The sequence below is a fragment of the Aythya fuligula genome, chromosome 33, assembly GCF_009819795.1.
Source record: "Aythya fuligula isolate bAytFul2 chromosome 33, bAytFul2.pri, whole genome shotgun sequence".
Lineage (NCBI taxonomy): Eukaryota > Metazoa > Chordata > Aves > Anseriformes > Anatidae > Aythya > Aythya fuligula.
The window spans coordinates 65,676-198,175 of record NC_045591.1 but is presented as its reverse complement, the minus strand read 5'-3'; the positions used below and the strand labels follow the sequence as shown (position 1 = coordinate 198,175).

Here is a 132,500-nt window from a genome sequence, read left to right as displayed (position 1 = left end):
GGCTGGGGTAGTAGATGAACCTGGAAGGGCGGTCGGTGATGGAGTGCCCTCCTCGAATGCCGTCCTTCTCCCAGAACTTCTCGGTGCAAGCCAACGCTATTTTGGAGGCACTTGCATAGTGGATGGAGCGGAGGGCATGGGTTTTGGGAGAAGAGAGTGGTGGGAGGAATTTGATGTGCCTGGTGGCTTTGGCGGACGAAGTGACGAGGACGTAATCTGCGGTTGCTTTACTCGAGACCAAGGTGTCTGGAGCACGGTAAAACACCCGAACTTTGCCTCCCTTCGTTATGATTTTCTCCACCGTGCAGTTGAATTTGATGACATCCGGCAGAGCTTTGTGGAAGGCTTTGGGCAGTTGGTCAAAACCCCCCGTGATTTCATCAAAGCTGAAAGGAAGAAGAGGTAGGTGAGGAAAAGAGGTTGAGTTTCAGTAAATGTAAAACCTGACTTCTTCTAGAAGTAATAACAAAGCTTGGAGTTAGGATTCCCCATCACATGTCTTAAAGTCACTGAAGTTTCCTCTTCCAGTGGCTTTCTGTGGACAAGCACAAAATAGTGTTTCCTATAAGAGATATCTTACCTTTCCTCATCAGAGAAGATATCAAAATCCCACAGCGAGGCAAGGAAAGACAGATAAAATCCAGAGTCCTCATTCAACAGGTCACCGATCATCTGAACAGCTCCTCGGCTCAGTTTTCCTACTTTGATCAAATATTCCTAAAAAGGCCAGAAAGAAAAGAGGGCCTGATGTTATTATCTCAGGCAGTGCGTGTATCCCCTATAAACCCCAAGGCAAAATTCATGCCCTGCTGCTTGATGCTCCATCTGATTACAAAACACATGATGGAGGAACATGAGGAGAGAGGAGCTTCTCTCTTTGAAAATAAGAGAGCTCTAACTACTCCTTCCAAGTAATGATTGCTTTTTCTTTCTATTTTTTTTTTTATTATTATTTTTTTTTTTTTAAGCAGAAGGCAGAATTGGTTAGGAAAAAAACACTTAGAAGTGTTGACAGAGAAAGGGACTAGAGCACTTCAGACTTCTTCAAGAAGTTTTATCACCAGCAGGGAAATTAAATTTATTCTCAAGCCACTGACCTTGGTGGAGAAGGAGTCATATTTTTTCAGATATTCCTTGCAGTCCATAGTCTGGAACTCTCTGAAAGCCTGAAGAGGAAATATCGATATACTTGTGAGAGAAAGCACATTTCCCAAAGTGTTGCCCCCTGCTCTGTTCTGGTAGGATTCATCCGGGACATTCAGCCCTAGGGATTTGGGAACCCTGGGGCTGAGCTAGAGCTAGCAGATCCTGCCTCACCTTTTAGGAATTTATCCCTTGGTGTGGCATTTTCTATTTCCTCCAACTCCTGGTGAATTCATCCCAGAGAAATGAAGGCGTATGAAAAGACTGCATTCAGCTAGCCTCGATTCTTTCTGCTTTTCATTCCAAAAAGACCCTAATCTTCCCCAAATATGATGGCAGGTGAGGGTACACTGTAACCCAGAGGGATGGGTGCTGGTGCAATCCCTTCCACGGGGCCACGTACCTTATGTAGTGCCTCCCTATAAAGCTGGCTGGCACTTTTGCCCCTCTCTGAGGGATGCAGCGTGTAGTTTAGGATGTCAGGGTTTCTATCCACTTCCCCAGTTCTCGCCCGAATGCCGTTCACAAAGTACCAGGTGTTGTCGTCTGTCTGGATGAATGGGTTTAGCTCCAGGTCGAACTGCCTAATAAATTCACGGACCAGCCTAGGAAAGAGCAGAGGAATAGGGAGATGCTTGCAAACACCCAAACCCTGCCACTGAAGCATTAAAAACCTAGAAAGGAAACTTTCTCATCGACTATGGGGAAGCCCATGTGTTCGTTTGTAATTGCAGATAGGCATTATCAGCTCTGATAATTGTCAAAATTACCAAACACAGGTAGCCACATGGGTTTTTTTGGCCATTTTTATGCAGCTGCTAAGCTCTAGGGGAGAGATGGGGGAAATAACTTTTTCCTCCTGCTCTTCTCCATCCATTTCCAAGCACAAATCCTCAGCCTCATCCTCATCCCCATCCCCAGCCTCAGTTCTCCTCTTTTTGGGGCAGAGAAGGAGGACACCACCTTACCTGTGCTTGCCTGGCAGGCGCATGGCTCCCAGCTCCACGTACCAGTCCTGTCCCTCCTCTCGGTAGGTCCTGATCCTCCCCCCAACCCGACTGCTGGTTTCCAAAATGGTGACCTGAAAAGCAATTTGGGGTGGAGGGTGCAGGTTTTCAGCTTTCAGGGATTTTATGCAAACAAAGCAAGCTCACGGGCATCGTTGTAAGCAGCCTGTGTGCCCCATGGAGCAGGATAGGTCCCCTCCAAATGACAAAAGAGCTCTCTGTAGATCCAAAATGCTTTGTGTTGGCCAAGATCCCCTCTGCCTACAGCACAGTCCCTAACTTCTGCATCCCATTTGTGCACCCACTCTCTGCTGAAAGAGTCCTAGCGTTGGTTCAGCTGCTCCATGTGCTGGAAGGGTTTGGAAAACAGCCAGGGAAAGGCAGCTTCGTGTCTTTCCCACCTCCAAAACCCTCAGAAACAGAGAAAAAGCACCCAACAGGCACAATCTCTTTACTTTTTGCTGCTTCCATTCATTTGGGGGAACATCTAAATGAGCTGCTTTGCATATACTTTCCCTTTCCCCCCACATTGCCTCTTGTCCTTGCTTGTAGTTTTGAAAATCACTCCTGAATCAAGCGAAATTCCTGGAGCCTGCTCATTTTTCCTTCCTTCCCCCACCACCTCATCCATTCCTGCATTTATTCCCCCTGAAAATAAATTTATTTCATTCTCCAGGCTGGGAATTCCTTACGGTAGGAAAACAAAATGTGCAACCGCTCACCTTGTGGCCAGCATCTCGGAGCAGCTTCGCTGCCGTGAGCCCGCTTATTCCTGCACCGACGATGACCACGTTTGCTGGTTTAGTTGCAGGTCCCAGCCCATGCCTGACTATATCCAGTAGCTCCTCGTAGTCTCCATCATTAAGGCAATACTCAGGGAAACACGAAAACCTCTTGGCGCTCACGAGCCCCACGAGCAGGAGGATTTGGAAGAGAACTAGGGAAGGAAGAAAAGAAGAGAGGAAAATAATGCAGCGAAAACGCTCGGCAATCAGCATGCAAGTTCATTCCTGAGAGCCAGGGAGGGAGGCGGCAGCACAAACCGGTGCCCAAACCCCAAAGAAGAATGAGCAGCAAATCATTTTTCAAATCCGCTTGCACGATTGTGAAATCCACTGGCATCAGCAAGGCTCTCACGACCACAGCCAGATGTCTAGCAGGGCCAGTGAATGCAAATTTTGTTTCAAGGAAAAAAAGCAAGCCCAGAGAGATTTTATTTCATATGTTCTGCTTGTGTAACTGTTGTAGCGAGTTTCCAAAATGAGTTTGACTTTTTTTTTCAATAAGCTCGAAAGGCTCCGTAATGAGGAATGGTAATTTAATGTCGCATGTGTGCAAGGAATTTAATGAAGTTTTTAAAAAATATATTGTTGTGCCGACTGCACTGTCCCTTGTCTCCATGACATCACAATTTTAATATTGTCTTCTCCCTCCACCACACTATTACATTAGATATAGGAAGAGATTATCTATATTAAATAGATGATGACAGGTGATGGGAAAGGAAGCTTGGTGACCAGAAACCGCGCTGATTCTTTCTAATTTTTGTTGTTTCTAGTCTCAAAAATAACTACAGGAGAACTTTCATTTTCTTTTTCCTTCCCCCAGCTCTTGCTAGTTTCCTTCCAGGGAAAAAAGAGGAAGGGAGGGAGACAAAAAAAAAAAAAAAAAAAAAAAAAAAAAAAAAAAGCTTTTGAAACCACACCTTGAGTAATTCTTATTCACAGGGAAAATCCCTGTTGGAATCGCTGCTTTTGTTGGATCAGCCCCAGCTCTGCCGACAATCTGGGTCAAAATGTAGCTGCTGCAAGTGAACCTCAGAGCTGTTGGAAGTAGGACTTTCTACAGCCCATAGCGCCGATCCACCTCCCTGAAGATGCTGATTGTGGCCGTAAAATAAAGAAATAAAAAGCTCCCGCTGTGTTTAGGCCGTTTATCAACAGGTCTGCTGTCCTAAAGCATGGCTGGAAGAGGTATCGTGCTAAGAAAATTGCGTTAACCTTCTTGATCCAACACTGCCCCTGCCCTGAGCAGCCTTGAGGACCAGGGATGTTGCTTTGAGTTGTGGTTTTGGTGGGCTGTGTAGCAGCAAACAGCAAGTAATTGGTTTTATTGCCTCCATCCCACCCAACAAGACCACCCCAACCAGCCCTGGCCGATGCAGAAGGCAAAGGAGATCCTCTGGACGGAGATTGGGGTCCCCGTGGGAGGATGGCAAGCGTGTTGGGGCGAGCTCTTGGAACCATCTGCTGGATTTTCACCTTCCACCAGCCCTTACGGTGGGGCTGGAGCTGGAGAAACTGCAAATGTGATGCAAGGAGGTGTCCTCCAAGAAGGTCCCTAGGGGAAGCTGAGCTTGCGGATGGGTTTCCATTGTTCCCTACGCACCTGGGCACATCCCAGTCCCATTTGCGAGGGAGATCTCTCTCTGCCAGAGCAAGTTGCACAGGATCGTGAAATACTTTTGCTGGAGAAATGGAGATTTGAGGCTGGTGCCCTCAGGATGTGACACAAAAGGCACCCAGGAGATGTAGGCAAACCCAGCCACCGAAGACAAAAGGCAAGCAGGAGAAAGCAGCACGACACCCCCAAAGTCCAGAGGAGAATCACTCACCCGTCCCAGCCATGGTTCCTGGAGGAAGGCAAGCCTTCCGCTGAGATTATTTTCATTTTATACCCCAGCTTAAAAAAAAAAAAAAAAAAAAAAAAAAAAAAAAAAAAAGAGGTAACACGGCGGTGGTGGCTCAAAAAAAAAAAAAAAAAATCAACTCTGCCAATCAGTTCACCCCGGAAGAGAGCAAAGTGTGGTATGTCATAAGAAGGGGAAGAAGCAATTGCATGTACACTCAGTTCCCCTGTATGTATTTTTTTTTTTATTTTTTTTTTTTACTCCCTGCTGTTGCCACCTCTTTGGTCATGAGCCATCAATTTACGGGACATTATGGGAAGCGTTGTGCTCGTTGTGATCGTCAGAACAGACAAAGGGTGACCGCACCCTTCTCTGTGATGAACAGAGAGCTTCCTACTGGGAAAACATCTGGCTTGGGTTTTCTTCCCCTACACCGCAGCCCCCTTAAAATATACGTCGATATTATCAATTCATCTCTCGCCGCATGGAGACCCGCAAGGTAGCATCCAAAATATCCTTTCTGGTGGCATTTCCAGGTGGCGGTTCAACAATTCACTCTTAATTATTGCATAATTTTAGTTGTGTTGATCCTGGCCATAGAGGGAACCAAGAGATGCCTGAAATGGTAAAAACACCGAGTTGTAATGGTATTATTTTTTTCCATAATTGAGAACTTTGTGTAGCTAAGAGACCATAACCCCATAAACCAGCCTGAAGAAAGGTCCCTTGGCTGGTTCATCACACCCTGGTATGGATGGACTCCAATCTTGGCACCTTGACTGGAAATCTTAAAAATAACGATAATAAACCCACAGCAGACTACTTTTGCCCTACAAACTTGGTCTTTTCCTTCGTCTTATGCTTAACGTCTGCCTTTTCCAGTCAGTGGGGCCATTTGCTGATTCAGTTCCAGAAACAAAACCCAGAACTGGTACTTCCCAGTCTTGTGGCCCTTGGGGTGAGCTCAGCACTGGGCAGAAGCAATCGCCTTTGCTGGGACTTCCTTGGAAAAGGGCTTTGCTGGAAGAGCCCTGCAATCCTTGATAGCGATTGAGTCATCTTAGTGTTTTTTTTTCATGTTAAAAACCTCCCATTTGTCTTCTGAAGTGCTTTCGGTTCTCCTCGTGCTGGAGCAACCCCATGCAACCAAGCAGAAGTGACAGTAGTGACAGTAAATCATTCCCTCCTGCCATTAAAAGTCTGGGTTTCAGATTTTCGACTGTATTTCCCTGGCCATTGAGGCAGGGAGGCTGAGAGCTAGGTGTGGCTTTGTCTGGTCCTCTTTCTGGCTTCTTTCAGTACTGCTTTTTTTTTTTTTTTTTTTTTTTTCTTCCTTGATTGCAACAGTTGGAGTCTCTTGCACTGAGCTGACCTCATCACCACGCATTTTCCCACCCAAAGCTCAGCAATATTGCAGGTTTTTCTGAGGTTTAAGTGGAATTTTGAAGAATTGTGGTAAGGGGGTTGGGGCTCTGGTGCTGGTGCTCACTTGTGCTGTTACATTGGTCATTACTCCAGCTCTAAATACAGCCTCAGAAGAGTAAATTGTGGATCCGTGGGGTAAAACATGGATCAGGGGTGGGTGTTGAGTGGGTTTTCCATATGTTACCCCATCCATGAAGTCAAATTTGGGGGAAGTATTAAATTATGATCCCACTGGATGAGCTTGCAGGCTTTCTGGGACCAGTACTTATAGAATTCCTTAAACATAGAGCAGAGAAATGGGGAATGATTTGGGTTCAAAGGGAACTTAAAGCTATGGCCAAGGACACCTTCTACTGGACCAGGTTGCTCCAAGCCCCATCCAACCTGGCCTTGAACTCTTCCAATGACGGGACATCCAACAGCTTTTCTGGACAAGCTGTTCCAGTGCCTCATCACCCTCTGAGTAAGGAATTTCTTCCTCATATCTTAGCTAAATCCACCCTTTTTTTGTTTAAAGCCATTAATCCTTGTCATCACGCTTCCTGAAGACTCCCTCCTGTTGCTCCCCTTTAGCTATAGGAAGGCTGCTCTCTTCTCAGGGATAAATAACCCCAAATTTCTCAGCTTTTCTTCAAAAGAGAAGTGCTCCAGCCCTCTGATCATCCCCACAACCTCTTCTGGACCCACTCTAACAGGTCCATGTCCTTCTTGTGTTGAGGTCTTCATGAGTTGATGCCCAGGGTGCGATCTTTGTCATGCAGCAGGAATTAGAGAAGAGATTTGTATCTATGAGTTCTCTCGCTTCATACGAGCTTGTCACGTAGCTACAAGAGTTTTGCAACGCTGTGCTCAAAGGGTCTTCCTGGAAGAAGTCAGGGTGTGGGCTTTTCCCGGCAAAAGTCATTGTTGTGACAAGCTGGATATCTCCTGGTGCTCTTTCTTCTTCCTGTCCCATCATGGAGATTTAATCTTCCCCAACACCATACCCTCAGTGTCACTTCTGGGATTGCCAATGAAGTCCATGGTGCTTTTAATACAGCCTCAGACCTTGGCTATGCCCCCAAAATGGTGTTTTTTAACAAAATTCCGACACACAGCTCTGCCTGCTGGCACAGCAAGGCAAGACTCCAAATTAATTCTTCGCATCCAGCTTTACGTCCACGAGTTCCCTTTTTTTCCCATTAAAACTGGATGAGGAATGTCCACGGCTAATTCCCTTCTAAGAAAAATGAAAGAATTTCATGCTTTTCTATTCCATTTCTTGCTTCTTTGGGCTTTTTGGCCCAGAGCACATCCCCATTTAAGAAAATCCACCCGCTTTCCTCTTCCAAATGTTAAACCCAAATCAAAGGCATTATTTATTATTATTATCATTATTGATTATTATTATTGATTATTATTATTGATGCCATTATTATTGTTGTTGTTGTTGTTATTGTTATTATTATCATTACTACTAATTATTACAAACCACAGCTTATTTTGTCCTTTTTTTTTGTTTTTCCTGCTTGCAATCCACGGGCTGTTTTCTTGACACCTGCTGGCACCTATGATGGCAGCCCACAACACGAGGCGTCTGCTAAATGAAGCAACCGCTTCTTGAGTGATCTGAGAACAACGTGACGAAACCAGCACTTCCCCGTGTTCCCAGGACTGACAGATTTTCGAGGGTGGTTTGTTTTGATAAGGCAGAGCTTAGCGCATGTCCTAGCAAGTCACTTTATGATGGGCCTCAAATAACAGGTTTGATTGTCTGGGGATAAGCAGCTCGCTATTAATTGCACAAGGAGTTCCTCCCATGTTCCTGCTTCCCTGAGGATTACTGGAAATCCAGCTTCCACCTGAAACTTGAGGATTGGGGAGGGACAGACAGAAGAAAGACAACCCAGGATAGGATGGGGATAAAAAGTGTCCATTACTTGGGCCCGGGTGTCAGTGGGTTTCTTCCTTATTACAGCAACTTCTTTGTCGTGAGACATTGAGTAAGAATTCAGGGGAATGGTGCAAAGAGGAGAACTTTGCTTAAAAAAAAATGAAATTTCAAATTGCTTCATTCTTTCATGCAACTGCTTGCCTTGGCTTTGCTCCCTCCCCCCCCATTGCAGCTCTGGGTATGTAGTCCATAGGAAGGAAATAAAGGATCGCAAGGAAAATTTGGATAAATTAGAAGGGAGAAGAATTGTTTTAACCAGCCAGGCTGCAGGAGGGGATGAGCAGAGACCCTAAGGGCTGTGATGCTGGAGCTGCTCGTGCTTTGGGTTCATGGGACATATGGGAAAAGCACATTATTTTGTGCCCAGGGAGCATATTCTACATTTACGACCCCCAAAAGATTGATTAAGCTTGGGGGGGGATTTCCTGCAAACACCAGCTCCCTGCTTTATGATGGGGATTTCCCATCCATGGCCAAAGGTGAGAAAAGGTGCATGAGAAGTAGGATTGGCATCCGTGAATCCATTCCCAGAGCAGAAATCCCCAGGGAAGGCCAGTCAGAGCCTCGAGTCTGGATCTTCGGACCGTGTATCCATCCTGGCACTGCCCATTTATGTTTTATACCCATTTATTTTCCCCTCCAGCTCTTTGCTGGCATCTGTCTCATGATAATTTCTCCCTTTTGTGAGCAAGAATTTATACTGAGTTATTGCTCCGGGTCAGCAAACAGGACTGGGACGAGCGGATATATTTTAAGGACTTTTTTTTCAGGGTTGAAATGCAATTTGTAGGTGCTGGAGGAGCACCAAATACTCAGAGCATTGAGTAGGGTGAAGAAATAATTAAATTATTCCAAATAATTGCCTTATGGTTTTAACAGTGTTGGTTTTTAGGGGGAGAAAATCAGGGTTTGGAGGGTTTGGAGCTGGTACAGGACATAGCACGCAGGGGGATTTGAGCATTTGAGAAAATGGAGGTGATGAGCGTGTGCATTTCCACGTGGGTATGAAAAAAAAAGAGCTGTGCTGGAGAGGAAAAACCTGGGGACTTTATTGGGTTTAGGTGGCAAGGTTTTGGGAGCAGGCAGAAGAGGGCGGATGGGGCAGAAGTTGGTTTTGGTGTGCTTTGAGTTCCCACTGCTGCAGCCTGTTATTAGCGGGCAATAAATTCCATTCATCAGCCTTCTGCTGAGTCTGTTTTGCTCGTGACAGCAATCGCTCGAGCGATCTCCCTGATTTAATAAGGCTCGGCTAGCCCCGGAGCTTAGCTGGCCATTGCTGTGAAACCACCAAAGGTGGATCTGGGTGGACTCATTAAGTAATTAGTCATCATCTCTCAGCTGGCAGGCAGATTTGCTGGCGGTTTGAGCCAAGGAGAGATGTTCTTCCAAAGGATTTTATTTTCCTTTGTTTCCTGCTCAGCCAGAAACCTCCCCTGGCGTGGATGGAGCAAGCTTTTGGGGATGGGGTTGATCTTCCTGCCCCCGCCCCGAAAAGAAATGCTCATTTTTTGGGAAGTGGAAGATTTACGCCGCGATTTGTGCCGTTATTGGGGTTTGACATCACGGTGGGGTCAAAGGGGTGGGGGACACAGGGGGGCTTTTGGGGTCCCAGTATACCTGGGGGGCCGGGGGGGCGCAGTGACCTGCATCATTCCATTGTGAAGCGTTGGGGGCATTGTTCTCTGGGCCAATGGGGGGGCTCAGTCCTGTCCCTAATTTGCTTAAAAGCGGGTGGGCTGAGGCAGTTGCAGGTTCGAGGGGTCCAGGCAGGGCAGGGTTGAGCCATGGTGTCCGCCAGGGGAAGAAAGCAATCCCAAAGGAGGAGGCAACCCCAGCAAAGGAGGAGGCCGAAGGGTCACGCCAGGAGACCTCCATCCAAGCCCAGGAAGGCCCGCGGGAAGGCGAAGCGAAAACCCACGGAGCCGCAGAAGAAAGCGGCCACCAAAGGCCCCTTCAACCCCCTCGGCGCCAAGGCGCTCGGCCAGATAAAGCGAGACAGCAAGCTCCTGTCCCGAGAGGCCAAGGGGCTGATGGTGAGCTTCCTGCACGACGTCTACCAGCAGGTTTCGAAGGAGGCCGACCGGCTGAGGAGGGAGAGCCGCCATCCCGTCGCCGGCCCCTCGCACGTCCAAGCCGCCCTCCGCCGCGTGATGCCGAAGAGGTTCAGGCAGCCGAGCAGCGTGGCCGCGCGAAGCGGGCACTAAAAGCGAGGCCCTCCCTCCTCGAACCCCTCCTCGAACCCCTCGGGAGCAAGATCCAAAGGCCCAAGGAGAGGGAGCGAAAACCTGAAAAGCTGCTGGCAAGATCTGTGCGACCACCAGCGTATGGTGGAAGGACTGCAAAGAAGGAAATATTAAAACCAGCATTGCAATAAAGCACAATCTTGGCAGCATTTGGTGGTGTCTGAGTGGTTTTTTATTTGTTTTTTATCATGAGGTTCATAATTTCATTAGTGAGTAGCTGACTATTAGTGAGTAGTTGACTCATTACTTGAGTCTGTAGGTGTTATATGAGAAAAATAAATGTTTCACACAATCAGAGAATTTCTAGGTTGGAAGAGACCTCAAGATCATCGAGTCCAACCTCTGACCTAACACTAACAAGTCCTCCACTAAACCATATCACTAAACTCTACATCTAAACATCTTTTAAAGACCTCCAGGGATGGTGACTCCACCACTGAGGATGGAGTTTCCATCCTCATTACTGCAAGGTGATGCTTACATACACCTGACTCTATATAAATTGCGATGATTTGAATCCCTGAATGTGCAGGGAAAATGTCACAACACCCTAAACTGCCCCAGGATAGCGGTGGTGACAGCCTGGCCCTGCCCTCGTCGGGATATTAGACATGGCAATTAAAGCAGTGATTCTTAGAAAGAAAAATCAGCGGGGTCATGATGCTTTTAGATGGTGAATGTGAGAGCGTGAGTGCGTGCTTCTAGGGTTGAATTTGAGGAAAAAATGAAATGAAATGAAATGAAATGAAGTAAAATTAAGTAAAATAAAATGAAGTAAAATTAAGTAAAATAAAATGAAGTAAAATGAAGTAAAATAAAATAAAATAAAATAAAATAAAATAAAATAAAATAAAATAAAATAAAATAAAATAAAATAAAATAAAATAAAATAAAATAAAATAAATAAAATAAAATAAAATAAAATAATAAAATAAAAAGATTGTGGTTGTTAGCAGGAGAAAAAAAAAAAAAAGTAATTTTGGGTGGGGGGAAAAGGAGTTTCCCTGACCGGGAATCGAACCCGGGCCGCGGCGGTGAGAGCGCCGAATCCTAACCACTAGACCACCAGGGAAGCGCTGATATCGGCGCTCCGGCGCGGCCCCACGTGTGACCCCATCACGAGGGGACCCCAGCCCACGGCTGGGGGGGTCGCGTTTGTCCCCCCCGGCAGCCAGGACCCCCCCAAAAACAGCGTTTCCCTCCCTATTTCCTCGCCGTGACCCACTCGTGGCTTCCACCCACGCGTGGGTGCAAACGGCTGGGCACAGGAATGGGAGCAAGAGCGAGTTTTAGCGCCGAAAAAATGGGGGAAAATCAGCGTTTTCCCCGAATCCGCGTGCGGGAGGGGTGGAAAAGGGTTGAGATGGCAAAGGAAAAGGTGTGTCAGAAGTGGGATTTGAACCCACGCCTCCATTCGGAGACCAGAAAACCCCAGGGAGGGAAAGCAGAGCCTTGAGTCTGGCGCCTTAGACCACTCGGCCATCCTGACACCGCTGGGAGCCTTCCTCCCCCTCCTCATCCTCGAGAATTAACCTTCAAATAAAGCTAGTGGGTCCGGAGGGGAAGTATTTGGGGCTTTTCTTGGGATTAAGCCATTTAAATGCATATATACTATATGTATTTTACATATATCTGTGTGTTTTTATGTATTTCTGTATTTTCTTTGCCCTAATTGTGGGTTTTTCTGGCTCAGATCTTTATGCAAATTATGCATAATGTCACAGAAGCCCTGTCTCGCCCATCCAACCCCGGGCTGTGGTGTCGAGTCCTCATTTGCCTGTACCCACCCCTAAAAAAGCTCCGGGACCCCCCCGGAACCACGACCACCGAGGCCGAAGGACACCCCATGGCCGCAGCCACCAAGCAACGAGGGCAGCCCCCAAGAAAGAGGAGGAGGAGGAGGAGGAAGCAGAAAGCCCAGCAGACGAAGCCTCTCGTTAAGCAGAGAAGTTCGGGGAGCTGGAAACCAGTCCCAAAGGGACTCAATTCCCAGTTGAAGAAGAAATCCAACTGGAGGTGCCTCCCCGGGCCTGCCGGCCTCGTGCCACCGGTAGCCGGGCGCATGTCGGTCAGGGCGAAGAGGTTGATGAAATCCTTCATGGACAACGTCAGCAAGGGGCTGGTGAGCGAGGCAGATCGTTGGAGGAAGCAGCGCCGCGGGTCCTTCATCGGCACCACGGAGCTGAGGGCCGCCGCCGAGAAGGTCATGAGGCGAAGAGGGGGGAGGTTTCCCTCCCTCGTGCCCCGCGGCGCGCAGTGAGGGACGCCTCTCGCCACCACGTTTTGCCTCTTCTCCCTCGTTTTAAGCCCCAGGGAAAAGAAGAAGAAGGAAAAAAAGTGAAGGAGAAAGAAAAATAATAATAAAAAAATAAACTCGGAGCCTTTCTCGCCTTCTTGGTTCCTGTAGGGATGGCCACCGGGCCTAGCGCCCCGTGATGCCAACATGGGGTGTTTGGGGTTGGTTCCCAGATGGGAGCATCTCCAGCATCCTGGAAATGTAGGATGATGTGTAGCTGCCCACCGTGATGCTGGTGGGAAGCCACAAAATGCCCCAAAAAGGCTCTGGTGGGAGCTGAGACCACACCAAATGTCTGGTCAGGGGCTGGAAGCCCCACTGGGGACATCTGGAAGCAGGGTGATTGCTCCTGGACATCCTGAAATTACATTTATTTAGTGTTTTGGGGAGAGAAATGATGTTTTCTGCCCCCAATTCTCTTTATTTAGGGCTGGGCTTCTGGGTTTGGTGTGATTTTGCAGAGATTTTAGGAGCTGGGACAGGGGTAGAGCCAAAGCCAGTGCCTGGAGCCCCATAAACACGTTCCCCAGACAAATCCCAAGGAACGTAGAGCCTAAATGTGAAACTCCCCAAAACCAGGGCTTGGACCCCTTGGGATCATCCATCCCCTGCTGAGGAGGGGGAAGAGGAGGGAGGTTGCAGCAACCGGCCCCGGGGAGGAAGGGGTTAAATGCCTGTGCGTTGGGGGGGGCAGGATTTAGGATAATCCCCCAGCCCCAAGCCCTGGGTGAAGGAAATTAAAAGGAAAATCACTGCTTTCCCACCCAGGGAGGGGTTAAATCGCCAACAAATAAGAATAATTAAAAAATTATAATTTAAATATTTTTTTTGGGGGGGGAAACAAGTTGTTTTTGCCTACCAGCTGATGAAAATAGGGGGTCTGGTGTCCCCCACCGAGCCCCAATCTCCTTGGGATGACGATGGGATCGGTGTCCCCATAATCCCTGGGATGCCACCTGGCTCCGTATCTCACCCCCTTTCCCCCCCATAAGCCATTTTTTGGGGGTGCTTCCCCCTTTTTTGGGGGCTTCTGGGCCATATGGCACACAATGGGACCTGTGGTGCCCCCCCCCCAATACATGGGATGTGTCCCATATGCTGGGACCCCATAGCTAAACTGTACCCCCCCATCCCCTTTAAAATCCCAGTTGCCCCCCAGTCCACCCCAGTTCACCCTGAGCCCCTTCCCCGTTTTATCCTTCCTCTTTCAGACCCCAAAAGATGATGGGAGGGGGGGGAAAGCATCTTTTCCTTTCCTAAATCCCATAATTTAACAATTTTATCACCCCCCCCCCCCCAATTTGGGTCCCCATTTCCAGGCGAAAACCCCAATTTCTTGCCCCCAGCAACACCAGCAGAGCAACCGCCCCCCCCGTGTACCTCCTGTCCCATCTCACCCCATTCCCCCCCCGCACCCCAAACTTGCAAAACCCTAAAAAAAAAAAACCTCTCAAGGACCCAGGAACTGGGATTTTGGCTGGGCTGAGGAGCCGGGGGTCCCCCAAAAAACGCATCGGAGATGTTTGGGGAAAGGAGGTGACGGAGCAGGCCCCGTGTGTGACCCCCCCCGGGTATTTAGGGACAGCGGGATGTGTATAGGGGGGGGGGAGGAGGGTTTGGGTTACCTCTAGAGGGCTCTGGGTAAGATCTGAGCTTTTTCTTGGCGTCTCCTTTCTGCCGGATACCGGCTTGGGCTTCCGGAGCAAAGCCATGGCCGGCATCGCCTCCATTGTGCCCCGCTGTCGGGGGGGTCCGCGCACCCCAAAAACACCCTAAAAAAGCACTGGGGTGGCTGTTTGGGGGGGGGAAGTTTCCCCCCCCCCGGTGAAGGGCAGAGCTCGCAGGTAATGGGGTGGAAAGGGGTCGGAGGTTGCAGGACGTGGCCCTTGGGGGTGTTCGCTGGGGGGAGCGGATTATTTTGGGGGAGAATATGGGGGGGGGCGGTTAATGGGATCTGCACACCCCCCCCCCCCTCTAGGGTGCTGTCAGTCCAGGAGGGCCGATTCCCAGTGGGTTGGGGACTGGGGGAACTGGGACGGTGGGGGGAGGAAGGCAGAGGGTGTGGGATGTGGTTTGGTGGAAAAATGAGGGGGGGGGGGGGGGAATATTTTTAGGGGGGAAGATTTCGAGGGCGAAGTTTTATTATGGGGAGGGACACGGGATTATTACGGGGAGAACTCTGCCTCCCAAACCTCCTTTGCCGTCTGCAGAAGCTCCAATTTCATCATTTCTTCCCCCAAATCCCTTTTGAGGCAGTGGGGGCCCTCCTGCTCCCCTGGGGGGGGGTTAATCTTTTGGGGGGGGGGGACACCCTGCATGCGCTGCGAGAGGGAGACAGAAAACCCCAAATTCAGCCCAGGAAAAGCATCAGAACCCCAAATGAGAAGCGTTTCTGGGAGGATTTCCCCCGTTTTAGGGATTTCTCTTCCCCACAGGGGGTTTTGAGGAGCCGTGAGCGAGGAGGGGAGGCACAAACCTTTGTTCCCGTGTCCCCCCCCCCGTGCCATGGAGCCCTGGGTGATGCTGGACCCACGGCAGAAGGCGCTGTACCGGGACGTGATGCAGGAGAGCTACGAAACGCTGATGTCCCTTGGTAAAAAACCCCCCACCCCCGTCCCAATCCCCTCTTTTTCTCCTCGAGCACCCCAATCCCTTTTCACCCCGCCCTATTTTTATTTCCCCCTTCCCCAAAAGGCAAGGAAGCGGGACGGGAACGGGGAGGGAGGAATCCAGGCAGGTTTCCGGGGGGGGGTTCCCCAAAAACCCCAGTGTTTTCCTTAATATTTTCCTCTTTTAAAATAAAAAATTACGGGTTTCTGCATGTTAATTAATTGGAAAAGAGCTCGTGGGGTACTCATGCGTGTCCCTGTCCCCAATTCCTTCCTCCTCTCTTCCTCCCCTTCGGGACACCGGATTTATAGGGGAAACCTGCTCCATTTATTTAAATACCCGTCCCCCAATTTTTTTTTTTTTTTTTTTTTTTTCCTTTTTTTCTCCCCAATCTCCTCAGCAGCTCAGGGGCTGGTGAGCGAAAAAGCCGCGGAGGAAGGCGCCGCCCAGCAGATCCCCGAGGAGCTCGAAGCGCGCCCGTCCCGCAGCCCGGAGAGGGCCAAAACTTTGGGCTCCAACCGGAGGAAAACCAAACGGCCCGACAAAGCCGTGCCCCACGGCCTCGCCAAACTCCCCAAAACCACCCCGGCCCCCAAATTAGACTGCGCCAAACCCCTCCGGGGGGGCGCGGGCGCCAAGGGCTCGGCGCGGGAGCGACCCTATGGCTGCGCCGACTGCGGGAAAAGCTTCCCGTGGGCTTCGCATTTGGAGAGGCACCGGCGGGTCCACACGGGCGAGCGGCCTTTCGGCTGCCCCGAGTGCGGCGAGACCTACAGCCAAAGCTCCCACCTCCTCCAGCACCGCCGCACCCACGCCAGCGACCGGCCCCACAAATGCGGCGAGTGCGGCAAGCGTTTCGCCGGGGCGGCCGAGCTGGCGGCTCACGGCCGGGGCCACGCGGCCGAAAAACCCCACAAATGCGGCGACTGCGGCAAAGGTTTCGTCTGGGCTTCCCACCTGGCCCGCCACCGCCGCGTCCACACCGGGGAGAAACCTTTCGGGTGCCCCGAGTGCGGCGAAGCTTTCACCCAAGGCTCCCACTTGGCCAAGCATCGCCGCAGCCACACGGGCGAGCGGCCCCACCGGTGCCCGGCTTGCGGCAAGACTTTTGGCCAGAGCTCCGACCTGGCCCGCCACCGCCGCACCCATTTGGGGAAAAAAGCTTTGCGCTGCGGGGATTGCGGCAAGCTTTTCCGCGCGGGGCCGGCCCTGGCCCGCCACCAACAGGGTCACCGGCGAGAGCGCGCCCACCGCTGCGGCGACTGCGGGAAGGGCTTCGTTTGGGCATCCCACCTGGAGAGGCACCGGCGGGTGCACACGGGCGAGCGCCCCTTCCCCTGCGGCAGCTGCGGCGAGCGCTTCGCCCAAAAAGCCCACCTCCTCCAGCACCGCAAAACCCACTCCCCCGAGCGGCCCTATAAGTGCGGCGAGTGCGGGAAGCGTTTCGGGGAGGCCCCCCCTTTCCTGGCCCACCAGCGGGGCCACGCGGCCCAGAAGAGCTACACGTGCGGGGAGTGCGGCAAGGGTTTCGCCTGGGCGTCCCACCTGGAGCGCCACCGCCGCGTCCACACCGGGGAAAAACCCTACGAGTGCCCCGAGTGCGGCGAAGCCTTCAGCCAGAGCTCCCACCTCACCAAGCACCGCCGCAGCCACCTCCCCAAAGTGGATTTCTCCCCCTCCTCCAGGACCCGGCCGGCGGGGGGAAAGCCCCCCGCTGCGCCCCGCTTGGCGAATCCACCCAGGGAATGCAGCGGAGAGGAGCAATGAAAGACCCCAAAAGAAAACTTTGGGATGGGGACGAGGCCAAGGACAGCAAGGGACACTTCGGAGCAGCCCTGCCGCCCTCTTCCATCGGGGTTTCTCCTTCCTGATGTCTCCTAGAAGCGATGGGGGAACGCTGCGTGCACCCTTGGTGCTGGGGACTCCAAAAAGGGACGTTTTTGGGGACACGAAGCCCCTTCCCGGGGGACACACGGTGCCCTTTTGCATTGGGAAGGGTCAACATGGGTTGCTGGGGCTGTCCTTGTGCCAAAATACGTGGTTATTTGTGCCTGCTCCATCTCGGGTCTGCTTTTTGGGGCTGGAGACGGGGACCCCGTGGGGATAAACCGGCCCCTGAGGGCGCGGCAAGCGGGGAGGGAGATTTTTTTGGGGGGGAAAGAGGGGAAAAAATGTAAACCCCATGCCCTACAGCCAGCTGTGCCTGGCTCTCCTCGCACCACAACCCCAAATCCCATCGCTGCCCCCAGTGGGAGATGTGTGGAGGGGTTTTAAAGCACGTGGACCCCGCGGGATGTGTTTGGGGTTGGATCCTACGGGGAAAAATCCCCCGGGTAGGAGCTGGGCTTGCTGGGGAAATCGTGCTCCGGGGACAAAAGACACCGAGACACACGGAGAGGGGTTTTTGGTGAACTATCCTCTATTTTATTACCTGCTAAGCCAGCCTCTCCATCCCTGCCCGAGCCCCCCGGCGCATCCCAAACCAGCTCCGGTGTGACCCAAGCACATTTGGGGCAGTTGGGGCCGGTCCCTTTTTCTCTTTCCCGAGCCGTTTCTCCCCAAAATCCCCCCTGGCAGGGGGTCCCCGCAGTGAACCCTCTGTTTTCTTTGCTGCTGATCCCCTCCCGTGCACCCAAACCCCCCCAAAACAGAGGATGGAGAGGGCTATAGGGCGATCAGCCAGCCCTCCCCAAATCCACCCCTCACCCCATTCTCCCTCCGTGTGCCCCCTCTCCCCACTTCACCCCCCTCAGTTCCATCCTAACCCCCCCCAAACACACCCCAGGGTGTCCTGGACCCCCTCCCCAGCTCCCAAACAGCCCCTTTGCACCCCCTGCCAGGGGCTGGGGGACCCCACCCCAGCTCTGGATCATCCCAAAAAGCAGGGGGTGGCTCTGCCCCCCCCCCCCAACCCCAAATTCTGCCCCCATCTCAGGAGCTGGGGGGCGGCAGGGACGCCCAAGGCTCTTGGGGGGCCGCGGCACCGCTTCGCAGGGCGTCCCCCTCCCCGGGTCTCCACGCCACGCCGGGGGGCACGAGAGCTTTGGCAGCCCAGCCTTTAGGGGCCGCGGAGGAGGAAGAGGAGGGCGAGGAGGGCGAGGAGGGCGAGGAGGAGGAAGGCACTGGGTGCTGCTGGAAAACGGAGCCGGTCTCCTCCGCCCAGAGCTCGGGGGGTGTCGCCGTGCCCCCCCCCGGCTTCTCTCCTTCCCACCAGGAGGGAGGCAGCAAGGAGAGCCCGCTGCTGCCGGCGGTGGCGGCGGCGGCGTGCAGTCGCTGGTGAGCCGCCAGGGCGGCGGCGAGGCCGAAGGCTTTGCCGCACTGGGGGCAGCCGTGGCGCTTTTCGGCCCCCCCCGCGCCGTGAGCCCGCTGGTGCCGGTTGCGGTGGGAGCTGCGGCCGAAGCGTTTGCCGCAGTGGGCGCAGGAAAAAGGCTTCTCGCCGGTGTGGGTGAGCCGGTGGCGGTCGTAGTGGGAGCTCCAGGCGAAACCCTTGCCGCAGACGCCGCACTGGTAGGGTTTTTCTCCGCGGTGGAGCCGCCGGTGCCTCTCCAAGCTCAGCGGGGTGCCGAACCCTTTGCCGCACTCGGGACAAGCGTGGGGCCGGCCCGCTTGGGCGACGTGGGTGCGGCGGTGGGCCAGCAAAGTGGAGCTGACGGCGAAGCTCTTGCCGCAGTCGCCGCAGCGGTAGGGCCGCTCGCCCGTGTGCACCCGCCGGTGCCGCTCCAGGTGGGAGCTGACGGCGAAAGCTCGCCCGCACTCCCCGCAGCGGAAGGGTTTCTCCCCCGTGTGGACGCGCCGGTGGCGCTCCAGGTGCGAGACCCAGCCGAAACTCTTCCCGCAGGCCCCGCACGGGTAGGGTTTTCCTCCAGCACCGCTTTCCTCAGCGCAGCTTTTGGCAAGCGGCTGCTGCCGGGCGTGGGTGCGCCGGTGTTTGGCCAGAGCCGAGCCCCAACGGAAGCAGCGTTGGCAATCCGGGCAGGGGTAGGGCCGCTCGCCGGTGTGGACGCGCTGGTGTTTGAGGAGGTCGGAGCCGTGGGCGAAGCTTTTGCCGCACTGCTCGCAGCGGTAGGGCCGCGGGGGGCTGCTGAGGGGGTCGTCCCCAAGCGGCGGCGTCTGGGTGCCCTTGTGCTTGAAGCGCCGCGGGTCCGTCTGGTGGTTGAGGCGCTTGCCGCAGTCGGCGCATTTCTGGGGGGGCGGCGGCGGGGGTTCTTCCTCCTCCTCCTCATCCTCTTCCTCCTCTTCCTCCTCCTCCTCGGAGGCGGCGGCGGCGGCGTGGGTGCGCATGTGGCGGTCGAGGTGGGAGCTCCAAGCGAAGGCTCGCCCGCACTGGGCGCACTGGAAGGGTTTCTCCCCCGTGTGGATGCGCCGGTGGCGCTCGAGGTGGGAGCTCCAGGCGAAGGCTTTGCCGCACACCCCGCACTCGTAGGGTTTCCCCCCCAAGTGGCTCTTCTGGTGCCGGTCGAGAGCCCCCGGGTCGGCGAAGCTGCGGCCGCACTGGGGGCAGCGGTTGGGTTTTTGGCCGCCGGGAGCGTGGGTGCGCTGGTGGGTGAGGAGCGAGGAGCTGACGCTGAAGCGGCGGCCGCAGTCGGGGCAGGCGTAGGGCCGCTCGCCCGTGTGGACCCGCTGGTGGATGGTGAGGTCGGAGCGTTGGATGAAGCCCTTGCCGCAGTCGGGGCACTCGTGGGGCCGGTCGCCGCTGTGGATTTTTTGGTGTTTCACCAGGGCCGACTTGTGGCTGAAGCTCTTGCCGCACTCGCCGCACGTGGTGCCGGGCTGGGGGGCTCGCTGCGGCGGGGCTTCCCCGCTCCCGCCCGCCTTCACCTCGGCGGGGCTCGAGGGATGCTCCTCAGCCGTGGGTTTTGAGGTTTCGGGCTCTTTCTCAACAGTTTCTTCTCCGGGGGGTTCCTGCTCCGCTCGTGCTCCGTCCTCTGTGGGGCACAGGGAAAGAGAGACGCGACCCAGGCAGATTTTGTCTCTGCCGGGGCTGGGGAGATGAAACGGAGGGCAAGGGGGGGGATTCCTCCTCGTTTTATTTCACGTTTTCCTCCAGGGAAGCACCTCCAGGGGAGCCGATCCCCATCCCACCCCCCCGCCACCAGCACGAACGCAGTAATTAAATCACCGTCGCCTCCACCACATCCCCATTTCTCTCTGGACCACCCCAAAAATCCTCTCGGCTGACTGCAGAGTGGCTTTGGCATTTCCATTTCGGCCAGGACATCCCCCTGGCATTGCGTTCTGGCCATTCCAGCATCTTTTTCAATTTTTGGGAGATGTCCAAAGGTGGGGGAAAGCCACCAGCAGGAGCCAACCCCAGTTTTTTTTGTGCCACGACCACGGCGCAATGCGGGGGCTCACCTCCAGACGGGGCGTCCTTGGGGACTTGGAGATCCAGGGCTGTTGGTTCACCCTCGTGGGCCAGGCGGGACAGCAGGTCGGGCTTGGAAACGGGGAATTCTGGAAAAAAAAGGAGGGGGGAGAAACACGGATCAGCAGGGCTTGCCCTCCTCAGGAGCCCCCGAGCCCTTTGCACGAAGATGAGAGGATCGAGTGACCCAAATCCTGTCCCCATATTCGGATATTTGGCCCATCCCCGAATTTTCTCCATTATTTTGGGGTCTCCTCACCCAGCGCCATCAGCGTCTCGTAGCTCTCCTGCATCACGTCGCGATACAGCGCTCGCTGTCGCGGGTCCAGCAGCACGTAGGGCTCCATGGCCGGCCTCGCGAGCCCCCCCCTACAATAAGGACGTGACACCCCCATCAGCAACAACCCAACCCCACGGATTTGCATGCAAAACCCCCCGTTTTATTAACCTGTGGATTCTCTGCCGGCTGATAGAAAGGCTGAGCCCCCACTGCATCACAAAACTGGGGGCTGATAAGCCTCTATCCCTTAATCCACCGCTTATTTTCCCAAATCTTCCAGCATAATTCTTAAAAAAGAAAGAATAAACCCCATATTTCATTAATATTCCATATTTCGGTAACCTGCAGACAACATCCTCACCCTAAAACAAACCGATATATCACTGATAGCATCACTTATCACCAGAGATTCATTTTTTTTTACTGCACGAGCAGGCTCTATGCTCAATAACTCAGCCAAATCCTTTTTTTATTTTTTTTTATTTTTAATATAGATGCAGGTATTTTTCTGAGGGTTGCAGGCAATTAGGTCAGAAGCACTTAAATCTGAGCGGCTGAATTACTGGATGCAAGTTTGCTTTCTAGTAGGTGGAACAGGTCCAAGACATGCTCCGTGCACACTTTCCAGTGCACACAGCAGCTTTTGGGTGATTTTTCACTCCAATCATATCAAAGCTAATTCCTACTGTACCAAATCCTGAAATCCTGAGTGCTCCTCCACGGGTTCCTTCACCTTCATCAAGAATCCTGCCCCAAACTTTTCATTTTTGCCCCCCCAAAACACACAGCAATTGCTCCCCACCCCTGCAAAAAGGATGAATTACAGATATTTCTCTACCATGCCCGGAGGAGCCACAGATTTCGGGTACTCAGCACCGTCTCTAACAATTCTGGGGGGAAAATGTGACTTTTCCCAAGTAGAGGAACCAGGTTTGGCGCTCTCTGCTGCAAAATCATTAAAAAAAAACAAATTGCTCCCACTCCTCCCTCCTTTCGCTCATCCTCCTCTGCGAGCAGCATTTAGGATCCCGCTTTATTTCTATTTTCCAGCAGAGGATGGAGAAGGGAGGACTGACGGGGGGACAGAAAGAAAGGTTTGGGGCAGGCTGTACCCGACTTACTGATGTCAGGAATAAAAGGGCGATTTCAGGCGCACACCGCGGATCCCTCCTACATTTTTTTTTTCCCTGGCAGCTCATCCTGCTTCATTTTATTTTCCCGGGTGGTTTTTCCATCCTGCTAAAAAAAAATAAAACAAAAGGGGAGGGGGGAATCAGCACTTTCAGCACTCAAAGGCACCCGAACGAGACACGAAATGAATCCCACCCCGTGCTAACAAAACAAGGGGGAAGGACGGAGGGACGCCAGCACCTCCAGAAAGACAATGGGAAGAGCTTTTTTTTTTCTTTTTTTCTTTTTGTTTTTTTTAACAAGGATGGAGAGCATCTGGCGGGCTGAGCTGAGTGTGCGGGTGGCGAGGTGGATGGGCTGGGAGGGGAGAAGAAAGGAAGGACGGAGGGGAGAAGGAAAGGGGGATGGAAAAGGAGCCATTTTACACTCCCTATCCGCATCCAAAGACCAAGCCTCCCCGTTACCTGTGGTCTCCGGCTCGGGAGGTGCTGGCGACAAAACCTGGAGGTGCCCCACTCTCTGCCCCCCACCCTGCCTTGAAAAAAAATCCCTCTTCTCCCCCCAAAACACAGCACAGAGGGGCAGGGGGCTGGGTGTCCCTCCCTGGGGTGCAAGGGCCACAGGGAGCGGTGGCCGCAAGCCCAGCCCCTCTGATATCCTGGGCAATAAGAGAGTTAAAAAAAAAAGGGGGAAGGAAGGAAGGAATTAAAAAAAAAAAAAAAAAAAAAAGAGAGAGAGAGAGTGAAGGGTAAAGAGCTCTGCACAATTGCCAGGGCCCTCTGGCGGCAATATCTACGGCACAGGCGGAAATAGAAATTTTAAAATATCCTTTGGGAGAAAATTAAAAAAAAAAAAAAGAGCAAAATAAATAATAATAAAAAAAAAAAATCGCATGGATACACGGTTTCCCTTGCAAAACCTCCCCAAAATAACAACACATCTGGATGCACAATGTCACCAGCAAAATCAGAGCAGTTCTTTGGCTGGCAGCCACTTTCACCCCCATGATGTGGCCAGCATGGTTTGAGGAGAAACAGTGAGGCGTTCTTCCCAAAATTATAGAAAATATGACAATTTTGGGGTCCCACAGTGACATTTCCTCGTGGATGGCTGTGGTTCACAGTGGAGCTCCCCACTGCAGGCCTCTGCCAGCTCAAAGCAGGACCCCCTGAATTTATGGATGATAAATCTGTTAGGGACCACTTTGAGGGCAAATATCCTAAATTTGGAAATGGGGGGAGGTATCGTGGGACATTTGAGCAAGTCTGGACTGAGGGAACGGGGCAGCAGCTGTCCCAATTCTTTCCAAGGGCTGTTTCTGCAGAGAAAGGGGGGGGATCTGTCAATGGGGACAGCTGCATGCATGTCCTGCTGGCAAGGAGCACAGTTCTGATGTGTTTAAGAGACATATGAGGATTTAGGGGCTCACAGAAGCTGCAAAATGGCCCCATACGTGTGGTTTTGTTTGTTTGTTTTTTGTTTGTTTGTTTTGGGGGGTGCATCCTCAAAGGACCCATCACCGTGGCAATGGGTGCCCTCACTCAAGATGAACACCAAGGTCTCATTCCCCCGCCCCAGGGGGCCATCTTGAGCAAGGCTTTCCTCAAGCAAAAAGGGAGGAAGCAGCCATCTCGCCCTACTCGCCCCGACGGCCCTTTAGGGAGGGGGAGGCCGCAGCCATCTTCTCCTCTTGCCCTGCCTGAGGGCGAGGCGGCCATTTTGAAGGAGGGCACGCGGCCGCCATTTTGGAAGCGGGCACGGCGCCGCCATTTTGGAAGCGGGCACCTCCTCCCTGAGGAGATCCCAGCACGCAGGCCCCAAATTTGGAGTTTTTCACCCCAAATTCTAGCCCACCCCATCCAAACCTCCGCCAGAAAGTAGCATTTCCCACACCTACTTCCTCATCAGAGCAAATTTCACCAGGGACAGTGAGGAAAATGTAAAGAAAGGCAGGGAAATCCTGGTATTAAATCCTCCATCTCTCTCATGCTTCTCCAACTTCTACTTCGCAATTTTTAATCATTTGCACAGGAAACCTGGCTGCTGGGTGACAGGAGTGCAAACCCAGTGCCAAATTTCCCCCAAAGACTTAATTTTGAGGTGAAACAGGACACCTGTGACCCAGTGTGGCTCCAAACGCTCCTCGCTGGACATGGTGTCTCCTCTTGTTAGAAATAAAAGCTGGTTTAAAAACGACAAAAAGCCAAGGCAGGACATGCAAATGGCTTATGGTATTAAGGCTTAATTACATCTGAGAAGATGCGTTTGAAATTAAATGTCACCGGGGTGGTTGGGGCAGGTTTCAAGCACCCACCTCAATACCCTGGGATGCTTCTCTGTGCCATAGGCACCCCAAAACCGGGACCTTGCTGGCGTCAGAGCCAATTAACCTCCTTTAATTTTCCATCCCCAAAAACGTGCTTTCCCTCCAGCATTTCCTGTGGTACCAGCTGAGGGGAAAAATCAAGAAAAATGGAAGAACGTGACGGCAGAAGAGGGGGACAGCTCCGGCCTCACGTGCCCTGTGGTGACACTGTCGGCAAAGAACCCCGAACATTAAGAATAATTTAAAAATAGCACATTGCCAGCGTCCAGCCCAACAAAGTCACTTTGTAGTTGGAAGTTGAGACAGGGAGACGATGATTGTGATTATTAATGCGTGACTTAATGGCAGCTGTTTCGCAGGGACGGGTGAAGATGCGGATAAACGTGCATTTGAGGCGTGTTTTCAGGGAGTGAACGGAGCATTTTGGGATCGTGGAGCTGGATGCAGCATTATGCAACACTATAGACACCAAGATGTGTGTGTGTGTGCACGTCTTCTATAGACCCTATAGATGCTAAGGCACACCCCCTCAGCACCCTACAGGGGCAGAGACATTCCCCTTCCCCCATACCATATAGGATCCCCCCAGCACCTGATAAGAAGCCATGCACACCCACCCCCCAGCATCTTAGTGTCTGTAGGGTGCTCTGCGTTTGTGTGCAGGGCTTCTATAGACCCTATAGACATTAAGGTGCTGTGTGTGTGCATGGATTCTATAGACCCTATAGACACTAAGGTGCTGGGCAGGGGGATGTGCAGGGTTTTTATAGACCCTATAGACACTAAGGTGCTTGGGGGGGATGTGCAGGGCTCCTATAGCCCCTATAGACACTAAGGTGCTGTGTGTGTGCATGGATTCTATAGACCCTATGGTGCTTGGGGGGGATATGCATGGATTCTATAGACCCTATAGACATTAAGGTGCTTGGGGGGGATGTGCATGGCTCCTATAGCCCCTATAGGCATTAAGGCACCCCCCCCCCCAGCACCCTATAGGGTCAGAGGCGTGCTCCCCCCTCCCACCACCCTACAAAGCTCCAAAACCCTATAAACAACCCCAAATCTTTCCCAAATTCCCTTCCATAGGGGGTCCTTGGTGTCCTCCCCCCCCCCCCCGACCCTATAGGAACCAAACCCCGCCCCCCTCACGGCCCCGCCCCCCTCAACCCCCCGCTAAGCCCCGCCCCCTTTCCCCTCTCCGCGCAGGCGCACTCCCCCTCCCGCCGGCTCCCCCCGCCCAGCGCGCATGCGCGGCCCCGCCCCCTCGCCGCACGCATGCGCGGCCCCGCCCCCAGCGGCCGCCAGTCGGGGCGGCGGCGCGGAGGGGAGCGGAGCTCGGAGCGCAGCGCTGCTCGTGGCGGTGGTTGAAGGAGGAGGGGGGGGAAAGGGGGAAGGTTCCGACATGGAGGCGCCGCCCGCTCCCCCCGCCGTGCCGCCGGCTCCCTGCAGCGCCGCCCGCAGCCTGCAGGACGAGCTGACGTGCCCGGTGTGCCTGGAGTACTTCACCGACCCGGTGCTGGTGGCCGAGTGCGGCCACAACTTCTGCCGGGCCTGCGTCACCCAGTGCTGGGAGGACTCGGCGCGGCGCCTCTGCTGCCCGCAGTGCCGGGAACCGGTGCCGCAGCGCCTCTTCCGCCCCAACCGCTCCCTCGGCAACATCGTCCACATCGTCCGCCAGCTGGGGCTGCCCCCCGGCCCCGCCGAGCCACCTCCGGGGCCTCCAGCCCCATCTCCGCCTCTGCCCGCCGCCGCTCCGCCGGGTCCCCCAGGGCCTCCGCGGTGTCCCCGGCACGGTGAACCCTTGCGGCTCTTCTGCGTGCAGGACCGCCGGGCCGTCTGCGTGGTTTGCCACCTCTCCCGGGAGCACCGCACCCACACCGTGCTGCCCGCCGAGGAGGCGGCCCACGCCGCCGAGGTGAGCCGGGGAGCAGCCAGGGGGCACCCCCCAAATGGGTTATAGGGTGGGGGGTGCAGCGGGGAGCAGGCCCCGGGGGGTGATTGGGGTCTCCTGGGGGTGAGGGTGCGGTGGGGGGCTCGGTAGAGGAGCCCCCCCCTACCCTAATAAAAAGGGGGTGCGGTGAGGATCCCATTTTTGGTGAATTTGGGTTTGTTGAGGGTTGGGGATACAATAAGGGTCATTGTTCTGTGAAAGGGAAGCAGCCCTGTTAAATGTGAGGGTGTAATATGGGCACCCCACGTGGAGCAGTGCACCCTAAATCCCACGGGACCCCCTCTACACACACAGCAGGGTGTAAAAGTGACCCCCCTCTAGGTTTTAAACACATTAGGAAGCTTTTATCGGGGATATGGAACCCCTAACTCGCATCTATATGGGGTGCAGTGCTCTGGGGCTGCCCCCCATGCTTAATGGGGTCCCCTACAGGGCTGTGGGGGCTTATATAGGGACCCCTTTCCGAGGTAGGTGCTGCCCTATGTGGGGGGGCAGGATATGGGGAGCAGTAGGGTCCCAAACACCCCCCAGGATGGGGGGAAATCTTGGGGTGAGGGCTGACCTCGTGCAGTAGGATCGGGTCAGGGGGAACGTCCCCCATTCAAAATGGCGCTGGGGTTAACTGGGAGGATACTGGGAGGGACTGAGCTGGCCTGGGGCCGGCTGGTTTTGTCTCCCGTGCTGAATAACACGGAGATCAAGTGGCACGGGGTCGCCTTTGTGAGGGTGTGAGTGTGCAAAACAACACCAGGCGACCCCAAATCCTCACCTGCCACGTCCCCGAGCAGAAATCCCCCTGGAGTAAGCATTAAGCATGCAGCTGGCCTCTTTGGGATGGGGATAGGGATTTTTTTCAGTATTGAGCGTGATTTGGGGCAAAAAAATGCAGCAGGAATCCCGTAGGAGAAGCTTTTTTCCCCTGCAAATAAAAAAAAAAAAAACAGCCCAGGGCGGTTGGGGAACGTGACGCAGGAGCCGGATCTCTGCTGTGGAGAAAGGGACGCCCTCCTCCTTGCCCTGAGGGGGCTTTTTGGGGAGAATAACGAGGGATTTGGGGGCGGGCGAGCCCAATCTGAGCAGCCAGGCCTCAGTTTCTTGGTCGGGGAGGAGAAAAGCAAGATGCCGGCCGGGCAGCGGGCGCTTACTGCGCAGCAGCAGCTGGAGGAGGAGGAAGGGAGGGTGGCACCGGGGAGATCTTGCACCACCGAGCATTAAAACCACCCGTTAATTCTTCAATTCCCATTTTTACACTGTTTTTTTCAGGCCAGATTGAGTGCAGGGGCTTTTTAATTTTCACCCCGGGGATGAAAATGACTTTTTAGTGGGGAGCTGGAGCTTGAGCCGCCGTCGCTCACCCCAAATTTGGGATCTTGTCCTTTTTTAGCACGGCGACATCTCCAGGCAGCTCCGCCGTCGAGCGCTGCCCTGTTTTTTTGCCTCGTTAATCTGCCTTTGTGTTTTTTTTTTTTTAAAAAATGGTTTCCCATCAGGCGCAGCTTGCAGCCTGCGCCCTGTTTTTCTGCCCTTTGCTTTAATCTCACACCTCGATCGTGACTTTCCACGCGGTGCCAGGCAGCGAGCCCGCGTTCGTGCCCTCCCTCACCTCCCAGCTCGTAGCAAAACCCCTTTTTTAGGGTTTTCTTTCCCCAAAAAGCCCCGCCGGGGCGTCCTCCCTGCTGCTTTTTATTCGGCGTTGCTAGGAGCTGCTTCGTCGGGGGGGTCAAGTGACTTCAACAAGGCCGGGCACTGCGGTTTGCTTTGCAGTTAACGAACTTAGTTAACGAACTAAGCCGTTAACGAACTTAATGTGGTGGCCAGAACCGCCCCCCCGAGACCCCGACGGGGCCGGGAGGTGAAAGCTGATCCCTGCAGAAGGGTTTTTTCGTGGGTTAGTGGTTTGCCTTTTCAGGGAGCTAAAAGCTGGGTTGTTTTCCCCCACCCCGTGCTCGTTTCTCTTTCTTTTTCCTGCTTTACCTGGCTCTGAGCTGCTCAGGCTGCTTTTTAGTTTTGTTTTTTTTTTGGTATGCCCAAAACAAAAGGATGAGGATAAGGTGAGAGAGGGAGGACGTGGTGCAGAGCTGATTTCACCCCAATTTTGGTTAACGCTGCCTTTAGCTGCAAAAAAAGTCATCTTTGATGAAATTTAGCCCCTTGTGGCAGCGGGACTGGAGGGAATTCCTTCCTATCTTTTTCCTCCGTGTTCCTAATCCCCCCTAAATTCTCCTCAGATCTCTTCCTCCTTCCAGGAGGTGCCGCAGGAACATCTGAGCTCCCTGCGGAAAGGACGCGAAGAAGCCAAGGCCGAGAGGGAGAAGCAGAGCGAAGACTTGCTGGTGAGCACCCGGGGGGGGGCGAGGGACTTCCCCAAACCTTCCCCATTCCCTCCGGGGCTGCTTTTCTCACAAAATTTTCCCCCTCCTGGGGTTTTTAGAAGCAGACGGAAGTGGAGAGGCAGAAGATCGTGGCCGAGTGCAAGGAGCTGCGAGGTTTCCTGGAGGAGAAGGAGCAGCTCCTGCTGTCCCGCCTGGAGGAATTAGACAGAGACATCGTGAAGAGGAGAGATGAGAGCGTCTCCAGGCTTTCCGAGGAGATCGCCCAGCTCGATAAGCTGCTGGGGGAGCAGGGAGGAGAAAACGGCCCCGGGAACCAGTCCGGGCAGGTGAGAAACTTGGGATGCATCCTCCCAACCCGTAGATTATGGTGTAGCAGGGTGTAAAACCCCAAAAAGCTCTGCTCTGGCACTCTTGGGGTAAAAAACCCCATAACAGAGACCGTGGGGTGCCGCCGTGCTCTGTTGGGGAGCAATTTGGGGTTGGGACCCTTAATTAACTCTGATTAATGCAGGATTTTCTTGGCTTCCTGCAGAGCTGCTCTTCTTCTGCCTCCCTCCCAAAACTCCCCACAGCTGTGGGGATAAATTGACCCTCAAAAATCTTTTTTGGCCCCTTTTGGTGCCAAGGACTTAAAAAATATCAGAATGAATCTCCCAGATATCCGTTTCTCTCTTAATTCATCATCAATTCATCCTGAATCTTAATCTTGGCAGCTTGATGGCAATCGTGATTTTTTTCTTAATTTTTAAGATTTGTGGATTTGTTTTTTTCCCCCCCCCTCACCCTAAAAAGGAAAAGGGGGGTGAAAACCACAAATTTTGCCGTTCTTGCGAGTCCCTCTGCTCCCTGCCCTTGAAACACCAACGGGGAGCTGACCCCTGAGGGGAAGGGGCTGGTTTTGGGGTGGATTTTGGAGCTTGTGGGACTGACTGAGGCTTTTTTTTTCCTCTCCCCAGGTTGTCACCACGGCTGGAAGCAGGTGAGCGAACTGGGCCCTTGCTGGTTTAACTGGGAGGAGCCCTCTTTTTTCCAGAGGGCTCCTAATTCTGCTTTTTTCTCCCCAGCTTTGAGAGCTGGATGTTTTGCAAGCCGGAGGCCGGCTTTGCCGAGCTGGAGAAGAAACTGAAGAGCTTCTCCCAGAAGAGCGCGGTGCTGAAAGAGGTCCTGCTGGAGTTCAAGGGTGAGCACTGAGGAAAAAAAAACCTTTAAAAGCGTTTCCCTTGTGCTTAATTTCTCTTAAAAGAGAACGAGGGCTTCGCTCTTATTTGTTTCGCCCTTTGGGGGAGAGTTCTTATTGTTTGAGGAGCTTTTCCTTGAAAAATCGAAGCTCTTTTTGCTTAAAAATCACGTTTCCTTTGGGTTTCTGCTTGGAAAAGCTCATTATGGGTTCACACAATCGTGTTTGGTGGCTTGCCACAAGGCAGGGAGCAAGGACACGTGCTTGTAGGTAATCCCTGGGGATTCCCCACGCGTAAATGAACCTAAATTTCTTTCTTTTCCTGCAGAAAACCTTCGGTTTGAGTTGGAGAACGATACAGGTGAGCAGTTTGGCTTCTTTACGGGGCAGTCTGACCTTTATTTTTGCAGCTCTGAACTCATTTTCAGCTTTTCAGGGGGGAAAAATCTTTGAGGTAAGGCCTTTGAGAGGTCAGGAGAAGCAAAAACTCGCTGGTGCCGCCAAAAAAAGAGGCAAAGAAATGATCCAGCTGCTGGAAGAGCCCAGAAAAGGCCCAAATTTCAAAAATTTATTAGGAAACTGCAGGGTTAAGAGGAATATTGAGCTGCTCTGCTCTACCCCGAGCACGGAGACCTTTGGCACGGCTCGTGGGGGGTTGATTTTGCTCCGAGGTGGACTTTGAATCCTCGGTGTTTGGTTCGGGGCTGAAGCTGCAGTTTCCCTGCCTGGCTTTGTGGTGGCAGGGGAAGGAAAGACCCAAATTGAGCAGCCTCTGCTCCTCCCGGGCCTCTGGAGGGCAAGAGCAGCCCTTAAACCCGAGGATCTTTATTCTCCTTCCTCTCTGGCACGTGGCACCGACTAAAAACACCGTTTTTGCCCCCAAATTTCTATTCTGGGGACAGCAAGCCTGCAGGCTTGCAGGATGACACACCCAAATTTCTGTTTTAATTACCGAAGGGTCCTGAGTTTTGCTCCCACGCGGCTTTTTGGGCCTAAAACTCCTTGCTGGTGACATCCCTGCTGCTGGCCTCGTCTGGTTGGGGCCAGAAATCCAAATTTAGGGTGGAAAAGGTTTTTTTTGTTGCTGATTCTCACGTTCTCCTCTCCTTCCAGGCGATCTCTCTCTGGATCCGGACACGGCCAACCCCTACCTGGTGCTGTCGGAGGACAAGAGGAGCGTGAGGCTGCGGAGCGCCCCCCAGGAGCTGCCTGCCAACCCCAAAAGATTCGATTATTCCTTCTGCGTGCTGGCGGCCGAGGGTTTCGTGGCTGGGAGGCATTACTGGGAGGTGGAGGTGGGCGACGGGGAGAGCTGGGTGCTGGGGGCGGCCCGCGAGTCGGTGCGGAGGAAGGAGAAAATCGACTTCGCACCCGAGGAAGGGATCTGGGCGGTGGGGTTGAACTGGAAGGGGAAGAATTGGGATCAGTACCAGGCTTTCACCTCCCCGGAGACGCCCTTGTCCCTTTGCGAGAGGCCCAGGAAGATCGGGGTGTACCTGGACTACGAGGGCGGCTGGGTGGCGTTTTACAACGCCGATAACATGGCTCCCATCTTCACCTTCACCGCCGTTTTCACCGAAAAGATCTTCCCTTTCTTCTGGCTCTTTTATGTGGGCTCCTCGCTCTCCCTTTGCAATTGACCCCTCTCGTTTCTTTTTTCCTTCCCTCCCTCCTCGAGGTGACCTGCAAGTAGTGCCCCGATCCCCTTCCCCTTTTTTCCCCCCTTGCTTTCAGACAAAAAGCCCCCAAAACTCGTCCGTGTTCTCCTAGTTCAGCTTTAGGGGGGGAGTTTCATCTTTTTGTTCTCTCGTTTTTAAAAAAAAAAAACAAAACCGTTTGGGTCGCTTTTACCCCGAAAAAGGTTTTCTGGGGGCACCAACCGTTGAGGGTGGACAAACCCGGCTGCTTACGTAGCCCCCCTCTCTGAGGTTCTTTTCTCCTCTTTCCTCACGCTCCGGCCTGCCCTATAAGCAACCCTTTTCCCTTCTCGTTCTTTTAAGCTGGCTGCCCCCCCCGTGGCAAACCAGGGAGAAGAGCCCCGTTTTGGGGGGGTTTTCCTCGCTTCCTGCCTTCACCCCGTAGCAAAGCCGCCTGCTTCGTGCACCCCGGAAAGCTCTCGAGGGCTAGAAAACCTGTGTGAGGAGGAAAGGTACCGTACCCAAGCCCCCATTTCTGACACCGTTGCTCTGCAGGTCACCTTTTTAGCAGTTTTTTCCCCCTGTCCTCGCTTTTCCCTTCCTCGGGAAGGGGCCCAGCCTGTCTTTTGCTGCCACTAGAGAGCAAAAACCCCGCGATCTTCTCCCCCTTTCCCGTTGCTGAAGGTTTGTAGGGGCGAGGCAGGGCGAGCTCGGGGTGCTGGGTGCCACCCCAAAAGCTTGCTGACCAGGAGTCTCGATGCAGCCAGCTTTTGGGCTCAGTTTGGGGGATTTTGGCTGCGTGGTTGGGGAAGGCTCGTTTTTAGGTGTGACCTCGCGCGTGCTTACACCCTCGTGTGCCCCCCCCCCCCCCCCTCGCGATGCTGTTACGTCTCTTTGCCCTGTTTACTCTGTTTAGTGGGGAAATAAAAGTTGCTGTGCAAAATTAAAAAAAAAAAAAAACACAAAAAAAAAAACCAACCCAGCGCCTCCTCCTGTGGTTTTTGGGCCCAAAACGTGGGACAGGAGGAAAAATCGCTCCCCGTGGCCACGCTGCTGCTGTCTCCTCCCTCCCACTGTGGGCTGGGGCCTCGTTTCCTCCACGGAGGGGGTTTTTTGGAGCCCCCCCATCTCGTGTTTGCCCTTAAAAACCTCAAAAAGCTCAGCTCCTGCGAGCACAGGGGGATTTTTAATGGGATTTGTGCAGCTCCTGGTGCTCAGAGGCTTCAACGCTGCACAGGGGCTGAGTTAAATATTCAACATTATTGCCCAAAGGGGTAAATTTTAAAGGGGAGGGCTTTTTTTTGGGGACTCGAGCTGGGTTTTTGCTGCTTTGGGACTGGAAGAACCCCTGCCACGGGGCTGCGTGGGGCTCAGCATCCCCCCAGTGGGAGAAGAGAGGCCAAAGTGAGCCCTAATTGTGACAGATTTGGGTCTGGCTGCTTCAAATATTTCACCGAGCCCCCGGGGAGCGTCTCACCGCTGTAGGATGGATCCTGAAACCCCAAAAAAAGGAAGTTCCTGGAAGATTTACGTTGCTTTTTTGGGGTCCAAGGCTGAATTTCTACAACCAGCCCCATTTTAAGCACCACGGATGCTCCAGCAGCCCCTTTCCACATCAAAAATAGATAAATCTGTGCCAAAAAAAACCCTTAAATCCTTAAATACATCTTTTTTCCCCCAATTTTCTTGGGCTGAGGGTCTTCTAGGATACATAAATACTGCAAATACTTCGGGGCTGGGGGGAAAAAGAGGGAAAAAAGTACAGAAAAGGTACAGAGATGCCAAAACCCATCCAGTTTGGATCCCCTCCGGCGACCTTCGGCTTCCCAGCCCAACTCGCCCCCTTTTATTGCCCTAAATCGTGACGATCTTGGGTCTGGGAATAAAAACCCTGTCTGGTTTTTCGTGCCAAATCAGTAATTTTCTACAAAACGACTCTTTTATTGAGGATCCTGCCGCAAAATATAGGAAGAACGAGAGAACAAGCCCCCATCTCGTGCAAGGAGGTGAGGAGGGGGAATTTTTGCTTCCCTGGAGGAGCAGGGAAGCCCCTCTGCCCCCCCGTCCTCGTTTGGCCCCTTGTTTTTTCTTGTTTTTTCTTGTTTTTTCCTTGTTTTTTGGCACTGGGACGCGAGGTCGGTGCCTCCTGGAGGATCCAGCATCATTTTTACCTCCTGCCCTCCTCCGAGGAGGGTTTTGGTCCCCGCTGGATGAGTCCTGAGAGGAATTTTGCTACCGACCTCACCACCATCCAGCATTTTTCCCAGATTCTGCCCCAAAACCGCCCTTATTCAGCCGAGGCACCGCTTTTCTCCGCTTCTCCCTCATCCTCCCTGCTTGGGGGCTCCTCCTGCTCTGCCCCGAAGACCCCGAGCGCCTCCGTTTGCCCCATCCCAGCCCCCAGGAGGCTTGGAGGTGAGGCTGGCACGGCTTGGGGGGGTCCTCCGGGGGTTTCGGGGTGGCTTTTGCTCTTGTGGGCCGTGACGTTGTCCCTCTTCTCGAACTTCTTGCCGCAGATGTCGCAGGAGAACTGGTAGAAGGAGTCGGCGTCGTGCTTCTTCATGTGCCAGTTGAGGGAGGCTTTCTGGCGGCAGGTGAAGCCGCAGATCTCGCACCTAGGAGGAAACGGGACGGGGTGTAAGAGGGGAAAAAACCTACAGGGGAATAAAGCAGGGAAGCAGAAAGGGGAAGCACTTAAATCTGTGCTCTGTCACATCTCGATCTGCAATTTTTTTATCAGCTGAGCAACCTCAGGGCTGTGCTGGCCGGCTCTGCGTGGCTTCAGCACACCCTAGAGGGAAGGAAACGCATTGCTCTCCCCCAAAACCCTCCAGAAAATGGCTTAATTTAAGCTTCCTCCAATCAACCCCGTGCCTGCGCCCCGAATTTTGCATCCAGGTGCCGTTGGCTGGAGCAGGAAAACTGATGTGGAGCAGGAAAACTGATGTGGAGCAGGAAAACTGATGTGGAGCAGGAAACCTGATGTGGAGCAGCGCTGACGCCAGCGAGGTGACCCCAAATCGTTAGGGGATGGGATTTGGAACTCACTGCAGGGGTTTCTCCCCCGTGTGGATGCGCCGGTGGATGATCAGGTTGCTGCTGGTGCGGAAGGAGCGGGCGCAGAACTCGCAGATGTAGTCCCGCTTGTCTGCAAGGCAGGAGGAAAACAACAAAAAAAAAATGGTTTAGGGGCTGCTGCAGCCTCGAAAAGGAACCCGGATGATGATTTTGGGGTGTGTTTTAGGAGCCAGGATGCTTTGCCAGCACAGAAATGGAGAGAAATGAGAGATGGACAGACCTCCGGGGTGGAAAACAAGCTGATGTGGTAGTCTAGAAGGTAAACGGGTCAAAAAAGGGAGCAAACAGGAGGTATTGGTATGGAAATAGGGTCAAGGAGGTGGGAGCAGCCCGGGAAAGGCGTCTAAGAAGGGATGGAGGCAGCTGGCTCACCGCTGTGCAGCTTCTCGTGCTCCTTGAGGTGCTTCTTGAAGTTGAAGGATTTGCCGCAGCTGGGCTCCGAGCAGGTGAAGGTCTTTTGGTGAACGTGCTGGTACTTCTTGTGGTGCTGCAATGTGGGGAAAAAAAGGATAGGAGTGAAGATCGCCACCCCAAAAATCCCTCACCAAGAACCTGTGCTTGGAGCAAGCCCTGGGGCATCTTCCAGTTACAACATTCATCTTTTTGATCCAAAACAGAAGTTAGGACTGGGAGCAGTCCCCTGGGCTGAGCAGGCAGCGAGCTGCTGGTTAATAAAGCCGAGAATTAAAAAGTTGGGATCTCCAAATCCATCTCAGAAGAGCAGAGACGTCAAAAACGGAGCTCAGGAGACAAAATCTGGCTCAAAAGCGGCCGCAGCAGAGGCTCAAAGCAAGGAGCAGGAGGGATGAAGGCGCTCGGCTGAACCTCCCCGTGCACGGAAAAGGGATTTGGGGCCCTCCCTCCCCACCACCACCGGCCTCACGTTCAGGTACTGGCGGTTGGAGAAGATCTTGCCGCAGCCTTCGAAGTCGCACAGGAGGATCTCACGTTTCGCTGCCTTCCTGGAAGAGGGAGGAATTACCAGGGTGAGCACGGAGAGCTGAGAAAGCAGCCGATCTCTCTCCTTCCCCCATCATTTTTATCCCTCAGAAGCTTAATTTTAGCCAAATACGAGGCTCCCATCGCAGCAGGAGCTGCTGCAGGGACAAGAAAAATGTCCCAGCACGTGGTTTATGCCCCAAAAGGGCTGATTTGCACCTTTTCATCCTCCCCTTCCCGGACCCCTCGCTACCTGATCCTCTTGGGGCCGATCTGGGCCACGTCCTCATCGCACGACCGCGTTCGCCGCTTGCAGCTGGAAGAGGAAAAAAAGGTCTTGAGCGAGGCTCCTGTCCCCAAAATCCCCTCTCCTCGCCTCAATTTAGAGCTGAGGAGCTGGAAAGCAGCCACAGTTGATGGTTTCTAAAAAAACCACGGCGTTCAAACCATCCTTTGGACGACCAAACCATCCTTTGGCCAACTCTTCCCCTTTTAACATCAGAAAGTCTTAAAAACTTCAGAAAACCCCTGAAATATTTCTCCCCCCCGGCCTCGCAGCAGGCAACGAGGTTAACAAACGCACCTTTCAGACACTGTAAAGAGAAATAAAATCTTTTATTATTCAGTACAAAGCCTTTAACAGGGTTTTTGGAAGTGTCCTAGTGCATCTCTGATTGTCGTCATCCTCGTGTCCACCTCGCTGAGTGCTCGTCCCCATCAAAACAGGTTTCATCTCTGTTTTTTTTTCAGCTTTATCCATGACTTTATGGAAAGAGCAGCTATTCCTGGCTGATACCCTGCAATCAGAGAGAGATTTTTTTAAAAATTTGATGTTTTTATGGGGCAAGACAGAGAGATTGTTCATAGATGGCCACGCCAGGCTGCATCTGAATAAAAGCACGGGCTGGGCATCTTTGTCTACAATCTCCTCAAAGTGTTTTTTATCAGCTCAGGGTGGCATTACCGTAGGGCAGCGAGAAGAGGATGAGCCATATTTTCTTCTTAGAACAGTCTTTTATCTCCATTCTTCCAGTTGCTGCTCCAAAACTGGGGGAAAAAAAGTAAATTTTCTAAGTCCGAGTACGACAACTGTAATGAAACTCATCAAAAGTTCACCACTGACCTCAAGTTTAATTCAGAGGGGTGTTAAAAGCTTCCCTCCCACCCTGCTTTTTGCACAAGCAAGTCAATAGCCGCTTTTATCAGCCACATCTGAAAATCCCAAGAGGTTTTTGGGTCCATCTTGAGGTTTTTGGGGGTTTGAATGTGAGGGTGACAAGTGGGAAGCGTGCAGAACCCCCAAATACCACAGAGGTGTGAAAAAATCCCTCTCTTACTTAATTTTTGGTATCAACAGGGACCAGCGAAACCAAACCTTTCCTGTCAAACTGAATTTGAGTGCCTGGCATCCCTTGGTGTAACCCAAAAAGGAGAGAAGAAAGGCAAATGCCAGATTTACCATTCCATTTATCTTTCTGGAACAACTTTTTGGGAACACGTCCTCTCTTCCAGCAAGCTCCTAGGTGGCTCCTGAGCTCCTGCAAGAGACAGGGAGGGCGTTGAGAAGCGAAACGAAGTGGTAAAAGCATGCCAAAGCGAAAAAATAAATACAAAAACCTTCGTGGAAGCGTGCAATACTTACCTGCTAAGGTTTGGGGGGGTGCGTTTTGGTGTCTTCGCTCAAGGGCACACAAAGGTAAGAGCAGATAAGTGGTCGCTCCAGCTAACTCCAAGTAAAAAGTTGTGTTTTTTACATTTTTTTTTAAATGCCCTTGTATTGGAAGAAAATCCAGGAAGGTGATGATGACTCCTTGTGTGTCAGACCCGAGAGGCAAAGGATGGGACCAGCATCAAGACCAACCCTCACGGGGGCAGACAGGATTTACTCTTCCTGCTTAAAAGACGCCTGGAACTGAGCAACTACTCCACCCTCCTGTCTCATTTTGAGTGAAAAAGGGAATTTTTGAGCCCACGTGGCTGGGCAGGAGTGGCTAAACCATAACTCAGCCTCAAAGTGCTCGCAAATTCAACAATTCTGGTCCTGAGTAGGACGTCCTTCGACCAAGGCTTGAGGTTGGATGAGCGCTGCCATCGCCACGGGCTCCGTTTCGTTTGGGGTGACAACCCAGTGACATTGCTGCCAGCCAAGAAGCACGGCCACGCGCGTGGAGGACAAAAACCAAGTGACATAGCCCTGTGCGTGGGGATGAAACGTGGGATTTTGGGCCGTGTGGAACCATACGGACGGTCCCCGCACCTATGCGAGGAGAGGAGGGATTGCAAATGTGGATTGCAAACTTCCAGCAAGGCCAGGCTGCTGTGAGGAGGCTGGAAGAAGGTTTTCACCATCCACCAGAGCAACCAAACCACCTCCGGTGGTTCTGGAGGTGGTTTCACCCTTCTGGAGGCCACCAAATCTCTTCTCCGTGGCCACCCGTGCTTGGGACCAGCTCCAGGCTGGGTGCTGAAGCACCCAAAGCAGCAGGCACGTGCGTGGCCGCAGAGGAGACACCGTGAATGACTCCCCCATCAAGACCAGCAGCCAAATCCCTCCTCTCAAGCTCCAGCACAAGATGGGGCCAGGTGCCAGCAGCTCTGCCCCAACGAGGACTAAAACCTGATTCCAGGTGACTTTGTCACCTCCCTTTGCAAACACGCAGCCCTCTCCCTTGAACTTCACGCATTTTTACAACGTTTGGGTAGTTTTCCGTGTGGTTTCTCAGCCCAGAAAGCAGCAGCGTGTCCAAAGGTGCCCCCAAATGCTCATTCAGTAGCCACCGCCGTGGTCTTCCCCGCTCACCTGACTCGCCCACCCCTCTCTTCTGCTGGGCTGGAGTCGATCGGGCTCGGCTCGCTCGGGCTCTGCTCCTCTTTCACGGGTTTCTTGCGGGATTTTGGCTGGCTTTGGCGTCTCTGCAGCTCCGAGTCGCTGGGGGAGAAGAGAGACACGGGATGGGCAGGATGGTTTAGGTGGTTGGCCACCGTTGAGTGTGGTTGGGCCTCATTGGGCACGGTTGGCCACTCTTGGCCACCATTGGGCCTTGTTGGCCACTGTTGGGGCACGGTTGGGCCCCGTTGACCACATTTGGAGCATGGTTGGCTGCTCTTGGCCACCATTGGGCCCTGTTGACTATGGTTGGGGCATGGTTGGGCCCCGTTGACCACAATTGGGGCACGGTTGGCCACTCTTGACCACCACTGGGCCCTGTTGGCCACCGTTGGGGCACAGTTGGGTCCTGTTGGCCACCGTTGGGGCACAGTTGACTGCTCTTGGCCACCCTTGGGCCTTGTTGGCCACTGTTGGGGCACGGTTGGGCCCTGTTGGCCACCATTGGGGCACAGTTGACTGCTCTTGGCCACCCTTGGGCCTTGTTGGCCACCGTTGGGGCATGGTTGGGCCCCGTTGACCACCGTTGGGGCACGGTTGGCCGCTCTTGGCCACCACTGGGCTCTGTTGGCCACCGTTGGGGCACGGTTGGGCCCCGTTGACTACTGTTGGGGCACGGTTGGCCGCTCTTGGCCACCACTGGGCCCTGTTGGCCACCGCTGGGGCACGGTTGGGCCCCGTTGACCACATTTGGGGCACGGTTGGCCACTCTTGACCACCATTGGGCCCTGTTGGCCACCGTTGGGGCACAGTTGACTGCTCTTGGCCACCCTTGGGCCTTGTTGACCACATTTGGGGCACGGTTGGCCGCTCTTGGCCACCATTGGGCCCTGTTGACCATGGTTGGGCCCCGTTGGCCACCGTTGGCTGCCATTGGGCCCCGTTGACCACGGCTGGGGCACAGTTGGGCCCCGTTGGCCACCGTTGAGCCACGGTTGGCCACCAGCCTCTAAGCACTCTTCACCTGTCCAGAGATGGGTGGTAGTTCTCATCACGCAGGTCATCGGTGTAGGCAAGGTCATCGTCCTCGGCGAAGTCCTCGTCCTCCTCTTCCTCCTCTTCCTCCTGAGACGCGCTGCCCTGCTCCGGTTTCTCCTCCAACGCGGGTGTGCTGCCAAAACGCAACGGCCAAAATCAGCTCTGCTATGTCCCAGCAGTAATTTTTTTATAGAAACTTCATTAAATGGTGGCGTTGCCGTCAGAAGATGCCACGGGTGCAAAGAGCTCGAGGATGACCCCGTTCAGGCGCAACCTTCAGCTCAGGAAACGCCAATTTTTGGTGTTTTGTGCCGGGGGAAAGCCCCACAGGGCCGCCACTCACCTCTCATGGTCCAGTCCTGTGGTTGCCACCTCCATCTGCCCTTGGGGAGCTGTGAGGAAACGAAAGGAGTGGTGGTGAGGTAAGGCAGGGCTCTTTCACCCAAAGTCTTGGAGATGCAGAAGAAGGAAGAGTGGATTTGGCAGCAGGACCGGGGAGCCTGCAGGTGTTGGGAGAGCAGATTGCGCCCTTCTGCTGGCCAAGTCACTCCAAAATCCTCTCCTGGAAAGTTCAACCTCTTCTGAAGTAGCTAAGACAGGAAAGAAGAAGGTTTTCTCCTTGATCTTGGCTAAATGGAGGAACTTCTGAGAGCTCTACCTACGTGGGGTCAGCAAGATCTTCTACTTTTGGACTACCAGAGACTTGGGACCACCCAAAGATCTAATTTTAGACTACAAGAGACTTGGGACCACCCAAAAATCTTCTAATTTGGACTACAAGAGGCCAACAGTGAAATGAGAGCAGAGCACGGGAGCCCACCTTCCTCCCAGCTGAAGACGAGGAGGACCACCACCCAACCTCACCTCCATCACTGCTTTCACCCGCCTCCTCCCTCTGGTTTCCGTCACCAGCGGGTGACCAAGCTGCCACCTCTGCTTCGGCACCATCCTTTTTGGGGCTGGATCCGTCCACTTTGGGCTCGGCAACGAGCCCTGCCCGCCGCAACGACTGCCGGCGCCTGGGGACCGGTGGGGAATTGGACCCCAAATCTTCCTCGGTGACTCCCCACGGCTGCTGGCCATCGGCCACGGTGGGGACGCCCCAGGAGAAGCTGTGACCGGCCACGCACTCCCACACCAGCTGGGCTGGGCTGCCCGAGGCTGGGGGTTTCACGTCGGGGACGAAGCCGCACTCTTGGCCATGGCCATGGGAGAGGGCGACCAGGCGCTGCAAGGCATCGGCGTGGAGAAGGCTGGGTTCTGGGGTGCTTGGTCCTGGGTTAGGGCATGAAAAATAAAGGGATTCGGTGATGAACAGGTCCAAAAATTCGACTTTTGGGTTGATTTTTGGTTCTCCGAACCCAATTAAAGATTTTTTGGTGTTGGGATAACGTCAAAGGGCTCCCTCTGCCACCTCCCCACCTCCAACCTCCTGGTGTCCCCACCCCATGAAGCACCCTCACAGCTGCTTCTTCCCTTCTTTCACAACCCCAAAACCTCACAAAGACCCCAAAAAGCAGCTGGGGGAGGGGCCCAACATCCCCAATAAACCCATGGGGCCAGAGCCACCTCCGCGGCGACCCCAACCCCACACCGCCGCAAGCATCTCCTCCCAGGAAAGGGTGTTGTGCAATGCGAATTTTCACAATAAATGCATTTTGGGTGAAAAAATATAAAAGAAAATGTAGATGGGGAGTAGCCATGGGGGAAAAAGGCACCTACCTGGGCTCAAAACACAACCCTGGGAGCTGTACCTGCGGAAGGAGGAGGCAGCGTGACCGACCTGAAGGTCGCCCGACCCCACGGGGGTTTTTTTGGGGTATTTTGGGGGGTTTTCTGGTCTACGGACCTGTCGAGGAGGAATTTGGCCAGCTGGGAGTGCAGGGCGAAGCCCAGCTGCTCCTTGAGGCGACACCACTGCTCCAGGTGGCCCCCCAGGCGGATTCGGCACTTGCTGCGGCGGGCGTCCAGCTCCCGGCGTTTCTGGCGGCGGACGCAATCGGGGGCCCGCTGGCGGCCCGGGCGGCCGGGATCCATGAGGGGGGGGGTCCTGGGGGGGTGATAAGGGGGTGATAAGGGGGTGAGAGGGGGGTGAGGAGGGGGCTGGGGGGGTGATAAGGGGGTGAAGGGGGGTCTGGGGGGGTGATAAGGGGGTGATGGGGGGGATGGGGGGGTGATGAGGGGGTGGGGGGAGTCTGGGGGGGTGATAAGGGGGTGAGGGGGGGTGATGAGGGCGTGAGGGGGGGTCTGGGGGGGTGATAAGGGGGTGAGGAGGGGTCTGGGGGATGAGGAGGGGGTGATAAGGGGGTGAGGGGGGGTCTGGGGGAGTGATTAGGGGGTGAGGAGGGGTCTGGGGGGGTGATGAGGGGGTAAAGGGGGGGTCTGAGGGGGTGAGGGGGGGCCTGGGGGGGTGATGAGGGGGTGTGGAGGGGTCTGGGGGGGGTGATGAGGGGGTAAAGGGGGGGCCTGAGGGGGTGAGGGAGGGTCTGGGGGGGTGATGAGGGGGGGTCTGGGGGGGTGATAAGGGGGTGAGGGGGGGGCTGGGGCCAGGTCTATGGGGCCAGGGGCTCAGGGGGAGACCCCAAAGGCCAGGAGCCCCGCCCCCAGCTGCTTAAACCCCGCCCCCTCCTAGCCACACCCCTATAAGCCCCGCCCTCATCTATCATGGCCACGCCCCCACCGCAGCCCTGACCCTGCGTGGTCACGCCCACCCCGTAGCCCCGCCCATCGCTCCGTTTGACCACGCCCCTTCATCTACGAAGCCCCGCCCCGCCACCTAACCCCTCCTCCCCTTCCCACAAGCCACGCCCCCTTCCCACAAGCCCCTCCCCCTCATCAATTAGCCCCGCCCCCCTCCCTCACGACGACGCCCCCCCCCCCCCCCGCCCGACCCTGTTCCCGCCGCCGCCGCTCCTTAAAGCGGGCCCCGCAGCGGGGAAGGCGGGGCCATGATGGAGAAGGGGCCAAGCTCCGCTCCGCCGCCCCGACCCGCACCGGAGCCTCCTCGCCCGCCGCTCAGCCCGCTCCGCCGGGCCCTTCTCCACCGTAACCCGAGGGGGCCCCACCCTGAGGCCGTGACCCCTTTAAGAGCCGAGAGCCAACCCCCCCCCTCCCCCCCCCCATCGCTCACACTGCTCAGGAAGCGGCACAAAATGGCGGACGGCCCGCCCCCGCCACTGCGCATGCGCCTTGCGCCTTGCGCCGGCCCGGCCTGGAGCCGAGACCCGCGCGCGGGGGTTGACGGGAGTTGTAGTCCTCGGCCCTGTAATGGCGGAGGCTTCTCCAAGGGGGCTGAAATAAGGGGAAATATTCCCAATTTCGGACATTTGGTTGTGAAATATTCCACATTACGTGCAACTTAGGCTTCACCACAGCCAGTTGTGTGTGGGATCCTCTTCACGAGCAGTCATGAGGCAGCGTCTGCCTCCCTCCCCAGCAGCCTGCCCCACACCACCCCTTTTTTGACCAAATTGCTCCTTTCTCACTTTTTTTCTAACCTAAACTTATTCTGCACACAGCCCAGGTCCCCAGTACAACTCTTGGCATCATTACAAAAGTGAAAGCAACAAATATCTTCAAATATGGCTTTTTTTGCCCCACCATTTTCCGTCTCCTTCCCCTCTCCCATTTCTCCCCGGGGCATTTCTTTGCTTTTATGACGTCCTCTTCCCCCCCCCCACCAAGAGGCCTCTTGAAATTGTCAGAGTCTATTCTTTCTGTTTTATATACATTAAAACATACATGCAAATAAGTTGCCACCTCAGAGCAGAGAAAATGAATCCTAGTGCTTCAGCGCCACAGAATCACTCATTGTGGTTTATACACCTGGGGCTATTTTTTTTTTTTTATTTTTTTTTGCCAGAAACCATATGAAAATGTCGGCCTGTGCAACCCCGATCTTGTAGACCACCAGCCACAACGAGAAGAAGGTGGCCAAGGGCTACAGAGAGAAAAAAGGCCTTTTTTTTTTTTTTTTCCAGGAATCATATGAAAACGTCAGCTTGTGCAACCCTGATTCTGTCAGGGCTCATCCCACCTGCAGAATAAATAAAGAAAAAAGAAAAAAGCTGCCTTTTCACCTGCCTCCCCCAAAATCCCAGAACCTCATTTCCCCCTCTTCACACCAGCCACCCCTTTCCAAAATGCCCCCTGCGTGCTGAAAATACAGCAGCCCTAGCAGACAACACAAAGCCCACAGGGGTGAGAAGGGACTTTATTTTGAAAGCAACGTGTTTTTTTTATTGTTTTTTTTTTTTTGTTCTTTTTTTAATATTTTTTTCCCAAGTCGCTCAGAGCAGGACAGCCTCTTTCTGGCAGATCCACGCCAAGGCAGAGCCGCAGGTTTCCGAGATGATCCTGTCCTCCCTCAGCGCCCCGCAGGCTCCGCTGGCGTTTGGGGTGCTCAGGTTGAACCTGAGGGTGCAAGAGAGATCCCGTGGCACCTCACGGGGGTCCCTGAGGGGATGGTGGAGGTGTCCACCCCCCCATCCATCCCCTCCAGGCTTCTCCCAGGTTCTCACCGGCTCTGATCCAGGTGGGAGCCATCCAGCCAGGTCCAACCCATCGCCACAGAGGGCTGGGAGAGGCCGATCCAGAAGTAGCGTGTGGGTTTCTGTATGACTCGATTTAGGAAGTCCTATGATGGGAAACGGGGCTGGTGACTATGGTGGTTTTTGCTGTCCCCACAACTGGCTCCCCCACCCAGCCAGGAGCCCCGCTGGTGTCCCTAATGCTACCCCAGAGCTTTGGGCACCCATCCCTGCACCCTATGGGTGCGGACCCCAAATTTCTGGACCCCACAGCCCCTCGGGTGCAACCCTGAGCCCCGTCCCACATCCTAGCCAGTATCAGCCCCGTTACCAGCTCGCCCTGGTCCTCTGGCACAAGCAGCTGGGCTCTCTGATGGCTGCAGTTCTCCCGGCTCTCCCTCCAGGAGCTGCTCTTGCTGGTGACCCAAAAACACTTCCTCCTGTGCAGCGTCCACCCCACAGGACACAGCTTGCAGCCCCCACCGTCTGCAGACAGACAGACGGACAGACAGCCACGCGAAAAACCCCATCACAGCGCCACGGGGTGGGCGATAGCAGGGTTCAGACAGGGGGGATGCAATATTTTAAGGGGGTTACCTCCAGGGGGGCACAGGCTCGTCCTCAGCCCCAGGTGGGTGCAGCCCAGGGTGGCAAAACTTTGTCCCTGCGACGCGTTCCCACACCCCACAGCCCCCTGGTGCCTCTCCACCAGCAGCCAAGACACTGGGGGAGAGGGACCCTGAGCCCAAACGGGGGTGTCCCCAGTCCCCAGCACCCCCGAAAAAGGACGCCCAGGGGTGTCAACTCACAGCATATCACAAAGGACAGCAGCAGAATGGCCACCAGGGCCCCAAAGAGGCAGCGGGGGGATCGCATGGGGGTGCGAATCCACCGTGGGGCGAAGCCTGGCTCGGGGTCCCTCGTGGCAGGGCCTGCAGCCAGGGGAAGGGACACAAAAGGAGAAGTGGTGGGGCCGAGAGCATCCGTCAGCCCTTTTCTCTGTCCCAGGGGGTGCCCCAATTCTTCAGAGCAAAAGGGTTTTGGGGGATGCAGCCGAGCCCGACGGTGACAAGATGGGAGCGAAACTGGGGCGCCAGCAGCCAGTGTCTGGGTGCCGTGGGGTGTCCAAAAAACACAGGCAAGCGTCCCCCCAAAGCATCTTCTCAGTTTCCCCAGCTTGAGGGACTCTCTGGGACCCCAAGAGCTGCTTCTTGCACCCCGCTTCTTCCCCCCGCCAAGCAGTCGCCACCCGGGGTATCCTCTCGCCACCACAAACCCGTGGTGGGGACGGAGGATCGGACCCCGCTACCTGCATCCCGGAGGGGTCCCGGCCTCTCCGCAGCACCCCGCTTGCATCGCCTGTCCAAGGCCATGTAGCCATCCTCATCCTCCATGGCAGGAGGACACACGGCGGGTGGAGGGGACACGATGGAGTCCAGAGGACAGGAAACCAAAATGCTCAGAGCTGCACCGGTGAAGTGTGAACCAGCGGCGGGGCCGGAGCTTCCTGCCACAGCTCACGGCCGTGCAATGCCCCTGAAAGTTTTTGGGGTCACCAACACCCTCGCCTGGTGCCCGGGTGAGAGGCACAAGATCCTCCTGCCTCCCCCAGGCTCACAGTCTGCCCTATAAATTACATCCCTAATGAGAAGATAGGGGCAGACTTGGGTCTTAATGCTGTCTCATGGCCAAAAAAAGGTGCTTTTGTGTCTTTTAGTGTTTTTCCCCATCCTGGTGCATGCCCAGACAAATCCCTTTGATGGATACAAGGCACTGCTTCGTTGGGATTCCAGTAAAAAAGGCACACGTGCTTGAAAGCAGCTAAGAAAGTGTTTAATTGATTAATTAATTTAGCTATTTCTATTTTTTTTTATTAACACCAGCATTTAATCCTGTCTTCCCTGCTCTGCCAGGTGCCTTTGCTCAGCCCCTGCCTATGCACAGCTTTCCGGCTGTGTTCTTCCAGGATTTTCTTGCAAAAAAAGAAACACAAAACCAAACCAAACTGAAAAATAAAATAAAATAAAATAAAATAAAATTAAAATAAAATAAAATAAAATAAAATAAAACAAAATAAAACAAAATAAAATAAATAAAATAAAATGAAATAAAATAAAATAAAATAAAATAAAATAAAATAAAATAAAATAAAATAAAATAAAATAAAATAAAATAAAATAAAATAAAATAAAAATGAAGCACTGTTCTTTGTTTTTTTCCTGTCCTCCTGTTGCTGTAGCAAGTCACAGCTACAGATTGGTTTTTCACGCCGCGAAAAACCATCGTGATCATCTAGGAGTTGTCGTCGCTCTGTCTCCCCCCTTGCCCTCTCCACCCTCAAGGAAAAAAATAAAAAAATAAAAAAATAAATAAATGATAATTCTGTTCTGAGGGGAAAAAAGGCTATTTGGATACGCACCCTAAAGGATATGCACCCCGAAGGATACGTACCCGAAGGGATATGCGCCCTATTTTAAATATGTGGTCGGGCTAACCAGACCTCAAAAAGCCTCGAAATCACTGTTTTGCCCTCAGAAGAGGGAAGTTGAAGCAACATTCACCCACCCCTTTGCAGGGACATTTTGTCAGAGCAGTAAAAAAAAAAAAAAAAAAAAAAAAAAAAAAAAGGAAACATCTGGAAGTTTTTGCCATTATTTCTCCCCCTCTCTGCTTCTGCACCGGGGACAGGACGTTTCAAATCATCCTGTGAACGGGGTTTCTTCATCACAAGCATCAGAGATTTGCTCCCCTTCCTCTTTTGGCAGCCAGGGTAACATGGTGAGGGCAACTCCAAGCACGAGCAGTGAGCTTTTGAGTCATTTGAGTTGCTTTTATTTATTTAATTATTTACATTCCATATATGTGAAGGCGTAGCCGTGGCCAGGCAATGGGCAAAAGCAACGGCTTACGTAACGGGGGGCTGTCCTTCGTGATTCATTTAATCTCCGCACATTTATTGCAACAAATCACAACGGAGAAGACGCTCAGAAGGTAAGTTTGCCTCCGAGCAGCGAAATTCGGGGCCAGCTGAGCGAGCACCGCTCGGTCTCAGGGCTGAAACGGGAAGGAAACGAGCAGCCAGCCGGGGCGGGCTTCCCAACTTTTTTTTTCTTTCATTGCTTTAAAGTTCATTTATTTACTTCGTTATTTGCTCCTTTGCCCGCCCTCTTCGTCACTCTCTCAACCTTTCTTTTTTTGCATTTCTGCTGTGTTTTATTTATTTATTTTATTTTTTTTCTCGTCCTCCTCTCGCTCGCTCCCTTCTTTCAATGAACTCGGCACCCAATGGGCGCACGCAGCGCCGTGGCTCGGCGAGGAGCGCCTCGAAAACCTCACGTTTCCCAAAACGCTTCTTTTTCAGCTGGCTTTATGAAAGTTGCTGCTGCCGCGGTGCTGGCTGAATTTTCTTGCAGCTCCTTAGCCTGCCCCTGCTCCTTTCTCCCTCACTCCACTGCCTCCGCCCCGTGCATCTTCCTGTCCCCTTTTCCTTCACTCACCCTCCTGCAATCTGCAAACCCTTTTCCCACCCACTTTTTCCCTACGTTTCCCCCCAGATCTCCAAAAATCCTCACACCCAGGGGGCTTTGGTGGCCCCCCAGCTCTCAACCATCTCCTCGCTATCGCAGGGTGCTCCGGCAGTCGCAGCATCGGGACGGGACAGTTACACGTGATCGGCGGGACCTGACATTTCCTTGCCAGCCATGGGGAAAGGAGACTGTGAAAACACTCACCCTGAGGAAGAAGAAGAGCTGAACCCTCCCAGAGATGAGGAAAACCTACATAAATATGGTAATGCTGGGGGAAAGTGAGATCTTGCTCGGGGGATGGGCACCAGCCAGGGTTTTTGGGGGGGGGTGAGGACAGGCTCTGAATTTTTCCATGCAGCCACCTCTAAATCCATCTGGAGGTCCCCAAACAAATGCTTTTAGAGGACACACATCAGCCCTGCATGCTCTCCCCATCCTCCTGTTCCCCCGGAGCTACGGGGAACCGTACAGCAGAGGTCCCCAAAATGCTTCTTTTCTCTTTTTCTTCATCCATTCCCAGCCCTCACGGATCTGTGAAGCCGCCCACCTCCCTGGCATTTCCTCTGCTTCCCATCTTCCCAATTCTGGTGCAAAAAAAAACCATTTTTGTTCTCATGGTACTGAGCTTAGCCCGAGGGAATATGCACTGCATGAGTTCATCGCCTGCCCTGCTCAGACCCTGAACGCTGCGAGGATCGCTTGTTTTGTACACATTAGTAGTAGTAGCGCTATTCCCATTATTATTTCCCATTATTATTTTTATTTTCCTTTCTTTGCTGCCTTAATAAACTGTCTCTATCTCAACCCACAGGCTTTTTTTTTTTTTTTTTTTTTTTTTTTTTTCTCTGATTCTCTCCCACGTCCCAGAGACAGGGGGAGGGTAGGGCAGGAAGGTGGTGCAATAGCTGGTGTCGAGCTGCTGTGACATGAGGTCATAGCGCAGCACGGCTGCCGCTCCCTGTCAGATTCATAAAAGCTGGTGAAGCAGCAGAATTCACTTACTTGATGCACCGCTGGGGAAGTCCACATCTGAGCAGCAAAACGTGGGGCCAGCTGAGCAAGCAATGCTTGCAAGCAATGCAATGCTCAGAGCAAGCAATGCTCAGCTCGGGGCTGAGATGGGGAGGGAAGGAGCAGCCAGCCAGGGTGGGTTTCCCAACTTTTTTCTTTCATTTTAAAGATTTTTTTTTTTGCTGTTGTTCCTTTGCCCTCTCCCATTTTTCCACTCTCAATTCTTTGTCTCTTTCCCGCCTTTCTTTGTGTGTTTTCAATTTTTTTTTTTTCTTACCCTCTTCTTCTCTGCCTTCGCTTTCAATGCCAAAACTGCATCGGGTGAGCTCACATGTTGCAGTGTGTGCTTGAAGAGAGCCATAAAACCCTCATGTTGCCCAAATTGCTCCCTTTCAGTTCCCTTTCAGAAACTAACCCACAATGGAAGAGCTGTGTGAATCTGCTTGCAGACGTTGCGAGCTCCTTCCACCTCTTCCTTTCCTGAAGATGCTCAACACGCCCTGGGTGGGATCCTGCACGATATGCTTGGTGTTTCTCAACAGCTGGGTGCACGCTGGTGGAGCTACGGGGCCGAGCCTCGTGGTGCTGCTGTCTGCAGCCACCCAGGGATCTCTCCTTCAGCCTCGTTTTTCCACCTCATCACTCCGCTTGCTGGGCTTGCAGGGGAGGGGAACCGCATCCGAGCCTTGCCTTCTATGTTTTTTTTTTTTTTTTTTTTAGCAGCACCAATGCCTTCTGACGTGCTAAGCACTCCTGGAGCAGTGAACACTATGGTGCAAGACGAGCAGAGTGGCCTCACCTCCCAATATGAGGACCCCGACCAGCCCCAGGACCCCCAGGACACGGCGGCGACCTCTTCTGTTGCGAAGTCCACAGATGCTGCACCCACAGACAGAAACAGGACCCAAAGATGCCTGGGTGAGTGCAGGGCCAGTGCCCAGCTGGGTTTTGAGCTGTCCTCCTGCTGCTGCAGCACTTGTGGGGGTGAACCCCGTGCCAAGGAGGAGGGAGACGGGGTCGAGGGGTGTCCGTGATCCCCCTGGCATCGCCTTCTGGTCGTGCTGGCGACGTGAGGGCAGTGCTGCTTGTGGGACAGCCCCGTCCTCACCACAAATCTCTTTTCCTTCTGCTGCAGGCAGGGTTTGCACAACCCAGCGACAGCGTGATGTGCTGCTAATCCTGACCTTGATGCTGATTCTTAGCATGGTTGTGCTGATAGGTAAGGGCAGAGTGGCCACCACCATCCCACCCCTCTACACAGAGCTGCCCGTGCCCCCCTGCAGCCGGGTTATAGAACTAGCCGGGGTTGCAACTGGGTGATCTGTAAGGTCCCTTCCAACCCGAGTCATGCCCTCTGAGATCCTCCAGCCCAAACTTTAAGGAGTCCACCACTAAACCATGCTCCTGAGTTCTACACCTACCCGTGTCTTGAAGACCTCCAGGGATGGTGACTCAACCACTTCCCTGGGCAGCCCATTCCAATGCCTCACAACCCCTTTGGTAACGAAATTCCTCCTAATATACAACCTCAACCTCCCCTGGTGTAGCTTGGGAGACTCTCCCCTTGTCTTACCACTTGGGAGGGAGAAGAGCCTGATCCCCCTCTTGCTATAACCTCATTTAATGTCCTCTTTGCTCTGCAGCAACCAGAAAACAGCAGGAGACAGCCCCGGTGCTGGCGTGCCCTTACAAATGGGTTGGGTACCGCAACGTCTGCTACTACCTGTCGGGGCAGCAGGAGCAAGGCAACTGGAGCTGGAGCCAGGAGCAGTGTTCGAGACACGGGGCCTCGCTGGTCGTGGTGAAAAAGGACTGGGAATTGGTGAGTGCGGGGTGCCGGGTGGCTGTGGGGCTGGGACAGCCGGGCGGGATGTCCCACAGCGGGGCAGCGAGTCCCGTGGGGCTGACGGAGCGCGGTGCTCCAGCAGCTTCTGACTGTCTGCCTCTCTCCTTGCCACCCAGAAATTTCTGAGACAGTTCAAAGACAGCGGGGATTCCTGGCTTGGGCTGCGGAGACGGGGTGAACAACTGCGGTGGGTGGATGGCAGCAGCTTCAATTTGACGTGAGTCCTGCGAGCGGGCAGAGCCTGATGGCCCCGGTGTGCCGTGGCCGTGCACTGCTGCCAAAGGGCACGGGGAAGTGCAGAAGGCTGCAGTGGCATTCCTTGTCGTTGCAGGTTCCCAGTGCAGGGCGTCGCAGAGTGCGTCTACTTGAATGGCGAGGACGTGGCGACCTCAAGCTGTTGGCAGAGCCGGCCTTATATCTGCAGCAAGCCCCAGGCTGTGGGGGCAGCTCCTGAGAAAGATGGTGGAGAAAGGACTTTTTCCATGCTGGACACTGGCAGCTCCTCTCATTGATGAAGGATGATGCTCTTCAGAAATCCTTTCAAGTGTTTGCGTCTGTGGTTTTGAGGTCAAAACTGAAGCCTGATGACTAAGGATGGAACCTGAGGTGGAAGAGGTGCTGACTAACATCAGAGCTGAACAAGACTCAAACCTTACGGACCAGACCTGGGGGTGATGTTCTCGACATCATCTGAAGAGCATCGACCACATTGCACTTTGTTGTGCTCTATGTTATTATTATTGTTATTGTTATTATTTATATATGGACAAAATGATTTTTCCAGGTCCCTTTCAATTACTAACTTTCTGTTATTCTGTGAAATATATTTTTATCCATGTATATACGTGCATGTGTTCCATTCCTATGGCCTTAGGGACAGTTTCATGGGGGATTCCAGCCAGTAATTCCTTGAGCAGACAGAATTTTGTTCTCCTGAAGTTCAGGGTCCTCTTTTTGGAAGTTCAGGGTCCTGACTCTGCTTTTTGCCAGACCCGTATTCCTCAGGGTCACCAACTCCACCAGGTAGTGGTCGTCACCAGGCAATCGTAACCTCTGTAAAGCTCTCTTCCACACTGGTGAGCACCAAGTCTAGTAAGGTTACACCTCGTGTCGGTCCGTCTATATTACCTGGACCAGGACGTTATCCTCAACAGACTCCAGGAATCTCCTGGATTGTCTGGATCTCACCATGCTGCTATCCCAGCAGATGTCTGGGTGGTTGAAATCCTCCTCAGGGCAAGAGCTTGTGAGCACAACAGTCAGGTGGGCTGTAGCAGACCCCAACCACCGGTCCTTTACCGGACCGATCCTTGATTTTCACCCACGAGCTCTCCGCCTGGTCGTGGCTGTTTCTCAGGCAGAGCTCTTCACAATCTATCCAACTCCTAATACAGGAATTATTTCCTCCCTTCTGAACAGTTTGTAGCCATCAACAGCCACGCTCCAGTCCTGGGAATCATCCCACCAGCTTTCCATGATCTACATCCATGGTTCCCTACACGGTCTTCCTCCCAAAGACCACTGCCCACGTCCTGAAGACCCCTGCCCACAATTCTTGGGAGAAGTCAGGTTAAAAAGTTCAGTCTGGTTAAAAAGGTGAATAGAAAAAGCTTTTGGGGTGGCTTGTCAGTAAAGGATGTCTTGTAAGCAAATGGTGCTGCCTGGTGGAAACAGCAGATGGCAACATCCCCACGAGAACCCTACAGCCCGCTTAGCAGAGCCCCAAGCTCACTCGCTCAGTCCAAACACGCTCGCCCGGTGCTCATTTTGTAGCTGGTATGGTGCTGTGTTTGGGATTTAGGATGGGAAGAATGTTGATATCACGCTGATGTCTTAATTGTCACAGAGCTTACACCAAGCCAAGGACTTCTCAGCTTCTTGCTCTGTCCTGCAACCGGGCAAGCTGGGGGTGCAGCAGGAGCTGGGAGGGGACAGACCCAGGACAACTGCCCCAAACTGTCCAAAAGGGTATTCCACACCATTTATTATTAAAAAATTCATTTATTTTTTGTCTTAAGAAACGGTCTCTATCTCAGTCCAAAAGCTTTCGTTTTTTTTTTTTTTTTTTTTTTTTTTTTCTTTTTGATTCTCTCCGCAGTGTCACGGGGTGGGAAGGGGAGGTGCGGGAAGAAGTGGCTGAGTGGTGCTTATCTGTCAGTCGGGTTAAGCCATTACACCACCGCGTCCAAAAGAGGAGCACAGCTAAGAAATTCGACCGAAACCACCAGAAACCACCCTCCTCATCCTTTCAAGTTCAGTAACAGAAGCTCAAGTTCAGTAACGAAAGCTCAGGGGAAATGCGAGAAAGTGGCTGCTTTGTCTTCTTGCAAAACCATGACTCATGCTGGAACCCGGCTTCCCGGGCAAGGGCCGAGCATCCGATGTGCGTTAATGAAACTTCTCTTCGTTGTCTTCAATAATACATGCTGTATGAGCCATGTATGGAAATGGGGGATATGGCCCTGAAGGAAGGAATAGATGCTAAAGGGCTAACTGTAGAACTATAGCAGGTCTAGAGAAGTCACCCCATGGTGATTTTGCAAGTTTTAGCTAACATAGATGTACATCAGAAACTAACCACAAGGAAAGGACTGAGATGGAATAATCCTGGAAGACAAGGGATATCTATAACAATTGTAAACACTGGCTAGCAAGACATGAAAAGCAATAAAATGGGAAGATAGCTCATCCTCTGTTGAGTAAGAACTGGTTTAGATGAGTTTTGTGGCTGAGGTGGAAAGTCCATAAAGAGGAAGACGTACGGCCTTCGCCCTGAGGACCCGGCCCACGACCACGAGGAAGCACCGTGCGTGCACAGCCAGGAGGAAGTGGAGGCAGAGACCGTGGCAATTTCTCAGATCTCATTGCAACAAATACTGTCCATGTGGAGAGGTTCAGAGAATCACAGAATCACAGAGTTGTCTAGGTTGGAAGAGACCTCAAGATCATCGAGTCTAACCTCTAACCTAACACCGAGAAGTGCTCCACTAAACCACATCACTAAGTTCAACACCTACACGTCTTTTAAAGACCTCCAGGGATGGTGACTCCACCACTTCGTGTAGTCCCGTGTGTCAGCTGCTGCTTTTAAACAATCCCTGCCACGACTGCAGAGATAAAAACCCCCACGACATGTATGCAAATAAATAAATAAAATAAATAACTCATAAGCTCATTGCTCGCTGCTTGTTCTCTTAATGATGTTATCCCGGTGTCAAAAGAGGAAGAGGAGCAAATCCGTGATACTTTTGTTGAAGAAACCCGGTTCATGGGAAGATTTTTTAACACACACACACACCCTCCCCGGCGCAGGGGCAGAGGAGAGGAGGAATAATGGCAAAAGCTCCGGATGCAGCATTTTTTTCTCAGCTGGACTGATGAAATGATGCAAAGGGGAGGGGATGCAGAAATGCAGCTACAACTCCCCTCTTCTTGAGGCAAAACTGGTGTTTTTGAGGCGCTTTGAGGTCTGGTTGGCTGTAGGACGCATATCCTTTAGGGTGCATATCCAAATACCTTTTTTTCCCCTCAAAACAGGATTATCATTTTTTATTTTTGCATCCTTGGGGGTGCAGAGGGAAAGGGGGAGACAGGGTGACAACAACTCCTAGTTGATCAAGATGTTTTTTCATGGTGTGAAAAGTCAATCTGTAGCTGTGGTTTGCTATAACAGGAAAAAGAAACAATATTTTTGCTTTTGTTGTTGTTTTTTTTTTTTGTTTTGTTTTGTTTTGTTTTTTGTTTGGTTTGTGTGTGCTTTTTTTTTTTTTTTTTTCCCAATAAAATCCTGGAAGAACACATTTATTAACTGCTTTCAACCACGTGTACCTTTTTTACTGGAATCACGATGACGCAGTGCCTTGTGCACATCAAGGGGATATGTCTGGGCCCACACAAAATTGAGGTAAAACAATAAAAGATACAAAAGGGTGGGAGGATCTTGTGCCCCTCACCTGAGCACCAGGTGTGTGCGGGTCCACTTCTCTCAGCTTGAGCTTCTCTCCAGCTCCGGTGTGCCCATTTCCAGTGACTTTCTGTACGAGCTTCTCTGAGCAGTTTGCTGAGTTTGTCTGAACCCATCTTCATGAGGCGATCAAAGAGCCTGTTCCCGTCCTGGTCTCCATGCTGCCAGCCTGCTCCTTTTCACTCCTTTTTCCTGCTTCTTTATTGATGACATAACTTCATCAGTGTTGCCTTTTTTATCTTGAGGGCAGGCTCCCCTCTTATACCCTCCTCTCCACAGCAGTTCTTTTCAAAACAACTTTTCATTGGTCAAACAACTTTGCATATAACAGCAAACACCCAGAAACATCCCTGCCTTAATGGTTGGAGAACAAGAAACCAGCTGGAGAACAAGAAACCAGAGACTGCATGGAGTCTCCTGAATCACCCTTCTTTGTTCCCTCTAAACTCTTTTATATTCCTGATGGCCTCATCCTTAAGAGTCTAATGTTATCTCAACCACGGGGCTTTCCAACCCCCATGGCCACACTCCCAAGTCTCCCCCTTCTTTATTAATATCAACCATTGTCTCAACACGAATTACCACTCCATATATAACAGGGGCATTGCACGGCCGTGAGCTGTGGCAGGAAGCTCCGGCCCCGCCGCTGGTTTGCACTTCAGCGTTGCAGCTCTGAGCATTTTGGTTTCCTGTCCTCCAGACTCCATCGTGTCCCCTCCACCTGCCGCGTGTCCTCCTGCCATGGAGGATGAGGATGGCTACATGGCCTTGGACAGGCGGGGTGCTAAGAAGAGGCCGGGACCCCCCCGGGACGCAGGTAGCGGGATCCGGTCCTCCGTCCCCACCACGGGTTTGTGGTGGCGAGAGGATACCCCGGGTGGCGATTGCTTGGCGGGGGGAAGAAGTGGGGTGCGAGAAGCAGCTCTTGGGGTCCCAGAGAGTCGCTCAAGCTGGGGAAACTGAGAGGGGGCTTACAGGGGATGCTTGCCTTTGATAAGCTCGGTATTGTGGAACAAAAATGATTTTGCACCAGAACTGGGAACATGGGCAAGGACAGGAAATGCCAGAGAGGTGGTTCCATTCCTCCGTGAGGGCTGGAGATGGATGAAGTGTGAGAAAAGAGAGAGAAAGGAAGCATTTTTGGGACCTCTGCTCTACGGTACCCCCTTGCATGGCAAAGTACTCGGCAGTACACCCCCATTTTCTAGAATCATAACGTTGGTGTGTACTACCCCATAGGAGGTCAATTTCTGTACCAGCACACTTAAGGGGAATAGGAGAAATGGGACATAAGGTTCCCAGGGGACAGGGGGATGTCCCTGGGACAATGCCTACTGAGAGTCCTTTAGGAAGAATGCTAAGAAATCAGTTGCAGCAAGGTTTGTAGCTCTGGGGGAGCATGGAAGGATGGGGAGAGCATGCAGGGCTGATGCATGTCTTTTGAAGGCACCTGCACTTGTTTGAGGACCTCCAGATGGATTTTGAGGTGGCTGCAGAGTCTGTCCTCACCCACCCAAAAAACCTGGCAACTGCCCATCCCACCAATGCCCCACCAGAGCCAGATCTTGCTTTCCCCCAGCATTACCCCCTTTATATTTTTTTTCTTCATCGCTGGGAGGAACTTCTTCAAACAGGAAGTTTTTGTAACCAGGCTATCCAAAATAATTATCTTGCAATTAAGTTATCTGGATGCAGATTTTTACATAAATATATATATATATATATATATATATATATATATATATATATATATTAAGTTTTGCAAGCTATGGTCAGGATGGAGGCAGAGTCTTTGTGCAGCCTTTTTTTAATTAGTGGTGGTGGTGTGTTTTTTTTGACACATTTTTTGGCACCGCGAAGGAAGTGAAATATAAAAGGGGGCCTCCCTCTGCTCACCACAGAAAACTGAGTACAAAACTTTCCATGTCAATGAGAGCTGAAGGCAGAGTAACAACAAACAGCAGAATGGACTGGTGGTGCTTTTTCCCCAGTCCTAGGAACTGCCAGCTTCTCCATGCAGCAGAGGTTAGGTCACGCTGGCATGAGAAAATGAAATTAAACATCAAGATAGTGCATATGTAAATTTGCTGCAGAAAATAAGCAAGGAAAAAAACCCTCTTTGCCTCTTCTGGTGCAAAAGTTACAGGATAAATGACTTGGCATGGAAGAAAAAGCAACAAATTGCAATCAAAACCATCCCTTTCCAGCTTTTGGGTTACACGCAACTGATGCCCAAGCGTATTCCAGGGAAGACCTACCAAATATCACCTTTCTCGTCCTTCCCTGACTATCTGCTGGTACGTGTTGGTCTGCCCCCATTAAAAATATATATATATATATTATTTAATGGCTTTTATTTTGTCTTTTGTCACCTCTCTGCTCTCCTGACAGCTCAGCACCACAATGCTTACTGCACTCACTAAAGCCAAAAGGTGTTTCTGCACCTCCAGAGGTGCGACCTCCTCCTGCCTTGAGGATGTCTGCCTACCTGCCATCCTTCGACTGAAAGGGACCACCATCCCTGGAGGTCTTTAAAAAACATTTAGGTGTTGAGCTTAGGGATATGGTTTAGTGAAGGACTTGTTAGTTTTAGGTCAGAGGTTGGACTAGGTGATCTGGAAGGTCTCTTCCAACCTAGATGATTCTGTGAAAGGAAAGTCCGTAAAAACAAAACAAAACAAAACAAAACAAAACAAAAACAAAAAACCAAAGACTACAAAAAGCCACTTCCTGGTGGTTCTAGACGCAGGCGCAAGAACGTTAGTCATAACGCAAAGGTTCCCCGGGGATGTTGTCACTCCTGGGACGCTTCTGCAGGCGGGCAAACTGACCACGGCTGGGGAAATTATTTACGCCGATTTAAGGCAGACCAGAGGTGGCTCTTCAGCTGTTGAGAGGCATCACAGTAAGTGCAATTTCGGGTGGTGGGCACTCATAGCGAGCTTCGTTTCCTCCAGGAAGAGCTGGCGTTTGGGTCTGCTTGCGTCTTGGCCAAGAAACACGGCCAAGCGCCAGTTGGGTTGCGGGGTTGATCCCGGTTTGTGCAGGCAAAGAAAGGAAGGAAGGAAAGAAGGAAGGACGGGGGAGAAGGAAGCTTGCAAACGGCCAGAGCTTCAACGATTTCACTGCTGGGGCTGCTCTCCCCGCAGCAAAAATCAGCCCCAACGCAAGCCGTTGGAAGTCAAAGCTTGGCAAAACATGCCCAGGACCCTGGTGGAGAGGAGCTGTGGAGGGACCCGGGTCCCACCGGCCACCATCTGCTCTAAATGAGGCCAATTTTCCAAGAGTTTGGGTCTGTCCCCGCATCCCCTCCAAGCTCCTGGAGGCTTTGCTCCAGCCAAAGCTGCACAATGGCGAGCAGCGGGACCCACGCAAGGAGGGTCCTGGGGTGGGAGATGCAAAGAGAAGGTTGTGATCGTTGGGTTTTCACTTTTTTTTGTGTGTGTGTGGAGGTAGCAAAACATCTGTCAACTTCTGCTCAAACAGAGGGGCTTTATTTTATTTTGTTTTGTTTTGTTTTGTTTTGTTTTATTTTATTTTATTTTATTTTATTTTATTTTATTTTATTTTATTTTATTTTATTTTATTTTATTTTATTTTATTTTATTTTATTTTGTTTTGTTTCATTTCATTTCATTGTATTTTCATTTTATTTTACAAGAAAGCACTTTCTGAACAAAACCACGGACTCTTTCAGCTCCCGCCGTGTGCCCACGGTGGCACGGAGTCCTTCTGAAGCTGAGCGGGCTGGGCTACCTGGTGCTGCTGGTGCTGGTGGCGGTGCTCAGTGTGCAGGGTAAGTAAAACCCGCGTGAAAACACATCTAAAACCCAAGCGATCACAAGGGAAAGTGTACTTTGTTTGTTGTTTTTTTTTTTTTTTCTTCGCCAAGGGGAGGACAGGGTTTTATCCCAGGAACCATGTAGATGCCACGGGACGCATCCAACAAGAGTAAATCCCCTCTCAAAACAAACAAACAAACAAACAAAACAACAACAAAAACACAGAAAAACATACCAAAAAAAAAAAAAAAAAAAAGGCTTTTAAAGCAAGTGTGGTGGACACAAGCAACATTTTTATGCTATTCCAAAAGTTGGGTGCAATCATGACCAGAAAAAGAGTTTGCACAATAGATCTGGAAACCCAACTCAGCCCTGCAAGGTTTTCATGGTGTTGTGCCCAAACAGCCTCAATCTCACTACAAAATTTTACCTCCAAGTTTTTCAGAAGATGCCGACACCTCCCAACGCTCTGCAGAACAAGAGTGAAGCCAGGGGAAGGAGCAGGATGGAGGAGTGCGTGATTCCCTCCCTGCTGCGCTACATCTGCTGCTGGAACGGCTCCGCAGGTAACCCCTTCCCCGGGAGGGTCCCTGGGGTGCAGTGGGTGTCCCCAGGGGGCTGCAAGCCCGGCTCGGTGTCAATGAGCATGGTGAGGAAGAGCTCGTTTTGCTGATCATCTCCATCCTCTGTGGGCCTCTGGGAGGAGGAGGCACCTCTCCACCTTCCCCGTGCTTACCCCACTGTTTCCTCCTTGTGGTGGATAGGTGGGAAAAGCGGGCAGGAAAAATCTGGGAGGGGAGAGAGCTCCCTCCCCAGTGTCACTTGCCTGGTTTGAGCGAGACCTCGAGCACTTTTTGGGGTGTCTCACGGCTCCGTCTCCTCTCCAGGCTACGGGGGCTGCAAGCTGTGCCCCCCGTATTGGCAGCTTTTTGGGGACCAGTGCTACCAGGTTTCCAAATCAATTGGGACTTGGAAGAAAGGCAAAGCAGACTGCGAAAGTCAGGGGTCCCATCTGGCCGTGCTCCGAAACACCACCGATATGGTAAGTGCAGAGTGGAGAAGGCTTGAAAACGACCCAAAAGTCCTGGGTTTTGGTGGGTAGAGGGGCAAAAACTGCCCCGGAGCTGCTGGTTGGTGGCAGGAGGCTTGGTAGCTCCAAGCCACTTCGTACTAAGGAGGTAACAGGGCTGAATCACCACCAAAAGGGCTTTGGAGGCCTCTTCCCATCTTTGGCATGGGAAGAAGGAGGGACACAGAGCTCAGGGGGAGCCTCCGGTGTCTTGGGCTCTGAATTTAAGCAATTTCCACCCACTGAGTGAGGCAGCACCCAAGGCACGGGTGGTGTTTAGGGCCCATCTCTTTGAGGATGAACCAAATGGGTTCAAAAAGCCAGCTTTGCATCCCAACGAGCCTCTTGCTGAAGGCCTTCAGAAGCCACCACTCCTCTCCCATTCACCAGGAGCACTTAAATGAAGGGATCCAGCAGGACAGCAAGGACAAGCGACCGGTGTGGATTGGATTAAAGGCATCCAACTACGTATGGAAATGGGTGGACAACTCCTCCTTCGATGTCACCACGTGAGTACAGCTGCAACCCTCGTTGTGCGGAGCAGCTTTGCTCCACTTCTGCCCCAAGATCTCCAATATTTGGTATCTGTGACAGCTTTTTAAACCCCCCGAATGGCTTTATAGCCCAATAGTTGGCTGTACGAAGCACTATAACCCAACATCTAATCACCCCTACGCAGCCAACGTGTTTTTAATGCCCTGGGCATGCTCCAGTGGAGGAAGGAGCCAGATGGTAGTGCAAGCACAGCAATCTGCACGCGCATCTGGGCAAGCCCGCAGCAGGAACCCGTCTGGAGCCCAGTGAGACAGGCTGGGGGAGAAGCTCCCATTGCCCCCTCTCCCAAGAGCAAAAGGAGCTGCCTTTGAGTGCTGACGATTTTGGTTTGCAGGTTCGGTTCCCTTGGGAGTGTGGAGAACGGCTGCATGACCTTCAGAGACAAGAAGCTGGATGTTGATGGCTGTGGGAGCGAACACAAGTGGGTTTGCCAGACAGAACCCTTCCATCTCCTTTCAAAGACTGCAGGAGACAGAGACCTGTGTGGTGCCCACCCCGAAAAGACCAGCCTGCAGGATGCTTGCTGCTAATATTTGGGGTGAAGCCAACCCTCCTTGTTACAGCTCTGCGAGTAATTTCGGGGTATGAACCCAACCAATCACAGCTGAGACTATCAGTGTATGGACTGGTGAAATTAGCATGTGGTTTATTTTTTTTTTTATTAAAAAAAGCATACCTATATGTACACACAGACTGTATTTGTTGCATTCTTGCTTTGTCCTCCTTCCAACAGGAAACGTATAGTAAAAAAATAGCATAACTCCATAGCAAATCAGATTTGCAGGTTTCAGATTTATTATTACAAACATGCCATTTTCATCTGTAGAAATATATAAACCAATTTTCTGCTGTACAATGAGAGAGAGAAGCACGACCGTTACTGACTTGAGTAGGATCATAGAACAGAATCATAACATAGAAGCATCGAGTTTCGCTTACTCTGTAGGCCTCACACAGGCTTACCCAAAAATTCATGACATGTGACTAAGAGCACAGATAAAATGCTTCTTAAACCCAAATAGGCTTGCTGCAGTGACTGCTTCCCTGGGGAGCCTGTTCCAGTGTGCAACCACCCTCTCGGTGAAGAACCTCTTCCTGATGTAGAGCCTGAACTTCCCCTGCCTCAGCTTGACACCATTCCGTGGGTCCTATCCCTGGTCACTACAGAGAAGAGATCGGCGCCTGTCCCTCCACTCCACCTCAGGAGGAAGCTGTAGGCCATGATGAGGTCTGCCATCAGCCTCCTCTTTTTGAGGCTGAACAAGTCAAGCCCCCTTAGCAGCCCCTCATACGTCTTCCCCTCTGGGCCCTTCACCATCTCTCTGGCTCTTCTCTGGACACTCTCCAACACTTTAATGTCCTTCTTGTGCTGTGGTGCCCAAAACTGCACACAGTACTTGAGGTGAGGCCGGCCCAGCGCAGAGCAGAGCGGGACAATCAACTGCCTTGACTGATTAGTGATATAGTGCTTGATGCACCCCAGGGTATGGTTGGCCCTCCTGGCTGCCAGGGCAGACTGCTGGCTCATATTCATTCACCTTGCTATCAGCTAAAACTCCCACATCCCTCTTGTTGCTGGACAGCACAGAAGATTGACTGAGCCTGCAAGAATCTGAGCAGAAAATAAATTCTAATAATGTTGCTGCAAAAAAGCAGATTTAAGTAAGTTTTTTACCACCTTTTGTGCTAGTTTTGGCATAAGCATTATGTTTATGGGATCTTTATTCGGGGTAAATCTTTTGCCTCCACTCGGCGTAGTTGTTGGGCTTGCTGCAGATCCAGTATTTCTCCTTTTGGCAGAGGGCTGAGCTGATCTTCTCCTGGTTTAGGCACGCACAAGGGCCACCTCCCCGCACCTCAAACCTGCAATGCAGATACACTCAGGAGTGAGCAGAAAAGAAAGTAGGAAAACTACCCTAAAAACTGGAAGGAAAGCTGGGGTTTCCTCTCCTGGGAAGGTCAGAAGGGGCAGCATTCAAGGTTTAATACGGGTTCAGAGCGCAGCATCCTTGGTCCGCACCAAGCCTCCCGTGGAGAACCAGCGGTGCGGTGGCAGGAGGAGGTCCCCGTCCCAAAAGAGGCCATCCCAGACCCTGTAAGAACTCCTGCCCTAATTGCCAACCCAAAGTACCCAACCCCAGCAGGCAGAGAGACTGACCAGTTGTTGAAGGCTGTGCCGTTGGTCCACCTCCACTGGCCGTTGACATCCTCGTGCAGCCCAAACCAGTGGTTTGCTTGGCCCTTGTAGCGCTTGATGAAAGCCTTTAGAGAAAACAAACAAACAAAAAAAAAGGGTTTAGGTTGTTCTTTCTTCCTAAAACACAACCTCCACCTCCAGCCTGCAGAGCACCTTGCAATAGGAAGGTGATTTGATAGATGTGAATATTCTACAATTTCACAGAAAAAGGAAACCCCTTGAGGTCAAAGCTTATGACAGGACCCAGCTGGATGTAGGGAGGGAGTTTTGGAGAAAATAACGTGATATTGCTCATGCCCCAGCCCAGGCTGGTGCTTTCCCCAGGGCATCTTCTCCTGGCTTTGGAAGTGGGTGAAATATGGGGGAAAATAGGTTTTTGTTCTTGACCCACACATTTTCCACACCAGAGCCGGCATTGGGACTCGTGCCCAGTTCTCACCAGTTCCTCCAGGCTGTCTATGGAGGTCAGGGAGGCTTCCAAGGACTTGCACTTCTCCAAGCTGGTGTTCCAGTTGCTTTCATTCTCCGAGAAATAGTAGCACTTGCTGTGGAAGACGATCCATTTGTCTGGGCACACGTCGGAGAATTGGGAATGTGATGAGCGAGACTGCAGACGCACAACTGTAAAAGGAGAAAACCGAGCAGGTGAGATGCATGGACAGCCACAAAAAAAAAAAAAAAAAAAAAAAAAAGGCAGAAAAATAGCATTTTTTTAATTATATGTATTCCCCTCCAGCAAATGTAGGGGGGTTGGGATGCACCAAAATGGGGCACCTGCTTGGAAAGGCTGAGTAGAGCCTGGTTGAGGGGACAAAAGCGGGTGCCCCATGAAGCAGGCTCAGTGCTATGCTTCGAGGGCTTCTCATCCTGCTGGGAAAACCCTGGAATTCCCCACTCCATCCCTGAAACAGGTTTCTGGCCAATCTCCCTGCCATGGGGATGCTCCGGTGGGACTCACCAATCAAGGCCACCAGCAGAACGAGGACAAGGACACTCAGCACCACACACAGTGGAGTCAGGAGCTTTTGTACACGACGACATTTCTTTTTCATCCCATGGGGGCTGGAATCTGGTGGAGAAGAGAGCAAGAGATGTGGGCTGGGTCTTTCCACCCCCCATTTGCCCTTTTTCTGCTGGATCCACGGTTGATCCTATAACCCTCCCCCTTGGGATAGGAGCTCCCTTCTTTGAGGTCCTCCAGGTGATTCAGAGGTGGCTACATGGTAAAATTCAGAGTCTGTCCTCCCCCCACCAAAACACCCTGCCTGGTGCCCATCCCACCAGTGCCCCACCGGACCCAGATCTCGCTTTCCCCCAGCATTACCCCATTTAGATTGATTTTCTTCATCTCTTGGAGGGTTCAGCACTTCTTCTTGGTCAGAGTGAGTTTTTTCTTGGGCTCTTTTCCCCATGGCTGGCAAGGAAATGTCGGGTCTCACTGATCACATCCACACATCCAGGGCTGTCTCAGCAACTGGCTGAGCACACTGTGATAGCAAGGAGAGGGTTGAGTGTTGGGGGGCCAGCAAAGCCCCCCGGGTCTGAGGACTTGTGGGGATCTGGAGGGGACATGGGGAAACCGTGGTTGGGGAGAGGGCTTGTGGTCTGCTGGAGGGGAATGGAGGAAGGGTGAAAGGATGGGAGAAAAGAAAGAAAAGATGAAGAAAGAAAGAGAAGGGAAAAAAAGGAAAGAAAAGGAGAAAAGGAAAGAGAAGGAGAAAAGAGAAAGACAGAAGTTTAAACTGACTTTAAATGCTAAAATAAATTAAAAGAAGTATACCACCCATTAGGGTTCAAAACTCAAAGGGAGTTGAGCTGTTTGTCACAGAACACCCTCCGCCAGCTGGCTTCAGCCCAGCAAGCAAGCAAGCAGGAAGCTGAATTTGAAAAAAAAAAAGCACAGGAGGTAATAAGCCACAATCAGTCTGTGCTGACATTCGTGGTTTGCAGCCACCCCTTCTCTCAGTTTCCCCTGCAACGATAACAGGGTGAGCTGGCTGCTGTCCAAACAGAGCAGCTCTTGCGCCACAGATCTTGGCACTGTTGTTGGGAAATAATTAACAAGGAAAGATTTTGTTTCCAAAACAGCCTTCATCCATATTGCAAACTTTTAGGAATAAGCTCCTAAGGAGGAGAAAAGTTTTGGTTTTGAGTGAATACAGCAGCACGCAAGGAAAAATTGTAGGACCAATATTCAGTGCTAGGGGTTGTGCTGGGAAATAGTGTTTTCAAAGAAGTTTTAGGATTGAATTTGGCAGGGGGGAATAAACAGTGGTAATATGAGTGGGCTGCAGGTTCCCCAGACTCCGTACGACAAAGCCTGGCTTGGCTTCAGATTTGGCTTGCACACTGGGGAGCCTGCTCCAGTGTGCAACCACCCTCTCGGTGGAGAACCTCTTCGTGATGTCCAGCCTGAACTTCCCCTGCCTCAGCTTAACGCCGTTCCCGCGGGTCCTATTACTGGTGATTATGGAGAATAGGTCACCTGCTTCTCCACTTTCCCCTTGCAAGGAAGTTGTAGACTGCAATGAGAGCTGCACACAGGACTCGAGGTGAAGCTGCACTGGTAGAGTAGAGCGGGACAATCACTTCCCTCGACTAGCGATGCGACTAGCTTGTACCCAGGTTTCATCCCTCTTCCTCTCCCAGTCTTCTTTTTTTGCCGCAGCTCCACCCAGATTATTAATTCTACTGATTAATATTATTTTTTGCTTCTTTTCACCTTTATTCTTCTTTTCATTCCCTAGCAGAAGCAGCAATAAAGCCAGATGAAAAGGAAGAATTTGGGCAATGTGGGTTTTTTTTTGGATCTATTCACAGAAACACATGGGTGGTGTGGAAGCTCACTGGGAGCACATTTTTGGCATTAAAGAAAGGGAGAGAACAAGAGGAGACACAAACAGAAAAAGAAAAGTGAGAAAGAGACAGAGGGTAGAAAAATGGGAGAGGGCAAAGGAACATAAAAAAAATCTTAAAGAAAAAAAAAGAAGGAAAGAAGATGGAAACCCATCCTGACTGGCTGCTCCTTCCCTCCCCATTTCAGCCCCTAGCCGAGCGTTGCTTGCTCAGCCGGCCCCCAGTTTTGCTGCTCACACGTGGACTTACCCTAAGAGCAGTGTGTCTACTCCTGGTGTCTTAAGTCTTGCTTGTGCTGCAATTCAATGAATGAGAGGAGTAGCTGCTGGTGGTGGAGGAAGTGATACTTAAGAGCAAGGGGAGGGGTATCGCTCAGCCTACTGATCTTGAAGAAGAGCAGTGGTCATAGGAATGCCTCTCGTGACCAATATATGTGAAGTGACTCATACCTCACTGGCTGACCCTTGAACACCGGTTATAAATGTTTGCCTGTTAGCAAAAGGCGAAGGAAACCAATTCTCTGTTACTTTTATTGAAGAAAGTGGGAGGAGATTAAGGCCCCCGGGGGGCGGGGAGTGCTGTAACGCTGAAAGCACCAAAACAACATTTTATTGTCTGAGCTGGCTTGCAAAGAGTTGCACGCAAAGTGGGGGCCATGGTAATGTGGCTTTGACTCACCTCTTCCTGGGGCAAAACTGAAGTTTTTGAGGATGTTTGAGGTCTGGTTTGCCACTCAAAATATCCTCTTGTCCCCTCAAAATAGGATTATCTTTTTGTTTGCTTGTTTGTTTTCTTGTGGGTACAGAGGGCAAAGGGGAGATGGGGTGAGGAGGACTCCCAGGAGATCAAGATAATTTTTCCCCTTTCGGATGTGCAAGCACATGGCTGGGGGCTCAGAAAGGGGAACCTGTTTCCAACTGTTGTGGGTTTACGTGGCAAGGTTTCAGTAGCAGGACTCCACGTCCCAAAGGACATTGAACCCCATATGATGCAGCCGAGTCTCTGCACATTTGGGGAGCCTGAAGGACCCTGCCAGGAGCACGAGGGATGGATCCGATGGGGAAAAGTGTGCTGGGGGAGGGAGAATGAAACCATCTGGGCAGCAAAGCATTAAATGACCATAATTTCTACAATACTGGGCAAGATGATTAAGGCATTTTGTGGAAACTCAGTGGGAAGGAGGCAGAGCAAGCAGCCTTGTGCATTTGTGTGCCCTTCGTTAACCATTGCTTTCCCTTCAGATATTCAAAGAATCAATCATCCAGGTGGGAAAAGACCCCCAAAAGGGAGACCCAGCCGTTCCCCTACCTCCGATGTCACCCACTAAACCGTGTCCCCAAGCACCACATCCAACCTTTCCTTTTTATGGAAAAAAAAGGAGCGGCCGTGTGATACAGCCGAGTCTGCGCACATTTGGGGAACCTGAAAGACCCTGCCAAGATCACGAGGGAGGGAAAAATGCTCGGGGGGGGGAAGGAAGGGAGGATGAAACCACCTGGGTTGCAAGGGTTTATTACTTCCAGCAGGCTGCTGTTGGGCATGATAATTTTAACAGTATGAATATTTAGAGAGCCTTTCTTATTTACGAAAATATTTTCATTTGATTCTGCAGAGCTATAAATAAATGGGAGGCTGCTGCTATGAGCAGCAGAAAGATACTTGGAAGAAAATACCAACTTCCTGGCACACATTTTCTGCCCGTTATCTGACTGTCCAGCCCGGATGCAGCTGTGTTTTTCTCTGTCTTCTTTCATCTTTCCCTGCGACAGAGAGGCAACAGCAGTGCCAAATAATGTAAGTAACCTTTTTTTAATTATTATTTTTATTTTTATTCCTGATGCTGGTGGGGGCAGAGCATAGTTGTTTTGTTTCCATGACTCAGAGGCAGCTAGGAATGCGCCACGCTGTCTGCTTTTTATTCTCTACGCAGACACTGCAGAGTCTTTGTGTCTTTTTCTGTAGGAGTTTCATGGAGCAGAAAAAAAAAATCAAAAAAAAACAGGTTTTGCATTTTTTAGCAACAGGGCTCTGTGGCAATGCCATGTATCGGCATGGGTTGAAAAGCCTCCAGCTGGTCCGTAGAGGGTCAAAAAGCCCTGAGTCAAAGAGCCAGGGAGCTGAAATTGAGTTTACAGATAACTGCATGTACTGACCTTCCCTCGGACCAAGCGGTGAGCTATAGGGATGTGAGCTGTGCGAGGTTTGGGCAAAGGATGCCTGAGCCTAATTCCAGGGATTTTTTTGAGCTAAAAACAAAAGAGGAGATTTAACCTGTGCAGCTGCAGAGTGACCAGCTGGAGTTATTTATTAAACCACCATTTGCTTGCCACCAGCTAATTAACTTCAATGGCGGTGAGGGGAAGAGAGTGCCTGCAGAATGTGCTGGAGGATGCAGGTAAGCTATGATTTGGGCACAGGGCTGCTGCTGCTGGGTGGATTTGGCTTATCGGAGCTGTTTTGTTGAGCTTACGGGGCAAGATTTGGGGAGCAGGGGGTGCCCACAAAGGAGCAGCAATGACAAAGCATTAGGGACCAACCTCAACCCCATTTCCCCATGCTTCCCATGGGGAGCAGGTAGAAGAGGGTGGATGGGGCGGAATTTAGTTTTGTTTTGCTTTTAATCCTCCCTGCTGCAGTCTGTTCTTAGCAGGCAATAAATTAGCAGGCAATAAATTACAATCTGTCTATACTGAGGCTGTTCTGGCTGTGTCATCGGGATCCCTTCTCCTTTTCTCAACCCTTGAGCTTTCTTTTCATCCTATTTTCTCCTCCAGCTCTTTGGGGATGGGGAGCAGGAGCAGCCCGATGGAGCCGAGCTGCCCACCAGCACCAAACAACCAGGCATAGGGTTTCTGTGTTTCTGTCCTTTTTTTTTTTTTTTGCTTGGACAAAGAGCCTTTGTTTTCATTGCCAGCATGTTTGCTGAGGCTGCTGCTGGATCAGGCAGTAAATTCTCTTCCCACTGGAGCCATGAAACTGAGACAAAAGTTTGCTCCTACGGATTTCAACATGCTATCTGATGTGAAAACAGCCTTTATTGCCTTTTTTCTTTTTTTTTTTTTCTTTTTTTTCCTCCCAAACACACCAAGCTGTAGTCTGGGGCAGGAGCAGTTTGACTTCTGGGGATGAGTTGGTGCTGAGGAGGGTGGCAACGAGCTGCTGTAAAGCAGCAAAGCTCTGCCCAGGTCCAACTTTATGCAAAATGGAGCAATTTAAAAACTGTACTGGGTCTGGCTGGGATGTTAACTTTCCCGGCAGCAGCCCGTACAGTGCCGTACTCTGTACTTGTAGCTGGAACAGCAGTGTTACCACACCAGTGTTGTGTCTAGTGCTGAGCAGTGCTGGCACAGCATCGGGACTTTCTCTAACCGTCCTAGGGGGTGGGCAAAAAGGTGAGGAGAGAAACATCACCAGGGCAGCTGACCTAAACCAACCAAAGGGATATTCCATACCGTGTGATGTCACACTCAGCAATAAAAGGTAGAAACAGGAAGAGGAGAGGAGGGGTGGGCTCTTGTTGGGAAAACGTCGGCCCTCCTCTCGAACACCGGCTGCGTGCGTTGAGGCCTTGATTCAAGGACTTGGTCAATCATCGCTCATTTGTGGGAAGTAGAGAATAATTTCTTTCCTCTGCACTTTCATATAGCCTTCATTTATTTTGTTTGTTTTCCTCCCTTCTTTTTATTTTTTCCTTTTCCCCTCTCTTTTCCCCTTTCCCTTTTTATTTCCCCTTAGTTAAATTGTTTAGTTCGTGGTAGTCTTTATTTAATTGTTATTATTATTTCCCTTTAATTAAATTACCCTTATATCAACCCGTGAGTTGTTCTTTGCTTTACTTCTCCCCCTCCTCATCTAAAAGAAGGGGAGTGAGAGAGCGGTTGTGGGGTTTAGCTGCCCAGCACGGTAAAACCACCACAAAAACAAAACCAGAAAAACTAAGACCTTTTTATGCTTTGCTTGGGAAATAAAGGGCCAGGCTGGTTTTGTCTGGGAAATTCTTGTGAAACAAAGCAGAAAAAAACAGCTGCATGGTCTGGATTTCCCAGTGTTTTACCTGTTTACACAGAATAATCATCTGGGCTTTGTTCAGCGCACCTGGACGCTCTTCCTTTAAAGAGACTGAGCTCTTTTTGAGATGGAAATGATTCAGTGGCAATAGCTTCATCTGTGGTTTTCTTGTTTTATTGTTAATTTTTCTTTTTATTTATTTTCAGTTGTGAGCTGGGACATTTTCTGCAGCCTGTGGGACTGAACAAAGCTTGGAGTGAATATAAACAGCAAGAAATGAGGATGTTTAACCACGGGCTTTAAGAAAATGGTGCGTCCGGGCCTAATATAGCATCTCGGATATTTTTTAGAAGAGCTGGCTGGAGAAACAAACAAACAAAAAAAAACAGTAAAAAAAGGGACTTTGAGGATGTCAGAAGCCCTTCCTGATGCAGGTAAATAACCCCCGTGCTCTTTTCTTAATGGTCTTAAGGGCTGCCCTGCCTGCGATGGGTGGTTTGGATTTTAGGGTTATGTTGCTATAGTGTGTTCTTCTGGTGGGCTGTCAAGTGGAGTGGGGGCTGGAGCCAAAAAACGTTGAAGAAATGGGGAAGTTATCAAGTCAGCACTTCCCCATGGCAAACAGAAGGTGCAGAATGGTTTCCTGGCTCAGAAGCAATGCGCTCGAGCTCTCCTTCAAAGCCGGAAGGTGGAAACCATGCATCCACCCCCGTCTGCTTTCCATCTCCCCCAAAATAAGGGGGTGAGCTGCTGCTGCAGCCCTTGGGCTGGCCCTAATGGGTACAGAGGGGTGTGTGGGGCCTGATCCTGCTCACGGGGCCAGGCAGAAGGCAGAGGGGCTCCTCCAAGTTCTTACCAGCCCCTTGGCTTTGTTATAGGTGAGGACCCCACTGCTGTGATGATGTCCCCACGCCAAGGAGCAACAGAGACGAGTAAGCACCAGTCCTGTTTTTGGGATGCCATGGTGCTGCTGGAGGTCATGGCAGGGCTTAGAGCTACATGGGCATAATTTAATTTAATTAAAATAGCTGGGGAGAAGAGCGTAAGGACGGGAAAGCTGTGAGAGGTATGGAACGGCCTGAGCTGTGGGTGTGGGTGCAATGCTCATATCCGAGCTTGAAGGGGATGGAAGTGATGCAATGAGCTCAGGCAGCCCTAAAATTCCTCAGAAGGCCTCTGAACTGAGCCTTTTCCCCCGGATAGGATAGGATATGTACTTTCTGGGTGTATTTTCAGGTGCTGGAGGGAATAGGGGGGCAGTGGGCAGCTCAGGGGGCTCTTGGAGGTACTTGTACCCCGTGTTTGTTGACCGTGCCTCTCCTCTGTGCTCCGTTGCTTTGTTCTCCCTCCAGCTTTTAGCCTCAAGTGCCTTAAGGACAAACTGTTCCCCATCGGGGTCACCGTGCTCGTGACAGCGTTGCTGATCACCGTCATTGCCCTGGCGGGTAAGAGGATGGAGATGGCCCTACCAGAATCCTCTCCTCCCCTTTGGAAAACCCAGCGGTGAGGATAGGGCAGGGGCTGGGCATGGGATGCCACAGGAAAACCTGGACGGGGGCAAAATTTGTCCCTAAAGGGGCCAAAACCACCTCAAAACACTCTGCTCCAGGAGGAAGCTGCAGAAAGACCTTTATGGAGAGGAAGGAGGTGTTTATTTCAGGCCCGAGCAGCTTCTGGAACTGAAAATGAATATTTTGAACAGAAAGGTGAAAACTACAAAAATAAAATGAGAAGTGGAAATGAACACGTTTTTTACGGGATTAGATCTCACAAATCATCACCACCGATTAAAATAAGCAGATTTCCTTCTGCTTATTTCCAGCCAGGAAATGTCCATCCTGCCCCTCTCCCATCCTTCCCACCTGCTCAGGAAAGGGCATCGGGTTCAGGGAGAAATGCTTCTACTTTGTGGATGTCGAGGCCAACTGGAACAAGAGCCAGAGCTTCTGCCTCTCCCAAGGAGCCCAGCTGGCCACCATTGACAGCCAGGAGGACTTGGTTAAGTGAGGGGTTTGCCGGATGATGGGGTGGCTTTTTGGGAAGCAGCTGTGGGGTTCCTTGGAGGGTGTAAGATAAAGATGGGCACAACATTTCTTCTTTGCTTTCCAGAGCTTCCTATTGCGTTACGGACGTGCCTTGCACTTCTGGATTGGTCTGCATCGAGAGGGATCCGACCCCTGGAGATGGTGCAATGGGTCTCTCTTCAACAACCTGTACGTCCTGGCTGCTTTTCCTCACATTTTTTAATGGGCTGGGAGCAATTAACCACCCCTTCTTCTAATGCTTGGTCCTTGGTGTTACATATGGAGTGGTAATTCATGTCGAAAAAATGGTTGATATTATTAAAGAAGGGGTATATATGAGAGTGTGGCCATGGGGGTTGGAAAGCCCCATGGTTAAGATAACATTAGACTCTTAACGATGGAATCAATCATGAGGAATATAAAAGAGTTTAGAGGGAACAAAGAAGGGTGATTCAGGAGACTCCATGCAGTCTCAGGTTTCTTGTTCTCCAGCTGGTCTCTTGTTCTCCAACCATTAAGGCAGGGATGTTTCTGGGTGTTTGCTGCTGATATATGCAAAGTTGTCTGACCAATGAAAAGTTGTTTTGAAAAGAACTGCTGTGGGGAGAAGGGTATAAGAGGGGAGCCTGCCCTCAAGATAAAAAAGAAGGCAGCAAGATGAAGTTACATCAATAAAGAAGCAGGAAAAGAAGTGAAGAGGAACAGGCTGGCAGAATGGAGACCAGGATGGGAACAGGCACATTGATTGCCTCATGAAGATGGGTTCGGCCAGACTTAGCAAAGTGCTCAGAGAAGCTTGTACTGAAAGTCGCTGGAAATAGGTGCACAGGAGCTAGGAAGAAGCTCGAGCTGAGAGAAGCGGACCTGTGCACACAACTGCCTCTCACTGGTAAGCAGTTGTGCATTATGGGGAATCATACATCCTTAGGAACAAAGTCCTGGTAACCTTACAGCTTATTCTTCTTCTTAACAATAGGACAGTTTATGAGCCTGAAATAGGGGACCAAATTGAGGTCAAGGTGTGGGACTCTGCAACTAAAAACGACAAGGTTGCAGTGGGATTGCTCGGCACCTGGCGAGCAGTCTCTGAGGCCTTAAAGAGCCCTGTGGGGCCACAGTCAGAGATGTGTGGTTTACCAGACAGTGAGGGAGCTGTGGGCTCTTTTACTGATCCGACTGCTACGCCATGGGCCCCTCTGCTGCTACAGCCGTCAAAGGCTTTTGCTGTTACGCCCCCTGGTGACCTGGACGTGCCTTTTGATCCAGGCCTCATTGGCCTTGAAAAGGAGATGGATATGCTTTTCTTCAGTCCGGGAAGAATGGGATACATAAGGCCTGAAGACCGAGTTGCTTGACAACTTAAAGCGAGACATATTGTTCAAAAGGAATGGAAAATGGAGACTTGTTTGTAATCAAGAAAAGGAATGGAAGATTGAGACTGTTAAGTCATGGATCTTAAAGGATTGTTTGTTACCTTTCCTGATTGTACGTATGTATAGGCATACTCGGGTTTAGTATGTAAAAGCGATGTTCTGTATATTTAGAATGTTTGATGTTCATGTGTGCGTGTTGGTGGAGCGTAGACTCCCCGCACACCCAGCCCTGTTTACTTGCCTTTTATAGTTTTTATACCTTTTATAGCTTTTATACTTTTTATAGCTTTTATAATTATTACTAAATTCAGATTGAGTTGAGACTTCATTTATAATACTAATGTTATAAATGAAGTCTCAACTCAATCTGAATTTTGTAATATTTATACTTATAAATGGTATAAAAGGCAATTAAACAGTGCTGGTTGTGCGGGGAGTCTACGCTCCATCAACACATACCCGCGAACATCAAACATTCTAAATATAAAGAACATGTCTTTTACATACTAAATCTGAGTACAGCTATACATATGTGCAATCAGAAAAGGTAACAAACAATCCTTTAAGATCCATGACTTAACAGTCTCAATCTTCCATTCCTTTTCTTGATTACAAACAAGTCTCCATTTTTCATTCCTTTTCAACAATATGTCTCGCTTTAAGTTGTCAGGCAACTCGGTCTTCAGTCCTTATGTATCCCGTTCTTCCCGGATCGAAGAAAAGCATATCCATCTCCCTTTTCAAGGCCAATGAGGCCTGGGACAAAAGCCACGTCCAGGTCAGCAGGGGGCGTAACAGCAAAAGCCTTTGACGGCTGTAGCAGGAGAGGGGCCGATGGCGTAGCAGTCAGATCAGTAAACGAGCCCGCAGCCCCCTCACTGTCTGGTAAACCACACATCTCTGACTGTGGTCCCACATGGCTCTTTAAGGCCTCAGAGATTGCTCACCAGGTGCCCAGCAATCCCACTGCAACCTTGTCGTTTTTAGTTGCAGAGTCCCACACCTTGACCTCAATTTGGTTCCATATTTCAGGCTCATAAACTGTCCGATTGTTAAGAAGGAGAATAAGCTGTAAGGTTACCAGGACAGTCTTTGTTCCTAAGGACGTATGATTCCCCATAATGCGTAGCTGCTCACCAGCGAGGGGCAGTTGTGTGCACAGGTCCGCTTCTCTCAGCTCGAGCTTCTTCCTAGCTCCAGTGTGCCTATTTCCAGCGACTTTCAGTACAAGCTTCTCTGAGTGATTTGCTGAGTTTGGCCGAACCTATCTTCATGAGGCAATCAATGTGCCTGTTCCCGTCCTGGTCTCCATTCTGCCAGCCTGCTCCTTTTCACTCCTTCTTTCTGCTTCTTTATTGATGACATAACTTCATCACATCCTGTTGCCTTTTTTTTTTTTTTTTTTTTCTTTTTTTTTTTTATCTTGAGAGCTGGCTCCCCTCTTATACCCTTCTCTCCACAGCAGTTCTTTACAAAACATCTTTTCAATGGTCAGACAACTTTGCATATAACAACAGCAAACACCCAGAAACATCCCTGCCTTAATGGTTGGAGAACAAGAGACCAGCTGGAGAACAAGAAACCAGAGACTGCATGGAGTCTCCTGAATCACCCTTCTTTGTTCCCTCTAAACTCTTTTATATTCCTGATGGCCTCATCGTTAAGAGTCTAATGTTATCTCAACCATGGGGCTTTCCAACCCCCATGGCCACACTCCCAAATCTCCCCCTTCTTTATTAATATCAACCATTTTCTCGACACGAATTACCATTCCATATATAACACTGGGAAGCAGCTTGTGGATGCAGAGGGCATCCCTGGATGAACCCATATGGGATTAATCAACCAAAAATATTCCTCCCTTCATGGAAGGGGGCAGACTTAGCTTTGCAGAGGGGTCATTGTCCGCTGGAAAGGATTTGTCCTCCTCCTTCCAGCACCTCTTGCTTATGTGGGAGATGCTCAGCCCCTTGACTTCTCCTTCTGCTACTCTGTGCAGGTTCGATATCCGGGGCAATGGCCAATGTGCCTACATCAACAGTGATGGGGTCAGCAGCGACTGGTGCTCCCAGCTGAAGTATTCGGTCTGCAGCCACCCCCTGCAGAGCCCCAGGGGAGCGTGGAGGGGAGTAGAGCCCTGAGCTGCCCCCTTCAGCATCCTCCTGCATCCTGGAGTCTCTTCCGAATTTACACCATGAAGATGATGAAGAGAAAGCTGCTACCATTAAACCCCCTTGTGTAGGGTTCCTGACGGTACTTTATTTAAAGAAATAAGTATTAATTTATTTTAACTTCAGCTTGCAGAAGTAGAAACTCCTCGAAGCAACAGCGTGGAGTTCTGGGATCAAAGGATCCTTCAACCACTCGTGTCTTTGAAGCAGTTGCAGAGAGACTTGGGAATATCCAAAAGGTTTGGAAAAAAACATTTGTCCAGCACTCTGAATATTGAGGGCTTGATGCCCTTGTTTGTGGGATTCAGATGTAGGAGGAGAAAGGGAAAGTGGAGGAAAGAAGCAGAGCTGGGAGAAGCCACCAGCCTCGAAGCTCTGGAGCTGCTTTTTGGCATCCCGGTGCTGTGTCCCATCCCGTTTGTGCCTTGTCGTGGCTCCCTCAGTTGAAGCTGTGCTTAAATCTTAGTGGCCTCTTTCTGGCAAATCCAATGCAACGGCGTGCTGCACAAGTGGGAGCGGAGCTGCCCCTTCAATATCGCCGCACAGGCATTCGCCTTCCTTTCCCCCATCACCTGCAGCCTGGGGAGCACCGTAAGCAAGATTTTAGTCAGCACAACAGAAAGTGCTTGGATGCTGCTTCCAGCAGCAACATTTCATCTCTTCAGATGGTTGTTTAGCCCCCCAAAAAACTTTAACCAAGTCAGCCGTTCAGCTTGGAGTGTAGCACCCTGTTTTCCTCCTGTTTCTCCAGAGAAAGCAATTTTCCAGCTTTTGCCCCACAAAAAGAAAAAAAAAAAAAAAAAAAAAATCCACTCGTTTCTCCTCCCCATACACCCTCTGCTTTGTCTAATAAAAATTTATCTCTCCCAAAAGCTCTATTTTTTTTTGGGGGGATATCAAAGTCCATGTGGCTACAGAAGGACCCCAGCTGCAAAATATCCCAGACTGGGGCATCTCCTTTTTAACCAGTTGAAATTTCCCTGCCTGAAATTACAGGGAAAATACGTAGGAAAAACGCTTTGATCACTTCTTCCTCTCCTTGCCGAGCAGCTGGGGGCTGTGGGCCCACATTGAGCAAATTTCATTTGCTCCCCACCAGCTCTGGAAGGATTCTGGGGGGAGTTTGCTGTCAAGGAAGTGGGGTGAGCAACCCAAATTTCTCCTGGGATGGGGTTTTTGCACGGGGCTCAGGAACAACTCACCAATCATCCTGCAAAGGGGATCCATCCATCCACGTCCACTCCTCGCCCTGAGTCGGCATGGTGCTGAGCCCCGTCCAGCTCCCCGTTGTTTCTTTTCTCATGGCCCCAGTGAAGTTCTAGGGGAGGAGGAGGCAGACCCCATCTCCCTGTTTTTCCCCCCCTCTCTCTCCCTTTTCCCCCCTTCTCCCCCATTTTCCCCCTCTCCCCATTTTCCCCTCCTCCCCATATTTCCCCCCACCCTTTTTCACCCCTCCCCTTTTTTCCCCCACTCTCCCTCTTTTTCCCACCTTATCCCCCTTTCCCCCTTATCCTCTTTTTCTCCCCCTTTTCTTCCCCCCTTCTCTCCCTTTTCTTCCCCCTCCCTCTTTTTCCCCCCTCTTCACCTCCTTTTCTTCCCCTTCTCCTCTTTTTACCCCCCTCCATCCCTCTTTTCTCCCCCTCCTATTATTATTGTATTATTTTATTATTATTATTTCCCCCCTCTTTATTATTATTTATTTTCCCCCGACATCCAATTGTCTCTGCAACTTGGGCAGGCAGCATCAGCTGGAAAAAAAATCCGATTGCAGTCGTGATGCTTTCTCTTTGGTCCTTTACCTTCTCCTCCACGCTTTTGGGCATCGCCAGCTCTGCCCTCCTGTCCTTGCAGTCACGTCCTGCCTCTTCCCAGGACAGGGTTTTTGCAGAAACCCAGTAGCATTTGGTGGCAAAGGGCTGCCAGCCCGCAGGGCAGAGCCAGCAGCCCTCGGCACCTGGGGCAGGGGTTGGGGACGTGAGCTGGGTAAGGGGCGAAGCTGGGAGACCCCTCCCCAGGACCCTCCCAAGCTTTTCTCAACCCCCTGTTTTGTTTTGTTTTGTTTTTTAGGAGAAAAATCTTTATGAGAACTGGGGGGAAAGCTGGGGTTGGAGGGATAGGAGCAGAGGTTGAAGGTACAAAGAGGGGTGCATGGAGAGGGGAAGGATAAAGGTGACAACACGGAGGGAAAGCAGCAGGATGGGGAGTCCAGGGGGGCTTTCCCTTGCTGTTGGGCCCCGTTTTCTGCGTGGAGGGGGCCCAAAGCAAGCCAACACCCCCGTAACAGCGTGGGCTACCTGGTGCCTGGTGGCTCTCGGCCTCGCACAGCCGCTCTCTGAGCCCCAGCTGGAAGTAGTTCAGGGAGCAGTTGGAGCTGGGGGTGTCCTTGCCCAGGCAGGATTCCCAGGAGCATGAGCCAGTGGGATTGAGGCTGTTTCCATCTGAAATTGGGGGGTGGGATGGGTTTGACCCCAGGATGCAAGCAGTGGGGTGAAACCCTCGTGCGGAGCCACCCTCGGCGTGGGATGGAGCAAGGTGCTGCCAGAGGGAGCAGGGATTTGTGGCAGCACAGGCGTCAAACCCACAAAACAAACAAACAATAAAAACAGCCTGGTGGGTCCAGGGGATGTTCTCCAAATATAGGTGAAATACGGAGCTGCCATGGCTTTTTGGGGGGGGATTTGATTTGTTTTCCCCCCCCACCCTGACACCCCGCCACTCACCATGTCGCTGCAGCAGCCACACCACGATGCCCGCCAGGACGGCGGCCCCAACCCATCCGGTTCCCAGTATCACCCAGTACCACCGGCGATCTGCAACGGGACCCGTATTGGGAGAGAAACCCACATTGTCGCCATCCCTTCCCTGTTTTAACCCCCTTCAGTTTGGTGTCCACATCATGGGGACAGTCACATCTGTCCCCCCTCCCCCCCTAACCCTGCATCCTGCAAGGTGGCTTGGAGGAGAGCTGAGAAGCAAAAAAAAACACCCACAAGCTGCCTCCCTCACTTGCCCGAGGTGATAAACAGCAGCTCAGCTCCTCTACACCCCTTGCTGCACCTGGGAGGGGGCTTGGGGGGGGTCCTGGCTCAAGGGAAGGGCACAAAATGAAGCCTTTGGGTGCTCAAAGCCACAATTGCTGCTCGGTTGCAGCCCGCTTGCAGAAGACCTCGTGCGAGGTGAGAAAGGGGAGCGTGCAAAAGCTCTGCAGGTAGCGGTGTCCTCGGGGAAATTCTCCTTGCAGCACATTTCAGAGAGATTTGGGGAAAGAAATCTGCTTGTGCAGCTGCTCTGCCCCGTAGCGGAGGTGGACAGCAAACATCCTCAAGGAAAATGAGGATTTGGGCTGGAAAAAAAAACTTTTCTCACTGTGTTTCCCCCCCTGCTAGGGCCCAGCAGCTCCGGGGTGGCACCAGGGACAGCACCAGCACCGTTTGTAGGGCGTCCAGCCCACCTCCCCCAAAAGATATAGGGCCAAAGCCCAAAGGGACCCCAGCACCCATGGGTACGAAGCAAATCCACTCACCGGGAGGCTTTGGGAGCTGTGGGATGCCTCTGGGACCCGGTGGCAACTCCAGGTCGGTGTAAACCGTTGTCAGCGCCATCACCAGCAGTCCCCAAGGAGCAGCAGAGCCAGGTGCAGGGGCAGAAAAAGGAAATTATTATTATTTTATATATATTTTTTTTCCTGGAGGTAAAGCTGGGTGAAGCGGCGCTGGGTGTCTGAGCCTCGCCTGCTGCCCTCTGCTCCCCAACCTGCTGAGGCCGCCCACAAAAAGCGGTTTCCGAAAGCGAAGCAGCCTCTGAGAGGTGCAAAGGGAAGGACATTTTATTTAGTTAGCATAAAACTTGAAAAAAATATATATATAGCAAAAAGAAATATCAAAATCAAAAGCATTAAAAAAGCAATAGCAACCCCTTCTTCTCCAGGAGAGCGGGGTCAGGGCAGGGCTTTCATCTCATTTATTATCATGTTTGTATTGCAATTTTCTTCTTGCACAGAGGTTTCTGCACCTTGGCACCAAGCTGGGGAGAGGAGCATATCGCCCTTTTCCATGCAATTATCCCCAAAATTCCACTTAATAATCAGTACCTCTCCCTTTCCCACCTTTGGAGGTGAGGGTAAAACCTTGGAGGGGGGAAGAAGAAGCAGAAGCCACCAGCGCTCAGCCCCTTTGCCTCCAGCACCTCTGCAAGCCAGAGACAGGTGTAAGGGATGGGGATTTTAGCAAAAGTAAATAAAATGAAATAGATTTTAAGGTAGAATCTGCACGGCTGCTCCCTCCCTAACATTTTTTGCAAAAGTGCTGCAAAACTGTTCCCTTGACAGCAGCATCGGGTGGTTTAGCACCTTTTCAGAACCTCATCCACGACAAGAGTTAACAGATTAACACCTCGTAATGTTTTGTGTCATCGTTTAATTCTTAAGCCACCAAACCCCAAACCTCCCTGTCTTCAGCCCTTCCTGCCTCTGGGCTTTTGAATTTTCTTGGTTTCTCTTGGATTCTGCACTTTCTCTTTTAAATAACCCCCAGGCAAATTTCTTTTCTTGCAAAAGAAATTTGCAGCAGCAAGAAGTCCACGCCAGGATGAAATTTCCTTCCTATTTTTATTTTTCATTTTAATTTAATATTCTATGATTCTGGTTTTTAAGTCCTAGCATCCCTGTTTCCTCTGATTTATTTTTGCTCCGTTTCACCCCATAGTTTAGCAACTTCATTCATTTTATTTTAATTTATATTCTCACAAATCGTGGGCAAGCATGAAGAGATGCTTCACCCCAAACATCACCCCCATCATCTCCCTTCCTTTAGATGGCTGAGGCTTTGGAGGCGCAAAATTTCCATTTTCCATAAATTTCTCCACCAAAAGTCTTTGGGAATATGGGCAGTGAAGAGCCACCTCATTAAGAAGGTTGGATGTAATGATTTCGTCAATGAACCTCGCTGGATTTATCAACTAAATTCAGGTGTGAGCTCACATCGCAGCCTCTATACCCCAACTATTGCTCCAGAGCAAAGAGTACAAGGGTTGCAGAGCAAAGTGGTGGAAACGTCTCCTCTGTTTGGGGTGGAGAGGACAAAAATTGGTGGAATTAATGACTGAGAGAAGCTTTTTGCGGAGAAGGGCTTGCACAAGCCTCTGTGGTTGGTGGTGGTGAACCAGCTGAAGAAATGCTCCAGGAGAAGAAATGGGTGAAACACCTGAAACTTTTCCCACTTTTCCTGCAGCCCATCCCAAAATCCAAAACACCTTCACACACCAACCAATGCCAACTGGGTGACGGCTCCCATCGTCGTGGCATGGATCCCCCAGACCCTTCTTGTCCCCTCTTAGGCTGGGGAAAACAACTGAAGCCCTGAGGTTTCCTCCTGTAGCAGCAGCGCCCTGCTCTCCCTCCTGCTCTGTGAGGTACTGGAGGATGTGGCTTTGCTCTGCAGGTTGTTTTTTTGGTCAAATAAAGCAGACGAGAAATCATCATTCTCTACCAGACAGCCCCAAACGGGGATCCCAGGGCACAGCGGAAAGGATGCGTCCATCCCGTTGTCCTTTGCCTACGTTTTGTGTCTGTACAAATTCATGTTGGGGATTTTTAGGCGTCTTTCAACCCCCAAAATTTTGGTTCAAATGATTTTGCATCCACTGTGTTTGATTGTTTTTTTTTTTTCTTTTGTAAATAGGTTCCTCTTCCAAACTCCATCCTTCACCCAAAACCCAGAGCTTGGTCCATCCCAGTAGCCCGTCCCCTCTTTCCTGCTTCACCCCCTCTCTTTTGGGGCTGGAGCTGCCCAAAACTAACCTATAAACCCCCTTTTTATTCGACCACCTCAAACACAACCTTTCCCAACCCAAAACACATTATTATCACCTTATTTTCTCCAGTAGAGGGAGCAACACACAATGACTACTCCTGCTCTGGATCACGAAGGCTTCGCCCCAGCTGACCCAAAGCTCCCTCCAGGCATGGGTCCCAATTCCGGAAAACTTCAAAAATCAGCGGATTAAAATTGAGCTTTGGGTTTGCAAAGGGCAGGGAGTAGGGGAATTGAGCCAGGCAAAATTCATTTACACTTGCAGGGAGCAAACCCGCTATAAAGCTGCCACCCAGCACGTTCAAAAACCCTTTTTTTCTCCATAAAAGGGATGTTTTCACCAGTCTGTGGCCAACCTAAATGTGCTCTTTCAAACCCAAGTGTGAAGAGACGCTGCTCTAGCTTTAAAGATAAAATTGAAAAAAAAAATAAAAAATTGAAAGATGGCTTTCTTGCAAAATTTGTCATTTTTGAAGGAAATGGGGGTTGGACCAGATGATTTCTTGAGGTCCCTTCCAACCCCTACAATTTTATCATTCTGTGAAAACATAAAGCAAATTTCTAGGGACTCCTTCTGCCTTGGTGGCTGAGGAATTTGGTGCTCTGGTTACTGCTGGTTTAAAAGCAGAAAATATGGCCTGAATATATGGCATTTGATGGAAAGCTTCCAATGCCTTCTCATCGTGTGCTGCATGCTCTGCAGAGCTCCTGTGTCTCCAAGAGCTGCCCACAGCTTCGTCTGGGAGAAAATCTGTGTTTTAGCAAACGGGCAGGTTTCTAATGGAAATGTGCGCTTCTCTTTTTAGTTTTATTTTTTGGCCACTCCTCCTCAATATTGTCATTAGCAAGGGGGAGTGGTTAGAGCAAAGGGCAGTATTTAAAGGGGGAAAAAAAAAAAAAAGTTTCTCAGCACACCGATCGCTGATCCACAGCTTTGGTAACACACTTACACAGCATTGGAGGAAGCAGGGAGAAGAGAGATTAGGAATAATGAACAACACAGCATGAAATAATTTTCCGGGACAAAACAACCGGGAATTGTTTTGTGACAAGCTACACCCTGCTGTCATGGGAAGAACTTCCTCTGGATGCTCTGAACTATCACGGCTGAGACTGGGAGGAGGCTCGGCGACAGCAGCACAGCCGCCTTTAACCACACAGGTGCTGGGACATGCCTGGGGAAAAAAATAATAATACATTTTGGGGGACTTCAGGGAGCAATTTGCAATGCCAAAGGGTGTCCGGGATGAGGAAAGCAGCCACGGGTGCACAAATGCACACAGCCGCTTGCTCCGCCTCCTTCCCACCGAATTCCCACAAAATGCCTGGGTTATCTTGCTCAATGCTGTGGAAATCACCGTCATTTATCTTGTTGCTGCCCAGATGGTTTCATTCTCCCTCCCCCAGCACGTTTTTCCCCATCGGATCCATCCCTCGTGCTCCTGGCAGGGTCCTTCAGGCTCCCCAAATGTGCAGAGACTCGGCTGCATCGTATGGGGCTCGATGTCCTTTGAGATGTGGAGTCCTGCTACTGAAACCTTGCCAAGTAAACCCACAACACATGGAGACAGACTCCCCTTTCTGAGCCCCCAGCCGTGTGTTTGCCCATCCCAAGGGGGAAAAATCATCTTGATCTCCTGGGAGTCCTCCTCACCCCATCTCCCCTTTGCCCTCTGCACCCACAAGAAAACAAACAAGCAAACAAAAAGATAATCCTATTTTGAGGGGACAAAAGGTTATTTTGAGCAGCCAACCAGACCTCAAACATCCTCAAAAACTTCAGTTTTGCCCCAGGAAGAGGTGAGTCAAAGCCACGTTACCATGGCCCCCACTTTGCATGCAAGTCTTTGCAAGCCAGCTCAGACAATAAAATGTTGTTTTGGTGCTTTCAGCGTTACAGCACTACATGCAGCATTACTCCCCCCGGGGGCCTTAAACTCCTTCCACTGGCTTTCTTCAATAAAAGTAACAGAGGATTGCTTTCCTTCGCCTTTTGCTAACAGGCAAACATTTATAACCTGTGTTCAAGTGGCAGCCAGCAAAGTTTGAGTCACTTTACATATATTGGTCAAGAGAGGCGTTCCTCCTGCCACTGCTCTTCTGCAGGATCACAGACTGAGCAATACCCCTCCCCTCGCTTTAAATTTAACTCCCTGCACCACCAGCAGCTCCTCCTCTCCTTCACTGAATTGCAGCACAAGCAAGACATAAGACACCACGAGTAGACACACTGCTCTTAGGGTAAGTCCACGTGTGAGTAACAAAATCGGGGCTGGCTGAGCAAGCAACGCTCGGCTAGGGGCTGAAATGGGGAGGGAAGGAGCAGCCAGTCAGGATGGGTTTCCATCTTCTTTCCTTCTTTTTTTTCTTAAGATTTTTTTTTGTTCCCTTGCCCTCTCCCACTTTTCTACCCTCTGTCTCTTTCTCGCATTTCTTTACGTGTTTGTGCTGTTTTTTTTTTTTCTTTTTCTTTTTTTTTTCTTTTCTTCTTTTTTTCTCATTGTCCTCATTCTCAAATTGGAAAGCAATTTACCTCCAAAATTTGCTGTTGTGACAAAATTGAAAGCAGCAAGACCTGAAGTCAAGTCCTTTGCTGTCTTCTCACCTTGCCTTCTCCTCACCTTCTCCCCCCTCTGGTGTCTATGGGTTTAATAACCACAAAGGGCTCGTTTTTTCAGTCCTAGATTAACTGGTCCAGGGCAAGAAACCTGTGGCCATCTACCAATGGCCTTGCTGTCACATCTGCTCATGCAGAAATGGTTTTCGTGTCCCTTCCCATAGGCGGTGGGCTGGGACCTATCCTGGCACCTTCCCAATGGGATCTTGGGTGTCTGTGACACAGAAAGGAGGTGGGATGGGGATCCTACTCCAGCAGCCTTTGGTCCTTTTTCCCCTATATTTTTTTGGGAGCTCCAAAACCTGGCTGGGCTCAGCCAGCTCGAAGCAGGTGATGGATTCAGCCCCGGCCCTAAAACCAGTGCATTCCCCTTCCCGAGAAACAAACATGGTTGTGCTCACACTGCCCCAGTGGAGACCTTTCCAACGGGAAAAAATGCAGTGGGAAGATGGGGAAAGCACCAAAATGTACCCCAAAGTGCCCCTTGATGCTGGAAATTCTGGGGAAGTCTGAGCCATATCCCCTACGCAACTACCACAATGAGCTGTATCCTTTTTGAAACGATCTGAAAGGCACTTGTGGTGACCTGGGGGTCGGCCTGTTATCACAGATAATTAAAGATCAGACTAGAGGAAATAGCTGCAAGTTGTGCCAGGGGAGCAAGTTTTTCAGGTTGGAAATTTTTTCCTCAGAAAGAGTGATTAGGACTGGGAACAAGTTGCTCAGGGAGGTGTTGCAGTCAGCAAGAGATGGTAGAGTTCAAGAGACCTCAATGGTTAACCAGGCATCTGCTTGGCAAACTTGAGTGGGAGAGGAGTGTCTAAAGGTCATGGGGCTGGCCATGTGGGAGGAATATAAGGCTGTTAGCTGATGTAGAGAGGCAACTAGGAAAGCAAAGGCCTCCCTAAAATTCAACCTTACTCAAGGGGTAAATGACAACAAAAGGGCTTCTTTAAATACATCACAGATACAACTAACATTAGGGGCATTGTAGGCACACTTTGCTTCACCAAGGGAGTTGTGCTTGACCAAGCTGACAGCTTTTTATGAGGACATAACTGGGTGGATAGATGATGGTAAAGCAGCGGACGTGGCTATCTTGATTTCAGTAAAGGCTTTGACACCATCTCCCACAGCATCCCCACAGCTAAACAGAGGAAGTGTGTTCTGGATGATGGGGTAGTGAGGTGGGCTGTGAAGAGGCTGAAGGGAAGAAGCCAGAGGGTTGTGGTCAGTGGGACAGAGTCAAGTTGGAGGCCTATATCTAGTGGAGTCCCTCAGGGGTCGGTACTGGGAGACCAGTTGGGGAATTGGGCAGGGAGACCTTATGGTTCCCTACAGCTACCTGAAAGGAAGGTGTGGGAGCAGGGGGTCAGCCCCTTCTCACAGATAAGTAGTGATAGGACCTGAAGGAACAGCCCCAAGTAGTACCAGGGGAGGTTGAGGTTGGAAATTTGGAGACACTTCTCAGAAAGTGTGGTTAGGCACTGGGACGGGTTGCCCAGGGAGGTGGTGGAGTCACCGTCCCTGGGGGTGTTCAGGGAAAGGTTGGACGTGGTGCTTGGGGACATGGTTTAGGGGGTGACATTGGTGGGAGGGGGATGGGTGGGCCTCCATTTTGGGGGTCTTTTCCCGCCTTGATGATTGATTCTTTGAATATCTGAAGTAAAACTAGACAAGGGCACACAAGTGCACTTAGTCACTTCCTCCACACCCCCTCTGCCGTTTCGTTTCCCCGAAATGTTGTGGTTTTCTTGCTCAGTGATCACGCCCACTCTTTAACTCTTTGCTGCCCGAATAGTTTCATCTTCCCTCCCTCAGCACACCTGTCCATATCGGATCTGTTATAAAGAAACAAAGAAATGAAAGAAATAAAGAAACGTCCTTAGGAACAAAGACTGTCCTGGTAACCTTACAGCTTATTCTCCTTCTTAACAATCGGACAGTTTATGAGCCTGAAACATGGGACCAAACTGAGGTCAAGGTGTAGGACTCTGCAACTAAAAACGAAAGGGTTGCGGTGAGATTGCTGGGCACCTGGCGAGCAATCTCTGAGGCCTTAAAGAGCCATGCGGGGCCACAGTCATAAAAGTATGGTTTGCCAGATAGCGAGTGTTATAAATGAAGATACAACTCGATTTGAATTACGTAATGTTTATAAAAGAATATTTATAAAAGGCAAGTAAACAGGGCTGGGTGTGCGGGGAGTCTACGCTCCACCAACACGCACACACGAACATCAAATGTTCCAAATATACAGAACATTTCTTTTACATACTAAACCCGAGTACACCTATACATATGTGCAATCAGAAAAGGTAACAAACAATCCTTTAATTTCCATGACTTAACAGTCTCCATTTTCCATTCTTTTTCTTGATTACAAACAAGTCTCCTTTTTCCATTCCTTTTGAACAATATGCCTCCCTTTAAGTTGTCAAGCAACTCGGTCTTTGGGCCTTATGTATCCCGTTCTTCCTGGATCGAAGAAAAGCATATCCATCTCCCATCTCCTTTTGAAGGTCAATAGTGCCTGGATCAAAAGGCACGTTCAGGTCAACAGGGAGCAGAACAGCAAAAGCCTTTGATGGCAGTAGCAGCAGAGGGGCCCATGGCGTAGCAGTCGGATCAGTAAAGGAGCCCAAAGCTCCCTCACTGTCTGGCAAACCACACATTTTTGACTGTGGCCCCAAATGGCTCTTTAAAGCCTCAGAGACTGCTCGCCAGGTGCCAAGCAATCCCACTGCAACCTTGTCGTTTTTAGTTGCAGAGTCCCACACCTTGACCTCAATTTGGTTCCATGTTTCAGGCTCATAAACTGTCCGATTGTTAAGAAGGAGAATAAGCTGTAAGGTTACCAGGACTTTGTTTCTAAGGATGTATGATTGCCCATAATGCGCAGCTGCTTATCAGTGAGGGGCAGTTGTGTGCACAGGTCCGCTTCTCTCAGCCTGAGCTTCTTTCCAGCTCCTGTGCACCTATTTCCAGCGACTTTCTGTACAAGCTTCTCTGAGCAGTTTGCTGAGTTTGGCCGAACCTATCTTCATGAGGCAATCAATGTGCCTGTTCCCGTCCTGGTCTCCATTCTACTAGCCTGCTCCTTTTCACTCCTTCTTTCTGCTTCTTTATTGATGACATAACTTCATCACATAGTGTTGCTTTCCTTTTTTACCTTGGAAGGCTGGCTCCCCTCTTATACCTTTGTCTCCACAGCAGTACTTTTCAAAAACAACTTTTCATTGGTCAAACAACTTTGCATATAACAACAGCAAACACCCAGCAACTTCCATGCCTTAATGGCTGGAGAACAAGAAACCTGAGACTGCATGGAGTCTCCTGAATCACCCTTCTTTGTTCCCTCTAAACTCTTTTATATTCCTGATGACCTCATCCTTAAGAGTCTGATGTTATCATCAACCACGGGGCTTTCTGACCGCCATGGCCAAATTCCACATCTCCCCCTTCTTTATTAATATCAACCAACTTCTTGACATGAATTATTATGCTTGATATCCTTTGGGACGTGGAGTCCTGCTACCGAAACCCTGCCACGTAAACCCACAACAGATGGAGACAGGCTCCCCTTTCTGAGCCCCCAGCTGTGAGTTTGCCCATCCCAAAGGGGAAAAATCATCTCGATCTCCTGGGAGTCATCCTCGCCCCATCTCCCCTTTGCCCTCTGCACCCACAAGAAAACAAACAAACAAACAAAAAGATAATCTTATTTTGAGGGGACAAAAGATTATTTTGAGCAGCCCACCAGACCTCAAACAACTTCAGTTTTGCCACAGGAAGAGGTGAGTCAAAGCCACATTACTGTGGCCCCCCACTTTGCATGCACTTTGCAAAGTAGCTCAGACAGAAAAACCTTGTATTGTATTGTTGTCCTGGTTTTAGTTAGAACAGAGTTAATTTTCTTCCTAGTAGCTGGTAGAACGCTATGTTTTGGCTTAGGATGAGAAGAGTGCTGGTAACACCCCGATGTTTTAATTGTTGCAGAGCAGTGCTTATACTAAGCCAAGGATGTCTCAGCTTCTTGCTCTGTCCTGTCAACAGGCAGGCTGGGGGTGCAGCAGGAGCTGGGAGGGGACAGACCCAGGACAGGTGACCCAAACTGGCCAAAGGGTCAGTTTCCCCACTGAGTGGGTAATCCAGGTTCACAATCTATCTGTTGCTTCACAAACAATGCAAGACCTTCAGTTGCCAGCCCGTTAAATTTCAGATTTCTTTTGACATTTTTGCTGTTTGAAGTGGTAATGTTTCTTCACTTGTGTGACTTGACTTAACACTGCAATTTTCACCTAATTGTCCTATGGAGTCTGGTTGTCTGCATTTTACAAGGTCCAAGGTCGCCTGCTAAGCTTTCTTATCATTGTAAGCATATCTCAGTACCACATTCCTTCCTTGTACTCTGCAAAAACAACATTTCTATTCCCACACAGACACTCCTACTACTTCAGTTTTCATCAGGCTGAGTGCTCCACCTCCCGCACTGTTACTGCGCACAAACAGGATGACTTACATAAGGCTCCAGGACTAGGCAGAGTACTGCTGGGGTAAGTCCACGTCTGAGCAGAAAAATGTGCGGCCAGCTGAGCAAGGAACGCTCAGCTCGGGGCTGAAATGGGGAGGGAATGAGCAGCCAGCCAGGGCGGGTCTCCATCTTCTTTCTTTTTATTTTTTTACAGATTTTTTTATTCCTTTGTCCTCTCCCGTTTTTCCACCCTCTTTGTCTCTTTCTCGCCTTTCTTTTTGCATTTGTGCTGTGTTTTTTTTCTCATTCTCCTCATGTTCTCTCCCTTTTTTAATTCCAAAACTGTGCACCCAGTGAGCTTGCCTGCCACTCATATTTTCTGGGAAAAGACAAAAAAAAACCACATTCCCAAATTTGTCCTTTTCAGCTGGCTTTAGTGAAGCTTCTGCTGCCTCAAGGGCTGTGTGAATCTTCTTGCAGATATTTAGAACTCCTAGGGGATTTTTTTTGTTTTGTTTTGTTTTCTGGTTTTAAACATTTCCATCTGTTTTTGCTGGATATTTTTGCCTGTTTGTTACTTTGGGAGAGCTTTTCCAGTTTCTCTTCTAGCTAAAGCATCTGGGTGCTTTCTTTGTGCTTTTCCTGGAAGGGAATTAAAAGAAAAATAAAGATGAAATGAAGCAAAAAATAATACTGATCAGTAGAATTAATAATCTGGAGGGAGCTGCAGTAAAAAAGCAGACTGGGAGGGGGGAAGAAATAAAACCTGGTTACAAGCTCAGGCTCCTTTGAGTCTGCAGGGTGCAAAATCCACCAACGTGTGTGCTTTTTTCAAGGGAATTTTGCTTAATTTTACAATTGTTACAAAATGGAAGTTTAACCAAAAGGAGAAGAGAAGCTCTTCTCTTGAAATGAAGAAATGAAAGCATGTAACTATCAGTTTCCTTACTGGTATCAGAAACATTTGGTTTTCAGAGAAGTCTTTGTTGGGTTAGCGTAGTTTTAGCTCATGCAAGCCAAATTTGAAGCTGAGCCAGGCTTTGTACTACAGAGTTTGGGGTACCTGCATCCCACACTTATTACAAATTTTTATTATCCCCTGCCAAATTCAATCCTAAAACTTCTTTCAAAATACTATTTCCCAGCACGACCCCTAGCACTGAATATTGGTCCTACAATTTTTCCTTGCGTGCTGCTGTATTCACTCAAAACCAAAACCTTTCTCCTCCTTAGGAGCTTATTCCTAAAAGTTTGCAATGTGGATGAAGGATGTTTTGGAAATAGTTTTTTCTTGTTAATTATTTCCCAACAACAGTGACAAGATCTGTGGTGCAAGAGCTGCTCTGTTTGAACAGCAGCCAGCACAGCCTGTTATCGTTGCAGGGGAGACTGAGATACAGAGTGACTGCAAGCCAAGAATGTCAGCACAAACAGATGGTGACTTATTACCTCCTCTGCTTTTTTTCAAATTCAGCTTCCTGCTTGCTTGCTGAGCTGAAGCCAGCTGGGGGAGGGTGTTCTGTGACAAACAGCTCAACTCCCTTTGAGCTTTTAACCCTGATAGGCAGTGCACTTCCTTTAATTTTTTTTTAGCATTTAAAGTCAGTTTAAACTTCTTTCTCTTTTCTCCTTCTCTTTCTTTTTCTCCTTTTCTTTCTCTCTTTTTTTTTTTTTTCCTTCTCTTTCTTTCTTCATCTTTTCTTTCTTCCTTTCTCCCATCCTTTCACCCTTCCTCCATTCCCCTCCAGCAGACCACAAGCCCTCTCCCCAGCCGTGGTCTCCCCATGTCCCCTCCAGATCCCCACAAGTCCTCAGACCCAGGGGGCTTTGCTGGCCCCCCAACACTCAACCCTCTCCTTGCTATCACAGTGTGCTCAGCCAGTTGCTGAGACAGCCCTGGATGTGTGGATGTGATCAGTGAGACCCGACATTTCCTTGCCAGCCATGGGGAAAGGAGCCCAAGAAAAAACTCACCCCGACCAAGAAGAAGTGCTGAACCCTCCAAGAGATGCAGAAAAACAATGCAAATGGGGTAATGCTGGGGGAAAGCGAGATCTGGCTCCAGTGGGGCACTGGTGGGATGGGCACCAGGCAGGGTGTTTTGGTGGGGGGAGGACAGACTCTGAATTTTACCTCTGAATCACCTGGAGGACCTCAAAGAAGGGAGCTCCTATCCCAAGGGGGAGGGTTATAGGATCAACCGTGGATCCAGCAGAAAAAGGGCAAATGGGGGGTGGAAAGACCCAGCCCACATCTCCTGCTCTCTTCTCCACCAGGCTCCAGCCCCCATTGGATGGGAAGGAAATGTCATCGTGTACAAAAGCTCCTGACTCCGCTGTGTGTGGTGCTGAGTGTCCTTGTCTTCGTTCTGCTGGTGGCCTTGATTGGTGAGTCCCACTGGAGCATCCCCACAGCAGGGAGATGGGCCAGGAACTTGTTTCAGGGATGGTGTGGGGAATTCCAGGGTTTTCCCAGCAGGATGAGAAGCCCTCCAAGCATTGCACTGAGCCTGCTTCATGGGCACCCCCTTTTGGTCCCTCAACCAGGCTCTACTCAGCCTTTCCAAGCAGGTGCCCCATTTTGGTGCATCCCAACCCCCCTACATTTGCTGGAGGAGAATACATATAATTAAAAAAATGCTATTTTTCTGCCTTTTTTTTTTTTTTTTTTTTTTTTTTTTTTTTGTGGCTGTCCGTGCATCTCACCTGCTCGGTTTTCTCCTTTTACAGTTGTGCGTCTGCAGTCTCACTCATCACATCCCCAATTCTCCGACGTGTGCCCAGCCATGTGGATCGGCTTCCAAAGCAAGTGCTACTATTTCTCAGAGAATGAAAGCAACTGGAAAACCAGCTTGGAGAAGTGCAAGGCCATGGAAGCCTCCCTGACCTCCATAGACAGCCAGGAGGAACTGGTGAGAACTGGGCACGAGTCCCAATGCCTGCTCTGGTGTGGAAAATGTGTGGGACCAGACCAAAAACCCATTTTCCCCCAAATATCACCCACTGACAAAGCCAGAAGAAGATGCTCTGGGGAAAGCAACAGCCCAGGCTGGGGAGTGAGCAATATCACATTATTTTCTCCAAAACTCCCTCCCTGCGTCCAGATGGGTGCTGTCCCAATCTTTGCCCTCAAGGGGCTTCCCTTTTTCTGTGAAACTGAAGAATATTCACATCTCTCAAATCAAATCACCTTCCTATTGCAGGGTTCCTATTGCTGGCTGAGTTGTATTTTAGAAAGACAGGATCACCTAAAATCTTTTTTTTCTTTCTTTTATTTTTTCTTTTTTCTCTAAAGAATTTCATCAAGCGCTACAAGGGCCCAGCAAACCACTGGTTCGGGCTGCACGAGGAAGACAATGGCCAGCTGAGGTGGACCAATGGGACAGCCTTCAACAACTGGTCAGTCCCTCCGCCTGTCAGGGTTGGGTGCTTCGGGTTGGCAATTAGGGCAGGAGTTCTTATAGGGTCTGGGATGGCCTCTTTTGGGACGGGGACCTTCTCCTGCCACCGCACCGCTGGTTTTCCATGGGAGGCTTGGTGCGGACCAAGGATGCTGAGCTCTGAACCCCTATTAAACCTTGAACACTGCCCCTTCTGACCTTCCCAGGAGAGGAAACCCTAGGTTTTCTTCCCGTTTTTAGGGTAGTTTTCCTACTTTCTTTTCTGCTCACTCCTGAGTGTGTCTGCATTGCAGGTTTGAGGTGCGGGGAGGTGGCCCTTGTGCGTACGTAAACCACGAGAGGATCAGCTCAGCCCTCTGCAACACGGAGAAATACTGGATCTGCAGCAGGCCCAACAACTACGTCGAGTGGAGGCAAAAGATTTACCCCTAGTAATAGATCTCATAAACATAATGCTTGTGCCATGACTAGCACAAAAGCTGGTAAAAACTTACTTAAACCTGCTTTTTTGCAGCAACATTATTAGAATTTCCTTTCTGCTCAGATTCTTGCAGGCTCATTCAATCTTCTGTACTGTCCAGCAACGAGAGGGATGTGGGAGTTTTAGCTGAGAGCAAGGTGAATGAATATGAGCCAGCAGTCTGCCCTGGCAGCCAGGAGGGTTGCCCCAATATCTTCCATATTTGGTATCTGTGACAGCTTTTTAATCCCCCCGAATGGCTTTATAGCCCAATAGCTTGATGCATCCCATACCCTGGGGTGCATCAAGTACTATATCGCTAATCAGTCGAGGGAGCTGATTGTCCCACTCTACTCTGCACTGGGCCGGCCTCCCCTTTGAGTACTGTGTGCAGTTTTGGGCACCACAGCACAAGAAGGACATTAAAGTGTTGGAGAGCGTCCAGAGAAGAGCCACAGAGATGGTGAAGGGCCCAGAGGGGAAGACGTATGAGGAGCTGCTGAGGGGGCTTGACTTGTTCAGCCTCAAAAAGAGGAGGCTGATGGCAGACCTCATCATGGCCTACAGCTTCCTCCTGAGGTGGAGTGGAGGGACAGGCGCCGATCTCTTCTCTGTAGTGACCAGGGATAGGACCCGCGGAATGGTGTCAAGCTGAGGCAGGGGAAGTTCAGGCTGGCCATCAGGAAGAGGTTCTTCCTCAAGAGGGTAGTTGCACACTGGAGCAGGCTCCCCAGGGAAGCAGTCACTGCAGCAAGCCTATTTCTGTTGGAAGGAGGACAAAGCAAGAATGCAACAAATACAGTCTGTGTATACATATAGGTATGGTTTTTTTTAATAAAAAAAAAAATAAACCACATGCTAATTTCACCAGTCCATACACTGATAGTCTCAGCTGTGATTGGTTGGCTTCAAACCCTGAAATTTCTCGCAGAGCTGTAACAAGGAGGGTTGGCTTCACCCCAAATATTAGCAGCAAGCGTCCTGCAGGCTGGTCTTTTCGGGGTGGGCACCACACAGGTCTCTGTCTCCTGCAGTCTTTGAAAGGAGATGGAAGGGTTCTGTCTGGCAAACCCACTTGTGGTCGCTCCCACAGCCATCGACCTCCAGCTTCTTGTCTTTCAATGTTGCGCAGCCGTTCTCCGTATTCCCATGGGAACTGAACCTGCAAACCAAAACCGTCAGCACTCAAAAGCAGCTCCTTTTGCTCTTGGGTGAGGGGGCAATGGGAGCTTCTCCCCCAGCCTGTCTCACTGGGCTCCAGGAGGCTTCTTGCTGCGGGCTTGCCCAGATGCGCGTGCAGATTGCTGTGCTTGCACTACCATCTGGCTCCTTCCTCCACTGGAGCATGCCCAGGGCGTTAAAACCACGTTGGCTGCGTAGTGGTGATTAGATGTTGGGTAATAGTGCTTCGTACAGCCAACTATTGGGCTATAAAGCCATTCGGAGGGATTAAAAATCTGTCGCAGATACCAAATATTGAAGATATTGGTGCTGAAGTGGAGCAAAGCTGCTCCGCACACCGTGGGTTGCAGCTGTACTCACATGGTGGCATCGAAGGAGGAGTTGTCCACCCATTTCCATGTGTATTTGGATGCCTTTAATCCGATCCACACCGGTCGCTTGTCCTTGCTGTCCCGCTGGATCCCCTCATTTAAGTGCTCCTGGGAAATGGGAGAGGAGCGGTGGCTTCCAAAGGCCTTCAGCAAGAGGCTCATTGGGGTGCAAAGCTGGCTTTTTGAACCCATTTGCTTCATCCTCAAAGAGATGGGCCCTAAACACCACCTGTGCCTTGGGTGCTGCCTCACTCGGTGGGAGGAAATTGCTTAAATTCAGAGCCCGAGACACCGGAGACACCCAAAAGCTGCCAATACTGGGGGCACAGCTTGCAGCCCCCATGGTCTGGAGAGGAGATGGAGCCGTGAGACACCCCAAAATGTGCTTGAGGTCTCGCTCAAACCAGCCAAGACGCACTGGGGAGGGAGCTCTCTCCCCTCCCAGATTTTTCCTGCCCGCTTTTCCCACCCATCCACCCCAAGGAGGACACGGTGGGGTGAGCATGGCGAAGGTGGAGAGGTGCCTCCTCCTCCCAGAGGCCCACAGAGGATGGAGATGATCAGCAAAACGAGCTCTTCCTCACCATGCTCATTGACACTGAGCCGGGCTCGCAGCCCCCTGGGGACACCCACTGCACCCCAGGGACCCCCCTGGGGAAGGGGTTACCTGCGGAGCCGTGCCAGAGGCAGATGTAGCGCAGCAGGGAGCGAATCACGCACACCTCCGTCCTGCTCCTTCCTCCAGCCTCACTCTTGTTTTGCAGAGCGTTGGGAGGAGTCGGCGTCTTCTGAAAAACTTGGAGGCAAAATTTTGGGGTGAGACTGAGGCTGTTTGAGGGCAACGTCATGAAAACCGAGCAGGGCTGAGTTGGGTTCTCCAGGCTATTTTGCAAGTTCCCTTTCTGGTCATGACTATACCCAACTTTTGCAGAAGCATAAAAATGTTTCTTGTGTTCTCCACTCTTGCCTTAAAAGCAGTTTTTTTGTTGTTTTTGTGTTTCTTTGTTTGTTTCAGAGGGGATTTACTCTTGTTGGATGCATCTTGTGGGGCAAAATTGTCCCCATCCAAATGGAGATGGTCACTAGGATAAAACCCTGAACAACCCTTGGTGAAAAAGAAATAAAATAAAAAAGTCCCTCGTGGTCGCTTGGGTTTTGGACGTGTTTATGAGTGCTTTTTACTCACCCTGCACACTGAGCACCGCCAGCAGCACACTGAGCACCGCCAGCAGCACCAGCAGCACCAGCAGAACCACGATGATCCGCACACTCAGTTTCAGAAGGACTCCGTGCCACCGTGGGCATGTGGTAGGAGCTGAAAGAGTCCGTGGTTTTATTCAGAAAGCACTTTCTTGTAAATTAAAATGTAAATACAACGAAAAGAAATAGATTGATATAAAATTATATCAAATAAATAAATAAATAAAAATTAATAAATACAATATAAAAATAATATTTTTTTTAGAGCTCCTCTCTTTGAGCAGATCTTGACAGATGCTTTGCTACCTGCACATAAACCAAAAAAAACCAAACAAAAACCAAGTGAAAACCCAATGATCACAACCTTTCTGCTTCTCCCACCCCAGGACCCTCCTTACAAGGGTCCTGCTGCTTGCCGTGGGGCAGCGTTGGCTACAGCAAAGCCATCAGGAACTTGGAGGGGATGGGGAGAAGCTGAGCTGTAGCTTCCCAGTTACACCAACTTTATGGCTCTAGAAAATAGGTGTGTACTGCCGAGCACTTTGCCGTGCAAGGGAGTACTGTACAGCAGAAGTCCTAAAAATGCTTCCTTTCTCTCTCTTTTCTCACACTTCACCCATCTCCAGCCCTCATGGAACTATGGAACCACCTCTCTGGTATTTCCTCTGCTTTCTCATGTTCCCAGTTCTGGTGCAAAACCATTTTTATTCCACGATACCGAGCTTATCACAGACAAGTGTCCTCCCCAAGCCTCCTCTCAGTTTCCCCAGCTTGAGCGACTCTCTGGGACCCCAAGAGCTGCTTCTCGCACCCCACTTCTTCCCCCCGCCAAGCAATCGCCACCCGGGGTATCCTCTCGCCACCACAAAGCCGTGGTGGGGACGGAGGACCGGACCCCGCTACCTGCATCCCGGAGGGGTCCCGGCCTCTCCGCAGCACCCCGCTTGCATCGCCTGTCCAAGGCCATGTAGCCATCCTCACCCTCCATGGCAGGAGGACACGCGGCAGGTGGAGGGGACACGATGGAGTCCGGAGGACAGGAAACCCAAATGCTCAGAGCTGCAACGCTGAAGTGCAAACCAGCGCCGGGCCGGAGCTTCCTGCCACAGCTCATGGCCATGCAATGCCCCTGTTATATATGGAGTGGTAATTCGTGTTGAGACAATGGTTGATATTAATAAAAAAGGGGGAGATTTGGGAGTGTGGCCTTGGGGGTTGGAAAGCCCCGTGGTTGAGATAACATTAGACTCTTAAGGATGAGGCCATCAGGAATATAAAAGAGTTTAGAGGGAACAAAGAAGGGTGATTCAGGAGACTCCATGCAGTCTCAGGTTTCTTGTTCTCCAGCTGGTCTCTTGTTCTTCAGCCATTAAGGCATGGAAGTTGCTGGGTGTTTGCTGTTGTTATATGCAAAGTTGTTTGACCAATGAAAAGGTGTTTTGAAAAGAACTGCTGTGGAGACAAGGGTATAAGAGGGGAGGATAGCAAGGTGAATGAATATGAGCCAGCAGTCTGCCCTGGCAGCCAGGAGAGCCCTGGGGTGCATCAAGCACTATATCACTAATCGGTTGAGGGAGGTGATTGTCCCGCTCTGCTCTGCGCTGGGCCGGCCTCCCCTTCGAGTACTGTGTGCAGTTTTGGGCACCATAGCACAAAAAGGACATTAAAGTGTTGGAGAGTGTCCAGAGAAGAGCCACAGAGATGGTGAAGGGCCCAGAGGGGAAGACGTATGAGGAGCTGCTAAGGGCACTTGGCCTGTTCAGCCTCAAAAAGAGGAGGCTGATGGCAGACCTCATCATGGCCTACAGCTTCCTCCTGAGGTGGAGTGGAGGGACAGGCGCCGATCTCTTCTCTTTAGTGACCAGGGATAGGACCCGCGGAATGGTGTCAAGCTGAGGCAGGGGAAGTTCAGGCTGGACATCAGGAAGAGGTTCTTCACCGAGAGGGTGGTTGCACGCTGGAACAGGCTCCCCAGGGAAGCAGTCACTGCAGCAAGCCTGTTTGGGTTTAAGAAGCATTTTATCTGTGCTCTTAGTCACATGTCATGAATTTTTGGGTAAGCCTGTGTGAGGCCTACAGAGAAAGCGAAACTCGATGCTTCTATGTTATGATACTGTTCTATGATTCTACTCAAGTCAGCAACGGTCCTGCTTCTCTCTCTCATTGTACAGCAGAAAATTGGTTTATATTTTTCTACAGATGAAAATGGCATGTTTGTAATAATAAATCTGAAACCTGCAAATCTGATTTGCTATGCAGTTATGCTATTTTTTTACTATACGTTTCCTGTTGGAAGGAGGACAAAGCAAGAATGCAACAAATGCAGTCTGTGTGTACATATAGGTATGCTTTTTTTAATTAAAAAAAAAAAAAAAAAAAAAAAAAAACAACGCTAATTTCACCAGTCCATACACTGATAGTCTCAGCTGGGCTTGGTCGGGTTCAAACCCTGAAATTACTCGCAGAGCTGTAACAAGGAGGGTTGGCTTCACCCCAAATATTAGCAGCAAGCATCCTGCAGGCTGGTCTTTTCGGGGTGGGCACCACACAGGTCTCTGTCTCCTGCAGTCTTTGAAAGGAGATGGAAGGGTTCTGTCTGGCAAACCCACTTCTCGTCGCTCCCACAGCTGTTGACCTCCAGCTTCTTGTCTCTGAAGGACATGCAGCCGTTCTCCACACTCCCAAGGGAACCGAACCTGCAAACCAAAACCGTCAGCACTCAAAAGCAGCTCCTTTTGCTCTTGGGAGAGGGGGCAACGGGAGCTTCTCCCCCAGCCTGTCTCACTGGGCTCCAGGAGGCTTCTTGCTGCGGGCTTGCCCAGATGCGCATGCAGATTGCTGTGCTTGCACTACCATCTGGCTCCTTCCTCCACTGGAGCATGCCCAGGGCATTAAAACCACGTTGGCTGCGTAGGCGTGATTAGATGTTGGGTAATAGTGCTTCGTACAGCCAACTATTGGGCTATAAAGCCATTAGGGGGGTTTAAAAAGCTGTCGCAGATACCAAATATTGAAGATACTGGGGCTGAAGTGGAGCAAAGCTGCTCCGCACAACGAGGGTTGCAGCTGTACTCACATGGTGGCATCGAAGGAGGAGTTGTCCACCCATTTCCATACGTAGTTGGATGCCTTTAATCCAATCCACACCGGTTGCTTGTCCTGGTGGATGATCTCACTGAAGTGCTCCTGGTGAATGGGAGAGGAGTGTTGGCTTCCGAAGGCCTTCAGCAAGAGGCTCGTTGGGGATCAAAGCTGGCTTTTTGAACCCATTTGGTTCATCCTCAAAGAGATGGGCCCTAAACACCACCCGTGCCTTGGGTGCTGCCTCACTCAGTGGGTGGAAGTTTCTTAAATTCAGAGCCTGAGACACCGGAGGCTCCCCTTGAGCTCCGTGTCCCTCCTTCTTCCCATGCCAAAGGTGGGAAGAGGCCTCCAAAGCCCTTTTGGTGGTGATTCAGCCCTGTTACCTCCTTAGTACGAAGTGGCTTGGAGCTACCAAGCCTCCTGCCGCCCACCAGCAGCTCTAAGGCAGTTTTTGCCCCTCTACCCACCAAAACCCAGGACTTTTGGGTCCATTTCAAGCCTTCTCCACTCTGCACTTACCATAGCGGTGGTGTTTCGGAGCACGGCCAGATGGGACCCCCGACTTTCGCAGTCTTTTTCACCATCCGTCCAATTCCCAGTCGATTTGGAAACCTGGTAGCACTGGTCCCCAAAAAGCTGCCAAGACGGGGGGCACAGCTTGCAGCCCCCGTGGCCTGGAGAGGAGATGGAGCCGTGAGACACCCCAAAAAGTGCTCGAGGTCTCGTTTAAACCAGCCAAGAGGCACTGGGCAGGGAGCTCTATCCCCTCCCAAATTTTTCCTGCCCACTTTTCCCACCCATCCACCACAAGGAGGACACGGTGGGGTGAGCACGGGGAAGGTGGAGAGGTGCCTCCTCCTCCCAGAGGCCCACAGAGGATGGAGATGATCAGCAAAACGAGCTCTTCCTCACCATGCTCATTGTCACTGAGCCGGCTTGCAGCCCCCCGGGGACACCCACTGCACCCCAGGGACCCCCCTGGGGAAGGGGTTACCTGCGGAGCCGTTCCAGCGGCAGAAGTAGCACAGCAGGGAGTGAATCACATACACCTCCGTCCTGTTCTTTCCCCCGGCCTCGCTCTTGGTTTGCAGAGCATTGGGAGGAGTCGGCGTCTTCTGAAAAACTTAGAGACAAAATTTTGGGGTGAGATTGAGGCTGTTTGGGGGCAACATTGTGAAAACCGAGCAGGGCTGAGTTGAGTTCCCCGAGCTATTTTGCAAGCGCCTTTTCTGGTCATAACCCAACTGTTGCAATAGCATAGAAATGTTGCCTTTTTTTTTTTTTTTTTTTTTTTTTTCTTACCTTTTTGTTGTTGTTGTTGTTGTGGTTTTGTGTTTGTGTTCCCCACCCAAACAGTATCACTATCCCAGTTCCTGGGATAGAACCCTGTCCTCCCCTTGGTGAGAAAAATAAAAAAATAATAATAAAAAAAAATAAAAGTACAATTTCCCTTGTGCTCGCTTGGGTTTTGGGCATGTTTTCAAGTGGTTTTTACTCACCCTGCACACTGAGCACCACCACCAGCACCAGCAGCACCAAGTGGCTCAGCACACTCAGCTTCAGAAGGACTCCGTGCCACCGTGGGCACACGGCGGGAGCTGAAAGAGTCCATGGTTTTGTTCAGAAAGTGCTTTCTTGTAAATTAAAATGAAAACACAATGAAATGAAATAAATCAATAAAATAAATTAATACCATATCACATCATATCATAATAAAATAAAATAAAATAGAGCCCCTCTGAGCAGAACTTGACAGACGCTTTGCTACCTCCACAAAAACAAAAAAAAAAACAAGTGAAAAACCAATTATCGCAACCTTCTCTTTGCATTTCCCACCCCAGGACCCTCCTCGCGTGGGTCCCGCTGCTCGCCGTGGTGCAGCTTTGGCTGGAGCAAAGCCTCCAGGAGCTTGGAGGGGATGGGGAGCAGCTGGGCTGTGGCTTCCCAGTTGCACCAGTGGGGCCCAGTGGGGAAGGAGTCCCAGTGGCGGGCTTTGCTCCTGTTGGAGGCTGGGTGCTGAGGTTGGGCTCAGAAGCGAGGCCGTCACCTCCGAGTGCTCTGGGAGGCAGTGGGGGTCCTCAAGAGCAGGGGGGAAAGACCCAAACTCTTGGGAAATTGGCCTCATTTAGAGCTGGTGGGACTCGGGTCCCTCCACACCTCCTCTCCACCAGGGTCCTGGGCGTGTTTTGCCAAGCTTTGACTTCCAACGGCTTGCGTTGGGGCTGATTTTTGCTGCGGGGAGAGCAGCCCCAGCAGTGAAATCGTTGAAGCTCCAGCTGTTTGCAAGCTTCCTTCTCCCCCATCCTTCCTTCTTTCCTTCCTTCCTTTTTTTTTCCCGCACAAACCGGGATCAACCCCGCAACCCAACTGGCGCTTGGCCGTTTTTCTTGGCCAAGACGCAAGCGGACCCAAACGCCAGCTCTTCCTGGAGCTCGCCGTGAGCGCCCACCACCCAAAATCACACTTACTCTGACGCCTCTCAGCAGGTGAAGAGCCCCCTCCGGGTTGCCTTAAATCAGCATAAATAATCTCCCCAGCCATGGTCAGCTCACCCGCCCGCAGAAGCGTCCCAGGGGTGACAAAGTCCCCGGGCAACCCTTGCGTTACGACCAACCTTCTTGCGCCTGCGTCCAGAATCAGGAAATGGCTTTTTTTAGTCCTTTTTTTTTTTTTTTTTTTTTTTATAGATAGGTAGGTAGATATCTAGACATATCCTACAGCCTTTTCCCTTCAATCAAAGTCTGGCAGGAGGAGGTCGCACCTCTGGAGGTGCAGAAACACCTTTTGGCTTTAGCGTCCGCAAGCCAGCACTGTGGTACTGAGCTGCCAGGAGGGCAGAGCGGTGACAAAAGACAAAATAAAAGCCCTTCAACCTTTATTCATTCATTTATTTATTTATTTTTAATGGGGGCAGGCCAACGTGTAGCAGCAGATAGTCGGGGAAGGAGGAGAAAGGTGGTATTTGCTGGGTCTTCCCTGGAATACAGCTTGGGCATCAGTTGCGTGCAACCCAAAAGCTGGAAGGGGATGGTTTTGATCATAATTTGTTGCTTTTTCTTCCACGTCAAGTCATTTATCCTGTAACTTTTGCACCAGAAGAGGCCAAGAGGGTTTTTTTTTTTCCTTGCTCATTTTCTGCAACAAATTTACATATGCATGATCTTGATGTTTAATTTCATTTTCTCATGCCAACTTGACCTAGCCTCCGCTGCATGGAGCAGCTGGCACTTCCTAGGACTGGGGAAAAAGCACCACCAGTCCATTCTGCTGTTTGTTGCTGCTCTGCCTTCAGATCTCATTGACCTCATGGAAAGTTTTGTACTCAATTTTCTGCGGTGAGCAGAGGCTGGCTCACTTCTGCATTTCTCTTCCTGCAGTGCTAAAAAGAAAAAAAACAATAAGAAAGAAAAAAAAAAAAAAAAAAAACAACATCAAAGGCTGCACAAAGGCCCTGAGTCAATCTTGACCATAGCTTGCAAAAAAACAAACAAACAAACAAACAAAAAGTTTAAAAATAAAAATAAAATAATTTTTTAAAAGTGTGTTTTTTGCAAGACTTATTTTGGATAGCTTGATTGCAAGCACCTCCTTTCTGATTGCTTGATTGGAGAAACACCTTTTTTTGAACAATTTAGTTTCCGAAGCACCTATTTTCCGATTGCTTAATGGCAACACCTTTGGTGGCTAGCTTAATCGCAAATCCTCCTATTTTTGGCAGCTTAATTTCACCTTTTTCTTTGCATTTCTCCCCTTGCATGCATTTACCTGGTAATCCCATTTTTTTAGAGGCAGGAAGGGACGAAAATCTGCATATATTTGCAGAGGCAAATTAAGGAGAGAGGCATTAAGGAGAGAGAGCACAGCCCAAGCAGGCTTTGTTGGAACAAGTCAGCTTGAGAGTGAGCTTTAGTGAAAACAGACACCAGCAACGGTCCAAGGACAACACCCCAAGCCACTCCTAGGGCAAAACATACATTATCTATACATGCAGTACCTCTATCTAAACTGCATGCATACTTGAAAATAGAAATATGAATATGTAAGATAAAATTATATGTAATATATAAACATTTAAAAGTAAATAAATATATGTAAAGAAAATATGTAAAGAAAATATATAAACACATAGATACAATTATATACGTTTATTCTTATAAATATATGGGTAAGCTTAAATATATAATTTATATGATATATATAATTTGCATTATATATATCATATGTTACATATATATAATTTATAATATATATAATATATATTTATATAATATACATTTATTATATATATTTATTATATATATATTTTTATGTATATTTACATGTACATATATTAATTCTCTGATTAAAATAGTATATATAGAAACCATATAGAGAGAGAAAAATTCTATGTATTTATATAAATGCTATGTGTATATGTCCATAAATTCTATGTGTATGTATCTATAAATACTATGTGTATGTCTCTATATAAACACTATGTGCATATATCTATAAATACTATGTGTATATATAAATACTATATATATAGAATACTACATATTATATAGGGAGAAATAGTATATATAGAGAAAAATACTACATTATATAAATTACTACATATACATGTCTATATAAAACTACAGATATATTAAATTCTATAAATTAAGTATATATAGTAATTCTATGATTAAAATACTATATAAATATATAGTATATATACTATATATAGTGTATATATATACTATATAGTATATATATATACTATATATTATATATATATATATAAATATATACTATATATATTATATATAGTAAATATATAGTATATATAAATAAATACTATATATAAAAATATATATATATATATTTATAGCAACTCCCATGGAGTGAAGGTGGTGAGAGCAGAGCTGGAGGGGGGGCCAGGGAAGCAGCTGCTTCCTGCTCATGGGCATCTCCCCACCAGCTGCACGGCGCCTTCCCCAGCTGGATCCTCTGGAAAATCCCCCAGAAAAAAAAAAAAAAAAAAAAAAAAGAATAAATAAATAAATAAATAAATAATTTGACACAAGGCTTCGCACTTCACACAGCAGCTCCCACACCGGCAGGACGCAGGTACTGGGGCTGGGGAGGGTTCGGGCTTGGAAGTGGGGGGAGAACGAGTTGCAAGGGGTAAAAAATGAGTTGCAGGGCGGAAAAAATGAATTGTAGTGAAAAAAAAAAAAAAAAAAAAAAAAAACAGTTGTAAAGGAGGGGAAATCAAGCGCAAGGGGGGCAAAATCAAGTGGGGGAGAATCAATTGCAGGGGGAAAAATCCAGGATTGCTGCTCTGATGGTGGCCGACTGCTGGTTGGCAGTGGGTGGGCGGGGAATTGATTTTGGTGCTGAATGGAACAAAATTCTTTCTTTTGCAAAGCCTTCACCCATCCCCAGCAAGGCTGAGGTGTAAAGGTGGTGTAAAATTAACATCAGAGGGAGGGGAAATTACATTTTTCTTTGAATGGTTGCAATGAGTTTGGCTTGAGCTTGGATGGACCTCGAAGACGACCGCGATTTGGGAATCAGATGGAGAGAGCCCCCCAAAAAACGCGTCCCTGGGTGGGTCACAGCTTCTGATGGGTGAAATCTTCTGGTTTTCAGGTCCCCCATCGCCACCCCACCTGCATCCCCCGAGATGAAGGAAATGAGGGAATATCCTGGCTTTTTGGGCACGGAAAGAAGCCAGCGGGGAGGTAACTGCAGAGCACTTGCCCGAACAAGGCTTTCTTCTGCCTTCTATAATCTGAGAACAAAATCAAGCTGATGTAAGGCCGAGGGGGTGGTAAGAAATACTGAGTCTTCCGTTTTCTAGCACTTCCCTCGAGGGGAAATTTTTTTAGCTCAGCAAGCACGAGGTGGAACTTTGCTAAAAAGTCACAGTTTGGAAGATTTTAGTTACGAATCCTCCGTGAGTCAGTGTTTGTTTTGTGTCTTCACCCCCTGGTTCTCAATTTAAGAATAAAGAGATGTTGGTAGAGATGTTGGTAGACAAGAAGGATGAAAAAAACAAAAAAAAGAGCATGGAATTAGGTAAATTAGCATACTATTATTGAACCTTTGCCTTCCTTTCTTCAACACTGCCTTATTTTGGTTCACCCGACTCTTCCTCTCATCTCCACCATCCTCTTGGTAGACCAAAGCAGGTGGGAAAGGGGATTTGGGGCCTTTCGAGATGTCCCAATTGATTTTGAGCCATGGTTTTTCTATTGTCATATTTGCTGTCGGAATTATCGTCTGCAATGATTCCTGTTCTGGTGCATGGGGGAGGGAAAAGAGAGGGAAGGAGGGCTTGTGGCATGAGATGTGGTTCATGTGATGATGTGCAAGGAGGAGGAAGGGAAGGCAAACCTCATAGAAAACAGATGTTTCTTTGAGCTGAGTTAAGATAAGAGCGTGCTCTAGATCAGAAGACCCAGCCATGGGCTAAGCATGACTCGAGGCATTGCAAAACCCAAAGCATCTCGGTTCGGGTTGTGAAAGAAGTTCCTCGAGCTGTAATGATGACACAGAACCCAGAAATTCAAAGGAAATCGCTTCTGGGTACGGTGCAATGCCCACAGGCATTTCAGAGCAGAGGTTTGCAGCTGGAGCTGGGGAAAAGGCAACGTCCCCCTTCTAAGGAAGCGTATCCAAGAAGGAAAAACCCGAGAAATAAAGGATGAAATAAAGGAGAAATGAGGAATAAATCATTTTATTCCTCATGGGGAAGAATTCAAAACTTCTGGCTGTTTCTCACCCCAAATGATAGTGAGTACAACCAATGTAGGGGAGAGACTGACCCCTTCCTCTTCCTCCTGGAGCAAAAGGAGGCAAAAAAAAGCACGTTTTTGGGCTCAATTCCCTGGACCTGCAGTGTGCTGTTGCCCTTGGTGCTCCCAGGAAGGTGTTGAAGGTCTCTTCTCCTGCAGGTTCCAGCCTGGAGATGAAGCCAGGGGCACGCGTTGCCTGCCGGGTCACCATGGCAGTGGTGTTCCTGGTTCTCCTCGTCACCGCCATCGCTTTCGCAGGTGAGTGTCGAGGTGCTCACCGTGGAGACAACGTCTCTGTGCCCTTTCCAAGACGCTTTGGGTCATTGCACTTGGGCCAAGTCCAGCCCCGTGCTCCTGACAAAGACAAAATCAAGGCCAGGAGGCATCCACTCCAGGTGAGGGCCAGTTTGATGAGCGCAAAAAACCAGAAAACCAAACCCATCTCCTCTGTGGCATCTTTTTTTTTTTTTTTTAAAAAAAAAAAAGATCATCAGACTTTACCCACATGAGGCTTTTTTTGGCAAAGAAGGGGCTGGCCAAGCAGCAAGAGATGTTGACACAAGTCTAGCCAAACCAAGAAGGCCGCAGAAACAAGAGAAATGCTTTCGCTTTCATTTGTCCGCCGCTGCTTTGGTATTAACGTTGAATAATAATAAGTTAGGGCACGTTTAGGCATAGGACTTTTTGTAAATCCTCCCCAAACCCGGGTCGTTGGTGGCCTGTTTTCTGCTTCGAAGGTCCAGCCTCCCACATTTCTTGTCCCCCTTTGCTCTATCGATGACAGTGCACGCTTTCCAACCTCGCCCCCAGCCCTGTGCTCGGTGTCCGTTCGACTGGATCGGGTATCGAGGAAAATGCTACTATTTTTCGGAGGCTGAGAGGAACTGGACGTCCAGCCAGGACAACTGCTCAGCTCTCGGTGCTTCCCTGGCCATGTTCGACAGCGCGGAAGACTTGGTATGGAGACCCCCAGAAAAGCCACCGAGGTTTTTGCCACCTTTTGGTTTCCTTGCCTGCTATTTCAGTGTCTTCTTCCCACTCCTGGGTCTTCTCCTCAAGCTTCTCCCCAAAGCCAACCAGTGCAAGACCTGTAGCAAAAAGGGGAAAAAAGAAAAAAAAAAAGAAAAAGAAAAAAAAAAATAACCTAGACAACGATGAAGTAGGTCTCTGTCTCAAAGATTAGGGGTTTTGGTAACAGACTGAATAATTTAAGCACCAAAAGAGCGCAGGCGACTCGTAAAATGTAAATTATTGGTTGGAGGGAGGTTTCTGCAGATGACTTGCTGGGCACGTCCCGAAACCCTGAGAGCTGCCCTAAAGCCTTTTTTTGTTTTCCAGAGTTTCACCATGAGGTATAAAGGCATCTCGGAGCATTGGGTCGGCCTTTCACGGGACGGGGAGGAGCAACCATGGAAATGGGTGAACCGCTCGCGGCCGTCCCCCCTGTGAGTCTGCGGGGTTTTCATCGTTCTCGTGCTGGCTGCTGGTTCTCCAGCCCCAAAACTTGCTTTTTGTCTGGGATTTGGGACCAGCTCCAGAGGTGGAGGTGGGGCGATGAGACCCGGAGAGGGCCGCGTTGCTTCCAGAGTCGTTCTTTGCTTTCCGAGCTGAGAAGTGGAAGCAAGGGCAAAATGCTGTTAGATTCCCACTTTTGATCGTTTTTTGTTCTCCTTAGAGATCATCGCTGTGATTTTTCTCCCTTTTCTTCTTTGAGGCCGGTTGTTTCTTCTGTCCTTCAGGTTTCAGGTCCAAGGAGGTGGCTTCTGTGCCTACCTGGGCGACACCGGGCTCCACTCCTCCCAGTGCAGCACGGAGAGAAACTGGGTTTGCACCAAGCCCGCGCTGAACAGCCCAGACAAAGGCAACAAGACGAGACGAGCTCGAAATCTTTGCATCAGCTCCTAAATACCCAAAGCAAACAGGGGAAGCGAAACAGGGGAAGCTCAGAAACTTTGAAGGAAACTCAGGAGGGGAATTCAGCTGGGAACTGCTGAAATTACTACTTGAATTTGCAACACAACAGCTGGTAATTTCTCACGGCAGCACGGTCATACGTGGCAATGACTCATTCACGACTCATTTCACAATGAAATGAAATATCAGAGCACCACAGAAGTCACAAAGCTGCCAATGAAACCATGCCTGAGCGTGCAGAGGATTCACCCTAAGGAGACATCAAGATGCAGCTTGTACGGGGGGGAAAAAAAAAAAAAAAGGTCAAATGGCATGGGATTCGAGTTTTTCCCAATTTTTGGCAAGTTGAATCAGCAGTTTTCAAGCTTGCTCGGCTGGGAAAAGCTTTCCAGTTCCTTGTGAGCATGTGGAAACGGTGCAAGGACGGACTTCCAAGGATTTTCTGGAATCTTTTGCTTTGGGAATCTTTTTGCTTTAGGGATCTTTTTGCTTTTCGGGTCTTCTGCAGGTGAAACACGGGACATTTGCACGGCTAACTCCATCCTGGGAAGGCGTTTTTTTGAGGAGCACCGCAGCCCGGAGACGGTTGGTGAAGGTGTGCCGGTGAGGATCGTAGGGTTCGTAGCAGCGCTCTTATTTTTGGTTCCATTTGGAAAACAACAGCATGAGAAACGGACTCCGGGAGCTTCAAGAGCTGGCTCCTCCCAGCAAGCAGCCAGCTCCAAATCAAGTCCACCAGTGCCACCTCCAGGACTGGAGATGGAGAAGCAAATCCGTGGAAGAGCCTCCTCGTACAAACACCTCGCGGGAAACGCGACCTTTCAGCCTTGTGTGGCTTGACTCGATCCCATATTTTGAGGGCTTTTGATGCCCTTTGAGCTGTTTGCAAGAGTTTCACAAGATGAGGTGCTGTCAGAACCGGTGAGCGACGTGTTCGGTAACGAGTACCGACGTTGTAATTACTTCTCAAAGACAGAGCCAGCCTTAATCTGGGGTTTTCTGTTCTCTCTTTCCTTATTTTGCACACTGAGAGCTACAGCCTGCTTGCCTCTCCTGCTACACGCACGCTCCAACTGTTGTTATTAAGTCTTTTTGCCTCAAACGCAGCTAATTTAGCTTTAACTTGCTCTTGCAGCCCAAACCGGGAGAATTTTGCAGCGGTGGATTTGGCGCATTGCCTTTAGCTAAGCACATAAATTCAAGGCTTGTTGGTTTTCCTCCATCAGTCCCAGGCAGGGCACTTCCATGCAATAAAAACGCACTTTTGGTTAACAAATTCAATTCACCGGCCTGAAATAGAGCAGAAACCACTTCACCAAGATGCCAGTTCCTGCTGTTAGTCTTTTCTCCAGACTTCACACACCTAAATGTCACGAAGTCTGGCTTAGGTCAGCAAAGAACGAGGGCTTCCTGCACAAAACCCTTCCGCACCCCACCCTCAAGCATCATTTAGCATCGTTGAGCTCTTCCAGGAGCAAAAAACAGAGAATTTCTTATTTTTTGGCAAAGATGATCTGCTGTTTCTCGAAGGTGCTGTCCTAAAAGCAAGATTTGGGTGACCTGCAGTGAAGTTTCCGAGGCTTTCTTAGGAAATCCTTAATATTTTCAGGAGATGTGGCACAGGGTGGAGCTCTGGTCTTATAATGAGAGAGTTTTCATGGAGGAGCAGAAAGCAGTGGGGTAAAACTCACCTCGTGCTGGATCCCAGGGTAACGCAAGAGGAAATAATAAAAGAGCCAGACTTAGTGAAATTTTTTTTACTAAGAAATTGTACATAAATTAAAACAGTATGTAGAAAAATAGTGTTGATATAAATACAAAGATACAGAGGAGCAGAAAAGCAAGAGAAAGGCACCGTTTTTCTCCACGGGCACCAGTTCACATTAACGTAGACCTGACTCAACTGCTACTTCCATCCAGCCTGGGAGCCCGTGAAGAGTTTGTTCGAGTACAGGAGGAATTTCAAGTATGTGAAGTTGTTCCTGGTCACAGCCCCACACCTGCTATTCACATTTCTCAGGATAGCACCAGCAGGGGTGATGGGTGACAGCTGATTTCCACCCCCAGCAGGAGCTCAGGGACTTCAGCCCAGGGCAGTGAGGTTCGAACAGGACCATCTTGAAGCCTTCTTCCAGTCCAAACCATTTCCACGATGCGGTTTGAGATATTCCCATCCTGTGACAGTTTCTGCCTGGGCACAATACTGATATCTCTTTGGCAAAACACTGTATTTAAAGTGCTCCTCCTCCTCTGCTAAAAAAGTGCAAGTGCCCTTAGAAAAGTGTTTGAAGAGCTAAAAATGGACTTTTCCTACTACAACCTTGGCTCTGCTATCTACGTTAATGCTATGCACTGATAAAGACGGAGCAAAAATGTAGTGCAGAAGAGCTTGAGATGACAAAAACGTTTTGCAGAAGCAACAGAACCGGGTAGTGGGAAGTAAAAAAAACTGAAAAGGCTCCAGAAGCAGCAGCAATGACAAAGCGCCACCTGCAGGCCTGAGGAATGAACCCTGGTCTTGTCAGTTCTCCAAAATATCCGCCAAGGCACCAAGGTGTGAGGTATTTTCTGCAAGAGGCCTGGAGGCGCCCTGTCTGTCGGCCTCAGGGCTGCCTGGTGCAGATCCAGTGCCGCTCGCCGCTGCTGCGCGCGCTGGTGACTTTTTGGTTGTTCAAGAAAGCAAAATCCTCGCCTCCTCCGATGGGAAACCTGCAGGGGAGGCAGCGGGGTGAGCATCCTGCGTGCTTCCTGCCCCCCTCACCCCAAAAACCCCTGCGTGCAGGGCACGGCGGACTCACAATGAGCTGTTAAATTCGGTGCCATCGTCCCATTCCCAGCGCTGCCTCGGGTTCTGGCGGCTCAGCCCGATCCAGTGGTCGGGAGCACCTTTATAGCGCAGCACGAAGACCTAGGAGCAGAGGGGGAGCAGGCTTGAAAGGGGGCTCACCGACACCCCCAGAGCTCTGCCCCCCACCCAAAATAAAAAAGGAGAAAAGCCCCAGCCTCACCAGCTCCTCCTCGGACTGGATCACGGCCAGGTTGGCGCCGCGCGCGTGGCAGTCAGCCTGGCTCGAGGTCTGGTTCTTTTCCATGTCGGAGAAGTAGAAACATTTCCCCTCGAACCCGATCCAAAAACGGGGGCAGGAATACGCACGTTGAGAGAGCCCTAAGGACAAAGAAATCCAGGGGTTTGCAGGAGCAAAAAAAGGCAGCAGCAGGGTCGGATACAGGCACCGAACCCCCTTTTTTTCCCCCTACCTGCAGCTGGGGCCACAGGGCAGAGCCCCGAAACCACCTGGGAACGTTCCCTGATGATAATGGAGATCAAAATCACTATGATGGCACCGAAGAACACACATAGCTTCCAGGCCACAACTCTCTTAACCTTGCACCTGGTAAGAAGACCTGCAACGAAAAGAAGGGGGCGAAGTGAGGGGTCCCAGCGCCGTGCAGACCCCCGGCAGCAGGGCTGAGAGAAACCAGGCCCTCCCCACACCCTGGGGGTGCCGTTGGTGGTAGGGGGACAGCTGGACCTCCACGGAACATCAGGGAACGGAAGAAACCTTGGAAGATCATCTAGGCCACTCCCTGATGGAGCAAGGAGCACCTAAATCAACGGGCTTCTTGCCCCTCTGCACGTGCCCTCGTTTACATTTCAGTAAGTTTCTCCCCAGCCCGCTGAGGTCTCTCTCACTGGGTGGCAGCGCAGCCTTCTGGCCTGTCAGGTCAGTGCCGCGAGGAACAACGTTGAGTTTTGCAAGAGAAGGTGTTTTTTGAAGCCAAAAATGCCACTCATCTCGCATCCTCAGAAGTGACCGTGTTCATACGGAAGTGGGCAGCACGTTTAGCAAAGGGGAAGTGCCCACAGGCCCAAAAGAAGGAGGATAGCGAAGAGAAACAGAATGAGCAGCACGAGAGTAATAGAAAGGAAGATCACAAGTGACAATCTAGTCACTAAAAGGAAAGGGTTAAAAAAAAAAAAAAAACAAAAAACAAAAAACAAAGGAGAAATTAACGGTAGGCCAAATACATGTAAAATTGTACATTTAGAGTACAGAAGAGCATGGAGGAGGTTTTGAACATGTAGTACTCTGCCAATACGTCAAAAGGGGAGAAATGAGGAGTCAGGTAACACAGAATAGAAGGGCGCGAGAAACTTTTACTCTGAGCACCTGCTTGCAGGACGCCTGCCATTGTAATCAAAACTCCAAGAAATTCCAAAATTCGACACTGTCTCATTAACCACATCTTTCACCAGCCATCCCAAGGCCTTGAAGCATTTCTTTGTTCCCACGGCTCCCTTCCCTCTGGGACACGAGGGAGCTACTCCACCACCCGACCTCTTACTCACACACCTTCGATCCTCCTCAGTCTCTCTTGCGACAGCTGCTGGGTGGCAAAGGAAGCGCCAAAATCCTCCCGTAACTCGTGACCGGGCGCTGCGGCTGCAGCAGCTCCGAGGCCCCAACCTCGACTACTAACCTCCACCTCGGGGGCCTTTTCCAGCCTCGGTGGCTCTCTGACTCCCCACGGATCTGTCGCCCTCCAAACAGGGAAGGATGCTTACCCAAAACCCACTGCTTCACGCCTGCCTCAGAGCGCTTTCTCTCCGTCACAGAATCGTTATCCTCATTCCTCCTCTCCCCCTGAAGAAGCGCCACAGCCATATCTCAGGAGCCTTCCCTCAGTGGCCTCCAAGGGTCAAAATCTCCACGGGCCCTCTGAGGGCAGCTTGTGGCTGGGAATGTAGCGGCCAGGGGCAGGCCACAAGGGGTGCTGCAGAGGAGGAAGGACCTGGAAGGAAGGGAGAAAGTCAGAAAAAACAGAAAAGTGACAATAGAAACATGGGAAGGTGATGCCGCGGTGAAAAGGTAACGGTAGGCAGCGCCCCGGGAGCGCCGGGGCCCGGGCGGCCCGGCAGCAGCGCCCCGGGAGCGCCGGGGCCCGGGCGGCCCGGCGGCAGCGCCCCGGGAGCGCCGGGGCCCGGGCGGCCCGGCGGCAGCGCCCCGGGAGCGCCGGGGCCCGGGCGGCCCGGCGGCAGCGCCCCGGGAGCGCCGGGGCCCGGGCGGCCCGGCGGCAGCGCCCCGGGAGCGCCGGGGCCCGGGCGGCCCGGCGGCAGCGCCCCGGGAGCGCCGGGGCCCGGGCGGCCCGGCGGCAGCGCCCCGGGAGCGCCGGGGCCCGGGCGGCCCGGCGGCAGCGCCCCGGGAGCGCCGGGGCCCGGGCGGCCCGGCGGCAGCGCCCCGGGAGCGCCGGGGCCCGGGCGGCCCGGCGGCAGCGCCCCGGGAGCGCCGGGGCCCGGGCGGCCCGGCGGCAGCGCCCCGGGAGCGCCGGGGCCCGGGCGGCCCGGCGGCAGCGCCCCGGGAGCGCCGGGGCCCGGGCGGCCCGGCGGCAGCGCCCCGGGAGCGCCGGGGCCCGGGCGGCCCGGCGGCAGCGCCCCGGGAGCGCCGGGGCCCGGGCGGCCCGGCGGCAGCGCCCCGGGAGCGCCGGGGCCCGGGCGGCCCGGCGGCAGCGCCCCGGGAGCGCCGGGGCCCGGGCGGCCCGGCGGCAGCGCCCCGGGAGCGCCGGGGCCCGGGCGGCCCGGCGGCAGCGCCCCGGGAGCGCCGGGGCCCGGGCGGCCCGGCGGCAGCGCCCCGGGAGCGCCGGGGCCCGGGCGGCCCGGCGGCAGCGCCCCGGGAGCGCCGGGGCCCGGGCGGCCCGGCGGCAGCGCCCCGGGAGCGCCGGGGCCCGGGCGGCCCGGCGGCAGCGCCCCGGGAGCGCCGGGGCCCGGGCGGCCCGGCGGCAGCGCCCCGGGAGCGCCGGGGCCCGGGCGGCCCGGCGGCAGCGCCCCGGGAGCGCCGGGGCCCGGGCGGCCCGGCGGCAGCGCCCCGGGAGCGCCGGGGCCCGGGCGGCCCGGCGGCAGCGCCCCGGGAGCGCCGGGGCCCGGGCGGCCCGGCGGCAGCGCCCCGGGAGCGCCGGGGCCCGGGCGGCCCGGCGGCAGCGCCCCGGGAGCGCCGGGGCCCGGGCGGCCCGGCGGCAGCGCCCCGGGAGCGCCGGGGCCCGGGCGGCCCGGCGGCAGCGCCCCGGGAGCGCCGGGGCCCGGGCGGCCCGGCGGCAGCGCCCCGGGAGCGCCGGGGCCCGGGCGGCCCGGCGGCAGCGCCCCGGGAGCGCCGGGGCCCGGGCGGCCCGGCGGCAGCGCCCCGGGAGCGCCGGGGCCCGGGCGGCCCGGCGGCAGCGCCCCGGGAGCGCCGGGGCCCGGGCGGCCCGGCGGCAGCCTCCCGGCCGCGCCGGGGCCCGGGCGGCCCGGCGACCCCCCACGCCCAGGCCGAGGCCGGCCGGCGCAGCCCCCTGCCCGAGCCCATTCATGGCTCAAACCCCAGCCCCGGCCCCAGCCCTAATCCCAATGACCAACCTTAATCGCACCCCAATCTCAAAACACTGCCCGCCAGGTTGTAATGCAAAGCCACAGACACGGCATGCGCTCCTACTACACGGAGGAACATTTAAGCCAGCCTCCTATGTGGGTGGGGTAATCGGGGGCTCCTCCCAGCCCCGCTCCTTACAGGAGCCCTTCAAAGGGCTACACAAAACGTGGAACCCCCCCAGAAACCCTCCCCCCGAAGCCGAACTCACCGTGTGCTGCCGGCCCCTGCCGTGACCCCGGCCCCTGCCGCCATCCCGGGCCCTGCCGCGACCCCGGGCCCTGCCGCCATCTTGGCGCCGCGGAGGTCCCGCAGGTCCCGCTGCCTCCATCGCGAAGCAGAGCAGAGGAAGGGAGCGGTGACAGCAGCTCCAAGCGCTCGCCCGCGTGCAGCGCTGCAAGAACTCGCGTAAGAAGGTAGAAAAAAGGCCAAAAAAAGGCAAAAAAACGACCAAAAACAGCGAATTTTTCCCCGTCTCGCAACACAACGACAGCAACCAGGGGAGGAGGAAGAACCTCGCAGCGGGAACCAATCAGCAGCCAGCAAGGGCGGGACAACGGAGGCAGCCAGCCAATCAGCGGCCGGAACGAAACCCGCCACTTCTGTGGCGGCTCTGAGGGGAGGTCCCGGCCGCCATTTTGTGAAAGGCATTGTAGGGACTTTTTTTTTTTTTCCCCATTTTTTTTTCCATTAAATCCCAACCCAAACGTATTACCCCCCGCACACCTCCTCCTTATAACAATAAAACCTGTCAATTTTGGTCTGAAGCCAGTGATAATGGCACATTAATTGCTCAAATAAACGACAGTGGGGAAAACAGTGAAGGGAAGAGGAGGGATGGCAAATTCCTGTGAAAAAAAAACTGATTTTAAACAATTTCATTTAAAACTCAGTTCTGTTATCAGGTAGCTGCAGGCGGTATTCAAGCAAATTCTGCTGAAATTAGGAAATTACGACAACGGCATTCAAGATAATTCTGCTGAAATTTGGGAGTTTAATCAGGGTGGAAAGGCAGCATGGGCTTGGGGGAAAAAACAAAGATTTTCAGCTCAACACCAGCTCGTTAAACTATTAACATGCTTTTAATAACCCTAAAACCAGCAACTTTCAGCTGAGACTGGGGGTTCCGGCTCAAACCGCCACGAGACCCAAAACCTCCCAGATTTAACCCATAACAGAGACATCGGAGCCTGAGGCAGGTGGTGGAAATCACCCCAAATCCTGAAGAAAAAATAAAAGTACCATAAAATGAATATAAAAATAAAAGTAAAATAAAAATAAAAGTAAAAAAGTAAAACAAACAAACAAACAAACAAAAAACAGTAAAAATAATAATACAAATAAAATCTAGCAGACCCATGAGCTACAGGCAGCGGAAATCACCCCACATCCTGAAGAAAAAAATAAAAGTAACTGAAAATAAATTAACATAAATAATAAAAATGAATAAAAATGAACAAAATGAATAAAATTGAATAAAAATGAAGAAACATAAACATAAATAAACACAAATTAAAATAAAATGAGGTGAGGCAGACCCATGAGCTATGGGCGGTGGAAATCACCCCAGACCCTGAAGAAAAAAAATGAATAAAAATGAATAAAAATGAATGAATAAAAATGAATAAAAATGAAACGAGGTGAGGCAGACCCGTGAGCTACAGATGGTGGGAATCACCCCAAACCCTGACGGAAACAAAATCCAAATCATAACAATAACATGAGGCGAGGGGCGGCGAGGGGCGTCTCCGTTCCTCCTGGAAGCACCCGAAGGGTTTCGGGGGGACCCCGTCGCCGCCTCGTCAGGCCCTGGGGGGCAGTTTGATGGTGGAGAGCAGCACGCAGAAGTAGGGGAAGACCCTCTCGCCGCTGAAGGAGGCCACGCGGAAGGTGAAGACGCAGCAGCGGGTGCCCAGGGCGTAAAAGGAGACCTGCCCCACCTCGTAGTCCAAGTAGACCCCGATCTCCCCGCTGCGGAGCGGGACGAAGGTGTTGGAGGGCGCCGTGAGGGCCACGCAGAGCTCGTCGTACTTCTGCAAGCCCCAGATCTCGGCGTTGGGCTTGAAGAGGATCCGACCTTCCCTCCGCACCGATTCCCGAGCCACCCCCACGGTCCAGAAGCGCCCGCTCGCCTCCACCTCCCAGTAGTGGCGACCCGAGGTGAAGCCCTGGCTGCCCAACATGCACGGATCCGTGTCGAAACGGCCCGGACCCTGCGGCCAGCGGCGTCCCGGTCTGCCCCAGGTGGCCTCCTTGAGGTCCTCGGAGAGGATCACCTCGGGGCCGGCCGTGGTGGGATCCAGGGTGACATCCACTGGAAAGGGAAAGAGAGGAGGAGTCGGGAAGAAGCGCGAGCACAGAGGATCAACCGCCCCCCGAAAATCCACTCCAGTTGCTCGGTTTTCAAGGAGAAAGGGAGAGGAGGCGGAGAACCTCCCGGTGAAGCCAGAGATGGAGGCAGAAGGATGTGGAGGACCTCCAGGTGAGGCTGGAGATAGAGAATCCAGGAGATGGAGGCAGAAGGAGGTGAAGGACCTTCAGGTGAGGCTGGAGATGGAGGCACAAAGAGGTGAAAAACCTCTAGGTGAGGCTGGAGATGGAGAACCCAGGAGATGGAGGACCTCCAGGTGAGGCTGGAAGTGAAGAACGTGGGAGATGAAGGCACAAGGAGGTGGAGGACCTCCAGGTGAGGCTGGAGGTGGAGAACGTGGGAGATGAAGGCACAAGGAGTTGGAGAACCTCTAGTTGAGGTTGGAGATGGAGGCAGAAGGATGTGGAGGACCTCCAGGTGAGGTTGGAGATGGAGAATCCAGGAGATGGAGGTTGTCCAGGCGAGGCTAGAACTGGAGGAGCCTCACCCCCAACAGACCTCCCAGTTTACGGAGCCCAGAAGACACCAGGAATTGGGCCTTGGCTCCTTTTTGACCATTTTCTCTTACCTTGAAACTGTTTCGCTGCGTTGTAGTCCACAGCCAAGTCCCACGTGCACGGCCGGGGTTTGAGGAAGAAAGCCATCACGCCCACCGTGTCCTCTCCTCCTGTCCAGAAGGGCCAAAAGAAGGAATAAAAAGGAATAAAATTAAATTATTATCCCACATAATTGGCTCCTCAACCATCTGTAGTCAAAACGCTTGAAAAAAATTGCTATTTTCCTCCAGCAGCCATCAAGGAGCTGGGTTTATTTAGGGCAAAACCCACAGATTTAAGCTCTCAGATTAAATTTGAGATTAATCACATTAATCAGATTTAATCTCTCAGATTAAATCAGATTAAATCTCTCAATTCCTTGTCACTACAAAGGGAACACAAGGAGCGAGCCCGGACAGAGCAATCTACCCCCAGATATGATTTATACCCAAAAATTCTCATTTGGGGGCCAATTCAGCGATGAATCTGCCTTAAACCCACCCCTGCCTTCTCCTTGCTCTTTGGGCAACAAAATTGAATTTATTTTATTTCAGAGGAGCAAGAAACATCCTTAAAATCGAGCTAAGTTGACGCTGAGTTTCCAAAGGAAAGTGTTTTGAGAGAAATGTTGCCAAAAGTGGAGAAATTTGCTTCCAGCCCCAGGGAAAAAGTGTGCACGGGGAGATAAGGGCTGGCACCGAAGGCTTCAAATCCCTCTTTTTGAAGCCCAAAGCGGGGTTTTGCCCACAAAAAAATAAGTGCCTGTGGTAAACGGCCGCAGTTCTGAGCAGGAAAATTGTAAGAAAAGCCCCAAATAGTTGCAGAAATGCTACAAAACTCATAAAAAATATAAAAAAGGGATTTTTTTTTTTTTTTTTTTTTAAAAAAAAAAACAGACCCACCTTGCAGTGCTGGGATTTTCTCCTCTGTCAAAACTTTTTGGGTATTTCTTGGCCGTTTCCAGTGTCGTTTTGGGGTTCCTCCAGCTGCTTTTTTCCCCCCACTTGTTTCTCCTCGCTTGGTTTTTCCCCTTTTGGCTTTTTTTCCCCCCGTTTCTCTGGCAGAGGCTCAGCGAAAGCTCGGTCCCGTCTCTGTCCCCGCCAGCTTTTATCAGCTGGGGGGGGAGGAGAGCCCCAATCTCCTGGCTGCAGACGGGGCCACGACACGCGTGGCCACCTCCTGCCCGCTCCGATTGTGCCCTTTCTGCTTCAAGGCTACATTTTATATTTTCAATGCATTAAAAAGAAAAAAAAAAAAGATAAAAAAAAAAAAGGAGAGAGGATGTGCTAAAAACCTGCATTCTTACACCGCAGCAGAAAGGAGGAATTTGGCGAACCAGCTGCGTTGCCATCAGCAAGAAAAGCCTGGAAACGTGACGATTTAGTCAACCACTTGCTTAAAAGTCATCTGGGGGCAGGACGAGGATGACAAACTCTGATTTTTCCACCCGGGAAGGTGGCGCTGGGGTAATGGGAACACCCCGGGGCGGGTCGCGGGATTTCGGCTTCGCCCCGTGCTGCTGCAAACCTCCGGTGGTGAAGCATGGAAGCAGCAAGGAGCCTCCACGCCGAGGCCGATCGCTCGCAGAATTTCCTCGCCGCTTTCTCCTGGCCCTGAAGAAACCCCGAGGGGTGAAAATCCTCCAGGTCGAGGCCGTCAGTGGCAATGGGCGAGCAGCTGCGGGCTCCGGCCACGAAGCTTTTTGGGACGCACCAGGAGGAGGAGGAGAAGGAGGAGGAGGAGGTGAGGCTGGCTGCGGGCATCCCGATGGGTTCGGCAGCTGGATGAGGCTGGCGCAAAGGGAAAATTTTTTTCATTTTGCGGTGCAAAAGCAAAAAGATTTGGCTCCTGAGGAGAAGCAGAAAGCTGGGGCCGGTTCCAGAGGTGGATTTGGGGAAGCTGCTTTCCTCTCCCCAATTGATTGAGGATTTTAAAGCCAACAAGCCAAGCTGATCGCTTCGTTATTTTTATTTTTGGGGTCTATATTTAGGAGAAAATCCAATCTCACCTACAATCCCTACGGAAAGTGTTAGCGGAGTTTTTAGACTGGAGAGCGGCCGACGAGAAACGCCGCCTGGACTACCTGGTAAGGGCCCTTTGGTGGTTCAGCAGCTCCGTCGGGGGCTTTGGGATTTCTTTTTTTTTTCTTTTATTCTGCCCGAAACTCTCGGGAACATCCCCGCGACGCGCCCTGCAAAGCCCCACACCCGGTCGAGCCCGACCGCGCGGATCCCGGGCAGGTTTGGTGAGTGCTGCCTCCACGCCCAGCTGCGATTCCCCCGTGCACCTGCATATTAGCGTTTTAAATTGCTTTAATTAGCAGCATCGCTTCTTGAAATTCCATACCGAGCCCCCAAAGGGAAGTTTATTAGTAAGGAATTAAAACTTTCCCCTCGACGCTCACTTTCCGAGGCTCTGGTTTGGATTTTTGCGCTAATTATAAAAGCAAAAATGGTGATAGAAGGGGAAAAAGAGCAGAAAAAGCATCGGATAAACTGCACAACTCCCCTCCGGGCATTAATTAACCACATCCTGCTCTACCCCAGCCTTCCAACCCCCTGGCTCCAGCCAAAGCGCTTTGTCCTTAGCTTAAAAAAGGAGGAAAATAAATCAGGTCTGGGGGAGACGCGCGGTCACGGGGGGGGAGGTTTCCCCTCCTGCTTCCTTCCCCCAGGAGACGAGCGAGGCCGAGCGGCGGCGCATCGGGGGCGAGTTCGAGCGGCTGCGGCGGCTGCTGGACGAGAAGGAGCACGCGGTGCTGCAGAGGCTGGCCGAGCTCGACGCCGCCTTCGAGGCCGCCCAGGTGGAAAAAGCCTCGCGGGTGGCCGAGGAGATCGCGCGGCTCCACGGCCTCATCGGGCAGCTGGAGGCCGGGCGGCTGCCCCAGGTGAGGCTCCCGCTCGCCAGGATGAAGGTAAAACCCCCCAAAAACCACACACGGGGCCCTTAATCCTGTTTTTTTCCCTCCTTTTAGGATACCGGGAGCAGCCTGAGCAGGTACGTGGCGCACCATCGCTTCCACACCTCATTACCCTGCTTCGAAGCCAATAAAACCCCAAAGCTTCACCCTCCAGGGATGAAACCAGCGCCGCCACTTTCACTTTTCTGCTTCTCAGCACTACAAAACCCTCATCTCCCATTATTTTGGGTTTGTTACCTGCACGGGTTTAGCCCCGACCCTCACGCCGAGTCCACCTCTGTAATTTCTCTCCCCAGCTGGAACGAAGCGAGGCCGCAGCTTCCCCCCGAGCTGGAAAAGAGCCTGCGCTCCTGCCGCCGCCAGCACGCTGCCCTCGAGGAGGCTCTGAAAGAATTGCGAGGTAATTTTAGGAGGAAAAGGAGCTTGGGGGAAGGAGGCAGCGACTGAGGCGCATCCACCACCTCCCTGCCTCCTTCCTTCCAGACCCAGGGAGACCCAAACCGAAGCTGGAAACAGGGAAAATCCTGAGCACTGAGGAAAAGGGTAAGACAGCTATTATTATTAATATTATTATTTAAAGCTTTTCTTCTTACTTCAGCTTTTCCTGGGCTTTGCCTCTGACCTGCGCGGGTCTCCCCTCAGCAAAGGGGACGCCAGATCCCGGCGCGGCTCCCCCGCAGGTTTTGGGGGACAGAAAAAGCGTGCGGTGGGACGAGGAGCAGGATAAGGCCAGGGAGCCCCAGCGATGCGAGGAGGCGCCGGGCGCCCTGGGCTGCGAGGGGGCTGCCCCGCGGCGCTGCTCGTGGGAGGTGGAGGACAAGGCGCAGATAAGCGGACTCTGAGAGGGATCCCGGGCATCCCCCTTCCCGGCTATAAATGGGTTCAAACCGGCATTTTTCTGTGCGGGTGATGGGTTTGTTTTAAAAAAAAAAAAAAAAAAAAAAAAAAAAAAAAATTGATTATTTTCTCCTTCCTGGTTGCCATCCAAAGAGCGTGGGTGGGAGGAGGACTTGCGGTCCAATGCGGACCGGGTTGAGAACTGCACCCGGCAGGTCCGCACCTGTGCATGGGAGGGGGAGACGGGGGACGTGCGGACCTGAGTGAGAACTTCACATGGGGCTGGGCAGCGGCGCGCTCCCCGCCCCGAGGTCTCCGGGCTCTGCCGGCGGAGCCGCCGCCGCCGCCACTCCCCCGGGGGCTCTTTGAGGGACCGCGGGCGGTGCCTCCCTCCCTCCCCGCCTCCCTCCTTCCTTCCCTCCCTGCCGCCGTGCGCCCGTCGGGGAAGCCGCGGCGAGCGAGCGGCGCTGCCGCCGTGCTTTCATCAGCTCCGGCCACCCCGCGCGTACAGCCCCTCTGCTGAGCTCTCGGGGGTGGCTCTTAAAAGAGCCTTTGGGTTTAAGGTTTTATTGCTTTCTTCCACCGCGCGCTCCTAACGCTCCTCCTCAACCGCCGCCGCCGCCGCCACCGCCGCCTCCGGGCGCCCGGCCGCCTCCGCACCCTCGGCCGCCGGCTCCGCTGGTGCCGCCGCGGTCTTGCCCCGAGGTCTCCTCGGCTTCTTCAGCCGCTGCGGGGTGGCTTTGACAGCGCGCCTCGGGCCCTTCGTCTTCCCCGCGGGGCGCTGGCGGGTTTCGCCGTCCGCCCTCTCGCTCCGCGCGGCTCCCTCCATGCGCTCCTTACCGACGCGGCCGATGCGGAACGAGCCGGCGATGCCCGTGCCAGTTACGCGCTGCAGAAGCCCCTTGGTAACCAAACCGCCGAGCGCCGCCTTGAGGCGGCCGCTGTTCCTCACCACATCGTATCCCTCGGTGGCCAGCGTCTTCTTGATGAGAGCCAGCGAGGCGCCTTTGCGAGCCGTGGAGACGCAGACGGCGCGGAGAATGAGGTCCGACAGCGACGGCCGCCCCCGCTTCCTCGGCAGTTGCACCGCTAAGCCCGCCCGGGAGGTGGAAGGCTGGGACAGCGTGTTGCCGCGAGGCATGGCCGGTGCCACACCGGAGCCGGAGCCCCCACCGCCGTGCTTCGAGGCGCCGCTCCCCCCCTTCTCCGCTCCGCTCCCCGCGCCGCTCCCGCACTCGCCGCCGCCGACCACCGACTGCGGGGCGGCGGGGCCCCCGCGGCCCCTTTATATAGCACCGGGCCGGACGGAACCGAGTCAACGTCCCCCCCCTCCCCTCCCCGGCGGACGCAACAGGGTCAACCGCCGCGCGCCCCTGCTCCCCCCCTCCTCCCCCGGTTGGGCTCCCGCTGCCACCAAAACGCATTTTTCCGCCCCAAAATGGGGCATTTCTCCCCCAAAACCGCATCCTCTCGTCCTGGGACCTTTTCCTCCAGAAAAGCCATAGTTTTTTGTTTTGTTTTGTTTTGTTTTTTTTTTTTTTTCCTGGATCCAGAAAAGCCGAGTTAAAGTCTCCTAAACTACAGGAATTTGCCTCAAAAAAGCCAAACACGGGAGCAGGCATCCAGCAGGTGCAAAACATCCTTGCTCCGAAACATTGGAGCTCCAAAACATGCTTATAAGTGAAAAATAAACCTCACGTAAGAAGAGATATGGGCTTGCTTCCACACGTAATTTAATTTCCTTCTAGAAATTAAGAATTAGAGATGGAGAGAAATAACAGTTTCTGCAGGAATATTTTCATCCAGCACAGCTCTGGATTCCCCTGCTGCTGCTGCTTGCAAGCTGGGCTGCCTCTTGGGAGGGAGAAGTGGCTGAAGCAACCAAGATTTAATTAAGCTTGAAATTACTCTCCTGGTGATTAATGCCCTGTGCCAGGTGTTTCCTGGAGGAAAGCGAAAAGGGGGAAAGGAAAGGAAAGGAAAGGAAAGGAAAGGAAAGGAAAGGAAAGGAAAGGAAAGGAAAGGAAAGGAAAGGAAAGGAAAGGAAAGGAAAGGAAAGGAAAGGAAAGGAAAGGAAAGGAAAGGAAAGGAATTATTTTTTCCTTTTCATTTTTTTTCCACCTCGAGATCTGCCAGGATTTCTTTTCCTTTCTTATTTTTATTTATTTATTTATTTATTTTAACGTTTTCTCGCGCCCCATCCTCGCGCACCAACGGCCCCTCGAGTCCCCCCCAGCGCGTGTGCGGCGCGGGGAGGGGGATCAGGAACTCCCCTTCTTATTGGCTGTCCGCCGAGCTGCGCGTTCCTATTGGCTGCGCGCGACAAACCAATGAGAACGCGCCTCTGCGATCCGCTAAGCTGAGCCTAGCTCGGCCCCTCCGGCCCCGCCTCTCAGCGGGGCGCTTTTGGGGTTTATTAACGGGGTTTGGCAGCATTTTTATTATTTTATTTATTTATTTTTAATTTATTTTATTCTATTTTATTCTCTTCTATTTTATTTTTATTTATTTTATTTTATTCTAATTTTATTTTATTTTATTTTATTTTATTTTATTTTATTTTATTTTATTTTATTTTATTAATTCTATTTTATTTTATTCTATTCTATTCTATTTTTAGCAAATGCCCGCTGGGTTTTTGCACCACTCCTGCCTCTTTTTACCCTCGCTGCAAGCCACCTCCGGGGAGTTTCTGCGGTTTTCCTGGACAAAAACCAAACCAGATTCATTTGCGGCTCGGGCACCCGTTGTTTTTACAGCCATATCGGAGTTATTTTATTTTTTTATCAGCATAATTCATAACCTTAAAAACTTTTTGATAATCCTTAAAAAAAAAAAAAAGTGGGTTATGATCTCTAAAAGTGAATATTTAAGTCAGAAACCCTTGCTCAGCTTGGTTCGCTGAATTAATTAGTAAATAAATGCATTTATAGCATTCCTTTCTGAGAAAAAGAGCCTGACAGCCTCAGCTTCCTCTTCCTTTTCGCTTCTTGGGTGGGGTTTCTTTTTTTATTATTATTTATTTATTTATTTTTTTTCCTTTCGCTTTAAACCCCGCTGTGTTTACGGCCGGCTTCCAGGAAAAACCCAGCGCCCGGCCCCTCGCCGTGGGCGTTTCTCCGGTGGCCCCAACAACTCCTCGGGACCATGGCCCAAGGAAACGCGGTGAGAAACCTCCAGGAGGAAGCCACCTGCGCCGTCTGCTTGGATTTTTTCCGCCAGCCCGTGATGCTCCTGGCTTGTGGCCACAACTTCTGCCGCTCCTGCGTCGCCCGCTGCGCCGAAAAAAGCCAAGACGGGGCCGGATCCTGCCCCCAGTGCCGCCTCCCTTTCCCCCCAGGAGGATTTTGCCCCAACAGGCAGCTGGCCAACGTGGTGGCCGTGGTGCGGGAGCTGGTGGAGGGCGAGCAGGATTTGTGCCTTGGGGGTGGGAGCCGAGCTCGTGGCGCAGACCTCGAGCACCGCGTCCCCCTCGCCGAGCCCCTCGAGGATCGGGTGAGCCAGGCCCTGCGGCCAAAAATGCTTGGATGCAAGCGAATTGCCCTCTCCTTCCCCAAAACACCCCAAAAAAATGTTTGGAGGCGAGAGAATTGCCCTCTCCTTCCCCAAATCCCCCCCCAAAAAATGCTTGGAGGTGAGAGGATTGCCCTCTCCTTCCCCAAATCCCCCTCAAAAAATGCTTGGATGCGAGCGAATTGCCCTCTCCCTCCCCAAATCACCCCAAAAAATGCTTGGTGGTGACAGAATTGCCCTCTCCTTCCCCAAATCCCCCCCAAAAAAATGCTTGGAGGTGAGAGAATTGCCCTCTCCCTCCCCAAATCACCCCAAAAAAAATGCTTGGAGGCGAGCAAATTGCCCTCTCCTTCCCCAAATCCCCCTCAAAAAATGCTTGGATGCGAGCGAATTGCCCTCTCCTTCCCCAAATCCCCCCCCAAAAAATGCTTGGAGGTGAGAGAATTGCCCTCTTCCTCCCCAAATCACCCAAAAAAAAAATGATTTCCCTTAAAGCTCAGCTTTTCTGCCACGGGGTGAAGCTCTCTGCCTTCCCTACCAGCACCCGGGAGAGGAAATTGGGCTGAAACGCTGCAATTTGGAGAGTTTTGAGCGAGTTTGGAGGAAGTGGGAGGGGTTGGCAGCCAAAAATGAGCGATTGAAACCCAAAAACCACAGGAGAAAAGGGGGGCCCCAAAAGGGTCTCACGAGGGAGGGAAAAGGGGGTGTCTAATGGGACCTGGGGGGGGGCTTTTAGGGGATTTAAGGAGCTCAGCCAAGAGGAGCAGCAGGCTGGGACCTCCAAATCTGGGCGTTTTAGGGCTTCTCACCCCTTTTTCCCACCCCCTGCAGGAACCCACCCCATCCTCCTCCACACCCCAGGAGCCCCTCGGACCCCCCCAAAATAAAATGCAAGAGGACGAGCGAGCGGCCACGCTGCTGACACCCCCGGGGGGGGCCCAGCAGGCGCTGCTGGTGGGTGCCAGATATTTTTAGGGCACAAAACGTGGCCCTTGACCCTTTTCCCTGCTCCCGGCCTCTTTTTTTTTTATTTTTTTTTATTTTTTTCTTTTTTTTTTCCCTCCCCAGGCACGAGTGGAGGCCGAGAGGCAAAAGCTGCTGGCGGTGCTGGGGGGGCTGCGGGGGGTCGTGGGCCAGCAGGAATCGTGGCTACTGGCCCGCCTGGGCCACCTACGGCGGGGGCTGGAGGAAGCCAAGGGCTGGCGAGGCGGTGGGAATCGCTGGGTGAGCCAAAATCCTCCCTAAAAAATCCCAATTTTCAGTTTTTTTTGCGCAAAAATGGTGCCTGAACGTCTCTTTTCCTTCCTCCCCCCCAGGACGCCGGAGTCTCCCCCAGCAGGTACCGGGGGGGTTCCCTCCGCTGGGCAAAAAACATCGCTGGGAGCACGGCTTTGAGACACCATTTCTGGGCACAAATCTGCTATTTTAGGGCACAAAACTCCTCTGCTTTGGGGCCACAAAAAAATTCCACTTTGGGGCAAAAATCGCTCTATTTTGGGGGCACAAAACCCCTCTGGTTTTGGGCCATAAAGTCCTCTATATTGGGGGGCACAAAAATCCTCTACTTTTGGGGCACAAAACAAACACAAACAAAAAACCTATTTTGGGGCCCAAAAAAGAAAAAAAAAATAAGTATTTTGGGGCCATAAAATCCTCTATTTTCGGACACAAAACCCCTCTACTTTGGGGGCGCAAAAAGGACTCCGTTTTGGGGCCCCAAACCTGGCTACTTTGGGGCACAAAAAAACTCTATTTTGGGGCCATAAATTCCTCTATTTTGGGACACAAAAATCCCCTACTTGGAGGCCACAAAACTCCTCTATTTTGGGGGCCAAAAAAGACTATTTTGGGGGCATAAAAAACCCTTTATTTTTGGGTCCAAACCCCCTCTATTCTGGGGGCACAAAAAATCTGCTATTTTGGAGGCCCAAATACCTCTACTCTGGGATCATAAAACCCTCTATTTTTAGGCCATAAAATTCTCTATTTTGGGGCACCAAAAAAAAAATTTAAAAAAATCAATTTTGGAGCACAAAACTCCTCTACTTTGGGGCACAAAATCCTCTACTTTTGGGCCATGAAACCCTCTACTTTGGGGCACAAAACCCTCTATTTTTCGCTTCCCTCCGGCTTTACAGCACATTTTGGGGGGGATTTGGGGTTTCCTGGCCAGGAGTCGCGGTGTTAAATATTCTGATTTTCCCCCCAACGAGGAGCACGGAGCCGAGGCCGCGGCCGCTGGAGCTCGAAGCAGAGCTCGAGGATTTCTCCCAAAAAAACAACGCCCTGGAAGCGGTGGTGGAGAGGCTCAAAGGTGCCTGGAGGGGAAAACGGGGCAAAAACCAGTGATTTCGTGAGCAGAAAATGAAGCCTGGGCAGGGGGCAGGCATCCCAAGAGCTGGCAAAATTGGGTTGGGAAGTCCAAATGCACCAAACACCCAATAATTGAAAGAAAAAAAATAATAATTTTCACCCTAGAGACCCATTATAGCTCCCTTAAGGGAGGGAGAGCTGCAGACAATTAATTAGGGATTAAAATCAGGGCTTTAATTAGGTGTTCAGGGCATTAATTAGTTCTCCAGCCCTCTTAATGCCCAGAAGAGGTGGGGAAGGAGCAGGGCTGTAAATCTCTGGGTTTTTCTCTGTTTCCAGATGTCCTGGCTTGCTCCCTGGAGGAAGACCTGGGGGGATACCAAAAAGGTAAATCCTGCTAAATCCTCACCTTCTAGTTTCATATCCAATATTCGGGGCTGGGAAACCCAGGGCTGAGATTCTGGAGCAGTATTTGGAGCTGATAATCAGGTTCAACTCCCAAAACTGATGTTCTGGAGCAATATTTGGAGCAGGTGCAAGACCCAGAGCTGATATTTGGAGCTAATAATTGGGTTCAGCTCCCCAAATTGATAATCTGGAGCAATATTTGGAGCTGATAATCGGGAGCAAGACCCAGAGCTGATATTGGGGTGAAATATTTGGAGCTGATAATTGGGTTCAACTCCCAAAACCGATAATCTGGAGCAATATTTGGAGCTGATAATTGGGTTCAGCTCCCCAAATTGATAATCTGGAGCAATATTTGGAGTTGATAATTGGGTTTGACTCCAAAAACTGATAATCTGGAGCAATATTTGGAGTCGATAATCAGGAGCAAGACCCAGAGCTGATATTTGGAGCTGATAATTGGGTTCAAATCCTAGAGCTGATATTGGGGTGCAATATTTGGAGCTGATAATTGGGTTTAAATCCCAAAACTGATATTCTGGAGCAATATTTGGAGCTGATAATTGGGTTTAACACCCCAAACTAATAATCTGGAGCAATATTTGGAGCAGGTGCAATACCCAAAACTGATATTTGGAGCTGATAATTGGGTTCAGCTCCCAAAATTGATAATCTGGAGCGATATTTGGAGTTGATAATCGGGTGCAAGATCCAGAGCTGATATTGGGGTGAAATATTTGGAGCTAAAAATTGGGTTCAGCTCCCAAGACTGATAATTTGGAGCAGCATTTGGAGCTGTTAATTGGGTTCAGCTCCCAAAACTGATAATCTGGAGCAATATTTGGAGCTGGTAATTGGGTTCAGCTCCCAAAACTGATAATCTGGAGCAATATTTGGAGCAGGTGCAATACCCATAGCTGATATTTGGAGCTGATAATTGGGTTCAACTCCCCAAACTGATAATTTGGAGCAATATTTGGAGCTGATAATCGGGTGCAAGACCCAGATCTGATAACTGGGGTGCAATATTTGGATCTGACGCCCTAGAACAAAACCCGAAGCCGATATTGGGGTGCACTATTTGGAGCTGATAACGGGATGCACCAAATAATCAGGACTCAAGCGTTGAACCCCCTTCTGTCCCCACAGCGAGCGTCACCCTGGACCCGGCCACCGCTCACCCCCAGATCCTGGTGTCCCCGGACGGCCGCAGCGCCCGGCGGCGCAAAACCCCTCGGGACCCTCCTCCGGGGAGCTCGGAGCGCTTCGAGGCTCTTCGTTGCGTCCTGGGCCGCCAGGGTTTCGCTGCAGGACGGCACCGTTGGGCCGTGGAGGTGCCCCCGGGACCCGACTGGGCTTTGGGGGTGGCTCGGGAATTCGTGCCCCGCAAGGGATGCTTCGGGTTGAGCCCCGCGCGGGGCGTTTGGGCTGTAGGGCAGTGGTTGGGGCAACTGAGGGCGCTCACCTGGCCCAGTCCCACTTGCCTGCCCTTGGCCCGGGTGCCGAAACGCATCGAGGTGGCCCTGGATTACGGGGGAGGGCGGGTGGCTTTCCGCGACGCCGACAGCGAGGCCGAGATCTTCGCCTTTCCCCCCGCCGCCTTCGCCGGCGAGAGGCTGAGGCCCCTGCTGTGGTTGGGAGAAGGGCCGGCCCTGCTCACTTTCTGCCCCTAAAAAGCCCCCCAAAGCCTCAGGTTTCACCCCAAACGCCTCCCTACCACTGTGTCCTGCCACTCACGCAGCCCCCGAGCTCAATAAACAGCTCTAAAAACCACCCTTGCTCCATTTGTTTTTTTCTTTCACCTCTTTTTTCCAGGCAGAAAGGATTCACCCGACTTAAATTTCACCCTCCTGCTCCACGCCAGGCTTGGACAGACCCCAAATTCCCCTTAAATGCAGCAGAAGGCCCCAAAATCCCTTTAAATGTAACAGGATGGACCCAAAATTCCCTTTAAATGCAACAGGATGGACCCAAAATTCCCTTTAAATGCAACAGGACGGACCCCAAACTCCCCTTAAATGCACTGAAACGGACCCAAAACCCAGTGCAATTGCTTCGGGTTTCAGAATTGCTGAAATAAGTCCGAAAACCAGCGAAATAGGGGAAGTATCCTCATCTCCCACGGCTCTGGTTTCCCTCGCTTTGCATCTCCGCCCTTCCCCGTAGGAAACGCTGCGCCAAGGTTCCCATTTCACCATTTAATATTTGCCAGAAAGAGGGGAAAAAGAAAAAAAAAATACAAAGGAAATTGCACCCAGGCCAGCAGGAAGCAATTTCCCATAGAAAGTGTTAAATCAAAGTCTATTTGAGGGGAAAATCCTCTTTTTGCTCATGCTTTTATTATCCTGGAGGAAGAATCAGCACTGAATGAGAGCTTCTAATTAGGATTGAGAGCAAAAAGTGGGGAAAAAAAAAGGAAATTAGGTCCCAAAGCTCAGCACCGTGGGGTTTTCCCCACCTGGAGCATCCCGATATCAAGCTCCTGGTGGTTTCTGTGTAGTATCGTGGCTGTTTGGACCAAAATTGTGGGTTTTTTTTTGGTAATTCTGGCCTCCAGGCTCATCAGGACGCCCTCTTCCTCCTCTTGCAGGCATCGCAGCTCTGCCCTCTGCAGGTTCTGGAGGATTTCTTGAACTCTCAGATGATTTTCCACTGGCACATGCCTGAAAAAGGGAAAAAATACAGAAAAAAAGAGGAAAAAAAGAAGGAATTAGCACATTTGTCTGCACATTCAGCCTCCTGGTGGGTTTTCTCTCTAGGTTGAGGCAGGCATCTCCCAGCTGTCCCCTTCCTTGTTTTTTTTTTCCACTATTTTGTTAAAAAAAAGGATCAGGAGCTGGTTCATCATCACCTGGAGCATCAAATTCCCCACGGGAGTAGGCACAGGGGTGATCAAATCCTCCCCAGCACAGCACTGAGCCCAGGTCAGGTCACACCCAGCCACGTGCAGCCTCGTGCACACCCAAAAATGGGGAGAAATGCCCCAAAAAAAGGAAAAATTCAGCACGGAGGAGATATTAGATGTGTTGTATAAGGGTTTTTTTAAAGTGAAAAAGTCCATTTATGGATTGTGAACGCACAGAGCCCTGAAAATAAGGTTTTCTCACCAGAAAAAAAAGGGATTTATAATCACGTTTTCCACTTTTCTTACCTGGTAATCCCATGCAGCTTGCTGGAGGGGGACAAGGCTCTGGAGAAGAGCTGATAACACAACTCCTCCCTGGGGGAAATCCTTTAAAACCCGCCTCAGGCCCTGGAAAAGCGAATTATTTTATTTTCCCCATTAAAATGGGCATTGCTCGGAGCTGTATTAAGAGTAAACGCGTGGTGATATTGGGTGGAATTAGCCTGAGATCGGGGCTATTTGCTCTAATGAGATTTTAAGGGAGTTTTATAAGATAACAGACGCCCAGAGGCAGGAGGAAAGGCAATTATTAAGGGGAAAACCGTGAGATTTAAGGGAAAATAAACACCACGAGGGTGGGTGAATGCGGTAACGGGGACCCAGAGCCCTCAGGGATCCCTTCCATGGATCTGGTCTGGGGCCGGGGAGGGGGCTTGGGTTATTTTTAGCTTGCACCGAGCGCTTTCAACCCATAGAAAGGAGAAATCGCATGAAAACCACGTCCTGTTCCTGCCCAGGTCGCTCGGGGACTTCACCCGGTGCCACAGTCGTTGCTGGGATGCGGGGCCAGGCTTTTATCACCATTTCACCACCTGTGAGCAAAAGGGAGGGGAAAGAGCAGGCTCGAGGGGGAAATTAAAACGTTTTTGGGACAGCAGGAATGCATTATTCCAGATAAAGAACATAATAAATTGCTCTTAATGCTGGCTGATTCGGGAGGGGTGCCAACAGCCCAGGACTCAGCAGGGTTAAAACCTTCTTTGCAGCCCAAATTGCTCTGCCTGCTGCCACTCTCCGTGCCCCACTCATGAAAACTCAGCTTACCAGGCTAGGAGAGAGCACAAAACACCAAGAAAAGCACCGAGGAGGGCGGCTGGTTTCATCCCCAGGGCCCCAACAACTTAAATCAGGTCATCGACAAACCACAGCGGCTCAGATCTCCGCCAAACCAAAATTACAGCCCGGCGCAGCCTCGGCGGCGGAGGGTTTGTAATTCACTCTTCTCCACGAGGTAGTTTTTCCATTAGGTCGCTCTCAAAACAGAAGAGGTTGCTAAAGGGAGCCTTCTGGCACAAGCAACGTGCTTCTATTACGCCAACCAACGGCTCCTCGCGTGAATAAATTAAATTGCTTCTTGGCAGCGCCGTGCTCTGACAAGAGACAAGCTCCCGATGCTCTGATTTCTTCTCCTTTTCATCAGAAAAGCTTCAGAGAACTCCAAAGTCCACGTATCAAAGCCAAAACAGCAAACAAGCACAAACAAAAGAAAAAGTTGCCTTTCTGTGGAGCTCCACAGGCCCTGAGTCAGCTCGCTGGCGCTGACCCCGCACTGCCGCAGGGAAAATCAGACTCTTTTCCTCTGAATACACCTCACCAGCCTCACGTCGGCAGCCTCGACAACAACCCTCTTGGCGTGGCGGGCGCACAGCCCCCAATTTTCAAGCAGAGTCAGGAGGTGAACCTCACAGCCCGCCTGCAACGCTGACCAGGCGGCCACATGGAGCCCAAATTCCCCCAGCAGCCTGCGAATAAACGCCATAGGGAGCCTCAAAAAGAAGCGCTTCTGGGAAAAACGAAGTTTCTTACGCAGCGCTGAGACCCGAGAAGCCAGCGATGCTGGTGGAGGTTTTAATTTAGATTTTTTAATTGCTTTTTTACCACGCACCGGCTGCGGCCCCACCGCCTGCTTCACCCGCGCCATAGCCCCTGCGCTACCAAAATGGCTCGCAGTCTCCGCCGCGCTGCCTTTTATAGGCGCCAGGCGCTCTCTGATTGGTCATCGCCCCCATAGCGGCGCCCCCATTGGTCACTCCACACAGCGCTCTCCCCCGCCCTCCGAGCGGACCTGATTGAAGCCCGCGAGAGCGGCGAAGCGCGGCGGGCAATGGGGAGAGCGGACCTGAGTGAGGACTGCGCCGCTGCTCTCCATCAGCGACCGTTCGGAAGCGTTAAAACTGCTTTTTTTTTTTTTTTGCTCGTTTTTGGGGGGTTTTTAGTGAAAAAGGCAGCAGGGGGAGGGACGGGATCGCAGGGGACGCCGGTTAAATGTGGGATCTGTATAAAAAAGGAGGGGGTTGGGTAAAAATGCGGCTCAAAAGGCTCATTTGGGGCTGTAACAGGTAAATTATAAAAATTTATAATTTCCCCCTAGAATTGAGTAAATAACATTTCCTCAAAAATTCACCCATAACAACAGCTCCTGGACAAACTGCAGCAGCAGGGCTGTGCCCTCACTCTGCCTCATCCCCAGGGTGTTTTCTGTTAAATAATTTATTTTATTTGTGCCTTTCCCCGGGGTGAGCTCGGCAAGAAACCCAAACCGAGGAGAAATTTAAGAAAACATCAGTGCCCTGTGCACCTGCTTGAAAAGTATTCATAATCCTAATACTTCCCCCTTTTTCTTCCTCGTCCCTAAAAATCACCCTGATTTAACCCAGAGCCCGCCGGGGAGCAGCAAATCCCCAGCTTGTTGCATCACTTTTCCCTCCCTACTTTCACCCCTTTACCCAGTCCCTCCTGCTGCCCTTTTCCCCTCTTTTTATCCCAATTTAATTGCTCCATTTCATAACCTTCCCACCTCCAAAAAGAGGCGTTTTTTTCCCTAAAAAAATATAATCAGAACTGAGCATTTTTTTCTCGTCCTAAACCCTCACTGCCCGCTTCAGCACGGGGCAACCCACGGGCCTCAACAAAGCCGCAGCTCGGGGTTTATTTGATATAAAAAAATGGGGGTTTTGTAAAATAAAAAGGGCTTTTTGGCTGCAGAAATGACACCCCCAGACCCAAATATAAATCCCCTGTACAAAAAGGATGGTGCAGAACGTATAGAGCAGGGAGCGGGGCGTAGGATGGGGCAGATGTAGTGAGGGGAGCAGGATATAGGACGCAGCCCCGTGTATATGGGATCCAGGCCATATGAAATATAGGGACCAGAGCACGCAGCCTGATGCAGATCCCAAACCATAAAGGGCTTAAAATACAGCAGCAAGGCCCTAAAGCCATATATAAGGACCAGACCCTACACAATAGGGTCCCATATAACCCATATAAAGGGGTTTATGGCCTGTAATGCCCAGGCCATATAGGGCCCAGGCCATATATAACCCAATATAGGGTGCAGGATGTGCCGAGAGCCACAGCAAAACCAACAAAAAAATGAGGCTTTGGGGTTTGTTTTCCGTTTTTTTTTGTCGTCGTTTTCTTTTTTCCTTTTATTCTGGAAAATAATTTCTGCCTTCGGCGGCGCCGCTCTGGCCAAACCCCCGCGGATTCGGCTGCGGGGATGTTTTTCCCCCAAACCATCCCCCCCCACCCCAAAAAAAAAAAAAATAAAACCCCGCGCGGCTAAAACCTCCCCCGGCTGGAAGAAAACGCGCGGAAAAAAAACGCAATTTGGGGGAAATCAACCCGAAAAAAAGATGATAAACGCAGCTGCTAACTCCAGCTGGGGTCGTAGCCCGTCCAGTCCGAGGGGGGCGCGAGGTAAACGCGGCGGCCGCGGTAGACGAAGCTGACGATGCCGCGGTAGCCGGCGCGGGGCACGCCGGATTTGAGGTCGTCCATGAGCCCCAAGGCTTTGGCGAAGGCTTTGAAGGAGTCGCGGCCGGTGTACTGCACTCGGACGGCGCCCAGCTCGCGGCGTTGGTTGCCCTGCAGCTCCTCCACCCGCACCTCGGGCGCCGCGTAGACGCGGGGCAGGAAGGAGCGTTCGTACTCCTCCTTTTTGAGGTAGGAGAGGTCCAGGCGGGTGAAAGGCACGAAGCGGTCGTTGAGCTTGATGAATTTCAGGTACTGGTCGAAAAACTGCCCGTGGCTCACCCCTTTGCGGCCGAAAGTCATGGTGCGGGATACCTCGGGGCGGATGCAGGAGCGGCCCCGCCGTTGCTCGGGTTGCCTCATCCAATCGTCCCAAAAAGCCCGCGGCCACTTGGGTTCCAGCTCGTCCCACAGCTCGGCGAGGAGCAGCCAGCCCAAACCGGGGAAGAAATCGGTGCGGTAAAGCAGCTCGGCCTGCCCGGCGTCCACCATCTGCTCCTTGCCGTTGTCGTTCCACGCCGAGACGCACCAGAGGCTGCGGTCGGAGAGGAGGAGGGGAAAAGCGGCTTGGAAATACTCGAAAAAATCGGGGGCCACTTCCAAATCGTCCTCCACCACGATGGCGGCGCGGTAGCGGAAGGTGCGGAAGATTTGCCCCAAAGCCCAGCGGTAATGCCGGGCGATTTTATAATAGCCTTGGAATTTTCGGTGCTCGGCGGGGACGGGGATGTCCCCGAGCTCGGGTTGACGGATGTGAGCCACGGCGTCGCCGTAGGAGGCGATGACCCGCGCCGTTTCGGCGTGCCCGCAGTCCTGGCTGACGATGACGGGGAAACGTTGGGCCGAGGGCCGGTAGCGGAGGAGTTTATCCAGGCAGCGCCGCACCGTGCTGCGGTCGCAAGCCATCACCAGCACCGGCAGCACCGTGGCGTCGCCCTCGGGTGCCACCGGGGGCGGGGAGGGCGTTTGGGGGGGTTTTTGGGGGGC

General features: G+C 51.4%; 15 protein-coding genes and 2 non-coding genes across 29 annotated transcripts in view; 7 read left to right on the top strand and 10 right to left on the bottom strand.

Moving 5' to 3' along the window:
- IL4I1 (interleukin 4 induced 1) overlaps positions 1 to 15,183 on the bottom strand; it is a 15,626-nt gene extending 443 nt beyond the window's left edge. The window contains exons 1-8 of the mRNA XM_032205141.1: positions 15,153 to 15,183; positions 14,302 to 14,415; positions 2,873 to 3,087; positions 2,112 to 2,224; positions 1,547 to 1,748; positions 1,098 to 1,166; positions 581 to 717; positions 1 to 386 (exon numbers count right to left, since the gene is read on the bottom strand). The exon at positions 1 to 386 is cut by the window's left edge and continues 443 nt beyond it. Coding sequence (XP_032061032.1) covers positions 1 to 386; positions 581 to 717; positions 1,098 to 1,166; positions 1,547 to 1,748; positions 2,112 to 2,224; positions 2,873 to 3,087; positions 14,302 to 14,415; positions 15,153 to 15,183 — 1,267 coding nt within the window. The remainder of the gene's footprint in view (positions 387 to 580; positions 718 to 1,097; positions 1,167 to 1,546; positions 1,749 to 2,111; positions 2,225 to 2,872; positions 3,088 to 14,301; positions 14,416 to 15,152) is intronic.
- Positions 11,381 to 11,452, bottom strand: TRNAE-CUC. Its single transcript has one exon. It is a non-coding gene; the product is annotated as a tRNA-Glu (tRNA).
- On the bottom strand, positions 11,762 to 11,869 carry TRNAL-CAA. The gene is made up of 2 exons: positions 11,832 to 11,869; positions 11,762 to 11,807 (listed from the first exon to the last, which is right to left on the bottom strand). It is a non-coding gene; the product is annotated as a tRNA-Leu (tRNA).
- Positions 14,161 to 17,345, top strand: LOC116500255 (zinc finger protein CKR1-like). Of its 4 annotated transcripts, none has more exons than XM_032205190.1 (3): positions 14,161 to 14,212; positions 15,112 to 15,269; positions 15,687 to 17,345. In XM_032205190.1, the coding sequence occupies exons 2-3, from the start codon at positions 15,182 to 15,184 to the stop codon at positions 17,051 to 17,053; spliced, it is 1,455 nt and encodes a 484-aa protein (XP_032061081.1). In that variant the 5' UTR covers positions 14,161 to 14,212; positions 15,112 to 15,181; the 3' UTR covers positions 17,054 to 17,345. The 4 variants fall into 4 exon arrangements, with proteins under 4 accessions (XP_032061081.1, XP_032061083.1, XP_032061080.1 ...); XM_032205192.1 differs by lacking the exon at positions 14,161 to 14,212 and adding an exon at positions 14,390 to 14,520 and having other exon boundaries at positions 15,690 to 17,345; XM_032205189.1 differs by lacking the exon at positions 14,161 to 14,212 and adding an exon at positions 14,390 to 14,520.
- LOC116500227 (zinc finger protein 345-like) lies at positions 17,285 to 22,147 on the bottom strand. The gene is made up of 5 exons (XM_032205140.1): positions 22,053 to 22,147; positions 20,911 to 21,020; positions 20,642 to 20,740; positions 18,498 to 20,211; positions 17,285 to 17,366 (listed from the first exon to the last, which is right to left on the bottom strand). The coding sequence occupies exons 2-5, from the start codon at positions 20,996 to 20,998 to the stop codon at positions 17,285 to 17,287; spliced, it is 1,983 nt and encodes a 660-aa protein (XP_032061031.1). The 5' UTR covers positions 20,999 to 21,020; positions 22,053 to 22,147.
- Positions 22,148 to 25,720: 3,573 nt separating this feature from the next.
- LOC116500253 (E3 ubiquitin-protein ligase TRIM7-like) lies at positions 25,721 to 32,450 on the top strand. 2 transcript variants are annotated; one of them, XM_032205187.1, is made up of 7 exons: positions 25,721 to 26,303; positions 28,586 to 28,672; positions 28,771 to 28,998; positions 29,629 to 29,651; positions 29,737 to 29,852; positions 30,178 to 30,210; positions 30,963 to 32,450. In XM_032205187.1, exons 1-7 carry the CDS (start codon positions 25,791 to 25,793, stop codon positions 31,487 to 31,489), a joined length of 1,527 nt encoding a protein of 508 aa, XP_032061078.1. In that variant the 5' UTR covers positions 25,721 to 25,790; the 3' UTR covers positions 31,490 to 32,450. The 2 variants fall into 2 exon arrangements, with proteins under 2 accessions (XP_032061078.1, XP_032061077.1); XM_032205186.1 differs by having other exon boundaries at positions 28,568 to 28,672.
- Positions 32,451 to 33,565: 1,115 nt separating this feature from the next.
- Positions 33,566 to 41,407, bottom strand: LOC116500251 (zinc finger protein 692-like). Its single transcript, XM_032205182.1, has 11 exons — positions 41,218 to 41,407; positions 41,091 to 41,122; positions 40,233 to 40,643; positions 39,712 to 39,760; positions 39,355 to 39,501; positions 38,304 to 38,432; positions 35,757 to 35,819; positions 35,448 to 35,526; positions 34,937 to 35,051; positions 34,535 to 34,634; positions 33,566 to 34,101 (listed from the first exon to the last, which is right to left on the bottom strand). The coding sequence occupies exons 1-11, from the start codon at positions 41,403 to 41,405 to the stop codon at positions 33,774 to 33,776; spliced, it is 1,641 nt and encodes a 546-aa protein (XP_032061073.1). The 5' UTR covers positions 41,406 to 41,407; the 3' UTR covers positions 33,566 to 33,773.
- A 5,452-nt stretch (positions 41,408 to 46,859) lies between these two features.
- On the top strand, positions 46,860 to 51,121 carry LOC116500265 (C-type lectin domain family 2 member B-like). Of its 2 annotated transcripts, none has more exons than XM_032205207.1 (7): positions 46,860 to 46,888; positions 47,524 to 47,686; positions 49,159 to 49,353; positions 49,571 to 49,654; positions 50,079 to 50,257; positions 50,398 to 50,498; positions 50,613 to 51,121. In XM_032205207.1, the coding sequence occupies exons 2-7, from the start codon at positions 47,599 to 47,601 to the stop codon at positions 50,791 to 50,793; spliced, it is 828 nt and encodes a 275-aa protein (XP_032061098.1). In that variant the 5' UTR covers positions 46,860 to 46,888; positions 47,524 to 47,598; the 3' UTR covers positions 50,794 to 51,121. The 2 variants fall into 2 exon arrangements, with proteins under 2 accessions (XP_032061098.1, XP_032061097.1); XM_032205206.1 differs by having other exon boundaries at positions 49,156 to 49,353.
- A 10,184-nt stretch (positions 51,122 to 61,305) lies between these two features.
- LOC116500271 (C-type lectin domain family 2 member B-like) lies at positions 61,306 to 65,218 on the bottom strand. Of its 2 annotated transcripts, none has more exons than XM_032205212.1 (6): positions 64,954 to 65,218; positions 63,173 to 63,335; positions 62,807 to 62,917; positions 62,288 to 62,469; positions 61,810 to 61,913; positions 61,306 to 61,514 (listed from the first exon to the last, which is right to left on the bottom strand). In XM_032205212.1, the coding sequence occupies exons 2-6, from the start codon at positions 63,258 to 63,260 to the stop codon at positions 61,373 to 61,375; spliced, it is 627 nt and encodes a 208-aa protein (XP_032061103.1). In that variant the 5' UTR covers positions 63,261 to 63,335; positions 64,954 to 65,218; the 3' UTR covers positions 61,306 to 61,372. The 2 variants fall into 2 exon arrangements, with proteins under 2 accessions (XP_032061103.1, XP_032061104.1); XM_032205213.1 differs by having other exon boundaries at positions 63,173 to 63,326.
- A 925-nt stretch (positions 65,219 to 66,143) lies between these two features.
- On the top strand, positions 66,144 to 75,152 carry LOC116500274 (C-type lectin domain family 2 member A-like). 4 transcript variants are annotated; one of them, XM_032205221.1, is made up of 8 exons: positions 66,144 to 66,498; positions 67,038 to 67,099; positions 68,919 to 69,146; positions 69,591 to 69,644; positions 70,065 to 70,157; positions 70,535 to 70,710; positions 70,822 to 70,925; positions 74,109 to 75,152. In XM_032205221.1, the coding sequence occupies exons 3-8, from the start codon at positions 69,122 to 69,124 to the stop codon at positions 74,248 to 74,250; spliced, it is 594 nt and encodes a 197-aa protein (XP_032061112.1). In that variant the 5' UTR covers positions 66,144 to 66,498; positions 67,038 to 67,099; positions 68,919 to 69,121; the 3' UTR covers positions 74,251 to 75,152. The 4 variants fall into 4 exon arrangements, with proteins under 4 accessions (XP_032061112.1, XP_032061113.1, XP_032061114.1 ...); XM_032205222.1 differs by lacking the exon at positions 67,038 to 67,099; XM_032205220.1 differs by lacking the exon at positions 66,144 to 66,498 and having other exon boundaries at positions 66,640 to 67,099.
- Positions 75,153 to 82,147: 6,995 nt separating this feature from the next.
- LOC116500272 (C-type lectin domain family 2 member B-like) lies at positions 82,148 to 91,145 on the top strand. Of its 3 annotated transcripts, XM_032205215.1 has the most exons (7): positions 82,148 to 82,331; positions 87,150 to 87,263; positions 89,051 to 89,213; positions 89,458 to 89,568; positions 89,911 to 90,092; positions 90,476 to 90,579; positions 90,875 to 91,145. In XM_032205215.1, the coding sequence occupies exons 3-7, from the start codon at positions 89,126 to 89,128 to the stop codon at positions 91,011 to 91,013; spliced, it is 624 nt and encodes a 207-aa protein (XP_032061106.1). In that variant the 5' UTR covers positions 82,148 to 82,331; positions 87,150 to 87,263; positions 89,051 to 89,125; the 3' UTR covers positions 91,014 to 91,145. The 3 variants fall into 3 exon arrangements, with proteins under 3 accessions (XP_032061106.1, XP_032061108.1, XP_032061107.1); XM_032205217.1 differs by lacking the exon at positions 87,150 to 87,263 and having other exon boundaries at positions 89,060 to 89,213; XM_032205216.1 differs by lacking the exon at positions 87,150 to 87,263.
- An 862-nt stretch (positions 91,146 to 92,007) lies between these two features.
- LOC116500226 (killer cell lectin-like receptor subfamily B member 1B allele A) lies at positions 92,008 to 98,495 on the bottom strand (the record flags this gene model as incomplete). The annotated part of the gene is made up of 7 exons (XM_032205139.1): positions 92,008 to 92,203; positions 92,584 to 92,702; positions 96,400 to 96,490; positions 96,871 to 96,980; positions 97,398 to 97,552; positions 97,873 to 98,001; positions 98,378 to 98,495. Coding segments are annotated over 7 exons (918 nt in total), but the record flags the coding sequence as incomplete, so codon positions are not given.
- A 4,033-nt stretch (positions 98,496 to 102,528) lies between these two features.
- LOC116500224 (C-type lectin domain family 2 member D-like) lies at positions 102,529 to 106,396 on the top strand. Its single transcript, XM_032205138.1, has 6 exons — positions 102,529 to 102,586; positions 103,802 to 103,900; positions 104,427 to 104,599; positions 104,981 to 105,087; positions 105,382 to 105,503; positions 106,065 to 106,396. The coding sequence occupies exons 1-6, from the start codon at positions 102,529 to 102,531 to the stop codon at positions 106,394 to 106,396; spliced, it is 891 nt and encodes a 296-aa protein (XP_032061029.1).
- Positions 106,397 to 107,100: 704 nt separating this feature from the next.
- Positions 107,101 to 112,225, bottom strand: LOC116500273 (C-type lectin domain family 2 member D-like). Of its 2 annotated transcripts, none has more exons than XM_032205219.1 (6): positions 112,166 to 112,225; positions 110,124 to 110,350; positions 108,815 to 108,961; positions 108,565 to 108,722; positions 108,355 to 108,464; positions 107,101 to 108,265 (listed from the first exon to the last, which is right to left on the bottom strand). In XM_032205219.1, exons 2-6 carry the CDS (start codon positions 110,221 to 110,223, stop codon positions 108,160 to 108,162), a joined length of 621 nt encoding a protein of 206 aa, XP_032061110.1. In that variant the 5' UTR covers positions 110,224 to 110,350; positions 112,166 to 112,225; the 3' UTR covers positions 107,101 to 108,159. The 2 variants fall into 2 exon arrangements, with proteins under 2 accessions (XP_032061110.1, XP_032061109.1); XM_032205218.1 differs by lacking the exon at positions 112,166 to 112,225 and adding an exon at positions 111,945 to 111,975.
- Positions 112,226 to 119,210: 6,985 nt separating this feature from the next.
- LOC116500223 (histone H1.01-like) lies at positions 119,211 to 119,759 on the bottom strand. The gene has a single exon (XM_032205137.1). The coding sequence runs from the start codon at positions 119,757 to 119,759 to the stop codon at positions 119,211 to 119,213; it is 549 nt and encodes a 182-aa protein (XP_032061028.1).
- Positions 119,760 to 121,753: 1,994 nt separating this feature from the next.
- On the top strand, positions 121,754 to 126,578 carry LOC116500222 (E3 ubiquitin-protein ligase TRIM58-like). Its single transcript, XM_032205136.1, has 5 exons — positions 121,754 to 122,113; positions 122,963 to 123,085; positions 123,200 to 123,355; positions 124,151 to 124,445; positions 126,002 to 126,578. The coding sequence occupies exons 1-5, from the start codon at positions 121,766 to 121,768 to the stop codon at positions 126,523 to 126,525; spliced, it is 1,446 nt and encodes a 481-aa protein (XP_032061027.1). The 5' UTR covers positions 121,754 to 121,765; the 3' UTR covers positions 126,526 to 126,578.
- A 4,739-nt stretch (positions 126,579 to 131,317) lies between these two features.
- On the bottom strand, positions 131,318 to 132,494 carry MGAT1 (alpha-1,3-mannosyl-glycoprotein 2-beta-N-acetylglucosaminyltransferase; the record flags this gene model as incomplete). Its single annotated transcript, XM_032205224.1, has 1 exon — positions 131,318 to 132,494. A coding segment is annotated over one exon (1,083 nt), but the record flags the coding sequence as incomplete, so codon positions are not given.
- Positions 132,495 to 132,500: the final 6 nt, after the last annotated feature.

Bases quoted from the DNA above. Each gene is read 5' to 3' on its own strand.
- LOC116500265 (XM_032205206.1), top strand. From the start codon at position 47,599: ATGGGGAAAGGAGACTGTGAAAACACTCACCCTGAGGAAGAAGAAGAG. The intron at 47,687-49,155 runs GTAATGCTGGGG...TTTTTTTTTTAG, and splicing joins GGAAAACCTACATAAATATG to CAGCACCAATGCCTTCTGAC. The intron at 50,258-50,397 runs GTGAGTGCGGGG...CTTGCCACCCAG, and splicing joins TGAAAAAGGACTGGGAATTG to AAATTTCTGAGACAGTTCAA.
- LOC116500273 (XM_032205219.1), bottom strand. From the start codon at position 110,223: ATGGCTGTGGCGCTTCTTCAGGGGGAGAGGAGGAATGAGGATAACGAT. The intron at 108,723-108,814 runs GTAGGGGGAAAA...CTTTGTCCTTAG, and splicing joins CCCTGTGGCCCCAGCTGCAG to GGCTCTCTCAACGTGCGTAT. The intron at 108,266-108,354 runs GTGAGTCCGCCG...CCTCCCCTGCAG, and splicing joins ACCGAATTTAACAGCTCATT to GTTTCCCATCGGAGGAGGCG.
- LOC116500255 (XM_032205190.1), top strand. From the start codon at position 15,182: ATGGAGCCCTGGGTGATGCTGGACCCACGGCAGAAGGCGCTGTACCGG. The intron at 15,270-15,686 runs GTAAAAAACCCC...CAATCTCCTCAG, and splicing joins CGAAACGCTGATGTCCCTTG to CAGCTCAGGGGCTGGTGAGC.
- LOC116500253 (XM_032205186.1), top strand. From the start codon at position 25,791: ATGGAGGCGCCGCCCGCTCCCCCCGCCGTGCCGCCGGCTCCCTGCAGC. The intron at 29,652-29,736 runs GTGAGCGAACTG...TTTTCTCCCCAG, and splicing joins GTCACCACGGCTGGAAGCAG to CTTTGAGAGCTGGATGTTTT. The intron at 30,211-30,962 runs GTGAGCAGTTTG...CTCTCCTTCCAG, and splicing joins TGAGTTGGAGAACGATACAG to GCGATCTCTCTCTGGATCCG.
- LOC116500224 (XM_032205138.1), top strand. From the start codon at position 102,529: ATGAAGGAAATGAGGGAATATCCTGGCTTTTTGGGCACGGAAAGAAGC. The intron at 104,600-104,980 runs GTATGGAGACCC...TTTGTTTTCCAG, and splicing joins TCGACAGCGCGGAAGACTTG to AGTTTCACCATGAGGTATAA. The intron at 105,088-105,381 runs GTGAGTCTGCGG...TCTGTCCTTCAG, and splicing joins CGCTCGCGGCCGTCCCCCCT to GTTTCAGGTCCAAGGAGGTG.
- LOC116500222 (XM_032205136.1), top strand. From the start codon at position 121,766: ATGGCCCAAGGAAACGCGGTGAGAAACCTCCAGGAGGAAGCCACCTGC. The intron at 122,114-122,962 runs GTGAGCCAGGCC...CACCCCCTGCAG, and splicing joins CCGAGCCCCTCGAGGATCGG to GAACCCACCCCATCCTCCTC. The intron at 123,086-123,199 runs GTGGGTGCCAGA...TTCCCTCCCCAG, and splicing joins GGGCCCAGCAGGCGCTGCTG to GCACGAGTGGAGGCCGAGAG.
- LOC116500272 (XM_032205217.1), top strand. From the start codon at position 89,126: ATGGGGAAAGGAGCCCAAGAAAAAACTCACCCCGACCAAGAAGAAGTG. The intron at 90,093-90,475 runs GTGAGAACTGGG...TTTTCTCTAAAG, and splicing joins TAGACAGCCAGGAGGAACTG to AATTTCATCAAGCGCTACAA. The intron at 90,580-90,874 runs GTCAGTCCCTCC...TCTGCATTGCAG, and splicing joins GGGACAGCCTTCAACAACTG to GTTTGAGGTGCGGGGAGGTG.
- LOC116500251 (XM_032205182.1), bottom strand. From the start codon at position 41,405: ATGGATCCCGGCCGCCCGGGCCGCCAGCGGGCCCCCGATTGCGTCCGC. The intron at 35,052-35,447 runs GTGAGGCCGGTG...CCCACATTGCAG, and splicing joins CCAACCGCCAGTACCTGAAC to CACCACAAGAAGTACCAGCA. The intron at 34,102-34,534 runs GTGAGTTCCAAA...GTTTCCTCCTAG, and splicing joins ACGGGGGAGAAACCCCTGCA to GTGCGAGATCTGCGGCTTCA.
- LOC116500223 (XM_032205137.1), bottom strand. From the start codon at position 119,759: ATGCCTCGCGGCAACACGCTGTCCCAGCCTTCCACCTCCCGGGCGGGC.
- LOC116500274 (XM_032205222.1), top strand. From the start codon at position 69,122: ATGTCAGAAGCCCTTCCTGATGCAG. The intron at 69,147-69,590 runs GTAAATAACCCC...GCTTTGTTATAG, and splicing joins AGAAGCCCTTCCTGATGCAG to GTGAGGACCCCACTGCTGTG. The intron at 70,926-74,108 runs GTACGTCCTGGC...TACTCTGTGCAG, and splicing joins GGGTCTCTCTTCAACAACCT to GTTCGATATCCGGGGCAATG.
- LOC116500227 (XM_032205140.1), bottom strand. From the start codon at position 20,998: ATGGAGCCCTACGTGCTGCTGGACCCGCGACAGCGAGCGCTGTATCGC. The intron at 20,212-20,641 runs GTGAGCCCCCGC...TGTGCCCCACAG, and splicing joins CAAGGACGCCCCGTCTGGAG to AGGACGGAGCACGAGCGGAG. The intron at 17,367-18,497 runs GTGGGAAGGAGA...CCCCGTCTCCAG, and splicing joins TCCTTGCTGCCTCCCTCCTG to CCCCAAAAAGCAGACCCGAG.
- LOC116500271 (XM_032205212.1), bottom strand. From the start codon at position 63,260: ATGGGGAAAAGAGCCCAAGAAAAAACTCACTCTGACCAAGAAGAAGTG. The intron at 62,470-62,806 runs GTGAGTCCCACC...CTCCTTTTACAG, and splicing joins TCTGCTGGTGGCCTTGATTG to TTGTGCGTCTGCAGTCTCGC. The intron at 61,914-62,287 runs GTGAGAACTGGG...TTTTCTCTAAAG, and splicing joins TAGACAGCCTGGAGGAACTG to GCTTTCATCAAGCGCTACAA.